The 138,476-nt window shown below is 37.0% G+C and overlaps 1 protein-coding gene across 1 annotated transcript; it reads left to right on the top strand.

Annotated features, from left to right (window-relative positions):
- The first annotated feature begins 58,555 nt into the window (after positions 1-58,555).
- Positions 58,556-121,518, top strand: SMC2 (structural maintenance of chromosomes 2). The gene is made up of 25 exons (XM_032418476.1): positions 58,556-58,720; positions 59,554-59,782; positions 60,404-60,553; positions 62,937-63,059; positions 64,074-64,112; positions 67,096-67,206; positions 67,381-67,425; positions 68,659-68,892; positions 69,107-69,256; positions 71,273-71,506; positions 73,125-73,284; positions 80,289-80,406; positions 81,433-81,571; positions 81,907-82,026; positions 83,687-83,891; positions 94,226-94,361; positions 96,780-96,904; positions 101,227-101,420; positions 102,389-102,532; positions 105,795-105,989; positions 108,155-108,355; positions 110,333-110,449; positions 113,673-113,833; positions 117,401-117,548; positions 118,577-121,518. The coding sequence occupies exons 2-25, from the start codon at positions 59,615-59,617 to the stop codon at positions 118,733-118,735; spliced, it is 3,576 nt and encodes a 1,191-aa protein (XP_032274367.1). The 5' UTR covers positions 58,556-58,720; positions 59,554-59,614; the 3' UTR covers positions 118,736-121,518.
- The last annotated feature ends 16,958 nt before the right edge of the window (positions 121,519-138,476 follow it).

Genomic DNA, 138,476 nt, shown 5'->3' on the forward strand with positions numbered 1-138,476 from the left:
TGCAGAGAATCCCTCCCAAATGCAAACATGAACAGCTCAGCAAATACTAGATGAAGGAATGATAATGGCCAACAGTCAGTCAGGACTCTGCATTGCATGGATGTGGGTCTGTATTCCGTATTAACTTCTCATGATATCCCGATGCCATGTAGTCACCTTACCATACACCCAACATTCCCCCTGCACTGAGATGCAATTACAGGAAGAAGTGAGAGAGGAAATACCAATTTGAGGGAATAACACTGAAGTGACTAAGAGCAAACTTGAATTTACTGGTTTTACCTAGAATTGCCCAAATTAAGTTTGTCTGCCATCAGGTTTAAACAGTAGCTTAAAATAGAGATTAAATTTAATTATAGATATGACACCTAATCTTCCTATTTTGTTATCCAAAGTCTGTGGACTTCGTAATCGTGTTACCATACAACAAAAAGTATGTTAGTTGTAATAGAACAAATACATTTATATTTGTTATAAATAGCCTTACCCAGCTATAAAATTTAATAGCATACAGAAAATAACTTGTTCTCTGTATATCCTCTAACAACACATTTTCTATATGATTTTTACCTCTTTTCCAGTGTGTATTGATAATACGCAATATTCTATAAGCAGTTCTTTACACAGACCTGTTTTCTTTTTCTCGCTTTCCAAGGTGAGATAATTGCAAACACAATTTTAACAAAGCCATACACAGTAGATTTTCTAAAATGAAAAAATGGAAATACCCTAAACATTTAAATATAGAATAATCAAGTAAATTATGATATATTGTGAATTGTCAGTTACTAAAAGTCAGAAGTTCAGGAGTGCCTGGGTGGCTCAGTTGGTTAAGCGTCTGCCTTCAGCTCAGGTCATGATTTCAGGGTCCTGGGACCAAGCCCAGCATCGGGCTCCCTGCTCCATGGGAAGCCTGCTTCTCCCTCTCCCACTCCCCCTGCTTGCGTTCCCTCTCTCACGGTGTCTCTCTCTGTCAAATAGATAAATAAAATCTTTTTTTTAAGTCAGAATTTTAAAAAATATTTCATAGTGGAAAAAATCACTCAGGATATATCAATCTGGCAATGATATAGAAAGTTAAACATATAATATGCTCTGCTCCTTTTCAGTTTTAGCATATTTATTCCTTTTTGTCTGGGTAAAGTGCATCTGTTCTTCATCCATACATAAAAGTCCCCTCTTCACTGATTATCAGTCAAAATGAATCAAAATCATCCTCTTTTGTGCTTCATCTGTGCTCTGCAATTTGATTGCATTACACTGGTGGCTTGTCTTATTTCTAATCTTGCAGTGTCCTACTTATCTTTGTATCACCAACCACCAGCATTGATATTATCCCAATTAGCTGCTCAGTCCTTGTTTGTTTAATGCATAAAAAAGAGACAGGACCCTGATTTTAGATCATATATGCAAAACAAGATTTTTGGTTAATTGAGGAGTTTACACTTTAAATGGGAATTGTCAATATTGATAACCACTAAAAAGAAGAGACAAAAGAACAGGAAAACGGGCATTGATTTCAGGATCTGCACGCAAATTTATTGAATGTGCATAAAATGAAAGCCTCAGAAAATGCCATGGAAACTCTGAACGTATGTTTGAAGGAGGTATCTTTCTTCCTTGGATTCTGTCAAGAGGTCAGTTGATCAATTAGAGAGCTGTCACACCAGCAATTTATCTTAAAACTAGACTGCTCTTATCAGCAAATTGTTTGATTAGCATTAAAGTCACAAGATTGCATTTCATTTGAATTGTTTTTCCTTTGTTAATTTTCCAGAGGGGAGGAAATTAGCTAAAATGAAGAAGAAATTGTGTAAAGAGACAAAGTATGGACCCATCATTGAAACTCCAAATGCCATTTATTTTTGTTATTTATCAAGAATTCAAATTGGGCTTTCATTAATATTATACCTCCAAACTCTAATTGTAAGTCTATACCCAGACTAATACAAGAAACATAATCTGGGACATAGTTCTGATTCTCAATATATAGTACTTTTAGCTATTTTAAATTCTATTTGTGGTAATTGCTAGTTTACATTTCTGCTAATAATGGAATGCTTACCAGATCTTGATTAGGTCTTTCAGTATTTGTCATGGGTCAACCTAAAAAAACCTCTCTGAAGTTCTTGTATTAGGCAGGATTGAGGAATTCTGTAGATTGGGTTTACAGAAAACTGACAAAGCAGTAAGGGTTAACAAATCCTCCTTCCCTGGCCCCCTGAATCCCTATCATGCAAATTGATGGTCTACTCAATGGTAACTAACCAATAGTGTGAACCAGCCACACTCTAGGGCCTTCAGGAGAAATCTGAAGTAGAAGAACCAATAACCTGGGACATTTAGGGCTGGAATTTATTTCTGCTTGATTTTATGCCCTTATACTTCTGTCTGCTAAGTTACAATTTAAAATTACCTCTGAAGAATGAGACTCAGCAATACCCACATTTGAGCACAAGTCCAGCCTATGGACAGATGTCCTATAGCAATCTCACTAACTGTTTTGAGTTTTGAACTTATTAGCTCTGAATTGCATTGCCTTTTAAGTTTCTGCTGCCTCCATGAAAGTAATAGAATAACAGAACAGAACTACAGCCATTATCTAACCCAGTGGTTCTCAACAGGAATAGCCGCACATTCTAGGATGCATTTGAGAAATTTGTGGGTGCATTTTTTGGATGTTGCAATTCCTGGGGATATGACTGGTATTTATCTCACATCCTAGGTAATTTGCAAGTAGCCCTTGAAGATCAGTGGTTCTCAAACCTTAGCCTGTATCAGAATCACCTGGAGGGCTTGTTAAAGCACAGAGCGGTGGTCCCATCCCCCCAGTGTTTGATTCAGGTGCCTAGGATGGGGCCAGAGAATTTGCATTTCTAACAAGTTCCTAGGTGATGCTGATGCTGCTGGTCCAGGGACCAGACTTTGAGACCTACAGCTCTAGATAGGTAGTCATGTAGGTGGGAAACTGTTTATAGGTCTGGGTCAAAAAACTAGATCCATTTTATATATTTAAAAAAGCTACTTTTGCATGGTTTTAATATACACTGACTATGTTAGTACTGCAACGACCATATAACTTAAGAGATCGGAATTTTGTTGTGTGTTGGCTTTAACAAGAGTTATTTAACATTTCAGGAAATCCTTTTACCCAGAATTAGTCCTCACCAATGCCAGCGCCAGCCTCACACACTGCTGTCAGCCTGCATTTGTAGCTCTTGCACGTAAATAGGCAACAGAGGAGATTTGAAACTTCTTTTTAAAAATCTACAACTAAATATTATTAAGTCAGTAAAAGAGATATGAAAATCAGAGATTTCTCCATATTTCATTAATATGTTATTTCAAAAATATTTATAAACACCCTAGGGCAGCACAGATGTAAAAATTTCATATTGAAATCATTCATTTGTTCTGAGTATGCTAGCTAATTTTCAATCTTATTCTAATATCCTCAGAGATCTGTCACACATCTTCTCTACATCGTCTTCATTGCTGTTTATTTTTCTAGTCCATCTTCTTTTCCCCACCATGTCAAAAGGTACAATTTCTAAGGTCCTATCAAGTATTGCAGACCCATAGAAGGATTTCAAGATAGGGCATATTTTTTTCTATACCTGCCTTTTCCCACGTCATAAAATAATTATTTGGATACTACACGTAAATGTAGGATGCATTTCATTTGAATAATAATATAGTCCCTCAGCGGCGCCTGGGTGGCTCAGTTGGTTGAGGATCTGCCGTTGGCTCAGGTCATGATCCTGGAGTCCTGGGATCGAGCCCTGCGATGGGCTCCTTGCTTGGTGGAGAGTCTGCTTCTCCCACTCCTTCTGTCCCTCTCCCCTGCTCATGCTTGCTCTCTCTTTCTCTCTCTCTCTCAAATAAATAAATAAAATCTATAATATATTCCCTCATTGTATCTACTTCTCCATCTCTAATTAAAGATTAACATGCCTTGCCATGTTAACTTGCTTTCAGTTAAGGTTATTTCTCTCCTTTTCCTACCATATAGAAATAAGTCTGACCTTCTTTAAATTAAGTCTGACACTATTTTTCTTATTTAAATGTGCACTCTTGTGTCTCTTATTCTCCTATACTTCTTCTATGGAATGGTTTCTGATCACTTGGTATCTAAGAAATCCAAGCATTCATTGTAAGGAAGTACAATTTTCTTTCTTTCTTTCTTTTTTATTTTATTATGTTATGTTAATCACCATACATTACATCTTTAGTTTTTGATATAGTGTTCCATGATTCATTGTTTGCGTATAACACCCAGTGCTCCATTCAGTACATGCCCTCTTTAATACCCAACACCAGGCTAACCCATCCCCCCACCTCCCTCCCCTCTAGAACCGTCAGTTTGTTTCTCAGAGTCCATAGTCTCTCATGGTTCATTTCCCCCTCCGATAGACATTACGGAAGTATAATTTTCTGACCACTTCAATATGTCCTTCTGTAAAGCCATAACTGAACATTTGCCTATTGAAATATACATATTATTTTATTATGAATTACTTTCTCTTCAATTCATCTTCACATATAGTTAGGGTATTATACGTATTTTGATGGTAATTTCATCTGTAGTAGATTATATTATATATTATATATGAATTTCATGTCAGGGCATTAGAAATATTTGTTATAAAAGGGGATGTTGGCCCTGGTAGAGCTGAGAACCAATGATCTAGTCCAATCTCTTTGGTTATTTTTTGTGTAAATTAGGTTCACAGTGAAACACTTAAATATAGTTACCTGAGAACTCACAGCTGTTTAGAGAAACTGATGCTTCTAAAATCTGAGTGTACCAATTTCAAGTTCAATGATCCTACAACTAGAATAAAAATAATGTGGTTGTGTTGTCCTTTTCCTTATTTCAATGTAAGCGGCAAGAAGTTGAGTACAGAGATTTATGTCATTTTTGATCATGGATTATAACAGCAACTGACTTTTCTTTATGGCTTCGGGTATAATTTTTCGATGGCAAATTTCACTTATTGGTTTTCTCCATCTAAAATCTATAAATCCACAGGTTCTTGTTTGAGTCAAAGAAATTGTGTTGTAGATGATCCCTTTTTCATTATAGCATACCTTTGCTCTGCCTTCCAATGCTAAGAAATTGGTTCAGGCAGCATTTTGAAAGGGATACATTTCCCAGGAAAAGGCACAGAAATGGAGGCAATCATCTTCAACTGACAGAAAAGAGTGGTGAACTCAGAAAGGCTGAGAACTTAATCAATACTGAATCAGACTAAGCACAGTGAAGTACCAGATTATTAGATAGCAGCCTTCAAAAGTGAGATACTTACAATCCAGGAGGAGCCCGGGTGCTTTGGAAGCTTGGCTCTGCATTTATTAAGCACTCCCATTGCATACATCATGGATGGTTGAGAGTTGGTCCGAAGTTTACTACCACCAAATGCAATAATTGAATATGTCTTTGTGTGTGATCTGGAGAAATGAATCATTTTCAGCAGCTTCTATTTTTAAAACCTATTACCTTAGCCTTCTATGGAATCAATGCCACTGCATTGGTTTCATTGCTGTTATTGTTATTGTTGTTTTATGGTTATAGTTTTTTGTTGTTTGTTTTTTTATGTTGTTCTCTCAGCAATAGGGTCATTATAAGAAACAGCAATATGAAATTAGTGCAGGGAAAAGCTTTGGTTATTCTATGGAACCACATAATTTTGTTTTTCTCTCTCTGATCTTAAGAAATGTATAACACATCTAGTCTCTCCTTTCATCTTTTCTGCCCAAAATCTCAGAGCCCAACTTGGAATACAACTATAGGAAATATTGGGGCCATTATTATAGGCATATTTGTCTTTTCTTTCCCACTCCTCTAATTTTTTTCTATTTTATTATCATTTCATAGAATTAGTTATTATTATAGTCTACCTTAAATCTTTCATTGAATGATGTGGAGGATAGAAAAATAGATTTTAATAAATAGGGTCAGAATGCTTGTCCCACAGGCAACCACTCTGATTCCAATAATGCAAGAGTTTAGTTTCTTTTTTAAAGTTTCCACTTGTCTTAAACTTGAGACATAGATATGCTATTTAGAAAAAGCAAGCACCTGAGGGCATTTGCTTGGAGCATTTAAAAAAGATCACTAGGGAAGAAACATTAGGCGACAGAATAGATTTGATATCTAATGAAAGAACATTCTCAAACAAAATTAAATAAGTTCACGAAGATATCTTAGTACATAGGTTGACACAGGAAGAACTGTGAAAGTACAACCTACCTCTGTTCCATCAGGGAAAAGGAGAGGCAAAGGGATAAGGGTATGTTGGAATTAGCAAGCTCACAAGGGAGCCAATATCGCATCTAACTCTCATGGTCATGGCTCTGAAATCTTGTAAATCTTTTAAGGAAAGTGAAGGCTGCCATGAGAGCAAATAACAGGATAGAGGAAGTGTCTCTGAAGAAACAACATGTAAACAAACTGGAAGGGTAAATTCAGCCAGCCAGGTGAAGAGGGGGCAGTGGAGAACATTCCAGGCAGAGAATAGAGGTCCCAAGGTAGGAGAGCACTTGACGCAATTGGAGAATAGAAAAGACCAGGATGGCAGAAATATAATGAGCAAAAGTAAAAGTAGTATAACATTAAGTTGAAGACCTGGGCATGGGGAGAGTTTAAACAGGGCAGAGACATAATCGATTTGTGTTTTTAAAGTATCACTTTGGCTTCCAGGTATAGAATAAACTGTGTGTGTTGAGAAAAGAAAGGTGGGCAAGAGAAGAAACAGGTAAGAGAATGTTGCAGCATTCCACATGAGAAAGGATGATGGCTGGGACAGAGGTGATATCTGCAAAGGTGGCAGGGGTCGGGGGGCAGATTCTGGATGCATTTTGAAGATAGAATTGGCGTATCATGGGAATAGAATGAGTATACGATAAGAAGGTAGAATGTCTAAAAATGGCTCTCAGGTTTTTGGCATATAAACGTCTAAGTGGATTATGATATTTAACTTGATAGGAAGATTGAGGGAATTGTGGGAATGTAGTAAGAAAGGGGCAATAGGTTTTATTTGAGGCATCCTAATATTGGCATGTCTATAAAACATCTAAGAGGAGAGGGGCCTGGTTGGCTCAGTCGGTTAAGCGTCATCTGCCTTCGGCTCAGGTCATGATCCCAGGGTCCTGGGATCGAGCCCCGCATCGGGCTCCCTGCTCAGTGGGGAGCCTGCTTCTCCTTCTCCCTCTGCCTGCAGCTCCCCCTGCTTGTGCTCTCTCTCTCTCTCTGTCACATAAATAAATACATAAAATCCATCTAAGAGGAGATGCCATGTGGTTCATTGAATAAATAAGCCTGAGGTTCAGATGTGAAGTAAAGATATACATTCTGGAGTTAATGGCATGTACACGGCTTTTAAAGTCATAGTAATAAATGCTGTCACCTAGGGAGAGAGTGTAGAAAAGAAGAAAATTGAAGAGTTCCATACTTCCCTGTGTCTTGTCCTCCTTCTACCCCTTCGCTCCTAGGAGCAAGCCAAGGGAAAAAATATGAAGAAACCTGGGCTCCATCAGGTCCTGGGACTGTGATTGAGTGGGTGATAGTCCCTCATCACCCAGCTGTCAGTTATGCAAATTCTGTTAATTGATTCAGTGGAGGATTTGCTTGATAACTGGATTGTGATCTTATAACAACCTTATCTCTTGGGTATTTTTAGTTAGTTTTTGTTTTGTTTTGTTTTGTTTTTGTCTTTGCCCTTTTTTTTTTTTTTTTTTTTTTTTTTTTTGCATTCCATTTCCTACTCATTTGAGCAGGGAAAAATACCAAGAAGCCATAATTCTAATTTTCCCATTATTGCTACCATTGTCTTTGGACAAAATGAACAAAGACCATGGGATCAGAAAAGGCAGCAGGGGGAAGGAGTCACAATAATACAAAGGAAACCCAAAGAAAATAGATTTATATAGGGTTTTCAATATTTACAGCATACACTTGTCTATGCTTTTCCTATAGCAAATATTTGGGGTAGAGTTATATGACATGTCCCAATATCTCAGGTATCATGTGGACACTGGAGGTGGAGGAGGGATAAGCCTTCCAGGAGCTTACACTGTGTTTCATAGTGCAGAACAGTATACACTTTTTTTTTTTTAAATCTCAGCAATTAAGGCTAATTTATCCTTCAACACCCCAAAATAAGAAAAGGACTAGTATAAAATTTTGTATAATAGCTATGTTCAAGGGTTAAGTGATTGGGTGCAAAAATATATATATGTATATTTGCAAATATGTATGTCTGTATATATATATTAGAAGGCAGAATCTCAGAGTCATTTCATAGAATGAACCCCTGTTTTTATATGATTAAACAGATTTCTTGGTTATAGCCAGAGTCATTAAGACTAAAATCCATAGCCATTTTAAAATAAGCCCAGAAGAGTGAAGCACATAGTGCTGTTAATCTTTCCTAAAGATATCACAAGAGTTTCATTCACATCTTCAAAATTGTTAAATGAGACTTTACATCAAATTAATTATTAGGGAAAGAGAAAAAAAAAACAAATTTTAGAAAATTGAGAGACAGCATAAAATCCTGTTCTGTAAAGAGGTCCCCGTGCAATTAGGTTTAGTACATTACCTGACTGTGTGGTTGAAGTAGTCTTTTAATAGAGATGAAAAACAGGAATCTAGGCTAGTTCTAGGATAATGGCTAAGTGTTCAGTAGGGATGGATGTTAAGTACTCTGGTTTATTACATTCTGTTTATTGCATTTTGAATACCTTAAAATGACAATTTAATGTAGCTGAAATTATAAAGAGTGGATTTTCTGCCAGCCACTTTTTAGCGAAAACCTGTGAGATATGACCAGAGATCAGAGGCTAAGTCTTTATTACATTATGGAAACAAGAATGAATTTCTAAAAATGAAAGGGCAACTCCCAACTGTGAAGAGTTTTATGTTTGTTTTTAACAGACTTTCACTCCCAAGCCATGACTCACATTTAAGAGTTTCCCACTCCAAAACAGACCCTCAAGGCAGGGAGTTTTTAATCATAAACTTAAAGAAACATTGATTTGTTGAAACTTTTGAAAGCATTAAATATAGCCTTTGTGTCACCTTAGCCGGGATGGGAAAACATTGGTCAATCTTGAAACACTGACTCACTGGAAGGTAAAAACCTTCAGTAGAGTATCACAGCCAAGAGAAAAATTTCATGTGATGAAGTGTTTTTGTGTTTGTTTTCAGGAAAAAAAAATATAAAATATTATATCCTGGGGTGCCTGGGTGGCTCAGTTGTTTGAGCCTCCGACTCTTGGTTTCGGCTCTGGCTGTAGTCTCAGGGTCGTGGGATGGAGCCCCACATTGTGTTTCGTGCTCAGCGTGGGGTCTGCTTGAGATTCTCTCTCTCCCTCTCCCTCAACCCCTCCCCCACTCCATTCATGCACACGCGTGCATGCGCGCATGCACACTCTCTCTCTCAAATAAATAAAATATTTAAAATATATATATATCCTGGTTTTAGAAAGTAAGAACAGGAAACATAAAACCTGTATCTTTTAACTGTTATTGTTATGGGATGATTCAACAGCAACAAAAATACACTTACTACTATTATTGATATTTAAGGGAAGTGGGGGAAATAGGCAAAAGAAAAAAGAGATGAGATAATAAGAGGATGAAGGTAAAAGCAGAGGAGAGATTCCACCTGAGAAGTAAGGAGGAGAGAGAGAAAGAACATGTGCTTAAAAATATAAATGCGGGGCGCCTGGGTGGCTCAGTCCTTAAGCGTCTGCCTTCGGCTCAGGTGGTGATCCCAGAGTCCTGGGATCGAGCCCTACATCGGGTTCCCTGCTCAGCGGGGAATCTGCTTCTCCCTCTCCCACTCCCCCTGCTTGTGTTCCTGCTCTCTCTCTCTCTGTCAAATAAATAAATAAATAAAATCTTTATAAAATACATATATATATATATATAAATGAACATCTTTATTATTAGGATTAGGTTTTGCTGAAGATAACTGAAAAAGCCAAAATAGCAGTGGCTTAAACAAAGTAGATATTTATTTCTCTCTCACGTAAAAGCCTAAGCAGGCAGGACAGCTCTGGGTATTGGGGGTCCCACGACCATCGGCAACCCTAGTTCATTCAGTCATATTGCCCTGCCCATGGTAATATGGTGCCACACGCCTCCCCCACTAAGTCCATATTCTGACTGTTCTTTGGGAGTACTAGAGGAAGAAAAGCATTTCTTCTTCCATTAGTCAAGTTTCCCTACAGTTGCACACTTTACTTAGTCACGTGGCCATACCTAGATGTAAACAGGTCCAAGAAATGTAAAGATTATTTCAAGTTTAAAATTGGGAGTTACTGTCACTAAGTAAAAAGGAAAGAATTGATATTTCTATACATAATTAATACTCATTTCCACCAAAACTCATCATTTATTGGTATTTTCTGGGATCGCAAAAATGAGGTTTTTTTGAAGTTATAACAAACTGCAATGTCCCAATTCTTCTGAACAGTCATGTTTTTCTATGTTTAACCATTAAGTAATATTTTGGAAGACAATCTATATTTTCCCATAAAATTTCAAAATTTTTCATTAGCTGTAGAAAGGAATTACTTTGAGATTTTAAAATTTACTCTGAGGCTCTTATACTATTCAGTCAATTTACTACATCTGCTCATATCCTGAGTATTTTCTTCCTCCTGCATTTCTAACTTGCATTGGAATCTATTGGTGTGATTCACTAAAGCATCCAAATTTCATGTGTTCTATCAAAAAAGATCAATTATGGAGTATAGTATTAAATGTAATTAAGTTGTTTCTTTGTAGGACACTATATGTAAAAATATAATTAAGGAGAAAATGTCGTTTGTAATCCATATGCCCCTATTTAGAATTAAGAAAATCAAGCTGTTCCTTGTATTGGGAATAACTTGAAAATAATTTGTGTTGAGGAAAAAATAACACCAAGAATTACCCTTATGTAGTATTTACCAACATTGGAATGCATAGTCAATTTTTTAAAAATTCTGATGAATAGAATACTACATGACTTTCAAGGCTAGACTCTGGAAAGTTTCTGCCTGGCTTTCTCTTTCTCTCAGACATGAACCCTTGCAGCTCTGAGTTGCCATGGAAGAGCCCAGCTAGCCATGACACTGTGCTGGAGAGACTCTGAGGGAGACTACATAGAGACAGAGCAAGATGCCCAAGGAGCTCCAGTTGTGGGGGGGGGGGAGTGACATAGAGACCCGACATAACCATCTCCTTGTCCAAAAACAGGCATTATCTAAGATGGGACAGTATATGCCAATGATCAATATTCAATAATGATCTGGGACCAATCTCTGGAAAACTTGAAGTGGGAGATCAAAAAAAAAAGGTGAAGACTTGCAAAGCCTAGGCAGTATATTTATTTTGCTTCAAAAAATAAAGGAAAAATAATTCAATGAACAGAACAAAGATTTTCTGAAGCTTTGTAACTTTTACTTACAACAGAGCCCTCTTCTTTTCTGGAAGAGAAGAAAACATGACAGAGAGGAGGTATAAATCCAATGGAAATAATAATGTATAGTTGCAGAACCCTTTCATAGATATTATTTTATTGAAACTCCACAGCAGTTCTCTATGGGATTAAACGAAAGTTTTATTTCCACTCTAGAGAAGAAGAAACTGAGGTTTCAGAGAAGCAAAGAGTAGCTCCGTTCAAGAAACACTTCCTCTACAACTACCCGAAGTCAACTCTCTTTCATGAGTGTTTATAGGGCCATGTTCCTCTCCTTCATAGGGTTCCAACATTTACGACTTGCATTTGTGTGATTCGTTAAACATTAGATTTGTCTTCTCCACAAGATTGTACATTTCATTGGTGCACCTCTTTTTGCTAACATTGTAATCTTCAGCACTTCCCTCATGTCTAGTTTATTAATAGTATTCAGTAATATTTTATGAATGAATTAACAAAGTCATACTCCCCAACATTAAGGGAAATAATATCCAAAAAACACCAAACTATTGAAGTGAATCTGAACTTCTAAATCTCTAGCTTTTCAAGTGTTTTAAAAAGACTTTATCTCAGGGCTATTTTTGGTGAAAAATCATGCACTCTCACAAGATATTTTTTTTTTAACTTTTTTTAAATTTAAATTCAATTAATTAACATATCATGTATTACTAGTTTCAGAGGTAGAGTTCAGTGATTCATCAGTCTTATATAACACCCAGTGCTCACTAAATCACATGCCTTCCTTAATGCCTGTCACCCAGTTACCCCATCCCCCCCACCCCCTCCCCTCCATAAACCCTCAGTTTGTTTCCCATGATTAAGAGTCTCTTATGGTTTGTCTCCTCTCTGATTTTGTCTTGTTTCATTTTTCCTCCCTTCCGCCATGATCCTCTGTCTTGTTTCTTAAATTCCTCATATCAGTGAGATCATATGATAATTGTCTTTCTCTGATTGACTTATTTCGCTTAGCATCATACCCTCTAGTCCATCCATGTCGTTGCAAATGGCAAGATTTCATTTTTGATGGCTGTGTAATATTCCAGTGTGTGTGTGTGTGTGTGTGTGTGTGTGTGTGTGTGCGCCACATCTTCTTTATCCATTCTTCCGTTGATGGACATCTGGGCTCTTTCCATAGTTTGGCTATTGTGGACATTGCTGCTATGAACATTGGCATGCAGGTGCCCCTTCAGATCACTACTTTTGGATCTTTTGGGTAAATACCCTGTAGTGCAATTCCTGGGTCATAGGGTAGCTCTATTTTGAGGAACCTCCATCCTGTTTTCCAGAGTGGCTGCACCAGCTTGCATTCCCACCAACAGTGTAGGAGGGTTCCCCTTTCTCTACAGCCTCACCAACATCTGTCATTTCCTGACTTGTTAATCTTAGGGTTTTCACAAGATATATAAAATGCTCTTCTGCTGAGCCATAATTCAGATTTTTAAACTCAGTCATTAGAGGGAAATAATCACTAACAAATCATAAAAGTGTAGGTTTGCTTCAAAGGAAGATTTTTCATTTATTCATGCATTCAATTATTTATGTATTCTTTTCAACAGGCACTTTTTAGTGTCTCCTATGTATTTAAAACCACATTAGGTGCTATAGGGAATGGAAAATTAAATATAATATACAATCCTTACCTCAGGACCCTTATAATCAATCTTAAGAGACTAGAAAATCATATGTCACCTTTTGAAATCAAAGATGATTAACAAATAATTAAGTTCCAAAAGTATTGTGCAGGGAATTCATCCTCAAAGACATTTATTGGAGACTGAAGATGTTAGATGTCATTTCATGGAAAAGGCCAAAGAGAAACAGAAAAGATTATGGACTGATTGTGGAAACTGCAAGGATGGCTGAAACAACTAAAGGGTGTGTGGCAGGGCAGCTGGGATGGGGAGTGAGCTGACAGTGAGGAAGCGGTAGGCAAAGGCCAGATCATGAAGGCCCTGATGTTCTCTTAATCCCAAAATCTGTTGGAAACCATGGCATAATTTTCCATGGTGGAAAGGGACAGGGCAGCAATGGCTTACACAAGGCAAAGAGATAAGCTGTGAGTATTCTAGATAATCTAGATATGAAACATCAGAATATAGAAGTGAAAATTTTTGGTAATTGAGTGAATACCATAAGGTGGAGGAGGTTGAGTAAGATGTGGAAATAGAGTATTAGTCGTAGGATTCTTTTTTCAGAGATTGGGAAGAAGATGGCACCATTTACAGGAAAAGAAAAAAGAACTACTGAGCATAACACATTTATGGCTAATCCAGGGCTTTCAATACATTGACCCTCCCAATTTTTTCATATTCATTCCCCCAATCCATGTTCTTGCTTTTTGTTCAGCTCAGACTCCATGCCTAGAATTAAAATAACCCTCTTGCGTATACCCACATTTCCTTTCTCCCCCTCTCCCTCTGAAGAATTTACATGGTAAAACCCCTTCTCCTATTAATCACAACCTTCCACCTACTTCTTCCTCTGTACTTGAGCAGCTAAATATATTGGGAGAAAAAGCATAATCATGCTCATTTGTCACACTATTTGTTAAAGCCTAAGCACCCGGTATTCCCAAATAGTCTCCCATCCAAGTACTAACCAGGCGAGATCCTGCTTAGCTTCCAAGATCAGACAAGATTTGGCGCATTCAAGGTGGTATGGCCATAGATTCATCTGTCACACTTTAAAGTCAAAATCACAAATGCATAGCAGATTTTTACCATTGCTGGACAACCCTACAACATATCCCTAATTTATGTACTCCCCATTTCACATTTTTCCCTCCTCTATGCTCAAAATTTCAAAGCGCTTTCCTCTTCCCACTTTTAGCTGATGCCCTTACTTCTCACTTCATCGATAACCAACATGTATGGCAAAAACTGCATAGAGTCAAATTAACTTTAAAAATTTCTTGGAAAGTTGCACACTGGAGACTGACACATCCTTTCTTAGGAGGTCTAATATGACCAGTTTTTGCCCTGGCATTGAAACTTTCCTTAGGTTAGTATCAGCTACAATATATAGACTACATTCATAGTTCATATTTTACCAATGTCTTTAGACATTATAATCCTACTTTCTACAGCTAGATGCTCACACTGTGAGAGCTGTATGAGAAGTGACGTGGGCTGAGGAAGGAACATATTCACCTCTCCCATCTCACTCTCACTCTGGGGCATAGGCCCGCTGAATGAAATGGAAGGAAAACGTTTCTCTAAATTTATATTCCTATAGCTTTTTAATCTCTAATTTTTTGGAGAGTGGAAGCTGATGAGTGTGAAATGTTAATTCACATTATATTCACAGATGTATGATGTGACCCTGCTGAAAAATAAGATGCATTTTCTGCTTCTTGTTAAATGTAGTCATCTATTTAAAATGCTTAGCACAGTGCCTGGCATATAGTAAACAATAAGTGTAAGCTATTAGTAGTAGTAGTGTTAATATTCAAGAGTTTATGTTACAACTAAATGGAGAGGACATATGAATATAAAGATAAATGGTGGCATATGAGAAATACTAACTAACTATTACAGGTGCTTTAGAGCAGAGAGAGATCACCGTCAGATAAATCCTCAATGATTAGATTTAAAATGGTTTGTATAAAAATGCATGAGATTATAACAAGAAGAAAGCTAGCAGCTGTGAACCAACAGTTGAGATCAGATGCAGGACAACACTGGAGATCATTTCCAGACCATTTCCAGAAAAAATAAGCCACAAAATCAAAGTTTGCACACATATGCTTTATGGGTTTCCAGAAATATTTGCCTTCATTATCTGTCTCATTTAATCCTCGTGGAACTTAGTTGATGGAAGGGAAGGTATTCCTGTCCTCATTTTACTAATGAAGAAACTGTCCCGTGGAGCTCTGCAACTTGCCTCACCTCCCTCCACTGGGTGGCAGAGCCTGCCTGAGAGCTGCAATGGGTTCTCAGACCCTAAATCCAGCACATTTTCCATCGTATTCCTCCTTTTCTGCCTGCAACGATAATTCAAAGAGAAGAGCATGTGCTCTGTTAAGTGCCAGGTTTAATATATTGCTAAAAGTACTTCAATGTGTTGACAAAGTCCATTTAAAAAAAACAAGAAAATCTTTAGAAGTTGTGCAATTAATACTGTTACTCCATTAACTAGACATGCTGGTATCATCTTAATTTAAATATTTGTAAGCAGAAAAGAGATGCTCATTTTTATTCACAATGCCTTTGCTATCCCATCTGGCACAAGCAATTTCCTTTTTGTGTGCCTTTAAACTGTGTTATAAGGAAATTAATTTTACCCTGAGGGCTTTCACTATGAATCTCACAACTTTCATTCTGGTTATTTCTCAGTTTCATCATCAGTAACAAATTGTTCTTGTGGGGGGAATTGTGCCTGTCAATTTTTCTAGTTTAGCCCATCAAATTTTCCATCAGGTGTTGCCACTGACAAATGCCTTTGTTTTCTTTCCAAAGTTGTTGGCAGCTATTATAATTATTTTATCAGAAAAACACAATTTACATTGGTATATATTTATTAATTGGAAAATTGCCTTCCAAATTAGTTCATAATGAGAGTGATTATGTTTACTATCACTTAGACAAGTGGTAAATAAAAGAGTCAATTCAAATAAAGTATGTGATTAATAATTAAAAATACAAATGGGTGTCTTGTCATTGTTTCACCGTACTTCTTGCCGAGTTTGTCTCAATGATTTCCGTAGGTGATTAGAAAAATCCAATGATGAGTAACCTCAGCTTCCTAAAGGTCAGTGGCCTTTGGGAGATGAAAGACAAAAGAGAGGGGCGACTGGGTGGCTCAGTCAGTTAAGCTTCTGCCTTTGGCTCCGGTCATGATCCCAGGGTCCTGGGATTGAGACCCGCATCAGGCTCCCTGCTCCGCAGGAAGCCTGCTTCTCCCTCTCCCACTCCCCCTGCTTGTGTTCCCTCTCTCGCTGTGTCTCTCTCTGTCAAATAAATAAATAAAATCTTAAAAAAAAAAAAGAAAGAAAGACAAAAGAGAGAAAAATGCTATTACTTTTTAAAAAATATTTATTTTATTTGAGAGAGGGAAAGAGAGAGGGGCAGAGAGAGTCCTAAGCAGACTCCCCGCTGAGCGTGAAGCCCAATGAGGGAGCCCATCTCATGACCCTGAGATCAGGACCTGAACTAAAACCGAGTCAGATGCTTAACCAACTGCGCCACCCAGACACCCCGAAAAATGCTATTACTTTTATTAATTCTTTCTTGATTCACTTCTCTAAGTTGGACTTGGCTTTGTCATCAGGGCCATAAAGATAGACATGGCATAACTCCTGACATCAAAGAGGTCAGTCTAAAAATGTCACAGTGTCAACAGCCATCAATTACCCAACATTTCTACATAATGGGCAGAGGTCCAGGTTTTTTCACAAGGTACATAAATATTTTGTCATTTAAATCTCATATTAACCTTGGAAGGAAAACGCACTGTAAGGAATGTGAAATTTGCAGAGCTTACTTCCTAAAGGCTATCAACCTAGGCAATAGCAGGAGGATTCAGGCTGTGAACCTCAGTCTCCTTCTCTGTCTCTGTCTGTGTCTGTCTCTTTCTCCTTCTTGAACGACCATGAGATAAGAGCCATAATAGTGGTGGAACCACCAGGCTATACAAGCACAGAAAAGTCTCTGCCTTACTTTTCTTGGTCCCTGCTCCTCAGAAAGACCTCACCCTGAATGTTAGTCAAAGAAAACCCCATATACATTGAATTCACCATTTTTCTAACATGCACTGTCATTAGAATACCCTGGAGGCAATGTCTGTGTCCGCAGCATCCCTCTCCACCAATCACCAGGCATTGCTGGGGCTTTTGGTCAGAGCTTCCAGATGTCATCATGCTCTCTGTCTAAGCCGAGAGCCATGACCACTCAAACTCCCACCGTGGTATCATATCCCATCCTAACTTCAGATAAACAGATATTTCTGAGCCCAAACTGTGTGCCAGGAACTGAACTAGGAGATAGAGATAAATGAAAGATTAACACATGATGTCTGCCCTCAGAAATTCTAAAGGAGGATCCACTATAAACTCATTTTGATGAGGATGAAGAGTACAGGCGAAATTTATTCAGAGATAAACAGCAAAAAAAAATTATTTTTCTTATTAGAAATGTCCAAAGACTAAACATGCTCAGATGTACAAGAATGTTCTTCCTTGGGGGTGCTTGGCTGGCTCAGTGAGTACAGCATGAGACTATTGATCTCGGGGTTGTGAGGTCAAGCCCCATGCTGGGTGTAGAGATTACTTAAAAATAAAATCTTAAAAAAGAAAAAAGGAGGGGCGCCTGGGTGGCTCAGTCGTTGGGCGTCTGCCTTTGGCTCCGGTTATGATCCCAGGGTCCTGGGATGGAGCCCTGCATCGGGCTCCCTGCTCGGCGGGAAGCCTGTTTCTCCCTCTACCCACTCCCCCTGCTTGTGTTCTCTCTCTCGCTGTGTCTCTCTGTGTCAAATAAATAAAAATCTTTAAAAAGAAAAGAAAAAAAGAATGTTCTGCCTTGGTTGACAATGGTGGGGGGAGATCTTGGTGGGGGAAGGATCTAAGTAAAGAACATTTAAACATTTAAAACAATTCCTAAAAATATTTATCAAAAATCAAACTAAAGAGGGGTTAAAAGTACAGACTGAGGTGGACAGATTAGATTTATTTATTTTTTTTATTATGTTATGTTAATCACCATACATTACATCATTAGTTTTTGATATAGTGTTCCATGATTCATTGTTTGCGTATAACACCCAGTGCTCCATTCAGTACGTGCCCTCTTTAATACCCATCACCAGGCTAACCCATCCCCCCACCCCCCTCCCCTCTAGAACCCTCAGTTTGTTTCTCAGAGTCATAGTCTCTCATGGTTCGTCTCCCCCTCCAATTTTCCCTCCTTCATTTTTCCCTTCCTACTATCTTCTTTTTTTTTTTTTTTTAACATATAATGTATTATTTGTTTCAGAGGTACAGGTCTGTGATTCATCAGTCTTACACAGTTCACAGCGCTCACCATAGCACATACCTTCCCCAATGTCTATCACCCAGCCACCCCATCCCTCCCCCCCCACCACTCCAGCAACCCTCAGTTTGTTTCCTGAGATTAAGAGTTCCTCATATCAGTGAGGTCATATGATACCTGTCTTTCTCTGATTGACTTATTTCGCTCAGCATAATACCCTCCAGTTCCATCCACGTTGTTGCAAATGGCAAGATTTCATTCCTTTTGATGGCTGCATAATATTCCATTGTGTGTGTGTGTGTGTGTGTGTGTGTGTGTGTGTGTGTGTATCTATATATCTATATATATACCACATCTTCTTTATCCATTCATCAGACAGATTAGATTTAAAGCCTAGTTTACTACTTCTCTTAGACTCAGTTTCCTCATCTGAAAAAATGTTAGTAATGACATCTACGTTTTTTTGTTGTATATATGCTGCTAGACTGAGATAATGTGTGTCAGTGCTTAGCACTTATCTAGCACTTATTATTAAGGCAGACTGTGTACATATAACATAGAATTAGTATTTAAATTTTCAGGACACGTGTAATTTACCTTCAGAGATTCTGGCTCATGTTATAGGATATAGAATATCAGGATATAGGATATAGGCTATCAGACAGTTTTGACAATTATTTTAGATGAGTATGTCCAATATTTATGTGTATGGAAGGGAATAGAACATCAGAAATGCTAGCTCGTACAATCCTATGATTGATGAAATATCAGATAATACTGATTTTTGTTTTTTTGTCATAGGGTTGTTATGAATGCTTTAAGCTGGCAGACCTCACATACTCAATATAAACCTGGATTTACACATCCTAGACCAGTATGTTCTTACACGCTGACATGAGTGGATCATAGTTACTGTGTAAATGCCTGCGGCACTACCATATTGTGATTTCTCACAGCAGGTACCGTGACTTCTGTCCTTCAATCTTGAGTGCCTGACATGTAGCAGGTACTTAATAAGTGCTGGTTGAAGGGAAACTAATAACTTTTACCCATTTAAACATTATAAATTTCATTTTTTATGATAGGTACATACATGACATAATTTCAGTTTCTAATCACAGCATAATAGAATTATTGAGAAAATCACACAACTGCAGAAATTGATGTAATTAGTGTCACTTTAAATTCATGAACACCGTGATCACCAGCCTTTAATAGATATTCACTTATGCCATGCAATGTTACTCTGTTTCTCCAAGAAGCTGATTTTTCTATTCTTTACTCAGATAATTACTTTTTTTTTAAGATTTTTTTTTATTTATTTATTTGATAGAGAGAGACACAGCAAGAGAGGGAACACAAGCAGGAGGAGTGGGAGATGGAGAAGCAGGCTTCCCGCAGAGCAGGGAGCCCCATGCGGGGCTCGATCCCAGGACCCTGGGATCATGACCTGTGCCGAAGGCAGATGACGCTTAACCGACTGAGCCACCCAGGCGCCCCTTTCTTCTTCTTCTGGAAGAAAAACTTTTTTTTTTTCTGGCATCCACCCCATCGAAATAATTCAGTGATATAAATTGAATCATCTTAGCCGACGTGAACATCCCATTCCTTTTGTCAGTAATTGCTTTAGGAAGGAACATGTGATCTAATTTTAGCCTGTGAAATGTGAGAAGTAGCTGCTTCGGGGCAAGCGATTTCTGAAAGATGTTTCTATACACATGTAAAGACAGTTCTTATCCTTCTGCTGGCTGATGTCTTGTCTGCATTTGGTGCCTGGAACCACGGTGGGCAACTTATAATCATGAGGTGACCGGCAGGGGACAAAGCTGATGTCCTAGCTTTGGCAGAAAGATGAAAAGAACTTGGTTCTTTGATTATTATGTCATTGAGATACTGAATCAACCAAACCTGAGGTACCATTACGTCCAGAAGCAGGGTACTCTTCTGCTTGTGTGAGATAATAAATTTTCTTTATTGTTTAAATGAATTAAGCCAGAATTTTCAGTTAATTGCATTCCCATTTGATGCAAATCTCTCTCTCTCTCTCTCCCATTTTCATGACCCTTCACCTTTTGGCCTCTCTCTCCTCTCCCACCCCTGCTTACTACAACCTATTTCAATACACTTCACTTTTGAACCAAATGGAAAGACTAAAATCTCTTTTTGAAAATATTTTTTATTTCCCATGACCACATCTTTGTATAGGCTGCCCCGCATTTCAGAAATACTCTCTGTTCCATTTCTGCGTGCTAAAATCCTTAGGACCCATTCATCCCAGATATTATCTCCTCATGAAGTTTTCCTGAATGCTGAAATAGTCTTATCCTTCTCTCTTTTGAACCTATATTGCAATGATTTCATATGTCTTTCATCACCCAAATTTGACCCCATCCTATAGTACTACATACCATTCTAAATCTTCCCCCTACACTTACTCTTCTCTGTAAGCTTTCATAAAGCACCTGACACAGGATTTTGCATATGCATGAAATATTTCTTAAATTGAAATTCTGAAAATATTTCACTATCTGTAGTTATTAGTGAGTTAAGTACTATTTTCTTATAATTTACAAGGCACCACTCTTAGAATAGTTGGGTCTCTGTCCTCAAATAACTATCTCAAAATATAGAATAGGGAAAAAATGAGTATCTAATGATTAACACGTTTTTTGATTGGCAAACCCTTGCTACAAATAATGTAGTACTTCTTTTGTATACACCTGCCCTAGGTAACCAGTTGGCCAAAGTGATTATTTTATTGGCAGTATATTTCCACAATATATGTCAGATACTTTAAAGAGATAAATGGAGCCTTGCCATACATGATGCCAACTTCTTTATTGAATTAAAAGGGACAGATGAAAAATACAGAAACGTATCAGTTTATGGTTCTATATCTTACTCAGATGAAATGCCTCTGATTTAGCACATTAATATTTTAGAGATTTGAAATTCTACTATATCTGTTTCAGTTCCTTTATGTATGTATGTATGTGTGTGTGTGTGTATTATTTATTTATATTTATTTACAATTAATGCATTATGTTTAGCATTACATATGCTTAGGCCAAAAATCAGCCTTAGAAGATACCAGTTCCTTTATTTTAAAATATTGAATTTAGCAAGAAAGAGAAAGGCAGGGGGCAGGAAGTGACTTACAGTGAATGAGTGCCCAATATGTGCCAGGCCCTATGTGAGGACCTTTGTGCACATTTTCTTATTTTATCCTCAGAATAATCCCCAACCCCACGAGTCTACTAATGAGAAATTTGAGGCACAGAAGAGTGCCCACAAATACAGTTGTTAAATGATAGAGCCAGGATTTGAATCCAGGTAATTGGGTAACTAAACCCAGGTCAACTTTACCAAATATATAGGCAACTTAATATTTTGGATTAAAGGTCAAAAGCTCTGTTTAGCAATATAGAATTTTTCAGATATAAATTGAGGAACTCACAAGTTAGTAAAAGAGGCAAATGTTCATAAATAATGTAATATAAAGAAAAATCCAATAAGACCATAGGACTTCACAATTGAAATGCTAAGGTGTCTGAATTTAGATGCCCTGAAGGATTTGGGTTGGGTAGGTTATTTATAAGGTGAGTGCAGAAGTCAAAGAGGGAGACAGGAAAGGGCAAAGCATCTGTAAATGGTGCAATGATAAACAGATACTATGAGCAACTGATGCTTAATCCCACTGGGAGCCTCTGAGGAATTGTGTGGAACACACTTCAAAATTACTCTACCAGCAGATAGGGAAGCTGGAGCAGTCACCTACCCACTCTCTTCTCTCCTTGTTTGAGAATTATCCCTGAGGGCTGTTAAATCCCCAGCACTTCTGGGCTTCTTTGCACTCTAAGCACCGGCACTGGAGATGCCCTAAGGCAGAGTCAGAGATGCAAGCACTCGAGGCAGGAAACTGTCAGACGGCATATATGCACAAGCCCAGGACCTGCCTGCTGTGCTGAGGCAATACAGCCACGTGTAGGGATGTAACGGGGAGCATGTTTAAGGAATACTGAGGGAATCAGGGAGACATCACAGAGGAGATGACTTCTGAACAGGGCATTGAAGGATGGGTAGAATTTCACTCCGCTACATAAGGTGAGGAAGAGAAGCAGGAAGTACAGTTGAGTCTGGGTCAATTTCAGTCAACCCCGACCACCCAGTTTAAAATTGCCTCCCATCCTTCCCGCCATTCCTTACCACAATCCTGACCGCCACTCCCCTTATTTGATCTACTTGTTTTCCACAGCCATCATTAACACACCATAGAAATTATTCATTTGTTATATTTATTGTTTACTGTCCATACTCACCTTCACTGGCATATAAATTCCAAGCAGGCAGGAATGTTTGTCTGTTTTGTTCACTAATATATCCTAAGGGCTTAGGACAGTGCCCAGTACTTCAGAGTTGTTTCATAAATATTTGTTGGGGCACCTGGGTGGTTCAGTCGTTAAGCGTCTGCCTTCGGCTCAGGTCATGATCCCGGGGTCCTGGAATCAAGCCCCGCATCGGGCTCCCTGCTCAGCGGGAAGCCTGCTTCTCCCTCTCCCACTCCCCCTCCTTGTGTTCCCTCTCTCGCTGTGTCTCTCTGTCAAATAAATAAAATCTTAAAAAAAAATAAAGTAAATATTTGTTGAATGAAAGAATGAACCTGATCATTCAGGTCTTGAGCTACTGGGTGGCTGTCTCTAACTTTAATGATGATGGAGATTCTGAAAAGAGAAGGAAGCATCAGAAACCATTTAATGTGTTTAGTGTGGGACCCACTTAAATCCAAGGTACCCATAAGACATCCCAGTCATGTTTCACCACCTCGAGGAAGGGAGAAGGGCGGGAATGAAGGCTGGCTCACTACTCTGTGTCTTTGCTGTTTAACTTGATATTCAGCATCATACATTTGGTACATTTTCGAGGATCTTGTTCCTCAGGAAATTATCTGTATTTATAGTATTAATATAGTCTGGTAGGCACAATAATCTCACATTTTTCTGGCATCATCTATCCTCAAGGGCCTCTAGGCTTCTGTGCTGAAAAGTTATGTCTCTCATAGTTTTGCGTTTACTTTTTTAAACTGAGAGCATCTGTTACAGGAGTTGATTCTAGTTGGCAGCTCCCATCCGCTCAGTGGTGCCCTTAATATCACTACTAAACTCAGGAGTCTGGCTTTCCCTGAAACTCACTCTTCCACCCTAATATGTCACAGGATTCTCCTCCGACGCTAGGTGGAACTATGAGATACAAAAGCTTTAGAAGTGGACACTGTCCTTTGTGTGTCATGTGCAGTCTTATAAGCAAGATTAGCTTCCAGCTAGAAGTGATACATATGCTAGTTCTTGGATGATCGGACAGACATACTATAGGTTCAGTGATAGCCCATGTCAATTTCTGGCATCAAGTTCATACCTGGTTCACCCTGGCAAAATGAAATTCACTTACAAAGATCACCATAATTCGGAAATTTTCTTAATGAAGTTGCCGTTTACCTTTGTGCTAATGATGAAGAAATGGTTTATTAAGCAAATTAATAGAGGAAAACCATTGAGAACAGAATGCTTAAAGTTTATAACTAATTCAAAGAAGAAATTACTTTCAGGTAATCTCAAGTACTTTAGTAGCATCATTTACATGTAAATACCTGGGATAATAGGCTAATTACAATTGTTTTTACTTATTCATTGAAACTATTTCCCTAAAGCAATTGTTTTTATTTATTTCATTGAAACTATTTCCCTAAAGCATGCTCTTAAACTACATTTTCATATTCTATCATCTAGTTTCCTTAAAAGTAAAACAAGTGTTTTTTTTTTAAATATTCAATAATTTAGATTTGTCACTATGTTTCCACCCAATTAATGAGGTTTACCTACAGTGGATTCACCAGCGATGAAGCAACATCCTCAGATAAAAATGTCAAAAGCCCAATGGTAAATCTCAACATCAAGCAATTCCAGGTTTTATAGAGTTAGTTTGAAAAGAAGGAAAAAGCCGCGAGTGAATTTTATTTAAGCCGGATGCTACAGAGCCCCCTTGTGGACTACAGCACAGCAGGGGGACCCAGAGCCATGGAAAGCTGTCCTTCGATGGAACCCTGTGCCTTTAGTTGGTGAAGGAGCAAACACGTAAAAAGTTACCACCCTTTGTTGATCTTCTGCAAGTGCCTTCTTGTCTGACCACTGACGTTTCCGTTGTCTATTTCATACTGCAAACTCTAACGTCTTTTTATCTTAAAAATTACAAGTACTAAAAGGCATCCCTTATGAATATTGCGTGGCTGTGTTCGTCCCTCCAATTATGGTTCTGCCTCGTACTGCAGCCAGAAATCCTCCCTATTTATCTACTTCACATGAAATTGTTTGAAAAAAGAATTTGAAAAACATGTCTTTAGTGTTTTTCCTAGTAATCAGTGTGATGCTTTTAGTTTTTGTGTTTAACTCTAAGATATGACTGTATATAACACTACCCTTTGGTATAGAGATTCAGTGAATGAGTTTTTCTATGAATAGTTATTCACACCAATTTTTCTTTTCTCACAATTTTTTTATTCTAAAAGGAAATTTACAAAGCAAAGGTGGGAAACAGACATACTGAGGACAATTACTGACTGGGACACTGGTGAAATTAGAGGAGTGAATGGGCCAGGCTTACACAGGGCTGATCAATTCTGTCTGTGCCCAGATTAGCTCTAGCATCTGCTAAACAACTGAGCAAGGCAATTTAGTTTTTTATGCTTGGCTTGAACTCTTCTCTGTTGTTAGACCCCTACACTAACCTGGAGACTCCCTAGGTTCTGTTTTTTTCAGTAACAGGATTTTCTTGTCTCCTGCAGCGTGTGGAGGAAGCAGAACAGCTCTTTGTCTACATTTTCAAACCAGTCTCTCATTTTCATTTACCCCATCCCCTTTATCCCTCCTGACTTTTTGTGGTAAGTGTTGCTTCTAATTCTTTAGGCCTTTCCAGAGTGCTATGGAGAAATAATCAACTTGTCCTCATAGTATCTCTCTCTGTTCTCATAGTCTGACAGTAATGACCACTGAGAGATTTTAAACAGAGATTTCACAAACAGCTCTCTCTGCAAGCTCTTAAATTTGAAATTTTTCATTCTGTTAAGTGAGGTGCTATTCCACATCCATTTCCATGGTCATATGCTTTAGCTTAGAGCTACAGACATTATCTAGAATATATGTTTAGAGTATATGTTTCTGTGCCTTATTCTCCTTGTTGCCTGTGGGTGATTTTCCCCGAGGAAAGGGAATTGAAACCTGAAGTTGAGCATTCTTTCTTAGAAACACCTGAAGTTAAGTGAAACAGGAATGAGGGGAATGGGATTCCAGGAAAAGGCAACAATATGGTTTCCAAAGCTACTGTAAGGTTTATTTGTGGTAGGCAGAATACTGTCATCCCTATTTATTTATTTATTCATTCATTTATTTATTCTCAGTTTTTCTTTTAATTCCAGTTACTTAACATACAGTGTTATATTAATTTCAGGTGTATAATATATCATTCAAAACTTCCATACATCACCCCGTGCTCATCACAAGTGCTCTCCTTAATCCCCATCACCTATTTCACACATCCCCCCCCATCATCAGTTTGTTCCCTATAATTAAGAGTCTGTTTCTTGCTTTGTCTCTTTCCCTCTCTTTCATTTTTTTCCCTTTGCTTGTTTGTTTGGTTTCTTAAATTCCACATATGCGTGAAATCATATGGTATTTGTCTTTCTCTGACTGACTTATTTCACTTAGCATTATATTCTCTAGCTCTGTCCATGTTATTGCAAATGGCAAGATTTCATTATTTTTTATGGCTGAGTAATATTCCATTGTGTATATATACCACATCTTCTTTATCCATTCATTCATTGATGGGCACTTGGGCTGCTTCCATATCTTGGCTATTGTAAATAATGCTGCTATAAACATAGGGGCGCATGTATCCCTTTGAATTAGTGTTTTTGTATTCTTTAGATAAACACCTGGTAGTGCAATTGCTGGATCATAAGGTAGTTCTCTTTTTAACTTTCTGAGGAACCTCCATACTGTTTTCTGCAGTGGCTGCCCAGTTTGCATTCCCACCAGCAGTGCATGAGGGTTCCACTTTCTCCACATCCTCACCAACACTTGCTGTTTCTTGAGTTTTTTATTTTAGCCATTCTGACAGGTGTGAGGTGATATTTCATTGTAGTTTTGATTTGCATTTCCTGATGATAAGTGGTGATAAGCATCTTTTCATGTACCTGTTGGCTGTCATTTCCATATCTTAATCCCCAGAATATGATACCTTACATGGCAAAAGGGACTTTGCAGATATGATTAGGTTAAGTGTCTTCAGGTGAGGGGATTACCCTAGGTTAGTTGGGTGGGTCCAATCTAATCACAAGGTGGTTAAAATGTAAAGAAGGAGGAAGGAAGGGGAAGGTCAGAGAAGATGACCAGAAGCAGAGAGAATCAAGATTTGAGGAAAGCACACTGCTGGCTTTGAAGATGGAGGAATGGGCCATAAACCTGGCCTCTAGAAGTTAGAAAAGTCAAAGAAATGGATTCCCCTTGAGCTTCCAGAAGAAATGTGCCCTATTGACGCATTTTGACCTTCTGAACTTCAGAAATTGTAAGACAATAAATTTGTGTTATTTTAAGCCACTAAATATGTAGTAATTCTTCAAGGCAGCACTAGAAAACCAATGTTTTATATATATATATATATATATATATATATATATATATATATATAAATGGAGGAAATGTGAGTGTGCAGTGAGGTGGAAGACAGTGAAGTGTCTGGTATATCAAGCTAAGAAATTTAAATTTTATCCTGAATGACAGTAATGACTACTGAGAGATTTCAAACAGAGATTTCACAATTAGCTTTGTACTTTAAGCTTTCCAGTCCAACAAAAATTGGGATGGAGGACAAACTGGAAGGACCAAAACTGGAAGTAAGTTGATTTGGAGACTGTCTCCATAATCCAGTCAATAAATGCTATGTTTATTAGCTAAAACAGTCAATGAAATGGAGAAAAAGTAATAAGCCGAAGATATACTAAGGAAGTAGAACAGATTACGGAATAACTAAATAAAAAGCAGAATTCTAAGTGACTCACAAATGATTGGGAGGATTCTGTTATTTTTCTTGAAGATAAAAAGAAAAGAGAGTTTAGTTTTGGTAAAGGTACAAGCTTGATTTTAGATATTCTGTTTTTGAGGTGCCTATAAGGTTTATAAGTAAAAAAATATTCAGTAGCAGTTGGGTATATGAGAAATGGATTAAGTTTTTCAATACACAAAGATAGAAAAAAACAAGCAGGAAGGAATTTTAATGAAAAATAATTTAAAGAAGCTTCCCATTTCTTTTAACCTCATTTATATCCATGACTTTTACTGATATTTATACATCAACGATTCTAAATTTATAGCTTTAGCTCTAGTCCTTATAATCTAATCTGAGCTGAGATCCCTACTTCACAGTTTTCTGGGTAACACTACCTTGACTTTTAAAGGCCTATTAAATCTTATCTTTTATCTTCCTGGTTAAGAGAACTACCACTCCTTGGTTCCCAACCCAGAAACCTCATGTCCTCTTCAACAGCTCCTGTTCTCTCACTCATATCCAATCCATCACCAATTCCTGTCCATTTTACTTCTCTGGTATCTCTGGAACCTATTCCATCTACTCTATCACCGCTGCCATTTCTTTGGTTCAGACTCCTATAATAACCTTTTAACTCATTAATGCATCCTCTTTCCTCCAATCCATCCACTACACTAGCACAGAAGAAACATGATAATATCGTTGCTTCAGCATGGCTTCTAGCATCAGATCCCCACAAAACCCCTTTAAGGTAGGAAACAGACATCTTGCCTTCTCTCCTTTTATCAGAGAGCAAATTCCCTTGTAGGAGCCCTACCCTTCCAAGCCCTTTATTGGCCAGAACCAGATCACATGTTCAATCCTCCAGTCCCTAACATAGGGAAATGTTTAGCTTCGACGACTCATGCTTAATTTTATGAACCTAGCATGTGACCTACTAAATAAAATCAGGCTTCTTTAAAGGAGAAAAATGTGTGTGGCTAAGGATCATGGTTTATAAACAACCAACATCTGCTGCATCCTGAAATCAAGAAACAGCAAGATGGTAGCTTTCTTCCAGATTTAAATAATAAGTAAATAAAAAGAAATAGAAAGAAACACTTAAATACAATGGTTCAGTGACATGCATCTCTTTATTTTTAGGAAGGTTTTTTGAACATTCATTCTGAAAAAGTTTTTTACACTGCTGAAAAACATGTGTATTGAATTCCCAGTAATCATGTATATATAAAGACGTAGAGGAATGGATCAAGATAGCAATACATGTTTTATGTTTAAACATGGGAAAGCACAGGTGCACACAAAGGGGTTGGATCTAAGCTCACCTGAATAGATACCACACAGTTCATCTCATGTAATTCATCCAAAGGTCATACAAATTATTTGATCTCCATACGACTAGTCACTCTTTCATATTCATTTTAGAAGCTTAACCTAACACATTCTGATTTGTGTGTGTGAATACTGCTACCATCTGCCCTTGTGAGGGCAGCACAGCGATTGTAGAACAATGGTCTGTGGTGTCCAAGTAAAGGATAGATGGGGCCAAATGAAGAGAAGAGACTATCACAGCCTTTTAAAACTGCAGGTTTCAAAATGCATCGTCTGTATGACACATTCTGAATGTCAGTAGCCTCTGTAATATGGTTTCTTTACTTGGCCCTAAGCTGGAGCCCAATTTCTGTTTCTCAGTAATATATTATCTTGTTAATTATTTTACTTTCACGTAAAGCATTGATCATGTCAGATATCCTTGCATGTACATTGTAAATAACTATTACACCAAAAGGCTTATGTTTCTTATAGCAAGTTATCCATACAATCTACCAGATGTCCATTACCTACAATCATTTTTCTTCATGTACACTTCTCTTGGGTCTGTCTATTCCAGAATTTATATTGATAATGAGCTTTTGAATACTGATTCTATATGACACAAGGTCATATTTGAAACCTTTTTATCAAAATAACTGAAGATATAATCTTAAATACACCTCATCAATACAGCTGTCTTTAATCTCCAGGGATAAATAGTGACAAATGAGAGTTAGTTTTTGACTTGTTTAGCTGCTGCTGAAACAGAGTGGCTGTTTAAATGGAGCTTTTAAGTGGATAATAGGCATGCAGTAAGCATTCTGAGGTATGATAATGAGCTCTATGTATGGATGCAGGACTATATTTTTCACTGTGTTTCTGCACAAGAAAGTATTTGCAATTTATAAAAGAATCAGAAGTCTGTTTACATGGCCACTGGGATGTGTGCTAAATTTCCTTATGCATTTAAATATCCCTATTTTCACACCCACTACAACCATTATTTAGTTTGCAGATTCATTAAACTGTATAATGTGTTCTTATTAACTGCCAAAGAAATCATGTCCAATTAGGTGTGGATTTTTATTACTTAAAAAAATAGTGCACACTAATGCTCAAAATGTTTGAATAACAAAATGGGTATGAAGAGAAGAAACTCTGGATAAAAATCTTTCATCCTAGCCTTCAAATTAATGTATTTAATGTTATTGTACTTCAATTACAGGAAAGTACTAGCTGTGCTTTCAGGATTGGTTTAATGAAAGCAAATCTAGATTCTCTAATTGCTGAACACATAAATGATTACAACCAGAATACAGGAGCCATGGAATCCTGACAAAGAAGTAGAAACTCTTGCTCTTACAAATCTAAATATGGTTGGTATAAAAGAAAGAGTAAGCAGAGGTAAAAGTAAAAGCTATGGTTGCTAACAGACATATGAAAAAATGTTCAACATCATTAGCCATTAGGGAAATTCAAATCAAAACCACGTTGAGATACCACCTTATACCAGTTAGAATGGCAAAAATTGACGAGGCAAGAAACAAATATTGGAGAGGTTGTGGAGAAAGGGGAACCCTCTTATACTGTTGGTAGGAATGCAAGTTGGTACAGCCACTTTGAAAAACAGTGTGGAGATTCCTCAAAAAGTTAAAAACAGAGCTACCCTATGACCCAGCAACCCAAAGACACAGATGTAGTGAAAAGAAGGGCCATATGCACCCCAATGTTCATAGCAGCAATGTCCACAATAGCCAAACTGTGGAAGGAGCTGAGATGCCCTTCAACAGACGAATGGATAAAGAAGATGTGGTCCATATATACAATGGAATATTACTCAGCCATCAGAAAGAATGAATACCCAACATTTGCATGAACATGGATGGAACTGGAGGAGATTATGCTAAGTGAAATAAGTCAAGCAGAGAAAGTCAATTATCATATGGTTTCACTTATTTGTGGAACATAAGGAATAGCATGGAGGACATTAGGAGAAGGAAGGGGAAAATGAAGGGGGGAACCAGAGGGGGAGATGAACCATGAGAGACTATGGACTCTGGGAATCAAACTGAAGGTTTTAGAGGGGGGTGGGGGATGGGTTAGCCCAATGATGGGTATTAAGGAGGGCACGTACTGCATGGAGCACTGGGTGTTATATGCAAACAATGAATCATGGAACACTACATCAAAAACTAATGATGTGCTGTATGGTGACTAATATAACATAATAAAAAAATTATAATTAAAAAATAAAAGCTATGGTTGAGTGCTCAGAAAATAAAATATTCTGATTTCCTAATAAAGTCAATAATTGGTTTCCTGCAAATAAGATCATGTGAAAAACACATACAAGAATGAAAAATTTTATAAGGCCTCATATTTCTCATTATATGTACCCTACAGAAGATGGGAGTATGGTTTTTTGGAAACAGCATGGACTTTGGTCTGGATATAACACTTCCTAGTTATGTGGTTGTAAGCAACTTACATATCATCTTTATTATGTTTTCTTATTATTAAAATGTAGCAGAGAGCAGAGTGTGTACTTCTGACTCAACTGATTAGGTGACTTCTACTTATAACCATGTGGAGTCAAGATATTCTGAAGGGCCTTCTAAAGAGTAAACAAATAGGTATTGTATGTGTGTATGTATGTATATGCTTTTTAAAGCATCACTGGGGGGCGCCTGGGTGACTCAGTCGTTCAGCATCTGCCTTTGGCTCAGGTCATGATCCCAGGGTTCTGGGATCAAGCCCCGCATCGGGCTCCCTGCCCGGCGGGAAACCTGCTTCTCCCTCTCCCACTCCCCCTGCTTGTGTTCCCTCTCTAGCTGTCTCTCTCTCTCTGTCAAATAAATAAATAAAATCTTTAAAAAAATAAAAAAATAAAGCATCACTGGATTATAAGAAATAAAAAAATTGGGGGGCACCTGGGTGGCTCAGTCAGCAGGGGGAGTGGGAAAGGGAGAAGCAGGCTCCCCGCTGAGCAGGGAGCTCAATGCGGGGCTTGATCCCAGGACCCCGGGATCATGACCTGAGCCGAAGGCAGACGCTTAATGACTGAGCCACCCAGGGGCCCCTTGCTACCATCATACTTAATGGTGAGAGACTGAATGCTTTTCCTCTAAGTTTGAGAAGGCAAGGATGTACTCTCTTATTACCCCTAATCAACTTGGAACTGTAAGTACTGACTAATAAGTACAATAAAAAAAGAAGTAGAAGTAAAAGAAAAGACTGGTAGACTGGATAGAAAAATTGTATTCATAGAAGACATGTTTGTTTATTTAGAAAATTCCAAAGAATCTACAAAAGCAGGTCCAATAACTGAGTGAGCTTAACAAGGTCATAGGATACAAAGTCTATATATAGAAGTCAATCATATTTCCAAATACCATCAATGATGGGGCAGGTATAGGATAGACATTCCTATTCCAAAAGAGAGAAAGGAGGAGAAAGAAAGGAGTGACAGATTTCAAGTTGGTCCAAAACCCAGCAAGGCAAACTCCATTCAACCTTAAGGCTCAAAAATAATCCTCTTTGGTTTGAAGCTCTGCACTCCAGACCCACTTGGTGGCAAAAAGAATTTGGTTGGAAGCCATCTGGCCTGTTGAGGTGGTCACCTGGATGATCTCTGGATCATCCTTGGGGTCCTTCTTCTCTTTTCTTGAAAGACAGCATAAGTTCACAGCCAAACAGCTTTATTTATGGTCCAGTCCTGTAGGGTCTAAGAAGTCCAGCAACTTTTCTTCATTTCATCCCACTTTCTCTGTCCTCTTAAGTTCAAACCAGCAGTGTGTTCTAGTGTCCTCGCATCCCTATTCTTGGCTTCTGTTGAGATGGCTGATAAGATCTGTGGTTCATGCCCAAACTTAATCTCCTTATAAAAAAGACAAACCTTTGGTGTTCTCATTTTTTGTGATATGGACAGGCTGAGAATTTTACAAAGTTCCAAGTTCTGATTTCTTTTTGCTAATTCCATCTTCAATTTATCAATTTTGCTAATTCCATCTTCAATTTATCTCTTTCCTGTCATATTTTTTTTAAAGATTTTATTTATTTATTTGACAGAGAGACAGAGACAGAGCACAAGTAGGCAGGGAGGCAGGCAGAGGGAGAGGGAGAAGCAAGCTTCCCGCAGAGCATCTCTCCTGTCATATTTTAACATAAGTAGTCAGGAGGAACCAAGCCTCTCCTTCAATATTTTGCTTAGAAATCTCAGCTAAAAATCCATTCTTATTGCTTGCAAGTTCTATCTTCCAGAAAACACTAGGACACAAAACACAATTCAACCACGTTCTTTGCTACTTTACAACAGGAATTGCCTTTTCTCCATTGTCCAGTAACATGTTCCTTATCTCCGTCTGAGACCTCCTCAGAATGGCCTTTACCATCTGTATTTCTACCAGCATTCCATACATGATTATTAATGTATTTTTTAAGAAGATGGAAGCTCTCTCTACAGCTTTCCTCTTTCCATTCTGAGCCCTCACCAGAGTTGCCTTTACAAATCCTTTTTACAGCAATATTGGATTTTGATAGCATTTACCTCAAAACTCTACTAGCCTCTGCCCATTATCTACCTCCAAAGCCACTTGCACATTTTTAGGTATTTGTTACAATGGAACCCCCCTTCTCAGTACCAATTTCCACCTTGGTTCCAACTCCCATCATGGGGTCTTTACTCCTATGACCTCATGCAAACCTAATGACTTCCTAAAGGACCCACCTCTAAATCCCATCACATTGGTGATTAGGAAGTCAAAATATGAATTTTGAGAGCACAGAAACATTCAATCCATAGCACTGCCATAGTAGCCTACCATAAAATGTATCAAATTGTACTGTTATTGCCTATTGGCCTGTGGAATAAGATCTTTGCCATTTTTATGGTTGTATTCGATGTATCTAGCACAGTGACTACAGGCCCCAAATAAATATTTATTGATTGACCAAGAAATTGATATGTAAAATAGAAAGATAATGTTTTTTTCTTTTTTAATACAACGTTTTCAATATTTATTAATACCTCTCTAAGGGGTAGCAAGTGCAATTTTATTATTTTATATTTTTCCAGTGAATTCACAGTTCTTTTCATTAATTTATAGTTTTTTATAACTTTTCCTGAGAAGCAGAGGAAAGAGAAATTACTATCAGTTTATAAATAAGATCACTGAAGCTCAAAGCAGGTAATATCTCTTTCAGAAGTTAGTGCTAGCTTTCGGATGGAAATCTCCTAAAAATTAGCATTCAGCACACAAAAATGATTCTTTCAAATGTTCAATATTATGATGGTCTTTCTGTGATGTGGCTAGAAAAAGAAAGAGCTCTGTATTTCTTATAAAGAATTGTATAACTCAAAGTGGAATATGAATGATGTAATTAGCTAAAATTCATATAGCTATTATTACTGAAAAAAGTGTTCTCATTTTTTCAAAACATAACCCACAGACATTGAAAATACCATTTTCAAGAATTCATTTTTTCCTTTTTCCCAGTCCAAGATGTAGTGAAATATTGAGGAACTGGTGAGTAATTGTTTTATCATTCATTCTAAACTCTACACAATGGAGGCTACATAAATTCCAGCCTATTATTCTTACAGTATTTATTTCAGGTTGATGTCAATTTATAGCTACAAGAACATTTAATTGCATCTGTTGAAGAAAGGACATGAAGCATTTCTGGAAATAGGAAATTACACTGATATTGGTAAACTGTAAAGAATCAACCTGTAGGTGCCTTCAAAATCTGACATAGGAGTAATTAGTTCCATATTATTAATTTCTAATTCTGTCTTCTATTTGTAGCACTAGAAGCATTAGACCAATAATGAAAGAAAGAAATAAAAAGAAAAATCTCTTACAATCCCACATCACTAGCAAATCCTTTGTTTTCACATTTTGCATTCTCTCGATCAGAGGAAAACAATTTTATGTGTTTGGAAATATAGGTACATTTTAATGTTTTGTTTTTTCACTTGACATTATGTTATAAACATTTTTATATGTTGCTGTTCTTCACAATAATACTTTTTAATGGTGGTTTCTAGCTTACAAATTGATATTCTATCATTTACTGAACCATTTCTCAGTTTTTAGACATTAAGCTGCTTTCAGGTTTTCACTGTTATAAATAAGTTAGCAATGTTTCACTAGCCTTTGGAGATGTATCTTGAAAGAAGTTGCTGTGGCCGATGCCAAAGAGATTACTGCCTATGTTCTCCTCTAGGATTTTGATGGATTCCTGTCTCACATTGAGGTCTTTCATCCACTTTGAGTTTATCTTTGTGAATGGTGTTAGAGAATGGTCGAGTTTCATTCTTCTATATATAGCTGTCCAATTTTCCCAGCACCATTTATTGAAGAGACTGTCTTTTTATCCATTGCATATTTTTTCCTGCTTTGTCGAAGATTATTTGACCATAGAGTTGAGGGTCCATATCTGGGTTCTCTATTCTGTTCCATTGGTCTGTATGTCTGTTTTTGTGCCAGTACCGTGCTGTCTTGGTGATCACTGCTTTGTAATATAGCTTGAAATCGGGCAACGTGATGCCTCCAGCTTTGTTTTCTTTTTCAACATTTCCTTGGAGATTTGGGGTCTTTTCTGATTACATACAAATTTTAGGATTGTTTGTTCCAGCACTTTGAAAAATGTCATTGGAATTTTGATCGGGATGGCATTGAAGGTATAGATTGCTCTGGGTAGCATAGACATTTTAACAATGTTTATTCTTCCGATCGATGAGCATGGTATTTTTTCCATCTTTTTGTGTCTTCTTCAATTTCTTTCATTAGTGTTCTTTAGTTCCTAGAGTATAGATCCTTTACCTCTTTGGTTAGGTTTATTCCAAGGTATCTTATGGTTTTTGGTGCTATTGTAAATGGAATCGTTTCTCTAATTTCCTCTTTCTACAGTTGCATTGTTAGTGTATAAGAAGGCAGCTGATTTCTGTGCATTGATTTTGTATCCTGTCACGTTACTGAATTGCTGTATGAGTTCTAGCAATTTGGGGATGGAGTCTTTTGGATTTTCCACATAAAGTATCATGTCCTCTGCGAAAAGAGAGAGTTTGACTTCTTCTTTGCCAATTTAAATACCTTTTATTTCTTTTTGTTGTCTGATTGCTGTTGCTAGGACTTCTAGTACTATGTTGAACGAGAGTGGCAAGAGCGGGCATCCTTGACGTGTTCCTGAACTTAAGGGAAAGACTCTCAGCTTTTCCCCACTGAGGATGATATTCGCTGTGGGTTTTTCATAGATGGATTTTATGAACTTGAGGAATGTTCCCTCTATCCCATACTCTGAAAAGTTTTTATCAGGAAAGGATGCTGTATTTTGTCAAATGCTGTTTCTGCATCAATTGAGAGGACCATATGGTTCTTCTCTCTCCTCTTATTAGTGTGTTCTATCACATTGATTGATTTGCAAATGTTGAACCACCCTTGCATCCTGGGGATAAATCCCATTTGGTCATGGTGGATGATCCTTTTAATGTATTGTTGGATCCTATTAGCTAGGATTTTGTTGAGGATTTTGGAATCCATATTCATCAGGGATATCGGTCTGAAATTCTCCTTTTTGATGGGGTCTTTGCCTGGTTTGGGGATTAAGGTAATGTTGGCCTCATAGAATGAGTTTGGAAGCTTTCGGACCTCATCAAGATAAAAAGCTTCAGTACAGCAAAGGAAACAGTCAACAAAACAAAGAGGCAACCCACAGAATGGGAGAAGATATTTGCAAATGACACTACAGATAAAGGGCTGGTATCCAAGATCTATAAAGAACTTCTCAAACTCAACACCCAAAAAACAAATAATCAAGTCAAAAAATGGGCAGAAGACATGAACAGACACTTCTCCAAAGAAGACATACAAATGGCTAACAGACACATAAAAAAATGTTCATCATCATTAGCCATCAGGGAAATTCAAATCAAAACCACATTGAGATACCACCTTACACCAGTTAGGATGGCAAAAATTGACGAGGCAAGAAACAACAAATGTTGGAGAGGTTGTGGAGAAAGGGGAACGCTCTTACACTGTGGGTGGGAATGCAAGTTGGTACAGCCACTTTGGAAAACAATGTGGAGATTCCTCAAAAAATTAAAAATAGAGGGCGCCTGGGTGGCTCAGTTGGTTGAGCGACTGCCTTCGGCTCAGGTCATGATCCTGGAGTACCTGGATCGAGTCCCGCATCAGGCTCCCTGCTCGGCAGGGAGTCTGCTTCTCCCTCTGACCCTCCCCCCTCTCACGTGCTCTCTCTCATTCTCTCTCTCTCAAATAAATAAATAAAATAAAATAAAATTAAAATAAAAAAAAATTAAAAAAAAAATTAAAAATAGAGCTACCTTATGACCCAGCAATTACATTACTGGGTATTTACCCCAAAGACACAGAGGTAGTGAAAAGAAGGGCCATATGCACCCCAGTGTTCATAGCAGCAATGTCTGCAATAGCCAAACTGTGGAAGGAGCTGAGATGCCCTTCAACAGACAAATGGATAAAGATGTGGTCCATATGTACAATGGAATATTACTCAGCCATCAGAAAGGATGAATACCCAACTTTTACATCAACATGGATGGGACTGGAGGAGATTATGCTAAGTGAAATAAGTCAAGCAGAGAAAGTCAATTATCATATGGTTTCATTTATTTGTGGAACATAAGAAATAGCATGGAGGACATTAGGAGAAAGAAGGGAAAAATGAAGCAGGGGAAATCGGAAGGAGAGATGAACCATGAGAGACTATGGACTCTGAGAAACAAACTGAGGGTTCTAGAGGGGAGGGGGGTGGGGGGATTGGTTAGCCCGGTGATGGGTATTAAGGAGGGCATGTACTGCATGGAGCACTGGGTGTTGTACGAAAACAATGAATCATGGAACACTACATCAAAAACAAATGATGTAATGTATGGTGATTAACATAACATAATAAAACTCAATTAAAAAAATAAGTTAGCAATGAGTACTTTTGCATGTGATTTTTACTTTTTCCTTAAAATAATAGTCAGCAATAGCAATAGCAGGTCAAAAAACTTGACAATTTTCAAAGTTTTTGCTACTTTGTTTTCAAAAGATGACTATGATTTATACTCTCAGAAGTATGAATTAGTGCACTAGTTTCAGTACAAACTCACTTGCACATATTTGTTAATAATTGGAAAAAGATACAGCTTTGGATTTTACTCCTTTAATAGTCACACTAGTTTTGTTTCATATGTGACTGTTGGTGTGTGGATTCATTGTCCCCTTGTAGATTGCTGCTCCCTGATACGTCTCTTAAGACAATGGCAAGTTTATAAGGACAGTTGATAAACCTCTGAGGGGAAAATGATCCCCCCCCAATTTACCCCTTTCCAATTTGCTGGTTCATTCTTCAACTGTGTTTGATAGAAATTCATTTTACACTTTATTCTTACCACAAAATCACTAATTCAATGTTTTCTGGTGTTGGAATGCGATATATTTCATCTTGTGGGGGAAGCAGGGATTAAGATGAGTTTCTGCAGGTTCCATAATTGCAGAATAGCATAAATACTTCTATTTGACATATAACCTAAGAAATCATGTAAGTAAAATATGAAGAATCACTGCACTTAAGAACACCACTGAATTTATTCATGGTTGTGTCCATCTTTAAGGTCACTAGTGAAACTTTGATTCTAAGAGGATTTTTAAAAATGTATTAAATGCTGGTTTTATAAAAATAGCTACTATGTATCAAGTGCCTACTATGTGCTGGACATTTCTATATACCTTATGCCTAATTTCCCCAGCAATCCTATGAAATAGTTATTCATTGCCTCCATTCTGCCGGTTAGGAAACTAGGTCTCAGAGATGTTAAGGATCTTGTCCGTGTCCAGGCAGTAAATGGCTAAGGTGAATTTCACAGCCAGTGTTGCCTCTCCAACATCTCTGACCTTTCAGGTATATCGAGTCATTTCAAAAGGTAAGTATATTTTCTTCTTGAAACACCAATTTTTTACTATAAATTATGCTTTGACATTTGTATATTTTAATTCAAAACATGATGAAATTATAATCAAGGAATCAAAACACTCAACCAATTACTATTTCTGCTTATGAACTAATAGCAATTTCTTTCCATATAAATTTTATCTGAATGAAAAAAAAAAAACTAGTATGAATAAAAACCACTCTTGGGGCCTTATCTCCCAATGCTCTTTTCTGCCAACTGTACTTTGTGGGTAACAGCCTCATTGACCATTCTTTGAACATAATTTTCACCTTCTTGCTTTTGTATCTTAGCTCATTTTTCAACTGCAAGCCTCCTCCTCCAACTCCAGCTATTAAGGGCACAATCCAAAGAAAATCTTCCTTATAAGAGCTTTTTTAATCATGTCAATCAAAGTTACTCCTACCTGTTCGGAATAGCTTTACTACTTTGGTCTACACACTTCTACATTATTTATATCCCATGTAATGTACGGGAAGAACATGAGCTTTGATGTTATACAGCTGTGATTCAGTAGTCACCTCTAACCTAAATTATGTCCCTTTTTTGAAATCAGTGTGTCACTTAACTATTGCTGTGTAACAAATTATTTCAAAATTCAGTGGCTTAAAACAGTAAGCATTTCTGGGGACGCCTGGGTGGTTCAGTCGGTTAAGCATCTGCCTTCAGCTCAGGTCATGATTTCAGGGTCCTGGGATTGAGCCTGGCGTTGGGCTCCCTGCTCAGTGGGGAGTCTGCTTCTCCCTCTCTCTCTCTGCTCCCCATGCTCTCTTTCTTTCTCTCAAATAAATGGATAAAATCTTTAGAAAAAAAAAACAAGCATTTCTGAATGCTTTTTTTAAGAAAATGAGAACTTTTAAGATTTACTCTTAGCAACTTTCAAATATACAATACAGTATTATTAATTATAGTTTTATTACTGACTTAGAATCCTATTTCTCTTAAATCTATGAGGAAGCTAGGTTGTTCTTCTGGGCTTGGCTGGGCTTACACATCTTCAATGAGACTTGTATAAAGGGTACAACCTTACTGATCTTGGCTGGGTTCCTTCCCGTGTTTGGTAGTTGGCTGGCAATAAGATGATGTAGGATAACCTCAGTTAGGACAAGTGGCTCTTAGGACAACTGGCTCTTTCCACATAATTTCTCATCCTCCAGTAAGCTAGCCTGAGCTAGAAAATCTCACATGGCAGTGAGAATGCCAAGAGAAAGCAAGTAGAAGATTTCTTAGAACCTGAGCTCAGAAATGACAGTCAATTCTACTGCATTCTGTTGACCAAAATTAACCAAAAGAGAAGTTCAGAGTCAATTCATGGGAAATAGACTCTACTTGATGAGAGGAGCTGCCAAAATCAACATAATGGGAATATCTGCATTTCAGAGCTACTGTAAAATAAGATATTAAGAAGTTCTTGGCAAATGCTTTGAATATATAAATTCAGTACATGCTATATTGTGTGTTCCTTATACATCTTGGTCCCCCATATCCTGCACATGGTAAGTCTACAAGAAGTACTAAATGAATGGATTATAGAAATGTGTAATTTAGAAGACTTCCTCAAAAGTTTTTAAAAATATTTTAATAAAAATATGCAATTAAATAGACACATTATTGCCTCAAAATTATATTTAATTCAAGCTATGTAAAATATATAGCAAAATAAAAACTGATGCTAAAAGCCATGATAATTTTAACCATTTTTCTTCAAACTCTGGTTTCCTAATTTATATTTTTATGTCACATAAAAAGTGAGAATTTTAGAAGGAGGTATTTGATCATTTTCAATATATAATTTGTGCAGGACCATTATTTTTGGCAATAGATTTTCTTTTATGGGAGCAAAATAGAGTATATAAATTCTGCATCGCCTGCTGGGAGAAAATCAGTATGGCTACACACTTCTCATGCTTCAAGGATTTTTACTATAATAGAAATCTACAGGAACGTAACACCTTCGAACTTCACTGTCTCAATGTGACAGACACGGTGAGAATGCATTCCTATGAGTTTTACTTGCAGAAATAAAGCACACATCGGGTTTAGTAGCCAAACAAATGTGCTGACTCTACTTACAATTTTAGAAGCTACTTTTTCTTGTCAAAGAGCTTGGAAACAATAATCTGAAAAAAACAATATGTCAATTTTAGAAATGGATAAATTACACCAAAATTGAAATACCTGTGCTTATATATGTGGGAAAACTCAGAGCCAGAATATTAGTCAGACAAATGGATAAAATTTCATTCAACAAGAGGATAAAATCCTCTACAATAATGAAACCCATAATTTCCCTAATTTATCTCCTCTTGCAGGTTCATATGTTTCTACAGAATCCAGAGGAGATAATTCAATGTTTCTAACATTTGATTGGCATCTTATCTTTTATACATGTCAAAGGCAATTTTTATACCCGTTAAAAAATACACAAACTTGAACATGCTATATATAATGTTTAAACTTTTTAAATTTGTGTTTCAAGATTAAGTAGTTCAAAAAACTCAGGCAACAATATTGAATGCCATAATAAAAATCATGTGCTCAGCATCTAGTTTTATCATACTTTCACATTTTTCCATATTTGCTTTTGTTATTGTTGGGGTTCTCTCTAAAATCCTTGGTATTTCCATGACCTTTGTTCCTTCTCAGAGGTAGTCTCATTAATTCAATGTTTATCACTTATAGTTAGGTTTTCTACTATTTCTACACTTGTATTTATCTCTAAACAATATGTATTATAATTTTGCAGAATTTTAAACTTTATATAAATAGTATCATATTACAGGTATTATTTTGCAAAGTGCTTTGTTTTATTTAACATTATGTTTGTGAGTGTCATCCATATTAATATATGCGTTGTTCTGGTTTGCTTATTTTGACTGCTTTATATTTGTAGCATTCTATTTCATGACTAAATCACACAATTTATTTTTTCTCCTGTTGATGGACACTTTGTTTCTAATTCTTTCCCTTTTCAACCAGTGCCGCCATAAAATCTTGAACATATCTCTTTTTATACACACGGCAGAATTTCTCCTAGAAAAGAAGCTGCTGAGTGGTAGGGAATATACACCTTCAACATCACTAGATATTACCAATTTACAATTCATTCACCGTATATGAGAGTTCCCTTTATCCACATTTTTCCCTAAAGTAAGTTACGTGCTTTCTTGTTATCATGTAATGTGCTGTGATCCCTTTTTCCTCTTTGACCTCAGTGTGTACTCAACTATGTAACTGTCAGACTCTTTCTTCATCAAGATCATGGATCATCATTACACAGTAGAGAGGAACCATATCAGTTCCTCCACCATGGTTTGCAGCAAGAAAGAGGTTTCATTCTGTGGGAGGAAGAAATCAGGAATGTTGAGTAGGGGCACATCTCTCTGCTCGCATACGGAAGGACTATTTGATTAAAGGCTGACTATCTACAAGTGAGTCCTCTGCAGATAAGCATACAGATCTCATAGGACAAGACTTTTGCTATTATGTAGCCTGGGAATCACTAAACATCCTTACCCTTCCACCCCCAGATTCTCCTAGAAAGCCTTATATTGAAAAGCTCATTTTGTCTTTGGAATGAGGCACCTTTGGTATGTGTTGTGTTAACTGTCCAAGAGTCAGCAACGTTTGCCTTCCTCCCTCCATCCCCCAGAAGGTGATAAACCTACTTTGCTTACTGTTCTGATTCTGATGTTCCATGTAGTACCAAGTTTGCCTGATATTACAGCAAGACATTAACTTCTTCAATTCCTAATTGCCTCATTTACGGTGGGAGAGGCAATTGGGAATCAGAGGGAAAGCATTTTCTCAACACAGCTGGAAAGTAGCAATTCCTGAAATGTAACTCGGTCCTGCTTCTTAGAAAAATGCTTTTCTACTATACCTTTCTTCCAAAATGATTCCCTTTGCTTTCTCTAGTTTTTCCTCTGAGGGGTTTTTTTTGTTTTTTTTTTTGTTTTTTTGGTATTTTCTAGAGAAAACTGAGTTTTATAATGTATTTCTAGAAATAATATATAAACATGAACTTTAGTCTCAACATTATATAGGTCCTCTGCGTGCAATATCCTATCCCTTGTCAAGCCTTACAAGCCACAGAATTTCAGAGCAAGAAGGGATCCTCAAAAAGTTGTTTCAACACTCTCAATTTCCAGATATGACAAAGATGAAAAATTAAATATAAAGAGGGTATTTGCCCAGTGTCGTCCTGCTAGGAACAGCCAGAGCCACAGTCTGAAATAGTGGAAAAAATAGTAATTTTTCCTCATCATAACAGTAAAGAATAAAACTAAACTACAAAATCCTACCAAATATAGATAACAACTATTAAAATATCATTGTTTCTCCAGTTGAAGTATCCATTAACAGGAGAATAGATAACTAAATTGGGTGTTTATTTAATACCACAATAATTACTGTAATCCACTTGGGTTTAATTTCAGTCTAGGCATTTATTAGATGTGTGACTTGAGCAAATTATTTAATCTCCCTGAGCCTCAGTTTCCCACATCTGTAAATACTGGGAAATAGTTTTGAGGGTCAGGTGTAATACATGAGAAAACTGAGAACAATATCTGCCAATTATCAGTGCTCAATAAAGCATAACTATTATTCTGTCTAAGTAAAAACATACACTGTGTGCTTCATTATAATAGGAAAGATACTTTTATATTTCATGTGTATTCTATTTGGCTATATACACATAATTTCTACATAGGCTACTCTATATTCTTTAAATGTGTGTGTTTCTCTCTCCTTTTTTTTTTTTTCTAAGTAGGCTCCACGCCCAGTGTGGAACCCAACATGGGGCTTGAACTCATGACCCTAAGATCAGGAGTCGGATGCTTGACTGAGCCACCCAGGTGCGCCCTCTCTCCTTTTTTATAAAGGGATCTATCAGATCAATCAGAAATTTGAGCTATGTTGACCATGATTTTATATTAGGAGTTGGCATCCTACTGGGCCACATCCAAGAAGTAATTATGTCCTGGAACAGACAATCAGTTCAGTGGTAGAATTTGCATCACACACCCAACCACACCTTCGTCTGGAGCAGTTAGAGTTATATGTGCATTACAGATCAGAAAAAAAGTGACAACGTCTATGAAATATGACCTTAGCTAGCTATAAAAAATTTGTATATTAAGAATATGTACATAATACACAAACACATATTTAAATTAGGAAAAAATATGCCAGGATGTTATCGTGTACTTTTCTGAATTCCTAGGATGAATTATGGTACTTTTATAATAAGAAAATTCATAAAAGAAAAATGAAGGGATGTCTCTCCCCTCTGTGAATTGTTTCTATCTGAAACACAATACATATTTTTAATTGAAGATAAAGACAAATCTGCAGGTGTCCAACTTAGACTGATTTGATACTTTATGTCATGAGTTAGGCTACCTCTTCATGGCTTTACCTGTGTTGTTCCAACTGCCTTTGCTTCTTTTGCCTCCAACACTCCATTATCACCCTGAAGAAGAAAACTTAACCACATCTCCAGATACATCTTGTTTCTCCTCCTGAATTAAGATCTTATTAATTACTAACAATTGGCCTCTCCTATCTTTGTGACCCACTGTGGCTTGAACATATATATATTTGTCATGAACCTGAAATAATTATTTTGCACCTTTCCAAAGATATGTCTCTACCTTGGGATTATAGACTCTGTCTAATTCATCTTTGTTTCCCCAGTATTTAACAGAATAGGTGCTCTGTGAATATTTGTTAAAGATAAGTAGGAAGGAGAAAGAGGGAGAAGGAAGGAAAGTAGGAAAGATGGATTGTGTTACATTGGAAACAGACTGTTGTAATGGACAATAGAGCTTCTGCCAAGAGAATTCTCTTTAAGAATGGCAGGCATTAGTCTGAAAAGAAACTGGCCCCTTTCGGTGTTAAGTTTTTATTTGTATCCATCCTAACCCAGCTATGATTGTGTATAGGTCCAGGGAGAATAAAAGAGGCTATGTATCAATTGAAAGGTCTGTTTCACTAGACTCAGTAATGATTTGGGACCCAAATATCTCTGCTGTGGACTACTTCTTTTTACAACTGAACATAACATACTTCACAAATGCTGTGGTGTTAGCACAATGGTAGCAGTAATGTTGGCTGATGCCATCATAGGCCACTGGACATGGTGCCATTAAAATAATGACAAAACAGTTTCAGAGGCCAGCATCTGGGAAATCTCCATCATATGTGTGATCCTGGCTATGACATCAGCAGATCTTGAGAGTGGCTGGTATTCAATAAGTAGTGGTGGTAGAGATGGCCTGATTCTAAGGCTACTAAGAGCTATCTCTGCTTAGGGCAGATATATCTTCTTGGGGCAGCATCTCTATAGAATTGTTGAAGCTGGTGCCTGTGGATTCCTGAATTAGTTAAAAGAATTTAATTAGTTCATTTTTTCACCAATTAATTTGTCATATATTTACCTAGTGCTTACTCTATGTAAATCGTAGACCTAAGTTTTTGCAGGTGCTGGACACACACTAGGGAATGGAACAAATGAATTTTCTGCTTTTATGGAGCTGAAATTTGAGGAGGAGGAAACAGAAAATAGATGAGCAAATAAGTAATATAATTTCAGGTATTTTCATGCAGGATGCAAAAGAAAGGAATCAAGGATGACTTTTAGGTTTTGGAGAATGGTTATGCCATTTACTGAGATATAGAAGTGTAGGGTTTTCAGTGGGCAAAATCGGGTGTTTGGTTTTGGACCAGTATATTTTGAGATGCTGACTCAATATTAATGGAAATGTTGATTAAGCAGTTGGATAAAGGAGTCTCTGGAGCTTGATGGATAGGTTGGATCACAGCAATGACTCTCCACTGCAGCAACCCTGGAATTAGGGATAGGAGCATTGGTAGTGCAGCCTGGGGCAGTAAATAAAGGCTGACAGCCCCTGGTACCCTGGACTGACTTGTAGTCCATATATCCCATCTAGGGGCATTCCCATATATGCTCAGGGATGGTTACTCTGAAAGGAAAGGAGCTGGAATTGTTGGAGAAGTATGTGGGAGCTTGAAGCGAGCAAGGAGATTTGAGGGCTAATGCTGATGTGATCTCATTGATACCTTCAAATTAGGAAGGTATGGCATGTTCTGGTAATAGATGTACATGCAAAGTGCTATATAATTGCTAAAGTGTCCCAATGTGATTATATATTTTCACTGTATAATTAATTCACAATTAACATTTATTAATGTCTACAGAGTAGTGATGTTATATTAGTGGAGACAGTATGGTATAATACGAGGGTACTGGATTTGGAGCCAAAGTAAGTAATTCTCCCTTAATGAAGAACTTGTTGCCTCAGCTGCTGGGAGTCCTGCTGGCAGACGGTCATCAGCTGCCACCACCTTCAGGGACTGCTTCAGCCGCAGAGAACCATGTTTGCTAACTTCATACCCCTTCCTGGGGTGGCCCACATCTAAAGTGGAAAGACTGGGGCACCTGGGTGGCTCAGTCGTTAAGCATCTGCCTTTGGCTCAGGTCATGATCCCAGAGTCCTGGGATCGAGCCCCGCATCGGGCTCTCTGCTCGGCGGGAGGCCTGCTTCTCCCTCTCCCACTCCCCCTGCTTGTGTTCCCTCTCTTGCTGTCTCTCTCTCTGTCAAATAAATAAATAAATAAATAAATAAATAAATAAAAACAAAAAATAAAGTGGAAAGACTGTGGGCAGGCCACAGAGAAAGTTGGGCCTGAGAAGCCCCAACAGTTCTCTTATAGGATGTTTGAATCTTCCCAGCCCAGGCATCAAACAGTGAGTGAAATCTCTGAGGTGACCTCAGCCCCAGTGATCACGTGATTGCATGATCCCAAGTGAGGATTGACTAGCTGAGCCTAGTCAGCCCTCAGATGAGCAAAATAAATGAGTGCCATTATCTTAAGCCACCATTTGAAGGTGGTTTGTTCACAGCTATAAATAACTGCAACTATAATTAAATTAAATTATTTCTTTCAGCCTCAATTTCTCTATCTATGATATGGGAATAATTTTATTAAAACTTCCCAAACCTATTTCATGAGCATGTTGTGGAAATAACTTTAATAGTATATGTAAACTTGCTTTATAAGGTGTAAGAGGCATTAGAGGTGCAATTTACTGTAATTATCACCATAAATCATCATTAACTTGGAAGAGAGTGTACAGAATACCAAAAAAGCATGGCTCCTGGTTTCAAGGAGCAATGATATTAACTTTCAGCTCATTATAATTTATCCTAAGCACATGAAGATTTGTGGTGCTGTATATGGAAAAAAATTTTAGATGTAAATAGAAAGGTCTTAAATGGGAAGGGGGAAATGAAAATCAAGAAGTGGGTTTAAAAACAATAGTATAACATCACTTTTCCTTATCTAGCTCTTCTATATAGCTCAAATCAGAAGAGTATTTTCTTTTTTTTTTTTTTTTTTAAGATTTTATTTATTTGTCAGAGAGAGAAAGCGAGAGCACAAGAAGGGGGAGTGACAGGCAGAGGGAGAGAGAGAAGCAGACTCACTGCTGAACAGGGAGCCCAATGCAGGGCTTGATCCCAGGACCCTGGGATCATGACCTGAGCCGAAGGCAGACGCTTAACTGACTGAGCCACCTAGGCACCCCAGAAGAGTCTTTTCAAGTGTATTTGTAGAGGGTAAAGTTTTGTCCTGTCCAGCTTCAAACACAAAACTTGGCACTTAACAATTTCCTCCTTTGCATTCACTTAACATTGCCTCTATCTTGTCTTTGTTCTCTTCTCCTATATACTTCAGATGCCTATATCTCCAACTAGATACAAATGTATTTAAAGAAACATTCCAGAGTTATTTCATAGTTATGCTACAAGAGTAACAATCATAGCACTTTTTAAATAGAAGGTACCTAACACATGTTTATAAAATAAATGTAAAATCTAAACAGTGCAAATATGATTTAAAAGATAATAAAGGATAATAAAGGTACTTACTACCAAGCTTTTTAAAAATTTCATTGAAAATTGAGAATTCAACTACCACCTTAACCAGATTTTTCTTTAAATTTTTTTTTTTTTTATTTTCTAGAGAGAGAGAGTGAGCAAGGGGGAGGGGTAGAGAGAGAATCTCAAGCATACTCTGCACCAATGGAGCCTGACACAGGGCTCTATCTCACAACCCTGAGATCATGACCTGAGTTGAAACCAAGAATCAGATGCTTAACTGACTGAGTCACCCAGGCGCCCTGAGATCTATAAGGTTCTAAGGGAGAGACTACTCCATTAGACTATCTCCCATGGTGACTATAAGCAGCAATATCTCTTCCCCCTGCTGGCCTACAGTGGATATATAGCATGAACAAGAAATAAACTACTGTTGCTTTTTAAGCCTTTGATAATTTTTGTTTGGTTTTGGTTTTGTTTTGTTTTCCCACAGCATAACTTCGTGGTACAATCTTACTGATAGAGCTCTTAACACTTAGTGACCAGAACTGATTGATGGGCTTGGTAAAGCTTGAGGACAGCGAAATCACAGCTCAAGTACAATTTCTCTCCTTTCCAGTTCTTTGTCAGTGGAATATAAATTGGCTTAGTAATTCAGCACTTAATTTGCGATGCCAACTTGTTACCACAGAGACCACAAGCCAGCACTTCTAATCATATATACTATTTAGGCTTTCCCAATTCTTTGTTAAATGTTGTTAAAATAGCCTATAGTGTCTCAAATTATATCTGGAGTTTTCTTAGGGGGTTCCCCAGAGAATACAGTGAGACCCAGAGATTGCTATGCAGAAAGCCAGTTCAAGAGTGCTGTCCAGAACAACACCTGTGACCAAGTGCAGAAAACAGGACTGGCCCCAGGGAGATGCTGAACTGCGAGGCTATCATAAGGCCCCTGCTGACTGTATGGGCAACTGTTTAGATGACCCTTTATATTTGTCCTGGTTGAAGCAAAGGGGCTTTTGTGTCCAAGCATCAGCCAGTCATTGGATGTAGCTGGTCACAGAGGAGGAGGTGTAATTTCAGCGAGGCAGCTTGCTTCAGGGGAGAGCAGTGCTGGGAAGGGGCTCAGCTGTGTGCTATCAGCAGCCATCACTCCTGGCAGCTGAAAGAACTTCTGCCTCTGTCCTGAAGGGTATTCTGTGTGGGACAACACATCTTCCACGACAAGAGTAATATAAATTCCTAAAAAAATTATTGGCGCCTGTACCAGATTATCTCTTACGGAAACCGTTACCTCTTAGTTTTTGTCCACAATGATCTGTCCACTTGGACTGTTGTTTCCCAATCTCCAACTGTCAAAAGCGTATTTACCTTTAAGGATTCAGCTCAAAAGCCATCTAGGGAAACCCTACCAGGAAATGATGCTGTTTTCAACCATAATTTTTTTTTCCTCTTTTGGACTCTCTTGGCACTCTACACCAGTCCTGTGTTATGTTTGCTTTGAATGGGGAAGTCCCGCTAAGTGAATGACTATGAAGCTGCTCCTCAAGCCTGAGACATAGAGAAACTAAGATGGAAGATGGTGGGGGGTGGGGGGTATAACATGAGAAATTAAGACAGGACATTCTAGTGCCATTTGATTCTCTGGGGTCTCGCACAGATGACCCTAAACCTGGGAGTCCCAGAGTATCTGCTGTCCCGTATCATGACTTGTAAGCTAGGTTCTTCTCTCTTTCACCATATTCTATGGACTGTTTCCCTGTTATTCTTCAGTAGAAGCTTCAGTAGAAGATTGGTTAAATGTTCCATTCTTGACTTGGCCTTGTTTCAGAGACTTAAAGGGAGAGCAGGTCATTTCAAGGCCTTCTGTCCCCATTCCCCACCTCTGACCCCATCCCATTCATGGCTGAATCCTGCATGGTGGCTGTGGTAAGTATGGAGGAATTTTGCCAAGGGTGAGGGAAATGTCAGAGAGTAAGAATCTGAGCTGTCAGGTCTAACTGTTCTTTTCCAAGTGGAATGTCTCCCTACAGAGTCAACCTCTGATTATGTTTTAATTTTTATTTTGCAGGGAAGTAATTTTTGTATGCTTTGAATTAAAATTATTCATACGCATGTTTTATTTCTTCATTAGACCTTAATTTACTTGAGATAAAGAGTAAATTTAGGAAAATCACTAGAAGACTTAATTTTCCCATTGGCAAAATGAGTGGCTATAATTCTTCAAGGGTTCTTCCATCTGCAGAACTTACTAATTTTATGTGAGTCAGCCTAAAATGATAGGATGTCACAATTCTAGAAAGGTTGAGAATACCTTATCTCGGGTTTCCGTATTAGTTTGCTGGCAGATATGCTGCCCACATCTTTTTGTTACTGTCAAGTGAAATAACTGCTCTGGAACAGAGGGCGAGAATAACACAAAGAAAGTAAAACAAAGAAATTTCACAACAGCCACCATCAGGAACTCAGGGGCAATTTGACTTAAAGCAGCTTGAAATTTTAAAAGAAAAGCAGAAAATGCAATCTTTTCTTATTTGCTTTCTGTTTCTTCTTTAAACAAGCACACTCTACCTCCCCAAAGATTTTCCCCTAAAAAGAAAACACATTGCACAGCTTGACCTGTAATTTAAATCACAATGAAGCTTCCAGTTAGAATGTATCTTCATCATAAATCTGCTATAAATCCCCCAGTGTTTGGTTAAATTCCCTTACCCTCTTAAACAGCATGACCCCAGTTTTATTTTCCCTAGATGTAAAATGTTGAATTATAGCTTATTTATGAGCTTCATGAATAAGACTAATCCGATTGCCGTTTATAGAGAAATCCTCACCAGGTTATTACACTCCTAGATCCCATTAACTAATAAAAAATATTCAAAATAAAAAAATTACTCCAAAGTAGCCTAAGCAGAATTGCTGGCAACATTTCTTTGTATAAAAAGAAGATGCCGGGCGCCTGGGTGGCTCAGTCGTTAAGCGTCTGCCTTCGGCTCAGGTCATGATCCCAGGGTCCTGGGATCGAGCCCCACATCGGGCTCCCTGCTCTGCGGGAAGCCTGCTTCTCCCTCTCCCACTCCCCCTGCTTGTGTTCCTGCTCTCGCTATCTCTCACTCTGTCAAATAAGTAAATAAAATCTTTAAAAAAAAAAAAAAATTCATCAAAAAAAACAAAAAACAAAAAAAAGAAGATGCCACTGGCCAGCACCATGAAGAACATTTCCTCCCATCGTCCCTGCTCAGCACTTCCACCTATGCTAAATCCAAACTGCTTTTTATAAACATTTACAAATCTACCTGTCTAGCCTGTCATTTATTCTTAGTGGGATATTACTTCTTCACTAAGAGTCCACTCCCTGTGAGCAGTGGTTAAAATCGTTCAGGTTTTATGTTTTTGACCTAAACCTGGGTACCCACTATAAATCCAAACTTGACTGAGAATGTCCAGCATCTGGTGAAATAGGTCAGCTGGGGTTTCAATGACCTGAGGGCTTCGGTAGTCACATGAAGAGGAAAATTACTGGAGGCATTAAGACTGCTAGTTATTTCTAGGGCAGTATAAGATTATTGCAAAAAGTTATGCTTTGTAATCAATAAAATAAAAACTGATATCCACTACAATCTAAGCTCCATAAGGCAGAAATTTTTGTTGTACTGCCCACTGACATTGTAAGCATTCGAGCATTTGTTGAATAAATGGATGGACTTTAGTCCTGGCTTTTCTCTGTGATCAAAGTCTAGTTCTATGATCCCGCTTCTTCATCTATAGAGTGGAGATAATAAAAGAATTGTTGGGGTGCCTGGGTGACTCAGTTGGTTAAGAGTCTGACTCTTCACCTCAGCTCAGTTCTTGATCTCAGGGTTGTGAGTTCAAGCCCCACACTGGGCTCCATGCTGGGCATGGACATACTTAAAAAATAATAATAATAATAAATAAATAAATACTTGCTGAGTTACATAAAGTAACTTAGGAAAAGTGTTTGGAACTTGGCACAGCACAAGTATACATCAATATTTTAAGCAATAGAATTACTTAATAACAATAAGATGACTCAAGCCAAGTCTGAAATAAGATTATTTTAAATCCTTGAAGACCAGTGATGGGCATAACTGTTGTCTGAAAGTGGCAAGGCCTGTTTTTTCCCCTAAAATGTGAAGGTTTAAACTTTTAGGGATTAAAAGGCTTTGTTTTTGGAGAATCATCTGAATGGATACTCAAATTTACACAAATGTAGAGCAATGGTTCTCTGCTAGAATAGAAAGATTTTAGATATATAGCATCAAGAAAATAAACAGCTTTGCTTAATATTATAACATATTTATATTACTGTAGGCAAAATCTGTTTCTCTTAAAAACATGGTCCTTGGGGGCGCCTGGGTGGCTCAGTCGTTAAGCGTCTGCCTTCGGCTCAGGTCATGATCCCAGGGTCCTGGGATCGAGCCCCACATCGGGCTCCCTGCTCTGCGGGAAGCCTGCTTCTCCCTCTCCCACTCCCCCTGCTTGTGTTCCTGCTCTCGCTATGTCTCTCTCTGTCAAATAAATAAATAAAATCTTTAAAAACAAAAACAAAAACAAAAACAAAACATGGTCCTTGGGGCACCTGGGTGGCTCAGATGGTTCAGCGTCTGCCTTGGGCTCAAGTCATGATCCCAGGGTCCTGGGATCAAGCCCCACATCGGGCTCCTGGCTCAGCGAGGAGCCTGCTTCTCCCTCTCCCTCTGCCTCTCTCCCTGCTCATGCTTTCTCTCTCTCTCTCTCTGTATCTCTGTGTCTCAAATGAATAAATAAAATCTTTAAAAAAAAAATGGTTCTTTACTATGTATGAATCTAGATTATTCTATGCCGTACATTATTGCTTGTCCTTATAAAACTCAATAAGCAATTTCTTTTTTTCCGAACAGTGACCCATAGAAATTGGAAGAGGGGAACTGGAAATGACAGAGAAGACTGGGAGACATGATTTTCATTGCCCACTGACAAAGGATATAAAGAATTAGATCTGGATTGCTGAAGCCCCATATGAGCTCTGCCGTGAATGTCCATAAAATGCTGTATTTTGAAGGAAAAACAGCCTCAAACTCTTAGAAATGTATTGATGTTACATTATCCTGGTCTGAAGTCCCTTGGGAAACAAAGGGGAAGACCCCACCCTTATGTGTAGGAGTGGGATTTGGGGAGAGGAAGAGTGGAGACTGAAAGGGAATAGCCAGAGATATCATATTTCTGATACAGAAACATAAGTATTTTGTACAACTTTAGAGGGGGCAGAGACTGGTACTAATACATATTTGTTGAAGTGGGAATTTAAATCAGAATTCAAAGAATAAGAAATACTTGTGACTCTAGAGGACTGAAGAATGATGTAGAGGAGTACAGGGAAAATGTTAATTACAGAAGACGCAGAGTTTGTGAGATAAACATCCAAAGGTGAAGAGTCTGTTTGAATCTAATAAGAACTAACTTAGTAATAAAAGGAAACCAGTTGGAGGAAGATCAAGCAGATGTGTATGGATTTGAAATAAAAAGATACCATGATGACAAAGAGAACAATGAAATGAGAATTACATTTGAGAAAGGGGAGCCAGTAATCATCTTCATAAAGGAAGGGGTGTGGCAAAACAGAAGAAAGGAGATGAGTAGCTTTGGCCATAAGCCAGCATGGAAGTGATAAAAGCCAAAGAGAGCTGAAAAACTGAAATTACAAATATGAAATAAAAATTTGCATTTTATGAGTACTGTGTGAAAATATTTTCTTAAGAGCTAGTTGGTACCTCGGGCGCCTGGGTGGCTCAGTCGGGCGCCTGGGTGGCTCAGTCGTTAAGCGTCTGCCTTCAGCTCAGGTCATGATCCCAGGGTCCTGGGATCGAGCCCCACATCGGGCTCCCTGCTCTGCGGGAAGCCTGCTTCTCCCTCCCACTCCCCCTGCTTGTGTTCCCTCTCGCGCTGTGTCTCTCTCTGTCAAATAAATAAAATCTTTAAAAAAAAAAAAAGAGCTAGTTGGTACCAGACTTCTTTCTGTTTTTTAGGAAAAGCTACTTTCTATATGGAATGTAAGAATCTGAAAGCAATGCTTGGCAGGTGCAAAACAGAGATCATTGATGTTCTTCATGAAAAGTAAATGAGAATGATGAGGGAACAGGAGGCAAGCTGAGGACAAAGCACAAGCTGACACCCTGCAAACCTCCACCCCCACTCCCACGTGGGATATATGTGACATTCCTCAGGCACTCCTGGCTGCCCTCAAACTAAGGAAAGGGAAAAAAAAAAAAACCAACAAAAACAAATGGTTAACTAATAGAGATCACAGTCCCACAAAACATGAGCCTCTATCAGTTTACAAATGTCTCAGTGATTTACAAGGAAAAAGCATTCTTATCAATAGCCCAACTTCCATAGACCCATAGACTCAATTTCCTGGAGCCCTAACATCACCTACCCATCCACAGTGATGTGGGAAACAAAGGTAGAAGGGAATGTAAATAAAATAAAATTTCCTTGTAACCTGCAGCCCATGGACAAGGACTTGTGATAGGCAGAGTATAACATTAACCTCCCAAGTGTCTTAATGTTAATGATTTGCTAGAGGGAAAAACCACCTTAACTTGACAATGGCAAGGTCTCAATATCCTGTGGGTCCTCGTTAGCATAAAAATGTTCTTTTGAAAACTTCCCTTCTCCCTTACCTCCCCGCCAACTCCCAAGTATGTAATCAGCCATTCCTCAAAACTTCAGTGCAGCAACTCTTTCTGCCCATGGGTCCTGTCCCCGTGCTTTAATAAAACCACCTTTTTGCACCGAAGAGGTCTCAAGAGTTCTTTCTTGATTGCCGGCTCCAGATCTCACCCCACCAACACCAACTCATCTACATTAAAAAACTACATCAAGAAGACCTCCTCTAATATGGTTGACTGAACTTCCCTTTATATAGTAATACTGGATAAAATATAATAATAATTATATAAACCATATGCCCAGCTCAATAACAAAAACCAAAAAAAACCCCAAAAACAAAAAACAAAAAAACACAACAGGAAATTCTCAGTGCCAGAAACAAACTGAAAAATTGCAACGCTCCCACATTTTATAACCTGGCTATATGGCTCAGGAGCCAGTGGCTGGGTTTCAGCGCACAAGCATAAGGCCTGGACAGTGAGGCAGAGGAGCAGGAACTAAGCCTTAGGTAAAACCTCAAGCCTTAAGCAACTGCCAGTCACTGGGACTGAAAAATCCCACCTGCTAGTCTGGGGAAGAAGAGAAGTTTGTTCTTTGCCTGGGGCTTTGAATAGGGGTTACAAACCAAAGGTACCTGTGAGAAATAAAAACCCCAGGCCTGCATGACATAAATTTACAATATCTGCATAATTCAGGAACCACAAACTGAGAAATAATCATTCACAAATGCCCCAGGATATTTAAGAGGCAAAAAACCCTGGCAGAAACAAATACATAACTGTTCTGAAGGGACTCTTTCACAACTCGGCATAAGAGACTCCCGTAAACAAAACCACCCCATCCCAGAACAGTACCAGGGGAGGATATAAATCACTATGAGTAAAACTCAGCAAATGTTGTAAATAGTAGAGTTAGGAACTCAAAAGCTGGAAGTACCTGAAAGAGAAGATAAAGATATTTGATTAAAGAGGCAAAATAGCAGAAATTATGATGAAAGAATATAGGCAGATTTCACAAAGAACCAAACATAACATGTAGTACTGAAAACAGTTTTGTCATTGAAATGAAAGTGAATGGGCCTAACCGGATCCCACAGGTGAATGAATGGTCACGTCCTTTTCTATTACTTAAATTATGTTCAGCTATATTTCTTGTCAAACAGGTTATACTTGGTGTATTCAAAATGTGCTGCTATGCAATACAGTTTGACAATATGGACTTCCCATCATTATCAATTCATTCCTTTGAACCCCAAGTTAATCTCTCAACAAAATGAATCAACCTTTCCTTATGTCTGCAGGGAAGGTAAAGTCCTTTCATTTTTTCTTCGGTCCTAAGTTGCAGGGAGAGAGGATTCATCTAAGTCCCAAGAAGAGCTACTTTAGAACTCTAAAATTAGAAATGTGCACCCAGGGAAAGACTGTCCTTCCGTGTCCTGGAAGAGTAGACCAAATCTTTTTCCTAGGTCCCCCTTATGGCTTTATCAGTGCCTTTGTTGGTGCTGCCCGCCTTGTACATAAGGACTAAAACTCCCCCGGCCTGTCAATCTTGAACCTTTCAAAAGATTTTGATCCATGGTGATGAAACAAGAACAGTGTTTTATTTTTACTACATTTACCCTATGGTCTATCTTTACTTCCAGCCCTTCCCTCTCCAAGTTAGGGCAGTATGAGTGGCTTTGTGCCTTGATCTTCTCCACTTCCCTGTGATCTCGGGAGGCATTAGTTATTTCCTCAAGTCCATCTGTACTAACGGAAATTCCTTACTGTTCCTGGCATGCTGGAAGACTAAAATGGGTATAGATCTGTCCTTTAATAAGCAATTTTCATTTTAGTAAATACTTTCAGTAGAAGTAGATATGTATATTCTTATAACAACTCAGAAGTGCTCATCTGGCAAAAGTGCATTTGCATCTGTTTTCATCCATTTGACTTAAATATATAAGCTAATAATTAATCTATTAAATAAGTGCAAAGGCGAACAGCGTCCATTTTCACCCCCGAAGAAATGTTTATTTCACAACTTGGTAAAGCCCACTTTAGGGTTTGTTGGCAAATTAAAATTCTTTCCTCACAAAGTGATGAAGGGGACATTGTTGAAAATAAATGTATATTAAAATTGAATAGACCATTGCAATGACATGGATGGAGCTAGAGAATTATGCTAAGCCAAAAAGTCAGGGGCTACTGGGTGGCTCAGTTGGCTAAGCGACTGCCTTTGGCTCAGGTCATGATCCCGGAATCCCAGGATAGACCACATCAGGCTCCCTGCTCAGTGGGGAGTCTGCTTCTCCCTCTGACCCTCTCCCCTCTCATGCCCTCTCTCACTCTCTCTCTCAAATAAATGAAATCTTTAAAAAAAAAAAAGTCGGAGAAAGACAAATACCACATGATCTCACTCATATGTGGAATTTAAGAAACAAAACAAACAAGCAAAGATAAAAAGAGACAAACCAAGAAACAGACTCTTAGCTAGAGAAAAAACTGATGTTTACCAGAGGAGAGGTGGGTGGGGAATGGGTTAAATAGGTGATGGGGATTAAGGCGTGCACTTGTAAACACTGGGTATTGTATGGAAGTGTTTAATCATTATATTGCACCCCTGAAACTAATATAACATTGTATATTAATGATACTGGAATTAAAATAAAAAATTTAATAAAAAACTTGAATAGGACCAATATATGTGAGTTGTAGAATGCAGCGGATGTAGGAATCAAAGTAGACAAAGATAAATACTTAAAGATGTTAGGCCAGTAACCATTGACAGTACAGAAGGGGGTGGGATATGAGAGTAAATTATTCTTTAGTAAACAAACCAAAACCACCCCAAACTTATTCTATCTTCTTAAGTAGACAAAGAATTTCAAAACACAGGCCCATTCTTGGTAATTCTTGGTAGTCTGACCGGTGTCCAATGCTGCAAAGCCATGGGGGGGGGGGGCGGAGTTTTAAATATATGGTTTAAAATAGTATACCGGCTGCAACATCTTTTTATACATCACCTAGGTATAGTACTACAATGCACTCTGAAACGGTCCTTCCTAAATTACTATTATCAGTACGCTCAACTGTGAGTAAATTGGTCAGTTTTGTTTGTTAAGAACAATACACACTAATAAATGCAGAATCTGTTCTTAGTGGTCCTGGATTCTGAACACGAAGAGGAATAGTATATAGCAATTTAAGAGTACGCGCTATGGAGCTAGACTGCTTGGGAACAAATCCCAGCTTCTCCACTTACTACTGGAAGTAAGTTCGCTCATCTATAAAACGAAAACAGCGTCACGGATTTCACAGAGTTGTTGCAGGATTTTAAAGCCCTTGGAACCCAGCCTGGCACACAAAGCTCAATAAATATTAGCTGTCGGGTTTCCAAAGAAATTCTCTGAAATGTTAGTTCTGCCACTGCTTTATCGAAGTGCAGGGAGGGGAGCACCTATTTGTCCACCTCCCGCTGCCGGCCCCACACAATTTCTCCTCTGGGATCAGCACGGCTTCCGGCAGAGTCCGCGAAAACTAACGTCCCTCCCCATTGCGAAATTTGAGATGAAAAAGCCCGCCAGGGTCCGGAGCCAGGAGGGGCGGAGCCAGAACGCGCCCCACAGTCCGCCCAAATTCCGCGCCTCCCCAGCCCGGACAAAGCGCAGCCTCCCATTCTTGATAAATGTGAGCCAAATCGGGTAAATCCTGAGGCTTCTGAAGTACAACGAGGACACCGGCAACAAGGAATCCCGCCTCCCCGCCTCCACGACTCTAAGGCTACAGCGTCCGTACAACCAAGCCCCGCCAAGCCCGCGGGACACCGGACGGGGCGGGGCCGCTGGGAGGACCCGAGGCCTACGGGGCCTGGGGTGGGGCGGGGCCGGCGCGGCGCGAGGCCCCGAGGCTGAGGTGCGTGGCTGCCCAAGGAGTGCCGGATGCTGAGTTCAACACATGCCACTTGCTCTTTTAGTCCTCAGGTCCCAGCCGTCGCATCCCCAGAGCTGCCCATGTCGTGACGCTCTTTCCTATCTCCCTGTCACTTTGGTTGTTCGATGGGAGGGAAAAAATTGAACCTCTAAGTCAGGCATATCCTAGGCACCGGCCAATGAAATAGGCAGTGGATGTGGGGTCCTTTGCTCGCGCCGAAATTCAAAGGTATAAATATTTCCGGCCCTGATGCGGAGCGCGGGGCGAGTGTTGCAGCTGCTATGGAGGGCTTCTCTTGGTAGCGCCCGAAGCCTGGCAGAGTGGGCCGGCTTTCTGCTCTTGTAACCAGGAGTAGCTTCTAGAGCGCCTCAAGCCGGGGCGGCCTGGCGCAGCGGTGAGGCGGGTGCGTGCGCGCGGCTGGTTGGGCCTAGTCTGGCATTCCTTGGCTGGAGAGGAGGAAGGGTTGTTTTTTTGTGTGTGCCAGGGGAGAGAGGGGTCAGCAAGAAGGGCCCTCAAACTAAAGTGAGTCCTAATGGGTTCCCTGACAGAGTGGCTACTTCCTTTCCAGCCTTGGAGTAGGGCAAACGTGTTGATAGAAAGGCCTGGTGGGGCTAGGGAACAGGCAGAGTGAAAACAAGCTGGAGAGTATGTGGGATTCATCTATTTAGTGAATATTGATGGCACTTCCCTCTCCCGGCGCCCTGGAGTCAGGCACTATTCCGGCGTACAGCGGTGGACGCAGGCAAAGATTCTACAGGAACTTGCATTACGATAGTCTGGATAGACGAGTAAATAAATACTGTGTAGTGTCATCCTAAGTACGATGAAGGAAAAAGCAGAGTGAGGGGATGGGGACAGGTGCGTTTTTAAATAGGGAAGTCAGAAAAGACCCTAGTAAGATTACGTTTGAGCAAGGACTTGAGTGTAGTAAAGAGCGAGTCATGTCATTTTTGGGGAGCAGGACATTATGGGCAAAGGGAGTGGGATATGAAATAATCAGTTTCTGTTAGAGTATGATAAAGATGGAAGGTAAGCCTAGAAAAGTAAGTCGTTGACTTCAGGTTGAATTAATGGTTTAATTCCAATTAATTAAGTTGGAAAAAGGTGTCTTTACATCAGAGGAAGTAGCTCGGCAAGTGGCTGTTTTCTATTAAGCTGTCATTCTTACGTTTTAGTCTTTTACATACATTATGATTACAGATTTCTGTCCCACTTATGTATTTCTGTTTTATACAGAGCTGCTTTGTGGCCTGTTGGATTGCTAGCAGACGTTTACCTGTCCAAGTCAGTAGTGAAAATGCATGTTAAGTCAATCATCCTTGAAGGATTTAAGTCCTATGCTCAGAGGACTGAAGTCAATGGTTTTGACCCCCTCTTCAATGCTATCACTGGTTTAAATGGTAGTGGGAAATCCAACATATTGGACTCCATCTGCTTTTTGCTGGGCATCTCCAACCTATCTCAGGTAAACTTTCTGATTTATGTGAATTATAAGTTTGGGGACCCTCAAGGGGATTCCACATTGAACTTAGAGACTATTGCAGTATTCTCTTCATTTGCAGTTTTGTTTATGCAAATTATCTTATACCTCACCACAGTCCTTTAGAGGTAGATATTATTACTCCGTTTTTCAGGTGAGAAAACAGAAACTTTGTGTTGCATAAGGTTCATCCCTTTAAGATGTTCGGAGCAACACTCAAAGTCAGGTATTCTTTAAGGCAGTCTTCTTCCAGAGTCTGTATTCCTATGCACTCACCCTGCATTATAATGCCTTTTCAGGATCTAGAGGAATTGGATGAACAGTGAAATTCTTAGATGCTGTCTTCCTAAATCTTTCAAATGAACTTCAGTTAAGAAATGAGTGGAAAACCATTCAATGCAGGGGTGGAAAAGTCCTGTGGAGAAAGGCACTCATTTTAGGTGTTTTCCCATTTTCCTTGCTTTTCTTGGTTCTGAATGCAACTGTCTGTCCTTGGCTACTTAATGGATACTACATGGGTGGTTTTCCAACAGCAAGAAACCCAACTTTAATGCCATTTTGTGCAGTATGGGGTTTTGTAATTGATAAACTTTTCTTTTGTTTTAGGTTCGGGCTTCTAATTTACAAGATTTAGTTTACAAAAATGGGCAGGCTGGTATAACCAAAGCCTCAGTGTCAATCACATTTGATAATTCTGACAAAAAGCAAAGCCCTTTAGGATTTGAGGTTCATGATGAAATTACAGTAACAAGGCAGGTGAGTGGTTTCAAAATATCTGGATATCTAAGAACTTATGTCTGAGGTGTTTTTTGGCTATATGACTTTCGTGGAGAGAAAGTTTATGAGCAAAATTGATCAAATACTGACTAGATTTCTTTTTTTTTTTTTTTAAGATTTTATTTATTTATTTGACAGAGAGACAGCGAGAGAGGGAACACAAGCAGAGGGAGTGGGAGAGGGAGAAGCAGGCTTCCTGCTGAGCAGGGAGCCCGATGCGATGCAGGGTTCCATCCCAGCACCCTGGGATCATGACCTGAGCTGAAGGTAGATGTTTAACTGACTGAGCCACTCAGGCACCCCCTGACTAGATTTCTTAAGAGTATCTTCCTTATGTTAAAAATTTGATCATGCAGTGCTCGCTTCGGCAGCACATATACTAAAAAAATTTGATCATGCAAATTCTACCATTTACCAAGAGGATTGAAAGGGATCTGAAAAGCCATCAATCAGTGTAGACACTCAACCATGCTTAAATCTTGAACCATACTTGAATCTTCTCTGTCCTGGAATACCTATAGTTGGGATCTTGTTATCTTCTGAGGTAATCTATTCTGTTACTGGACAGGTCTAATTAGTTATTCCTATAAAATGAGCCAAAGTATTGTCATCAACTTTTACACATTAAATCTGGTTCCTTGAAAGCATCGAAAAGCAAATCTAATGTATTCCATATTTTAATATTTAGGTTTAATATTTAGGTGTTAAATATTTAATATTTAAGCTAAATCTCTAGGTCTTTCAACTGATAATTGTTTCTATTTCCTTCACTTGTCTGATCACACTGAATACAAACTTGCTCTAGTTTTTTTAATGCCCTTATTATTTTTAATGCATGGCAACTTAAATTGCATTTACCAGAAATAGTCTCCTTAGGACAGGATTAAGCAGAATTGTCATTTCTTTAATTTTAAGTGTCCTTCTGTTTTCCCCTATATGACATTGGAGAGTTCATAATACATTATGAATTCATATCTGATTTACTTAAAGTCACTCTAATTTTTTAAATGTGTGTTATTAGCTGTGTTACTGCTATTTCTGTATGCAGGTTTTTAAAACCAGTGCAGGACCATACATCTGTCCCTTTTTTCTTGTAGTCATACAATGTTACTTTGTCAGTTTTATTTTTAAAAATTCTGTTAAGTCCTGTTTACTCTCCATCTTAGCATTATGTAACTTATGAATCCCCTTTCTATTTTAATAAAAACCTCTGGCTAAAAAAAAAAATAAGGCATTGACTAGGATAAAATCCTGTTGTGTGTCATTAAGTATCCATGAAATACTTTTAGGAATTTTCAGTAAGTCTGCTACTAATCTACCTAAAAATCCTTTCCTCATGCATTCCATATGCCTGTATTTTCACCAAAATTTTGTCATAAGGATTTTGTTAAAATATTTATGTATATTAGGTCTGTTCAAATATATTAATATCAGCTTCATACTCCTGTCAAGAAATGAATTAACACTCATTCAGTATTTTATTAAATGTTTGCTGTGTGCTGGGCATTCTTGAAGGCACTGGGAAATACAGATAGAAGAGTGAGAAACATCTTATTAAGGACCTCAAAATACTATGGGTGAGATGATTATTTAGGTGACAATAGAAGTGCAATAGTAGAGTCTGAACAAGCTGGTGTCTGGTATAAGTTGTTCTTTGAAGCTCTATGATTACTCTTTTTCTTTCAAGAATTCACAAGTCATGTCTTTATTAACCCCTTTTAGAATCTTGTCAAGGATTGTTATCAAACTGCTTGTCTTTGGGGCACCTGGGTGGCTCATTCGGTTAAGCGTCTGACTCTTGATTTCAGCTCAGGTCATGATCTCGGGGTTGTGAGGTCAAGCCCCCTCGTGGTTCTTAACGCAGGGCGTGAAACCTGCTTAAGATTCTCTTTCCTTTTCCCTCTTAAAAACAAAAACAAAAATGAGAAAAACCAAAACAAAACTGCTTGTCTTTAGTCTTTAGTATCTGACTTCTGTTCTTTGGAAATTAAAACGTGGAGGAAAGAGGGGTTAACCTCTGAGCGTGGAAAAATTGCAGAAAGAGTGATCAGGGTTAGAATATGTTTTACACATGCTTGGAAACAAAGTCAAAAGTGACCTTAGAGATCTAGTCCAATGCAGGGGAGGTTAGGAGGATTGTGCATGGTTATATAACTAGTTAGCAAAAGTCTTTGGATTGAGTCAGGACAATTGACGTCTATATTCTTGTTGACCATCTCACACTTCCTCCATTACTTACTCAGGATTGGTTTTATTTACCATTAGTTGGACAGAACAAACAAGTGAAACATATTTGGGAATTTATCATCTTAGTTCAAGATGTGTATGTTCATTTATATTTTTTAAAATACTTCCCTTTTAGGTGGTTATTGGTGGTAGAAATAAATATTTAATCAATGGAGTAAATGCAAACAATACCAGAGTACAAGATCTCTTCTGTTCTGTTGGCCTTAATGTTAACAACCCTCACTTTCTCATCATGCAGGTATTTTATTTATGGTCTTTATATAATGGTTTTGACATCGTTTATTTTTTAAGTTATTATAATAGGAGAAGTGCTTCTTTTTGGGTTTTCCATTTTTTGTTTTCTATTGTACTGGTATTTGGGTACCTGTTAAGAGTATAGGTTGTTTATATGTACTGATATGTTCTAAGATACACATTTGAAGAATGTCTAGAAGTAAATTTCCTTGACTTATTTTGTTATTGCAAGAATAATACACGGTCACTGTAAAAATTTTTAAAAATATATTGTCATAATGTATCCTTTTAAAGTACTGGATTCAAGCATTTCATTATTTCAAATATATACTAAATTTTAAGTAATTTTCTTCCTTAGAAACTTATTCAAATGAAAAATAAGTGCTAATACTGTCTTGCCCTTATATTACCTCACTTGACCCATCCATCTATCCTCTTAGAAAGTCACAGCAAGGCCAATGGCAGGATCCTGATGCAACCAACATTATTTTTACCACATCACAGCCTCAAAGCTGAAAATTGATTTCAAATGAATCTAAATCCTAAGTAATATGATGCCCCGAGAGTTGGGTTAGTAGGGTTTTGTTTTGTTTTTTGATAGTGATATGCTGGCATTGAAATAAAAGATTTTACTCTTTTATTTGAGGCCCAGAAGTGTGCAATGTATTTCTAGAAATTATCTTGGAGCACAGCCATTAAAAAAAAAAAACAAGAAGTGTTTAACAGTTATGCCAACATTTATATATTTATATACTTGCTGGAGACTTCTATGTCATTGTTGTTTCAGAAATATGGTCTGAATTAACTTTGTATTATTTAATAACTGTATGTCACTGGTAAGTGAAAAGGTAAATAGCAAATTTCTGGAATTATAAGGTACCTTTGGTCTCAAATGTAATGTAGGTAAAAGAAAGAACTCCCAAAAGATTTGTATATTAGGATGGAACAACTTCAGGGCAGATAAACATGTATGCCTGTATGACTCTATCATTATAGTAACTGCCATTTTATTTTTCAGGGCCGAATTACAAAAGTATTGAATATGAAACCTCCAGAGGTAAGGATACTATTTGTGGACAGTAAAAATTATAATTGTAGATATTGTTTTTAATCTTTTAAATCAATTTTTTAAGCATAATTTCTTCCATTAAAATTCTTGGAAACATTACTAAGAGTGATCAGTAAAGAAAGTCATTTTTTGGTTTTTGTTTGTTTTTTACTGTTTGGCACTGTGTCACCCCACCTTTTTGAAGCTGTATAACATAACCCTTCTGAGCCTTTGTTTCCTCATCTGTAAATTAGAGTCAAAAGTCCTTATCTCAGGTATTTTGAGGATTAAATGAGAATGTTTAAGAAAAGCCACGGGTCATTGTTGAGCAGATATTTTTTAATGTAGGTGTAAGTGATACACTAGTTTCAAGTGTGCAGCATAGTGATTAAATATATGTCGTCATTGCAAAATGATCCTTATAAGTCATTTAACATCCATCACCACAATTAAAATTTTCTTTTTTAAAGATTTTATTTATTTATTTATTTGAGAGAGAGAGACACAGTGAGAGAGGGAACACAAGCAGGGGGAGTGGAAGAGGGAGAAGCAGGCTTCCCGCTGAGCAGGGAGCCCGATGCGGGGCTCGATCCCAGGACCCTGGGATCACGACCTGAGCCGAAGGCAGACGCTTAACGACTGAGCCACCCAGGCGCCCCAAAATTTTCTTTTTCTTATGATAACTTTAAGATTTACTCTCTTAGCAACTTTCAAATATACAATACAGTATTAACTATAGTCACCATGCTATATATTATATCCCCAGGACTTTTGTAACTGGAAGGTTGTAGCTTTGATCACCTGTACCCATATTGCCCACCCACTAACCCCTATCTCTGGCAACCACTAATATGTTCTCTCTGAGCTCAGTTTTTTCTTTTTTTCTTTTTAGATTCCACATACAAGTAAGATTATACAGTATTTGTCTTTCTCTGTCTGGACTTATTTCACTTAGCCTAATGCCCTCAAGTTCCATCCATGTTGTCACAAATGGCAAGATTGTATTTTTTAAAATAACTGAATAATATTCCATTGTGTATATACATATCACATTTTTTTTATCCATTCATCTGTCAGTGGACACTTTGTTTCCATGTCTTGGTATTATAAATGAGGTTGCAGATACCTTTTCAAGTTAGTGTCTTTGTATTCTTTGGATAAATATCCAGAAGTGGAATTGTTGGATTATATAGTAGTTCTATTTTTAATTTTTTGAGGAACCTTCATAGTTTTCGATAATGGCTGCACCCAATTTACATTCCTACCGACAGTACATAAGGTTTCCCTTTTCTCCACAGCATCACCAACACTTGTTTTTTCTTGTCTTTGTGATAATAGCCATTCTGACAGAAGTAGTAGCTCATGGTTTTAATTTGCATTTCCCATGCATGATTAGTGATGTTGAGTACCTTTTATATACATATTGGCCATCTGTATGTTTTTTGTGAAAAATGTTTGTTCCCATACACATGTTCCTTATGTATTTGGATATTAACCCCTTAGCAGATTCATGACTTACAACTATTTTCTCCCGTTCCGTAGGTTGCCTTTTCATTTTGTTTGTGGTTTCCTTTGTTGTGTAGGTTTTCAGCTTGATATAATCCCACTTGTTTATTTTTGCCTTTGTTGCCTTTGCTTTGGTGTTAAATCCAAAAAAATCCTCACCATGACCGATGTCAAGGAGCTTAACCTCCTGTGTTTTCTTCTAAGAGTTTTATGTGCCCAATATTAAAAGAAATTTGACTGTATCAAGCAGCCTTTCTCAACCAGTGTTCTGTGTCAGAATTAAACCCTACAGAAGAAGATTTGAGTGAAATTAATTCATTGCATACAGTGGATTGCTTAGGGCATAGGGTATTAAGACTTAATTTTAATTTTTTTCTTGGAGCCCCCTTGAAAAGAGTTGGTATGAAGGAATGAATGTTTTGTATAAGAACAAAGTCTCTATAGTTACTCTTTTCTATTGAGAAGAACTAAGAAGAAAAAACTGATAATTGATGACACCAGTCTGGTTTGAACATAGGTCATGTATATCTTCTTTAGATAACATCTTAAGGGAAACTTCTAATTTGAAACCTGTCAAATACATAGAAATCAAAATGGTTTTGAGAGAAATAATCCTCTTGAGATAAGGATTGATGGTGAGTAGAAGCTTCTGAAAAAGGAGTGCTGGTAAAATTGTTCTACTTTTAAAACATAATTGATTAGTGTTTGCCTTTTTCAGAGTGCTTTTCACATGAATTACTTTGTGTAATTCTCAATAGTGTTGTGAGATGTTAAGTACCCTGTGGATGAAGAAACTGGCACAAAAAATTAGAAATTTCTAAAGTGACAACTGAGTGTTGTTAGTCTTTACTTTTTTAGACTTATATATGAAGGAAAAGAGGAGGGAGGAATTACTGGCTTCAATTTTATTTTTATTTTTAAATTTTTATTTTTAGGTAATTTGTATATCCAACATGGGGCTCAAACCCACAACCCCAAAATCAAGAGTCACACGCTCAGCTGACTGAGCCAGTCAGACACCCATGGCTTCAATTTTAAAAGAGATTTACTCTGCAACCTCAGTGTAGCATGCAGTTTGATTTTAGGATTGGAGTAAAGGTCAGAAATATTTCTTGAATGTTAGGGCTATGGGTAATACATGCACTTAACATCTCTGATCCATTTGGGATACTTTGGTAAAATGCTTAGTGAAGTTAAGACCTTAAATTATAGGGGCGCCTGGGTGGCTCAGTTGTTAAGCGTCTGCCTTCGGCTCAGGTCATGATCCCGGGGTCCTGGGATCGAGCCCCGCATCGGGCTCCCTGCTCGGCAGGAAGCCTGCTTCTCCCTCTCCCTCTCCCCCTGCTTGTGTTCCCTCTCTCGCTGTGTCTCTCTCAAATAAATAAAATCTTTAAAAAAAAAAGACCTTAAATTATATACTTTTTGTAAACTCCAATGAAGTTCTTTCTCTTGGATTCTAAAAACATTAATATAATTATCTTTCCAGATTTTGTCCATGATAGAGGAAGCAGCTGGAACCAGGATGTATGAGTACAAAAAAATAGCTGCCCAGAAAACTATAGAAAAAAAAGAGGCTAAGCTGAAAGAAATTAAGACGGTAATTAAATTTACATAAAACGTTTTTAAAGACAAGAGTAATTTCAGAGTTTCTCTGCTGTAAAGAGGAAGTTCCCCCTCCCTGGTTTTCCTTGGACTTCATGCTTCCTTTCCTTTTCAGTTTTTTTTAATGGTACTTTCATACTGAAAAATTTGATTTTCCTTTATTTTCCAGATACTTGAAGAAGAGATTACTCCAACCATTCAAAAATTAAAAGAGGTATATACTATATAGAGGATAGCCAGCTAGAACGTCTCTCAAAAATGGTGACATATTCAAGATTATACAAATAGAGATGAAATGTATACCACGTCTCAGGAATTTTTCTGTGGGAGAGATAGGAGTTAAGAGTTGGTACTTGATAATCAGCTTTCTGCTTGTAGAGGGCATGTTCTTCATATCTATTAATCATTGCTCTTCATAATCTCAGAAAATGATATGCCAGATTGTAATACTTTGTTGAAGAGAAGTCTGAATTTTCCTGGATAATTGGAATTAGTGAACTATTTCTTGAGGATATCACAGTCCTAGTAACCCTGTTGGTAGAGTGAATAACTTCTAGGATAATAGGGGCTATCACTGCAATTACTGCTGTCAAGACAGTTGGTAAGTGAGGGGTACTGAAACAGATGTCCAGATTTTTTCTATAATCTTTGTAGCTTCTGACATCATCAATGTTTCAGTGAAAAAATGCACTTAGAGTGCATTGATTTTAAAGTTACGCATTTAGGAATTCATTAAATGCTCATTAAAATTCGATACTTCTCAAAAGTTGTCTTCTGAATCCATATAGTAGTGTGGATGTTATTAGAAAAACTGAAAAGTGATCTTGAAGGTATCCTGTTTATATGAACGGTTAGTAGAAGACACTAGATCATGAGTTTAAACCTAGGTTTTATACCTGATTTTGCCAAATTCTTTCTAAATCTGACAACATGGAGAGGTCATTTAACCACACTGAATTCATTTCTTCTCCTGCAAGTTCGAGATTTTAATTATTATTCTGTTTGCCCTAGCAGGTCCTTATTGGAATCAAGTTTAGTAATGTGTGAGCATATGTTTGTAAGTAGTTACATGGTTGAATGTTGGGTAGGCATCTTGGTAATACTACTACAAAATACATGTAATAGTGTATCATTGGTGGTTGTATAGGTCATATTTATAGACTACTTACTAACCCCAGTTTATGAACCTTATGTCTACATTTCTTTGTTAATTCCAACTGCCTGATTATATATTGGAAGAAATAGCCACATGGGATTCACTGGAGATGGTATAATTTTGTCTGAAAAGCCAGAGGTCTAATGTTAAAGTTTCTATAATCCATGATCACTAATCTAAGACAAAATCTATTATGGGAAATTTTATACATGTTGCTATAGTTTGAGTCTTTCTAAATTTGTTGAAAAATACGAAGTTTGAGTTACACTTTATTGGTGATTTCTTTTCTAGGAAAGATCTTCCTACTTGGAGTACCAAAAAGTAATGAGGGAAATAGAACATTTGAGTCGTTTATATATTGCCTATCAGTTTTTGCTGGCTGAAGATACAAAAGAACGCTCAGCCGAGGAGTTAAAAGAAATGCAAGATAAAGTTGTAAAGCTTCAAGAAAAATTGTCTGAGAATGATAAAAAAATAAAAGCACTGAGTCATGAAATAGAAGAGTTGGAAAAAGGAAAAGATAAGGTCAGATATATACGTAAGAATAGATAATATACTGTGAAAAAGTTATATACAATAACTAATATTCACTGGGCATGGTCTTCCATACTGATTTGTTAATCTTAATGTATGATAATAAGTAGCTTATAAAAAGTAAATCTTCTAGAAGTCATACAAGAAGATAATGACATGAGTAAATTATAAGTACGTTGATTGAATTGGGTGCATTTGATTATAGGAAATTGGAGGTATACTCCGATCTTTAGAAGATGCTCTTGCAGAAGCTCAGCGAGTTAATACTAAATCTCAAAGTGCCTTTGATCTCAAGAAGAAAAATCTGGCAAGTGAAGAGAACAAACGCAAAGAGCTAGAGAAAAATATGATTGAGGTAAGTAAATATGAAGTTCAGTTTAATTCCAGTAGTATACATTTGTCTGTTACATTAATATTTATTGAGTGTGTGCTATGGACCAAGTATAGTTTGGGTTAGGAATATAGCAGTGGATTTTTGTCTTTGACAATTGGAAATATTGTTACCATTAGCTTAGTAGAGAATAGAAAGAAGTACAGTGCGAAGATAATAGGCTTGAGGTGCCTGTTAAACATCTAAGTAGGGATGTTGATTAGGTAGTTGAATATGGGAATATTGAATCCAGTCTAGATAGACAAACCACAAAAAGGCTTCTTTTATATGCACTCATTTTCTTAGGTAATCCCATCCAGCCTGGTAGCCCTAAAATACCATCTGCAGGGTGATGTTCAGATCTATAATTAACCTTGACTCCTTCCCTGAATATTTGTCCAGCTATTGGATTGACGTTTTTACATACATGATTAACAGAAAGTCTAAAACTTAATGTATCAAAAAGAGAACTCTTAAATATTCCCTGCCTACTCAAACCTCTTTTATTTTATTTTATTTTTTTTAAAGATTTTATTTATTTGACAGCGAGAGCAGGAACACAAGCAGGAGGAGTGGGAGAGGGAGAAGCAGGCTTCCCGCCAAGCAGGGATCCCAATGTGGGGCTCGATCCCAGGATCGAAGGCAGACACTTAACTACTGAGCCACCCACGCGCCCCCCAAACCTCTTTTAGTAGCTGAATTTTCCCTATGTTAGAAAATGGTACCAGACACCACTATTAACCTAATTGTTCAGTCCAGAAATCCTGGAGTCTTCCTGCATTCCACCTTTTTTCTCAAACTCCATATCTAATCCATCAGCAAACTCTCTTGACTTTAAAAGTACATCCTGAGTACAGCCACTTTTCATCACCTCCATCACTGCTAACCTGCAAGCCATCATCACCCATGAGGGATGCTATAATAGTGTCCATATCAGTTATCCTGCTTTTACTCTTGCTGCTCTACAGTCAGCTCTTTACAGAAGCTGAAATACAAATTGGATCACATCACTCTTGTACTTAAAATTCTTTAATGGTTTCAAAGTCATGTGTATAATTGAGCCTTTACCATCCCTACCTGATAGGACTCCTGGCTCCTTTCCACTTGCTCACTGTGCTCCAACCACAGTTCCTCAAACACCTAAGCATATTCTGCAGAGTTTGCCTAGTATTTGTCCCCCTAGTATCAGCATGATCATTCCTTTTATTTCATGTAGGTTTCTTCTCAAAATGTCACCACAAAAAGGCCTTCCCTCATTGTTCTTAAAATAGTAGTTTCCATCACTTTCCGTCCCTTTACCTTGCTTTATTTTTTCCTCTGTCTTCCATTCTAGAATATAGGGTCCCTGAGGACCATGTCTTTAATGTCTAGAACAATGCCTGGTACATGGTAAACATCTAATAAATATTTAATGAATCATGAGTTAAACATGTGGGCCAAAATTTCTGGTCACTTTCATGTAAATAATATAGCTGGATTCTATTTTTTTCCAGTGCTGGTATCTTAGTATATATGGTGTTATAGTGCATATAACTTAAAAGATGTTAAGTATTAGTAATGCTGTTCCCATAAGTATTTAATATTTAAATTTTATGACCTTTGATAGTTTATAAATTTTCGTGTACACGCTCCTAATCCTACAGTCTCTACTTTGAAGCTTAGAGTAGAATGGTTATTCAATTTTAAAGCTCTAGAAAGTGATTTTTAGTTTCTTCAAATGGTTGGTTTGCACTATAATATTTTAGCTAATTTCTAGATTAGACTGTAACATATGGAATGAAAGTATTTCTGGTAGTATAAGGGCACGTTTATCTGAAAAACAGGGTGAATTTCAAAATGGAAATAAAGTATTTAAAGTTATGATGGTTAAATTATTTTCCTTTTAACCATGTCCACTTCAAAATGCTATGAAATTTGATGACCTAAAGGTATAGGTGTATAGGAAAAAATGGATGTCTTTCCTAAAACCTAATACTTTCCAATCTTAAACTCTTTCTGAAGGATTCTAGAACTTTAGCTGCAAAGGAAAAAGAGGTTAAAAAGATAACAGATGGGCTGAACGCCCTTCAGGAAGCAGGTAACAAAGATGCTGAAGCTTTGGCTGCTGCACAGCAGCACTTCAATGCTGTTTCCGCCGGCCTGTCTAGCAGTGACGACGGGGCCGAAGCAACTCTTGCTGGTCAAATGATGGCCTGTAAGAATGACATAAGTAAAGCTCAGACAGAAGCCAAACAGGTAAATACAGACATTAACGACCGTGTGATTGCTTTTTTTTTTTTTTTTTTTTTTAAGAAGCTGCTTCTCATTATGCTTTAGCAGTTGTTGTAAAACATTGACAATAATCAGATCAGTGTCATGGAATTTGTTATTCTGCCACTCTATATCTTAACTGCTAAATATTGATGACAATAGTTTAAGATGCTATACAACATTAACTACCTTCATAGGTTAGTTGAAATTGTAAATTCAGTAAGTGCTTTATTTGTAGTATTGTATAGAATATTTGAGGTTAATTTCTTGTTCTTTCTTATTTCTTTTCCCTGTTTTTGTTGGCAACATAAAGTTGCAGTCTTAAGCTTTAACAGGAAAACAAACATCCTGTCCATTTCTGTGCCCATCACACTTAGTCCTTACCTTTCGTCCTTGGAAGTACCTCTACCTCCCTCTCACCCCCATTCTAGTCTTCCCTTTCCCTACACTGATTTCATAATCTTTAAGGCTTGTCAGTGAAGGCTTTCAAATTTGTATATATATATTTTTTAAAGATTTTATTTATTTATTTGACAGAGACACAGCGAGAGAGGGAATACAAGCAGGGGGAGTGGGAGAAGGAGAAGCAGGCTCCCTGCTGAGCAGGGAGCCCGATGTGGGGCTTGATCCCAGGACCCTGGGATCATGACCTGAGCCGAAGGCAGACGCTTAACGACTGAGCCACCCAGGCGCCCCTCAAATTTGTTTAGATAGTTGTGCAGCTTTTAAAGTCCTATGGATGCAAGAGTTTTGAGGGCAGAAAGAAAAAAATACATATATTTTTTCACGCATTTTTAAATTTTTTTAAAAGACAACTCCTCTTTAAAAATATATACAGATGTTCATGTCTGTGTTGGTATTAATCCTGTTCAACATTTTCTGTTACACGTTTGCACCTTTTCCATTCACAGATGATGGTCACAAAAATCTGTAAGAAATCAATAGAAAAACTTTCAGGTCCTCTCAGTTTTTCTGTTAACTTACTATATATTGGGAAAAGTCCACCATTATTCAGTTTTAGATGAGGTGACATCCACCTAGATCTCAGAATACTGGTTCATTCTTTTAAGGAACAGTGTACTCAGTTACATAAACTAGCATTTGAATATCCAACTCCTAGCACTGAAATTTCTCTTGTCAGTTTAGTTTCCCATTCCAGTGTAATTTTCTTATTGCTCAGTACAGTTTCTCCACTGTTAATTGAACAACACTCACAAATACACAAATACAAATACACATATGAAAGGAAGAGAACTAGAGTTCTGATTACTAGCTTTCTATTGTGTTTTTAATTTAACCAGCTAATGACAGTTATTCTTGGATATAATTTTTGAACTCAGTAATGTAATCTTTAATAAGTATTAAAAATATGGACTTAAATTATAAATTATTCGATGAATTATGTTAAGCATATATTCATTTAGACTCTGAGTAGTTTTCTGAGGAGAAAATACTGGGAAATGATTCATCCCTTGAGATATTAATGCAAGTGACCTAACAGTTACATTTTCAAGGCTGATGTTTCTTAAACCAATCTGCATTTGTGGCCATTTAATCATTAGCACTGTTTGCCTCACATAGTCTATTAAATTTTCAATAACAGGCTCAGATGAAGTTGAAACATGCCCAACAAGAATTAAAGACTAAACAGGCTGAAGTTAAGAAGATGGATAGTGGCTACAGGAAGGATCAAGAAGCTTTAGAGGCTGTGAAGAAACTTAAAGAAAAACTTGAAGCCGAAATGAAAAAGCTAAATTATGAAGGTTTGCATTTAAACACTTGATATTAAATCATTAGGAGGTAGTGATTGTTGATAGAAACAAAATTAAATAAAGGAAATAGCAAGTACGAATTTTTTTTTTTTTTACTCTATTAATGGGTGTTAGTGTAAGAAATATTTCTAAATACAGTTGATCCCTGAACATAAGCTTGAACTGCATGGGTCTGCTTACTTGAGGCTTTTTTTTGTTTTGATAAATACAATTTAGTACTGTAAATGTATTTTCTTTAACTTACTTAATTGTAAGAACACAATATATAATATATAAAACATACAAACTATGTGTTAACCATTTATCTTCTCCATAAAGCTTCTTGTCAACATTTGACCATTAGTTAAGTTTGAGGGTCAAAAGTTAAACACAAATTTAGGGGTGTCTGCTTCAGTGGGTAGAGCATACAGCTCTTGATCTCAGGGTGGTGAATTCAAACCCTATGTTGGGCATGGAGGTTACTTAAAAAAAAAAAAAAACTAATCATGGATTTAGAACTGTGTGGGGCAGGAGTGTCAGTGCCCCACCCTCCTCCCAAGTCACCCCATTGTTTAAGGGTCAACTAAGTATAAAACAGCTGTTCTTTTTAATCCCAGTATAGTTAATATACAGTGTTATTTTAGTTTCAGGTGTAGAGTATAGTGATTCAACAGTTCTATATATTACTCAGTGCTCATCATGATTAAGTGTATTTTTAATCCACTTTACCTGTTTCATTTCACCCATCCGCCTACCACCTTCCCCATCAATTTGTTAACTATAGTTAGTGGTTTTTTGGTTTGTCTCTTTTTTTCCTTATTTGCTGTTTTGTTTCTTAAATTCCACATGAGTGAAATCATATGGTAATTGTCTTTTTTGACTGACTTATTTCACTTAGCGTTATACTCACTAGATCTATCTGCGTTGCAAATGGCAAGATTTCATTCTTTTTTGTGGCTGAGTAATATTCCATTGTATATCTCTATCATATCTTTATCCATTCATCTATTGATAGACACATGGGCTGCTTCTGTAATTTGGCTATTGCAAATAATGCCGCAATAAACATAGGGGTGTATATTTTTTCAAATTAGTGTTTTCATTTTCTTTGGGTAAATACCCAGTATTGAAATTATTGGATTAGATGGTAATCATATTTTTAATTTTTTGAGGAGCCTTCATGCTGTTTTCCATAGTGGCTACACCAGTTTGCATTCCCACCAACAGTGCACAAGTGTTCCTTTTTCTCCACAACCTTGCCAACACTTATTGTCTCTTGTTTTGAGTATAGCTATTCTGACAGATGTGAAGTAATATCTCATTGTGGTTTGGATTTGCATTTCCCTGGTGATTAGTGATGTTGAGCATCTTTTCATGTGTCTGTTGGCCATCTCTGTGTCTTCTTTGCAGAAAGGTCTGTTTATGTCTTCTGCCCATTTTTAATTGGATTATTTGTTTTTTTAGTGTTGAGTTGTTTAAGTTCTTTGTATATTTTGGATACTAACCCTTAATGGATGTGTCATTTGTAAATATCTTCTCACATTCCATAGGTTGTCTTAATTTTGTTGGTTGTTTCCTTTGCTGTGTAGAAGCTTTTTATTTTGACATAGTCCAATAGTTTATTTTTGCTTTTGTTTCCTGTGCCTCAGGAGACCTATCTAGAAAAATGTTGGTATAGCTGATGTCAGAGAAATTATTGCCTATGCTTTCTTCTAGTATTTTTATGGTTTCAAGTCTCGCGTTTAGGTCCTTAATTCATTTTGAGTTTATTTTTGTGTATGGTGTAAGAAAGTGTCCAGTTCCCCAACACCGTTTGTTGAAGACTTTTTCCCATTGTATATTCTTTTCTGCTTAGTCGAAGGTTGATTGACCATATAATCATGGATCTATTTTGGGGCGCTCTATTCTATTCCATTGATCTATGTGTCTACTTTTGTGCCTGTACCATACTGTTTTGATTACTGCAACTTTATAGTATATCTTGAAATGTAGGATTGTGATACCTCCAGCCTTGTTCTTCTTTTTCAAGATTGCTTTGGCTCTTCAGGGTCTTTTGTGGTTCCATACAAATTTTGGGATTGTTTGTTGTAGTTCTGTGAAAAATGATACTGGTATTTTGATAGAGATTGCATTACATCTGTAGATTGCTTTGGGTGGTATGGTGAATTTAACATTTGTTCTTCCAGTCCATGAACCTGGAATACCTTCCCATTTGTTTATGTTATCTATAATTTTATTCATCAGTGCTTTATAGTTTTCGGTATACAAGTCTCTTACCCTCTTGGTTAAGTTTATTTCTAGGTGTTTTATTATTTTTGGTGCAATTGTAAATGGGAATATTAATTTTTCTTTCTGTTGCTTCATTGGTGTATAATTTTTCTTTCTGCTGTTTGATTATTGGTACATAGAAGGCAACAGATTTCTGTACATTGATTTTTTATCCTGCAACTTTACTGAATTCATTTATCAGTTCTAGCAGTTTTTTGGTAGATCTTTTGATTTTTCTATATATAGTATCATGTCATCTGGAAATTGTGAGAATTTTACTTCTTCCTTACCAGTTTGGATGCCTTTTATTTCTTTTTGTTGGCTGATTGCTGTGGCTAGGACTTTAGTATCATGTTGCATACAAGTGGTGAGAGTAGGCATCCTTGTCTTGTTCCTGATCTTAGGGGAAAAGCTCTGTTTTTCCCCATCGAGTATGTTGTTAGCTGTGGGTTATTTATATAGGGCCTTTATTATGTTGAGGTATATATCCTCTAAACCCATTTTGTTGAGGGCTTTTATCGTGAATGGATGTTGTACTTTGTCAAATGCTTTTTCTCCATCTATTGAAATGATTGTATGGTTTTTATCCCTTATTTTGTTGATGTGATATATCACATTGACTGATTTGTGAATATTTAACCACCTTTGCAACCCAGGAATAAATAAATAAATAAATTTGATTGTGGTGAATGATTTCTTTTAATGTATTGTTGGTTTGGGTTTATTAATATTTTGTTGAGGATTTTTGCATTTATATTCATCAGAGATACTGCCTGTAGTTCTCTTTTTTTGGTGTCTTTATCTGTTTTTTTTTTTAATCAGGGTAATGCTGGCTTCATAGAATGAATTTGGAAGTTTTCCTTCCTTTTCTATTTTTTGGAATAGTTTGAGAATAGGTATTAACTGTTCCTTAAATGTTTGGTAGAGGGGCACCTGGGTGGCTCAGTCATTAATCGTCTGCCTTCAGCTCAGGTCATGATCCCAGGGTCCTGGGATCAAGCCCCACGTCAGGCTCCCTGCTCTGCGGGAAACCTTCTTCTCCCTCTCGCTCTCCCACTCCCCCTGCTTGTGTTTCCTCTCTTGCTGTGTCTCTCTCTGTCAAATAAATAGAAATCTTAAAAAAAAAAAAAGTTTGATAGAATTTGCCTATGAAACCGTCTGGTCCTGGACTTTGGCTTTTTGGGAGTTTTTATATTATTGACTGACTCAGTTTCATTTTTGGTAGTCAGTCTGTTAAACTGAAACAGGAAGAAATAAATTTTTGTTGGGTTATATGTTTCTAGGAATTTATCCATTCTAGGTTGTCCAATTTGTTGGTATATATTTGTTCATAATATTGTCTTACAGTTATTTGTATTTCTGTGGTGTTGGTTGTTATTTCTTCTCATTTCTGATTTCATTTGAGTCTTCTTTATTTTCTTGCTGAGTCTGGCTAAAGGTTTATCAATTTTGTTGATCTTTTTTAAAAAAACCAACTCCTGGTTTCTTTTATTCTTTTCTTTTAGTTTCTCTTTCATTTGTTTCTACTCTAATCTATATTATTTCTTTCTGCTGGTTTTGGGTTTTGTTTGTTCTTTTTCTAGCTCCTTTAGGTATAAGGTTAGGATGTTTGAGGTACTTTTTGCTTCTTGAGGTAGGCCTGTATTGCTATAAAATTCCCTCTTAGAACAGCTTGCTGCATCCCAAAGATTTTGGACCACTGTGTTTTCATTTTCATTTGTCTCCATGTACTTATTTCCTTTTTTTTTTTTTTTTTTTTCCTTGGTTGTCCCATTCATTCTTTAGTAGCATGTTTTTATCCTTCATGTGTTTGTACTTTTTGAAGACTTTCTTGTGGTTGATTTCTAGTTTCTTAGCATTGTGGTATGAATTTGTTGAGACTTCTTTTGTGGCCTATTCTGTAAAATGCTCCATGTGCACTTGAAAAGAATGATGGCCTTGCTGGATAGAATACTCTTGGCTACAGGCTTTTTTTCTTTCAGCACTTGAATATAGCATGCCACTCCCTTCTGGCTTACAAGGTTTGCACCAAAAAATCAACTGATAGCCTACGGAGTTTCCCTTGCTTATAACTGTTTTCTCTTGATGCTTTTAAAATTCTCTATAACAACTTTTTGCCATTTTAATTACTATGTGTCTTGGTTTGGACCCCATTGAGTTGATTTTGTTGGGGTCTCTCTTTGCCTCCTGGATCTAGACTTGTTTTCTTCCCTAGATTCAAGAAGTTTTCAGTTATTCTTTCTTCAAATTTTCTGCCCCCTTTTCTCTCTCTCCTTCTGGAATCTCTATAATGGGAAAGTTATTACACTTGATGGTATTGCTGAGTTCCCTAAGTCTATTATCATTTTTTGTTATTTTGTCTATCACCTGTTCAGCTTGATTGCCTTCTGTTACTTTGTCCTCTAGGTTGCTGATCTGTTATTCTGCCTCCTCTAGTCTACTATTTGTTCCATCTTGAGTATTTTTAATTTCGTTTATTGAGTTCTTCATCTCTGATTGGTTCTCCTTTATGTTTTCTGTCTCTTTGTTAAGGGTCTCACTGAAGTTCACTCTTTTCCAGGTCCAGTGAGTATTTTTATGATCATTACTTTAAATTGTTTATCAGGCATATTACTCCTCTCTGTTTCATTGAGCTCTCTTGCTGTGATTTTTGTCCCTTCTTTCCTTTGGGGATATATCCCTGCATCTCCTCATTTTGTCTCTCTGTGTCTGTTTCTACATGTTAGGAACATTAGCTACGTCTCCTGCTCTTGAGAGTAATGACCTTCTGAAGAAGAGTTCCTGTAATGCCCTCAGTGCAGTGTCCCCTGTTCACCAGAACCTGATGCTTCAGTGGTATCTCCTATGTGATATGTGTACCCTACTCTTGTGGCTAAGCTGCTTTTGCCTTCAGTCTAGTTGTCTGGAATGTCTCTCTTTGCCTGTCATGGACAGGGTTTGAACCCTGAGTTGTTAGTGGGCCAGTCTGGGGCTGCCTTGGGCTTCAGTTGAGTCAGACCAGGTGTTTGCCAGAGAGGAAGAAGCTGCTGAGACCACACAGATACCCCAACACTGCCCCTAAATCTGGGGGCGGTCAGCAGCTAGTGTCAGGGGAAGTGAGGGGGGAGGGGAGAAGAGGTAGGTAGTGATGGCCCATTAGCACAGAACTGCTGGGGTAGCACAGAACTGCTTGTTGTTTTCCCCTGAGAAAGCCCTTGGTGGGTGAGGCCTATAGTCAGACCAGGTATCTGACCCCAGCCTACTGCTGAGGCCTCAGTAGGACTGGTATATGTAGTTATCTTCCCCCTCTCTGCAGCGTAGGGAGTTATTTTAGAGTGGGGCTGGTCCCTGTTGGGGCTGTTTGTACCCTGCCTGGCTTGGACTGCTTTGGATGGGCTCTGACCCAGGGCGTATTGGAGGGGCAGGTCCACACGAGAAAGCAGAGTGGGGCAGCAGTTTTATCAAGGTTTGCACAGGTCTGTTGTGGGAAGGGACAAGTCTGCCAAACTTGGGTGAGATGCACTGTTAGCAAGCTAGGTGGAGACCTATGCTGGTTCCTGCAAGTGTCTGTGTGTCTAGGATCCGGGGGGTGGCAGAGGAGGAAAATAGTGCCTGCCAGCTCTTTTGTTCCCGGAGAAGTCTCCCAAGGACCCCTGCCCCTCCAGCACATGCTCTGAGATTGGTAAACAAATCTCCCACCAGAATAGTCCAGGCAGCTTTTCAAACTGCTGCTTTTATGCTGTCTCTGTGGGGCTATTTGTCGTGCTATCTCTTTAAGGATGGGGAGTCTGTTTCCTCTCACCCTCTCAGCTCTCTTAGAGCTGAGCCTGCTGAGTTTTAAAGTTCCAAGTGTTAGTCCCTACAGATCATAAGAACTTGTGAAATTATGCCCCTCTGGTTTTCAAAGGGAAATGGTTTTTTTGTTTTGTTTGTTTTGTTTGTTTTTTAAGATTTTATTTATTTGAGAGGGAGAGAGAGAGAGAATGAGCACGAGAGAGCACAAGCAGGCAGAGGGAGAAGCCGACTGCTGAGCAGGGAGCCCGATGCAGGGCCTGATCCTAGGACCCTAGGCTCATGACATGAGCCAAAGGCAGACGCTTAACTGACTGAGCCACCCAGGCGCCGTTCAGTGGGGATTTGTCTTCCCCTTGCGGTTCCCTGTGCTTGGGGTGCCTGGTGTGACTACAGTCCATTTCTCTCCCCTTTCTGTGCCCTCGGTGTCCCTCCCTTCCATTGACAATCCTGCAGGTCTGCTTGGCTCCTGACTGTATCTCTGCCCTTCCTACCCTGTTTCATGTGGCCTCTTCTCTACATTTAGCTGTGGAGAGTGTTCTGTCAGCGTTTGGGCAATTTTCTGGGTTACACTGATGTAGGTGTTATCTAGTTGAATCCATGGGATGTGGTGAGGTTAAGATTCTCCACTTTACCATCTTCCCAGCTCTTTGAATTTTTGAAAACTCACTACTGACAGTTTCCTGCTTTGGTCACCAAAGTGCCATTTGAAAACTCCCAAAATGTCATTTGTATATTTCCACATTCGTAGTTATTCAATTCATATATTGTTTTTGGAATGAAAATTTCTGTTACTTGTTGGTAATAATTGTCTACTTGATCTTTCATATTAAGCATGCTTTTTATTTAATACCAGAAATTTGTATTTTGCTTCTAGGAATGCTTTGGAAATAGAGGTTACTGATAGTTTCTTTAAAACTGTAGAATATTTGCATTTTTAAAACTCTGTTTCAATTTACTTGTGATTTACTGTTCAGAAAACAAGGAGGAAGGACTTCTGGAAAAGCGCAGGCAGCTATCTCGTGATATCAGTAGATTGAAAGAAACATATGAAGCTCTCTTAGCCAGATTTCCTAATATTCAATTTGCCTACAGGTAAGAGATTTAAACCTTAAATTTTAACGTGGTGATAGCCAAGATATATTTTTATTTAAGCTCAAAGACAATCTGAAAATTTCATTACATCAAGATTTCTGTATGAAAAATATTGTAAGCTACTTTTCCTTAATTGGTATTTTTTCCCTAAACACTTACTGAAATGTTAACCAAGATATATTTTCATTTAAGATGGAAGACAATCTGAAAATTTTGTTAACATTAAGATTTTTGTATGAAAAATATTGTAAGCTGCTTTTCCTTAATTGGCATTTTTTTCCTTAAATGTTTATTGAAATGTTTCAAGTGTTGGCAGTGGGAATTCTTAAGACCAAAATGAGGGAAATTAAATCTCAGTCCAAAGTTTCTTTAAATATCTACATTAACATTTTACAATTTACAAATTTACATGGGTTTTTTTCATGGAATACTTAGAGTAATATATGTATTACAAAGATTATAGCCTCAGGGGAGCCTCTGTGGCTCAGGCAATTGAGTGACTCTTGGTTTCAGCTCAGGTCATGATCTCAGGCTTCTGAGATTGAGCCCTGTGTGGGGCTCCGCACTCTCTCTGAAATAAAGTTTTTTTTTTTTTTTCTTTTTTTAAAGATACAGAGAGAGAGAGATAGAGCAAGAACACAAGCAGGGGGAGTGGGAGAGGGAGAAGCAGGCTTACCACGGAGCAGGGAGCCTGATGTGGGGCTTGATCCCAGGACCCTGGGATTGTGACCTGAGCCGAAGGCAGATGCTTAACGACTGAGCCACCCAGGCGCCCCTGAAATAAATCTTAAAAAAAAAGGATTATAACATCAAAGTTATTTTTGTTTCATTGAAGACAATATGTACTGAAAGATCTTTTGAGTGACTTAAAACAAGAGTTGGCTAGTCACCTGAACATTAAATTTTTGTTTTTCTTAAAAGTGTACATGCTTTTGATGTGTTGCTAGGACGAGCTCTTGACTAGTAAAATACAACTTTTTCTGTTTTATTGTTTCAGATTAATTTTTGTCAACTGTTCTATTTTAGGGATCCAGAGAAGAACTGGAATAGAAATTGTGTGAAAGGACTTGTAGCTTCCCTGATTAGTGTGAAAGATACTTCTGCAACCACAGCTTTAGAACTGGTGGCTGGGGAACGGCTCTACAATGTTATAGTAGACACAGAGGTAAATTAATTAAAGAAAATTTACAATTCCTCCTTAGCTGGAAAAATCATGAGCTGCTAGAATTAAGTACTTTCTTGATGTTTTAAGCTTTTCCTAAGGTTGGTTATCTTTACCTGTTATCTTTAGCTGTTCAGTTAATGACTTTTTATTATATTATTGATTATAGTATATTTGATAAACTGTATTCCCAAAGAAGTCTTATGCTTACTTAGGAATCCAGAATGCATATTATCAGTTCTAGACTTCCCATTGTTCAGGATACTTGCACTCTTTCTCTCTGAACATTTTCTGTCATTAATATTTTATTTCCTTATTTCAAATGCACCATTTTTTAGGTTACTGGAAAAAAGTTACTAGAAAAGGGGGAATTGAAACGTCGATACACTATAATTCCACTCAATAAAATTTCAGCCAGATGTATTGCTCCAGAAACTCTGAGGGTCGCTCAGAATCTTGTAAGTCTTCTTTATGTTTTATGTACATCTTGTTTTTTAGTTTTGTTTTGTTTTAGTTAGAGGACATTAACTTGGGGTACATAATCATATGTAGAACCACAAAATTTTGTTGTTACCATGCCTTAAACATTTAAGCTACAAAAAAAGGGTTGGCTTTCGTGAAAATAGATGGAAGGACCAGTAGAAACAGTGGAAAACTAAAACTACCTTTGATATTACAAAGTTGTAATGTTAAAATGTCTTTAAACCTTCAGTCTGGTCACATGACAATCACATGATATTAAATTTCCAATCTCTGAGTTACGAGAATTACAGAGTTTATAAATACCAGAATTCTTCAGTTTTTTTTCATGCCAGACACAGTTAAACTGCCCACAGTGACATCTGTTATCTATCAGTCTTATAGAGATGCTTCTCTATTAGAGTTTCTCTCGGTTGCCTTCCAGCCTCTGGACATACAAAGCAGGGGACCAGGATACCCATTCAGCTGCTGAGGTGGATCTAAAGTGGTATTGCTATTAGTAAAAAAATAAAAACAAACCCCAGAGGAGTACAAGGCAATACATTTAAAAGGCAATTATAGTTGTGTAATATTGGGTAATAACATGAAGCCAATCCTAATGTTCAGCAGTGTTACCAGTTTGTTATTGAGCAGGCATTCCAAGTGCATCAGTTGAAAAGACAGTTCTGTGAAACTTAGAAATGCATTTATAATTAAGATACTAAATGGATACTCAGTGTTCTTGCTGCTATTGAGAAGCCTTCAGTGAAAATTATTTTAAAATACAGTTGTATTGACATGTATACTCTCAGGAGAAGGAAAATGAGTGCAGAGTAATTGAAAGGTAGTGTTTCTGGTTAGTACTTTGTTTACTTTGAAAAATCACCATTAGGTCTGGAAGATTTTGGAAGTTACTCCAGCTTTTGGACAAGTCCCAGTGTAAGAAGTGGGGTTTCAGGTAGCAGCAAAAATACTTCTAGCCAGGTCCCTTAGCCAAACCTTTTTAATGATACTGCTATGTCAGAGGGCAATGCTGAACATTTGTTATACAGAGCTGCCTTCATTTTGATTTCTCTTGCTGCTACTAAGCTCCTTAAAGGATGCTTAGTTGTTTTAAAAAGATGGGCAGAAGTACACATCAACAAAGGTTGAGAAGAGGCAGTTGAATCAAAATACAACACTGAGGGATTTAAAATTTTTTTTACCCTCTCAATGGCTAGTTGTGTTTTTCTGTAACTGATAGGTGGCTGCTTAGCATGTTTAATTTGAATGAAAAAGTAGTCACTATAGAATAAGCAAATTAATAATTGAAATAAAACATTTTATATAATTGTGTTGATCCAGCAATTGCCGTATTTTAACTAAGAGTGTGTCCAAATAGTCCATTTTGGATTTAGAAACTTGGTACTGGCTCCTGCTTAATAGACACTCTCATAGTACCTGGTACTTTAAATATTTTACTTAGCCATAGAAGTTTCAATGTTTAAACTTGAAATTTTTTCTAAAACTCTTGTTTTCCATAGTATTTTAGAAAGTTCAAAAGGAATTGTAGTGCTAGGTAAGTGGTACTTAAATTTCTAGTATAGCAGTTCTGTTTTGTAAAATATTTGAAAAGAAATGGGTAGTATGTACTGTGACATATTTGTTGTTTTCCCACAGGTTGGTCCTAAAAATGTTCACGTGGCTCTTTCCCTGGTTGAATACAAACCAGAACTTCAGAAAGCAATGGAATTTGTCTTTGGAACAACGTTTGTTTGTAATAATATGGATAATGCAAAAAAAGTGGCCTTTGATAAAAGGATAATGACTAGAACTGTAACTCTAGGGGGTGATGTATTTGATCCTCATGGGACATTGAGTGGAGGTAGGTTGCTTTTTTGTTTGCAAGGAATAAAAATAGCTAATATTTAATTCATTCTATGCCAGGTGCTATATATATTTGCTTTTTTTTCCCCCCCTCATTTATTCCTTACAACTAGTCTATAAAGTTTTATTTTCCCACTTTTTTAGGGAATGAAATTGAAATTAGAAAAGTTTAGTAATGCATTCAATAGCAAATAGTGTTAGAGCTAGTATTTTAACTCAAAGAGTTGGATTTCAGAGCTAATGTTGAACCTCTAGTAAATATTCTTTCCTCTGTATGTTTACTGAGAACTTAGGATATGCCAGGAACCATACCATTAGTTCATTTAATGTTTCAGTAGCTCTAAGAGATAGGTAAGATTGTAAAAAGGAGAAGCAGAAACAGTTATTAAGCATATCCGTTATTAAGCATATCAGAGTTACTAAGCATATCAGTGACTTAAAAATCTAATATTGAAGTGCAAAGATTTATGGATTTGACTATTTACTTTTAGGGTTGGTTGTGGTTTTTTTGGGCTTAAACCTAAATGACTAAAAAAAAAAAAAAAAGTAAAAATAAATAACTAAAAAGATACACAAGATATGAGACAAACAGCAACAAAAAGAAAGCCTAGAAGACAAGATTAATACTCGGTACTAAATGTATTGAGTCAAAAGGAACTGGAACTTTAAACTCAAAATGGATGAAAGACCTAAATGTGAGACAGGAATCCATCAAAATCCTAGAGGAAAACACAGGCAGCAACCTCTTTGACCTCGGCCACAGCAACTTCTTTCAAGATACATCTCCAAAGGCAAGGGAAACAAAAGCAAAAATGAACTATTGGGACTTCATCAAGATAAAAAGCTTTTGCACAGTAAAGGAAACGGTCGACACAATTAAAAGGCAGCCTACGGAATGGGAGAAGATATTTGCAAATGTCTTATCAGATAAAGGGCTAGAATCCAAAATCTATAAAGAACTTATTAAATTCAACACCGAAAAAACAATCCAGTCAAGAAGTGGACAGAAGAAATGAACAGATATTTCTCCAAAGAAGACATACAAATGGCCAACAGACACATGAAAGAAAAAATGCTCAATGTCACTTGGCATCAGGGAAATACAAATCAAAAACTACAATGAGATACCACCTCACACCAGTCAGAATGGCTAAATTTAACAACTCGGGAAATAACAGGTGTTGCCGAGGATGTGGAAAAAGGGGAACCGTCTTATACTGTTGGTAGGAATGAGAACTGGTGCAGCCACTCTGGAAAACAGTATGGATGTTCCTCAAAAAGTTAAAAATAGAGCTCCCTACCACCCAGCAATTGCACTACTGGGTATTTACCCCAAAAATACAAACATAGTGATCCGAAGGGGCACATGCACCCCAATGTTTATAGCCACAATGGCCACAATAGCCAAACTATGGAAAGAGCCCAGATGTCCATCTACAGGTGAATGGATAAAGAAGATATGGTATAAAATACACATATATACTTACACAATGGACTAACTCAGCCATCAAAAAGAATGAAATCTTGCCATTTGCAATGACATGGATAGAACTAGAGGGTATTATGCTAAGTGAAATAAGTCCGAGAAAGACAAAAATCATACAATTGCACTCATGTGGAATTTAAGAAACAAAGCAATGAACATAAGGGAAGGGAAGGAAAAATGAGGAAAACAGGAAGGCAAACCATAAGAGACTCTTAACTCTAGGAAACAAACTGAGGGTTGCTGGAGGGAAGGTGGGGGCGATGGCGTAACTGGGTGATGAGGGCATTAAGGAGGGCACTTGATGGAATGAGCATTAGGTATTATATGCAACTTGTGAATCACTAAATTCTACCTCTGAAACTAATAATACATTATGTGTTAGTTAAATTGAATTTAAATAAGACTCAAACAAAAAAGTAAAAAGAATCATTAGGCAATATTGATTGTATCAGTTTTTTCTTTGTAACATACAGTGATGTATTAATTTCAGGTGTACAATTTAGTGATTCGACAATTACATGCAATACCTAGTGCTCATCCCAACAAGTACGCTCCTTAATCCCTGTAACCCATTTCACCCATCACCTTACCAGCCCTCCATCTGGTAACCATCAGTTTGTTCTCTATAGTTTAGAGTCTGTTTCTTGGCTTATCTCTCTTTTTTTTCTTTGTTTCTTAAATTCCACATATGAATGAAGTCCTACGGTGTTTCTCTGACTGACTTATTTCACTTAGCCTTATACTTCCTAGTTCTATCCATGTCTTTGCAAATGGCAAGATTTCCTTCTTTCTTATAGCTGAATAATATTCCATGGTGTGTGTGTGTGTGTACGTACATACATACACACACATACACCACCTCTTCTTTAGCCATTCATCATTCGATGGACAGGTGGGCTGGTTCCATAATTTGGATATTGTAAATAATGCTGCAGTAGACATAAGGTGCATGTATCCCTTTGAATTAGTGTTTTTGTATTTTTTGTGTAAATACCCAGTGGTGTGATTGATAGACCATAGGGTAGTTCCATTTTTAACCTTTTGAGGAACCTCCATACTGTTTTTCACAGTAGTTGCACTAGTTTGCGTTCCCACCAGCAGTGCAAAAGAGTTCCTGTTTTTTAACATCCTCTGCCACACTTGTCTCTTGTGTTTTTCATTTTAGCCATTCTGACAGATGTGAGGTGATACCTCATAGTTCTGATTTGCATTTCCTTGCGGAGTGATGAGCATCTTTTCATGTGTCTAATGGCCATCTATATTTCTTATTTGAAGAAATGCCTCTTCGTGTCTTCTCATTTTTTAATTGGATTTTTTGGGTTTTGGGTGTTGAGTTTTATCAGTTTTTTGTATATTTTGGATACTTATTAGATATGTCAGGTGCAAATATCGTCTCCCATTCTGTAGGCTGTCTTTTAGTATTGTTGATCGTTTCCTTTGCTGTGCGGAAGCTTTTTATTTTCATGTAGTCCCAAATGTTTATTTTTGCTTCTATTTCCCTTGCCTTGAGAGATGTGTCTAGAAAAATGTTGCTATGACCTATATCAGTGACATTACTGTCGGTACTGTCTTCCAGGAATTTTATGCTTTTAGGTCTTACAGTTCCGTCTATTCCATCTTGAGTTTATTTGTGTGTGTGGTATAGGAAAGTGGTCTAGTTTTATTGCATGTAGCTGACCAGTTTCCCAACACCATTTGTTGAAGAGATGTCTTTTTCCCATTGGATATCTTTCCTCCTTTGTCAAAGATTAATTGACCATATAATTGTGAATTTATTTCTAGGTTTTCTGTTCTGTTCCATTGATTTGTGTGTATGTTTTTGTGCCAGTACCATATTATTTTGAATACAGATTTTTAATGTAACTTGAAGTCTGGAACTGTGATACCTCCAGATTTGCTTTTCTTTTTCAAGATTGCTTTGACTATTTGGGGTCTTTTGGGGTTCCATAGAAATTTGAGGATTCTTCTAGTCTGTGAAAAACCCTGGTTGGTATTTTGAGAGGGATTGCATTAAATGTGTAGATTCCTTTGCGTAGTTTGGACATTTCAATAATATTTGTTCCATTCCATGAGCATGGAGTATCTTTTCTTTCTGTCACCTCTATTTCTTTCATCAGTTTTTTGTAGAGTTTGGAAATATAGGTGTTTCACCCCCTTGATTAAGTTTCTCTTTCGGGTGCTTCATTATTAGTATATAGAAGTACAACATTTATGCACATTGATTTTTGTATCCTGAATCTTTACTGAATTCACTGATCAGTTCTAGGAGTTTTTTGGTGGAGTCTTTAGGGTTTTCTATATATTGTATCATGTCATTTGGAAATTTTGCAAGTTTTACTTCTTCCTTACCAATTTGGATGCCTTTTATTTCTTTTTTGTTGGCTGATTGCTCTGGCTAGGACTTCAGTACCATGTTGAATAGAAATGGTGAGAGTGGGCATCCTTGTCATGTTCCATACCTTCGAGTAAAAGCTCTGTTTTTCCCCATTGAGTAGGATGTGAGCTGTAGGTTTTTTGTAGATAGATGGCCATTATTATGTTGAGGTATGTTCCCTCTAAACCTACTTTTTTGAGGGCTTTTATTATGAATGGATGTTCTACTCTCTGGGATGCTTTTTCTGCATCTGTTGAAATGATCATATGGTTTTTGTCCTTTCTCTTGATGATGTGATGTATCACATTGATTAATTTGCGAATGTTGACCCACCCTTGCATCCTAGGAGTAAATCCCACTTGATTATGGTGAATGATTTTTTTTAAATGTAGTTTTGGATTTGGTTTGCTAACATTTTGAGGATTTTTGCATATATATTCATCAGAGATACTAGCCTATAGTTCTCTTTTTTTGTGGTGTCTTTGGTTTTGGTATTAGGGTAATGCTGGCCTCATAAAAGGAATTTGGAAGGAATTTTCCTTTTTCTATTTTTTTTGGAATAGTTTGAGAAGAATAGGTATGTTAACTGTTCTTTAAATGTTTGGTAGAATTTGCGTGTGAAGCCATCTCGTCCTGGACTTCGGCTTTTTGGCAGTTTTTATATTACCGATTCAGTCTCCTTGCTGGTAATCACTCTATTCAAATTCTCTATTTCTTTCTGTTTCAGTTTTAGTAGTTTATGTTTCTAGTTTATCCATTTCTTCTAGGTTCTCCAATTCGTTGGCATATAGTTCTTCATAATATTTTCTTAGAGTTGTTTGTATTATCTGTGTGGTTGGTTGTTATTCTCTTTCATTTGTAATTTTATTTGAGTCTTTTCTCTTGTTCTTTCATGAGCCTAACTGAAGATTTATCAGTTTTATCCATCTTTTTAAAGAATCAGCTCCTGGTTTCATTTATTCTGTTCTTTTAATTTCTATATCATTTATTCCTGCTCTAATCCTTATGATTCCCTTCCTTCTGCTGGTTTTGATTTTTGTTCTTTTTTTAGCTCCTTTGGGTATAAGGTTAGGTTATTTACTTGAAATTTTTCTTGCTTCTTGAGGTAGGACTGTATTGCTGTAACCTTCCCTGTTGGAACTGCTTTTGCTGCATCTCAAAGTTTTTGGACTGTTGTGTTTTCATTTTTATTTGTTTCTGTGTATCTTTGGATTTCTTCTTTGATTTTTTTTTTTGGTTGACCCATTCATTATTTAGTAGCATGTTTTTGTCCTCCATGTATTTGTGCTCTTTGTGGATTTTTTTCTTGTGGTTGATTTCTAGTTTCATAGTGTTGTGGTCTGAAAAGATGCATGGTACAACTTCAGTTCTTTTTGAATTTGTTGAGACTTCTTTTGTGGCCCAATATGTGATTTATTCTGGAGAATTTTCCATGTGTACCTGAATAGAATGGGTATTCTGCTATTTAGGATGGAATGTTCTGAATATATTTGTTAAACCCATTTGGTCCAGTGTGTCCTTCAAAGCCACTGTTTCCTTGTGGATTTTCTGATTGATCTATCCATTGATCTAAGTGGGGTGTTAAAGTCCCCCTACTATTATTGTGTGGCTATTGATGAGTTCGTTTATGTTATTAACTGTTTTATGTATTTGGGTACTCCCATGTTGAGTGTGTAAATATCTACAATTGTTATGTCTTTTTGTTGGATAGTCCCCTTTATTATTTTATGGTGTCTTTGTCTCTTGTTACAGTCTTTGTTTTAAAATCTATTTTGTCTGATATGTCTGTTCCAGCTTTCTTTTGACATCCATTTGTATGATAAATGTTTCTCCATTCCTTCACTTTCAACTTCAGGTGTCTTTAGGTCTGAAATGTGTCTCTTATAGGCAGCATATAGATGGGTCTTTTTTTTTTTTAATGCATTCTGTCACCCTATTTTGATTGGAGCATTTAGTCCATTTACATTCAAAATAATTATTGATAGGTGTGTACTTATTGTCATTTTGTTACTTGTTTCTGAAGTTTTTCTCATCCTTTTTCTTTCATGGTGTGCTGGTTTTCTTTAGTGCTATATTTGCATTCCTTTTTCTTCTTTGCATTTCTTTTAGTCGTTTTTAATTTCTGGCTATCTTTTGATTTGTATATAATATCTTTTGAATATAGCAGTCTATATTAGGAAGCAATTTGCTTAAGTTTGAACCCATTTTTACCGTTCTCCTCCCCCCATTTAGGTATTTGGATATTTTACATCGTTGTGTTTTGTGAGTTCATTGACTGATTTCTTACAGAAATACTCATTTTTATTACTTTTGTGTTTCCTGCTTTCTTACTGTCACTTTGGTCTTTCCTTCCTAGTCAGTTCTCTTGCAGGTCTGGTTTAGTGGTCATGTACTGCTTTAATTTTTGTTTCTTTGGAAACTTTCTTTCTCCTTTTATTCTGAATGATAGCCTTGCTGGATAGAGTATTCTTGGCTGCATCTTTTTCTCATTCACTTTCAGTATATCATGCCACTCCCTTCTGGCCTTCAAAGATTTTGCTGAAAAATCTGCTGATAGCCTTATGTAGTTTCCCTGGTTGGTTACTGTCTTCTTTTGTTTTGCTCCTTTTTAAAATTTATCACTACATTTAGACATCTTAATTATAATATGTCTTCATGTGGATCTGCTTTTGTGGATTTTTGGGGGGGTTCTTCATGTGTCCCGGGTCTGGTTATCTGTTTCCTTCCCCAGATTAGGGAAGTTTTCAGGTATTATTTCTGCCCACCAGCAAACAGCATGGTAAGTTTTCAGGTAAACTTTCTACCCCCTTTTCTCTCTTATTCTTCTGGGATCCCTACAATATGAATACTATTACATTTAATGGAAGTCACTGAGTTCCCTAAGTCTATTCTATTTGCATAATTCTTTTTTCTCTCTCCTGTTATTTTCCATCCCTCTGTCTTCCACGTCATTAATTTGTTTTTTTGCTTCTCCCAGCCTACTGTTTGTTGCATCATGGGTGTTTGTAATCTCATTTATTGCACTCTTCATCTCTTGATTGGTTCTTTTTTTATTTCTGCCTTGAGGGTCTCACTGATGTCTTCCACTTTTCTTTAAAGTGCAGTACCTTTATGATCATTACTTTAAATTCTCTTTCAGGGCACCTGGGTGGCTCAGTTGATTAAGCGTCTGCCTTCAGCTCAGGTCATGATCCCAGGGTCCTGGGATCAAGTCCCACATCGGGCTCCCTGCTCAGTGGGGAGTCTGCTTCTCCCTCTGCCCCTCCCCTCTGCTTGTGTACTCACGTGCTTGCTCTTTCTCTCGCAAAAATAAAATCTTTAAAATTAAATAAATAAATTCTCTTTCACTCATGTTACTTGTATTTGTTTTGCTTGGATCTGTGGCTGTGGCCTTTTCCTGTTCTTTGGGACAAATTCCTCTGTCTTCTCATTTTGTCTAAGTTTCTGCCTGTTTCTCTGTGTTAGGAAAGTCATCTCCTTTTCTTGATGGTAATGGCTTGATGGAGAAGAGGTCTCTGTAGTGCCTAGCAGTATAGTGTCCCCTATTCTCCAGGACCTGGTGTTTCCACGAGCGTCTGCAGTGTGTCCTGGCCTCTTTATCCTTCAGGCCAATTGTCTGCAGAGGCTCTCTTTGCCTATTGTGGGCAACACTGTTTAGTCCCTGGCCTGAATGTGGAGCATTTTTAACTAGGTGTGCTCTGGTCTGTTCGTGAAATGAGACCTGTTGCCAGTGGAACCGAAGCCCTGTAAAATTCCCAGGTCGGGAGACATGGTGTTGCCAGGGGTTTGCACTGGTCTTCTGGGGGTGGGAGCCTGCTATTCTGGGATTGAGGCAAGAGTGATTGGGAAGGGGGAAACCCCCTGAGCATGGGAGATGGAGTTTGGTGTAAGGATGTTAGGTAGCAAGTGTCTGCTGGGTTGGTTCTCACATGTGGCCCTATGTTTATACTGAGAGGTGGGAGAGGGAAATGATGCCTACTCGTTCCTTTGTTCTAGGAGGGGTCTCTCTGTGAACGCTGCCTCTCTGGGACATGCTTCCGGATGAGCTCACAACCTCCCCACTGCGTGCCCCAGGTGCTCTGCAGAAAGCTGTTACCATGCTGTTTGCTGGTGGGCTGTTTGCCCTACTCTGTCCAAAGAACAGTACCTTTGGGGCTCTCCCAGACCCAAGCACACTGACCTTTAAAATTGTAGGTTCTAAGCTCTGCCGGTTGCCAAAACTCATGAAATTTGGCCCCTCTCACTTTCGAAGCTAGTTGTTATGGGGATCTGTCTTCCCTGTGTGGCCTCCCCTGTGTGTTAGTCCAGCATAACTCCCACCCCATCACGGCAGCCGTTTCTCTCCCAAACCACGTCTCCACACTTCCTACCTTCTTTGATGTGGTCTCTTTTCTGCCTTTACTTGTGGAGTTTGTTCTGCCAGTCTTCAGGTCGATTTCTGGGGCATTTTGGATGATTTCATAGTTATCTAATTCTATTCATGGTATGAGGTGACCCTAGGGTCCTTCTATTCTGCTTCCGTCTTCCCCGCAAATCTGAGGTAGGTTTTATATTATTTTGTCCTCAAAATTCTGTGTGGTAAATAGGATGGGACTTTTTTGTTTTGTTTTTTAAAATAGGAAATTGTGGGTTTGGAATGACTTAATCCAGAGTTTTATTTCTAACTTAAGGATTGGGTTTTCTTTTGATTACCTACCGTGTCACAGCTATTTAATTAAATACTGAGAAATTTTAAAGTGTTTTAGCCCTCAAGGAGCTCATAGTGTAGTAATCAGTCCTGTTGCTTTTTTAAATTTTTCTCAAGTAAGTCTGTTCCTGTTTTTTGGGGTTGTTTTGTTTTGTTTTGTTTTTTTCTCTTGCATTTTGCCCTATTAGGATATTCTAGTCACTGGAAAATTTTTTTTTTAATTCAGTACATTTTTACCCTTGTTCAGGAAACGCTAAGTTCTAATTTGAGTATATGCCACTGCATCTGTGAAAAGTAAAACAAAAGAATTAAATCTGCCCTTGAGAATGAGATAATGATCATATTCTTCTTATTCTAATATTTGCCACATTGAGTTTCCAGATCTATGTTGAGTGATCAAGTAGCTAACAAACACTGAATAGTACTTCCTGTGTACCAGGCAACATTCTAAGATTGTGCCATTCAGTACAGCAGCCAAATGTGGCTCTTTACATTTAATTAAGATAATTAAAGTTAAATAAAATAATTTACTTGATTGTCCTAGTCACATTTCAAGGACTCTGTGACCACAAATAGTTAATGGGTAACTGCGCAATGCAGATACACAACATTTTTATTATTTTATGAAGATCTATTCTCAGGGCTTTAAATAATGAACTCTTTTCATCCTTATAGCAACAATGTGGCAGGTGTATTACTATCATCTGCAGTATACAGTTGTAGAAACTAACTTACAGGGTGGTTAAATAACTTGCGGGTAAATGGCAAAGCCCAGGATTTGAATTCAGGTTATCTGTTTTCCCAGTTTGTGCTTTTAACAAAACCAAGAGACTGTATAATGCCTGTTGAGGTATCAGGTGACTTAATTTCTTTCTAGGCCAAGAAAACAATAGCCAGCGAAATGAATTCCAGTATATACAATAAGAGGATTAATATCTGTAATTGGAGGATAAAGAGAGATCAAATATTTTTAAATGTGTAAAATAGAAGAAACTTTTTAGATTTCATTGATTTGGATGTTCTTGAAGTTCCTACTTCAGGGATGGCAAATATCTGTCCCTGTATCATATTACCAAAGTGCTCATAATAGCATTGCTAATTGACCTTTGCATTCTCCCATCAAACCTAGAGTTTTCTTGCCAACATAACTCAGCCTGTTGTTGTCAGACAATTATAGTTGCTTGTAAAGTGAAACCCAATTTCCTCTGCTTCCTCTGCTATATCAAAGTTTAGGCCAGATTATGATGCGGTAAAAAATAGCCCCCAAATCTCAGTGGCTTAAAATAGTACCATAATTATGCTACTTTACCTGTAGGTCATTTTTCTCTCTGTTCTGTGTTATTCTCATTCTGGAACCCAGGCTGAAGGAAAAATAGCCCCTACTTTGAACATGCTTTTCTTAGGGGAGAGGGAAAACAAATGGTGAATTATGTGCTCCCTTTTAAAGCTTACTTTCAAAAGAGGCACATTTTCCATTTCATTGGCCAGAGAAAACTACATGGCTAAGCTGATATTGGAGAGGAAAATGGCCCTGAGAGGGATGGGCCCAGTAGGAAGGGGCAGTGATTATTTTGAATAAACAATCCACCACATCTGCTTAGAAGTATTTTCTTATCAAGTATATATGCCCTAAGATTCTAATGATAAAATGAATTCTATATCTTTATAAGCTTACTATAAAAGATTTGCCATTGAATCTTTTCAAGTATAATTCTTAGAAAGTTTTTGTCTACTAAATATGTTGTAACTTAATGTCTAAGGCCTGTTAAAATTTGTTTCTATCAGGTGCTCGATCCCAGGCAGCTTCTATTTTAACCAAGTTTCAAGAGCTCAAAGATGTTCAAGATGAGCTGAGAATCAAGGAGAATAAGCTACAGACTCTAGATGAGGAATTAGCAGGTCTTAAAAACACAGCTGAAAAGTAAGACTTCTGTCAGATTAAATTATATATTAAAGTTTCTTTCTGGTCAAAGACTTGCATGGTAGAAAATGAAAGAATTTTATCTAAAGAAATATAACTTTTGCCTTTTTTCATAATATCCTTGGTTTTATTTGAATAAATTGTGAGTTGATAACTTACATATCAGTTATTTTTTCTGATAAAAATAATGTCTTTGTTATAAGAAAATAGGGGAAGCTAATTAAACAAAAGGAAGAAAACATCAGCCAGATATTTTTCTTTCCCTGTTGAGATATACTGTTAACATTCTACTGGGATTGATGGGGAAATCCATAGATACTCTGGAGGTTGATACCAGAGGATACTAGAGTCCTTGATTTGAAATGATAAACAGTATAGCATCAATCACATGTCAACATTAAGTTTAGCAGCTTGTTGCTGTCTGATAGATAATAAAGATCACTGGGTTTCCCACTGAGGAAGTAAACAAGTTCATGTAGAAAGTCACTGTAAAGTGTTTCCTTAACAGTGTTTCTTCTGTGTAGGTGTGGATATGGGTATGCATGTGTGCTTTTCAACATTACTTCTGTTTGTGTATGATATAGGTAGATACATATTTTTATTTTTTTTGAAATTGGGATCATGCTATTTAATGTAACCTCTTTTTGTCAATTAATGTTATTTACTACTAAGTGTCTCCTATGTCCCAAGTACTCTTTTAGGAGCGGGAATATAGCAGTGAACCAAACAGATAAATCTCTTCCTTCTTGTTTTCATATATATAGCTGGGAAAACAAATAAAAAAAAGTTAAATTGGTAAAACATATTAGATAATGCTAAGTTCTAAGAGGAAAAATGCCACAAACTTAAAAAGTACATTATTTGAAACCTTCTGATTTTTTCCAGTCTCTCTGAAGATGACAAATGGGAACAGAGTTAAAAATAAAATCACTTTATTTGGAATTTGCAATACTGAATAAAGGTTAAAATATGTATGTAGATAAACTTTAATATATATATATTTGTAAATTTTTAGCTTTCATTTTCTGAATTATGAAAGCTTAGAATGGTGCCAAAACTTTTTTGGAATACTATACATATGGAAGAGATGGTCATAATCGTTCTAAGATAGAAATTGTATCAAAATGCCCACTTTCAAACATATACATGTGTAAAGCCTGATTTTACCTTCATTAACATAAATTACCAAAAAGTGAATGAACTTTTCTCGGAAAAAGATGGGAAGAAGATTTCTGAGATCTGTGGAAGCTTTGGCAAGGCAATGAGTTTGTAGTTGCATTTGGCTTCCGTTAAATGATCCAATACTACTGAATAAAGTTATTTTACAGAATTGTCTTGTGGACTGATAGTGGCATTGAGGTCAAGGAAAGGAAATAGATTGTTAAAAATATGAGAGTAGAGGGCCCCTGGGTGGCTCAGTCAGTTAAGCATCCGACTCTTCATTTCAGCTCAGGTCTTGATCTCAGTGTCGTGAGTTCAAGCCCTGTGTTAGGCTCCATGCATTTTGCATGGAGCCTACTTAAAAAATATGAGCGTGGAAAGGTCCTAAAGCCATTCTTTCACAGACTGTATTAGGAAAAAAGTTTCTAACTTTTTTCAAATTTCTGCATTCCACATTTTTAAACGAATTGAGAAATGGCTTGAAAATTATGGTTTTAATTGCTGTCAAGCATTCTCAGGCAAGAATACTCAAGGGAATATTTATGTTTTATAAGTTGCTTCCTTCCTTTTTCCTCAGACCTCATGAATTTCTAGTGCCAAGCTTCCTTGTGAATTTATTACAGCTTGAAATTTCACTGCAGCTGACTTAGCTAAATACCTTCCAAAGAAAGAATTTTCAGCAGCTAGAAATGGGCTAGAATTATAGGATTTGCAAGAAGAGCACACTGTAATGTTTAAGTTCAGTACTGTGCCTTTTTATTTTTTTATTTTTTTTATTTTTGCGAGAGAGAGAGAGCATGAGCAGGGGAGAGCAGCAGAGGGAGAGGGAGAAGCAGGCTCCCCACCGAGCAGGGAGCCTGATGCGGGACTTGATCCCAGGACCCTGAGATCATGACCTGAGCTGAAGGCAGACGCTTAACTGACTGAGCCACCCAGGCGCCCCAGTACTGTGCCTTTTTAAACTATCGGTCTCAGTACAAAATGTAGGGAACTTTAATATTTGAAAATGGGAATTGATAACCAGATTTTTGAAATTTTGTGTGGTGGTTACATTTTAATGTGTTTTTGTGGTGGGGAGCTATTGTGGAGTTTTTCTTCTTGGTAAGGATCAGTAGGAGAGACCATTTTTAAGGGAACCTATTTATTCCAAGGTTATTTTATATTGTGAGATTACTTTAGCTAAGAGCCTACAGTTTAAATGCATATCTCAAATATCAGAAAAGTTGTGATCATTTATTGTAAATTTCTTTTTCTAAGGTATCGCCAACTAAAACAGCAATGGGAGATGAAAACTGAGGAGGCAGATTTATTGCAAACCAAGCTTCAGCAAAGCTCATATCATAAGCAACAAGAAGAATTAGATGCTCTTAAAAAAATCATTGGTAGGTTAAACACAGAATGTTTTTATCTTATTTCTACTGATAACCTTTAGACATTTTAGATCTTCTCTTTATTATATATTTATTTGAAGTTATCACTCTAAAGATTTTTATTAGATATTATTATTATATTGCCAAGTTCTGCCCATTTGCAGCAGTATACATTTCCACCAGTGGCATATGAAAGTTCTCATTTCTCCAAATCGTTTCTTTTCTGGAAAGACTAAAATATCTCCAAATCTGATTGTCCTGAAGAGATAGCATATTAGTATTTTAACTTACAGATCCTTGATTTGCTGGTGAAGCTTAGGATCTATATATGTTCCTTGGACCTTTTGGTTTCTACTTCTATTTTCTGAATTTTCTATTTCTTTTCCCCATTTTTCTTTTGAGTTGTTTATGGTTTGTTTCTATTCTCATACTTGAGTGCTGATTTCTTGTAGACTATCTGCATTACGAATATCTTTTGGTTTATGTGCTTGTCTTTTAACTTTGTTTATAGTATTTTTATTAAACAGAAATTTTTAATGTTTGACATAATTCAATTTATAGCCACCTCTACCCCTAATTTTAAGAACTTGTCTTACACTTAATTAGAATTTAATTGTATATGGTAGTTTTAGTTTTTCTCATTCTTTAGGACAATATTCCCACTAATATATTTTCTTCCCTTTTTATAAAAGTAATTTACCCATTTTGTTCACCCCCCCCACCTCTGCCAACCATTAATCTGTTCTCTGTATGCGTTAGCTAAGATTTTTTTAAATTGGTTAAAATAAGATTCCACATGTAAGTGATATTGTATCATATTTCTCTTTCTCTTTTTTAACTTAGCATAATGCCTTCAAGGTTCATCCATGTTGTTGCAAATGGCAAGGTTTTCTTTTTTTGGCTGAATAATATTCCATTGTATATACACATACATTTTCTTTATCTGTTCATCCATGGGTGGATGCTTAGGTTGTTTCCATATCTTGGTTGTTATAAATAATGCTGCAGTGAACATAGGGGTGCATATATATTTTTTTGAGTGTTTTTTTCTTCAAATACCCAGAAGTGGAACTTTTATTTAGATCATATCTATTTTTTAATTATTTGAGGAACCTCCGTACTGTTTTTCATAGTTGCTGCACCAATTTGCATTCCTACCAACAGTGTGTGAGGGTTCCTTTTTCTCCACGTCATCTCCAGCACTTGTTATTTTTCTTTTTTTTTTTGATAATAGCCCTTGTAACAGGTGTGAGATGGTACCTCATTGTAGTTTTAAGATTTGCATTTCCCTGATGCTTAGTGATGTTGAGCATCTTTTCATGTAACTATTGACTCTGTGTCTTCTGTAGAAAAGTGTGTATTCAGATACTTTACCCATTTTTTAATCAGACTGGCTTTTTCTTTTGAGTTGTATGGGTTCTTTATGTATTTGGGGTATTAACCCCTTATCGATAAATGATGTGCAGATATTTTCTCTCATTCGTTAGGTTGCCTTTTGTTGATGGGTTTTTTTGCTCTAGCTTTTTAGTTTGATATTGTCCACTTATCTTTGCTTTGGCTGCGTTTGCTTTTAGTGTGAAATCCAAAAAAATCACTGCTGAGACCAGTGCCAAGGAGCTTTTCACTCATGTTTTCTTCTAGGAGTTTTATGGTTTCAGGTCTTACATTCAAGTCTTTAATCTATTTTAAGTGAAGTTTTATGTGTAGTATAAGGTAGTGGTCCAGTTTCATTCGTTTGCATGTGGCTGTCCAATTTTCCTAGCACCATTTATTGAAGAAACTGTTCCTTCATTGCATGTTCTTGGCTCCTTTGTCATAGATTAATTGACCATACATGCATGGGTTTATTCCTGGGCTCGTTTTGTTCCATTGATCAATGTGTCTGTTTTTAATGCCAATTCCATACTGTTTGATTACTAAAGCTTTGTATTATAGTTTAAATCAGGGAGTATGATGCCTCCACCTTTGTTGTTCTTAAGATAGCTTTGGCTACTCAGGATCTTTTATGGTTCCCTACAGATTTTAGGATTGTTTTATTTCTGAAAAAATGCCATTACAATTTTGATAGGGATTTCAACAAATCTGCAGATTGCTTTGGGTAGTCTGAACATTTTAACAGTATTCTCCCAATCCATGAGTACAGCGTATCTTTCCATTTATTTGTGCCTTCTTCAGTTTCTTTTATCAGTGCTTTAGTTTTCTGTGTACACATCTTTCTACCTCCTTGGTAAATGTATTCCTTTGTATTTTGTTATTTTTGATGCAATTATAAATAGGATTTTTTTTTTAATTTCTCTGACAGTTCATTATTAGTATATAGAAATGCAACAGATTTTTGTACATTGGTGTTGTATCTTGCAACTTTATTGAATTTATTAGTTCTGACAGTTTTTTAGTGGAGTCTTTAGATTTTCTGTATATAATATGTCATCTGCAAATAGAGATAGTTTAACTCCTTTCTAATTTGGATGCCTTTGTTTGTTTCTTTCTTTCGCCTCATTGCTCTGATTAGGACTTCCAGTACTATGTTGAGTAAAAGTGGCAAGAGTCCTCCTTGTCTTGTTTCTGATCTTAGAGGAAAAACTCAGCCTCTCAGTATTGAGTACGATGTTAGCTGTGGGCTTGTCTTGCATGGCCTTTTTTATGTTGAGATACATTTCATTTATACCCACTTCGTTGAGTTTTATCATAAATGGATGTTGAAATTGGTCTAATGTTTTTCTGCATCTATTGAAAACATGCTCTTTATCCTTCATTTGGTTAATTTGGTGTAGCATATTGATTGCAGATGTTAAACCAGCCTTGCATCCTTGGAATAAATCCCCCTTGATCATGGTGTATCATCCTTTTAATGTATCGTTTAATTCAGTTTGCTAATATTTGCTGAAGATTTTTGTGTCTGGGTTCATCAGGGTTATTAGGCTATAATTTTTTTTTCCTCTGGTGTCCTTGTCTGGTTTTGATATCAGGGTAATGCTGGCCTTATAAGTTTCGAAGTGTGCCCTCCTCTTCTGTTTTTTTGAAAGACTTCAAGATAGGTATTAAATCTTTGAATGTTTGGTAGAATTCACCAGTAAAGCCATCTGGTCCTGGGCTTTTGTTTGTTAAGAGGTTTTTGATTACTGATTCAATCTCATTACCAATTACTAATTGGTCTGTTCAGATTTTGTTTCTCATGATGCAGTCTTTGTAGGTTGTAGGTTTCTAGGAATTTATCTCTTTCTTCTAGGTTGTCCTATTTCTTGGTATATAATTGTTCATAATAGTCTCTTCAGATCCTTTGTATTTCTGTGGTATCAGTTGTAATGTCGTCCTTGTTTTTCTGATTTTATCTGAGCCCTTTCTTAGGCTAGCTTAAAGTGTGTCGATTCCTTCTTTCTTAGAACTAGCTTTTACTTTCATGGATCTTTTCTATTATTTTTTGGTCTCTTTCATTTTACCTTTGCTCTGATCTTTATTTCATTCCTTCTACTAACCTGGGCTTTGTTTTTTGTTTGTTTTTTAGTTCCTTTACATGTAAGTTAGATTGTTAGAGATTTTTCTTGTTTCTTAATGTAGGCAGTTGTTATAAACTTTACTCTTAGAACTGCTTTTGCTGCATCCCATTAAGTTTTGGTATGTTGTATTTCCATTTTCATTTGTTTTAAGGTATTTTTAAAAAATTTTCTTTGATTTCTTATAGTGATATGCACTGAAAAGTAGTATAGGACATTGTGTAGTCATGGTCTCCAGGGTTATATTTGTATCTACATTCTGAAACAGTGTATGGCAGTTGTAACAGTAATGTGCTCATTTTATCTTGGTTTTATTTTTTTCTTTGTAAATTAGAGGTATTTCTCCTATGCTTCATCCTAGAAAAGTTTTCTTAGTATTTCTCTACTTTAAGAAAAGGCATAAATGAGCAAAGAATACAACATAAGCTTATTTATGAAATTAACTTTAAGCCTTTGGCAATTAAGTAAGGGGAAAATACCATAGTTATACTGTCGATTCTGGTTTAAGAAGCGTACTAAAGGTATTAAAAAGATGATCTGTGATCTTTTAAGTAAGTTGCAGGTAAAGTTTATTATGTTCCTCAAGTTCATATGCTTGGAAATACTTTCTTCATAGATCTTTAGATGATTAAAGTATGGCTCTTAGGTAGGATCTGTGTTTCAACATAACATTTCTAGAATAAGGTTGGAACAGTTAATTTTTTTAAATTTTAGCCTCCAGTTTTTCAGACCATTTCTTCTATTAAAAGGTGCATTTATAAGGCATTAATAAACCATTACCTGTAACTACTAATAGTTGGAAGACCTCATTAAGCCACATTTGCCTACTTTATGATGCAGAGGAAAGTGAGGAGACCTTAAAAAATACCAAAGAAATTCAGAAAAAAGCAGAAGAAAAATATGAAGTATTGGAGAATAAAATGAAAAATGCAGAGGCTGAAAGGGAGCAAGAACTGAAGGATGCTCAGGAAAAACTGGATTTTGCCAAAACGAAAGCAGATGCTTCTAGTAAGAAAATGAAAGAAAAACAACAGGTAATAACCTTTCTTGAAATGGAACCAATCTTCTATTGTCAATATAGAGCTGAAGGTGGCCTTACTCATCAGTATTCACCACAACATCTAGAAGCACACTATGGTTCTTTAGGAAATAAAGTATTCATCTTCTAAGTCATTTTGCTGAAAACCTTGTAATGGATGTCATAATTATAAGGATGGGTTGCAATGTCTTGCTAATTTTAGAGAAAGAGCAAAATTGCCTTTTTGTAAATGCTTCACTTAAGAATAGACCAAAGCTTGTATCCTGTAGTAGAGCTATGTCCTATCGGCTTGAGTGGTGACATTTCTATTAGGTGATCATCTATGTGAATGGATACTGTGAAAGATAGATACAAGACAAAGCATGTTACTTTACAAAGTGCCATTCAGTTGTAGACTGGTGGTGATAACTGCTTTTATCTTTTGGATAGTGCCAAAACTGGAATTTGAACCTAGCCTTTTCTGTCTCCAAAGGCTGTGCTCTGAATTGCTTTTCTAGATGATTTTATTTAAATCTATTTTTCTTCATATTCTGTCACTAAATGCCTGCACAGAGTATTTTCTAACAAACTAAAGGGTATAATGGGAAAGAAGAAAATTGAGAAAACTTTTTTTTTTTTACATTGAATAATTGTTTTAAAAAAGGCTTTTCCTCTGCTAATTTATCTCTTATGTAGAATTCTGTATTTTTCTCTGTAGGAATAAAAGGATAAAGGAAATAGTTTATGCTAATTTGAACCTGTAAAAACTACATACGTTTGTCATCATTTTTTTTTAAGTGTAGGAAAATAAATTTCCTTTCTCCTTCTTTCTTCAGGGGAAACAGCTTACATGTGTTTTGGTAGTTGAATAACTAAGCTGTGGGTCTTACCTGAATGAGAATCTTACAAAGTTTGTTGATATGTATGTATTCATTTTTCAGTAATTAATAGCCTGTTGAGTGTGTAGATAATGGTTTCTTATAGGAAGTTGAAGCTATCACTCTGGAGCTGGAAGAGCTCAAGAGAGAGCACGCATCCTATAAGCAACAGCTTGAAGCTGTAAATGAAGCTATCAAATCCTATGAAGTACAGATTGAAGTAATGGCAGCTGAGGTGGCTAAAAATAAGGTAATGTTTACTTACCATATTGGAGAAATAGCAAATGTTAATCACTTACGAAATGTTGGCTTGAAGATGTTTGACTTTAGAGGTCTCAATCTCTTCATTCTTGTCTTGATGAGAGGCAAAAACAGTGATTACTGATCCAGAAAGAGTCCTGACATAATACTAATTGTTTTAGTCTGGCTCTACTCTGAAGACAAAAAGTACACAGTAATTCGAACAGGCTAAGTTTAGAAAACTGACTGCAATAGGAGTTTGGAATGATGTGTGCTGGATCACTAAAGAGTAAAGAGAGTGTTCAATGATATAGGAGCAGCAGATATGGGGAGTAGGGCTGAGGAAGTTCACCCATGGAAGGAACGAATCTGGCAAAGAGCCTCATTGCACTTTGTAGGGCTGCAAACCGGATCTCGTTGGAGAAGACATAACTGTGGCCTCCTGGTGGTGAAGTTTGAAATGCCACATGGGATGCCAGGGGCATTGGCCATGTGAACATGCTGCAAAGCCCCACACTCCTCTCCCCCCCCCGCCCCCCGCTTGATGTTGGGACAGCCATGCAAGCTGCTAGCCCTGGCACATGACAAACTTGCTTTTGAGAAAAGCATGCCAGAACTGGGATGTAAAACCTCTTTCTACAGTTTCCCTACAGCATCCTTTACTGGTGAGGCTGACTATAGTTGCTGCTGGTGGGGGAGAAATGTTCTGATATCAGAAGCGGGGAAGTAAAGGATTTAGGGCTGAGGGGATTTCCCATGTTAGACATTCTGTCACCTGCAAATTCATATTGTGGTATGTCTTTATTAGAGATTGTCCCTCCTGAATATTGGCTACTCTCTTGTCCCTTTCTTTGATTTTGACTTTGAATTGTTTCATATTGAGGTATAATTGATACGTATTAGTTTCAAGGGTACAGCATAATGATTTATTTGTATATATTGCAAAATGACCACCCCAGTGAGTCTAGTTAACATCTGTCACCACACAGTTATAATTTTTTTTTCTTGTGATCAGAACTGTTACAATCTGCTTTCTCAGCAACTTTTAAATATACAGTACGGTATCATGATAGTCACCATGCTGTTAAAGTTTTGTCATGTTGCTATTGATACTATCGGTAAATATCCTTGATTTTCATTGTAACTGAATGTAGATAGCTTTCGAAGAGGGAGTTGCGTTCATTTGACGTTCATTGTGGTGTTTTTGCCTTACTTGTGTCGTCTACTTCTACATTTTCTTTTATGTTTTTCCTTTGAAATGATTATTTTAATGTTGTATGTGGTATTTTGGAAAGTAGGTCTTTCCTCTTGATCCTCCTCTTGGCTAAATTCAAGTTTTTTTGTTTGTAGCACATTGTCATATCACTAGAATAACAGTTTTTACTCTTTTTTTGAAATTAAGAGACCAAAATGCTTCTCAGCTTTGTGTTTTGTGTTGCTGATTAAATTTTCTAGTTTCTGTTCAGTTTCTATTTTGCCTCCAAAGTAAATTTTAGTTTTTTAGAACTATCTTTAATTTTTTTTCTGATTTGTTGTCTTAATCTCATATTTTTCATGTAGCATTTAAAAATTAGATACGTGTTTCCAAAAATAAATGTGAAAATAATTAGGTACTCCTTTCTCAATCTAAATAAAGTCAAAGTTAGAACATGTACCTATTTCCATTTCTCTTTATGGAAAAGTATAAAATGGATCACTTAGTTTTTAAAGGTTGTTCTTTCAGGCTCTGCATTCTAAATTGTTTCCTTTCCTTGATGAGAGTATCAAAGGACTCTCCCAGGAGGCTAAGAAAAGAAACTGCCTATAACTAATTAGACAAAACGAAAATTTCATTTCTGCTCAACCCTAGTGACAGATTTCTATTATAAAAAAGATTAAAATAGTCAAAACTGCAATGCAGTTTTTTTTTAAGGATTTTATTATTTGAGAGAGAGCAAGCACAAGCAGGGGTAGCTACAGTGGGAGAGGGAGAAGCAGGCTCCCCACGGAGCAGGGAACCCAATGCAGGGCTCCATCCCAGGACACTGGGATCATGACCTGAGCCAAAGGCAGACGCTCAACCTACTGAGCCACCCAGGTGCCCCTGCAATGCAATTTTTAACCTGTAGCCCTGAGAGAATCTTCATAAACATGTTTTTTTTTTTACATATGGTGTTTGTTAGTTAATAAACCTATGTCTGTTATTTTTCCCTTTGGTTAATATCACCAGAGTATTTTGCACTTGCTTTTCTTGTTCTTCAAAGGTTTCAAAAAGCTAAAATATCTTCAGGTCTTTATATGAATGCCATGATTTATTTTCCTTCCTCAAAAGACCCTCTAATGACACAGTTTAAACATTATAAGGAATTTAAAGCACTTTGAGAACATTCAATAACCTAACCATAACATTAAGTATTCTTTGTTGCTCAAAATGATAATTTCCTAATGAGCATGCCTAAAATACTGCTAGATTTTTTATTTGTGCTTTTCATCATGAAGAACCGTTCTTCCTCAGATGCTTGTAGCAAGTTGTCTTACTTAGGTTTTCCCCCTACCTAAATATGAGTTGAACTAGGTTTTTTTTTGGTTTAGATATTTGTGTGAGTTCTTTTAAGATCTAAGATGAAGCAAAGGGGTTTGCGGGGCAGGGGATTAGTGATAGACTGAATTGCAGTTATAATTACCACTTTGGAGATTGAGTAGCTTCAACCTTGGGAACTAGGGGAAAATAAAAATCAAAGCAAGAAAGTTTTTCTTTGTGCCACAGATCTATTTATTCAGAAAGTTTCTCTCTTATTTTTCTGTTTTGACCCTTGTGCTAGAACCAAACATTATGACCTTCCATTTTCACTGGTAAATATGGCTTATAACTATAGAAGGGAAAAGTAGAAAGCCCCAGCCCACATTCTACCCCTCCTGGTAAATGATATTTGGGGATCTGTCATATTATCTTCTTGTTAAGTACCAAAAAATGCCACTTTTTTGAGACCTCAAAAGTCAGATTCCTATAGTCTCTCCTCCCCTCTGCAAGTTGATCCCAACTACGCTGTATCCAGCAGAAACTTTGTTGCTTCCAGCATGAACACTGCAACGCATCTTATTTCTAGTGGTAAAACAAATTTTCTCCTGTATGTAAATTAGCCATTTTAATGGGGATATGAAATGTAGAGGGTTAGGTGACCATCTGCCTGTAATCACATTCCCATCTTGCCCTAAAGTTTGTTAGATCTTTTAATAAACTAAAAATAGGTCCATATTACCTTGCTATATGTTGTCTTTGAATTATGTTTCAGGAGTCTGTAAATAAAGCCCAAGAAGAGGTGACCAAGCAAAAAGAAGTGATAACAGCCCAAGACAACGTAATTAAAGCTAAATATGGTGAAGTAGCAACACATAAGGAACAAAACAATGATTCTCAGCTTAAAATTAAGGAACTGGACCACAACATCAGCAAACATAAACGGGAAGCTGAAGATGCTGCTGCAAAGGCACGTTTGTGTTGTTTATTTTTACCCGTAATCAGATTTTTACTTCTAAGTTGTTGAAATATTCTGGTAAACTGCTCAATGAAGAATTCAATAAAATGGCAGAACTGTGTAACATAATTTTGAGGCTTACAGCTATTTTAACGGCTTCTCAGCAATGTTCATTTTCACCAAATGGCATAAATGTTTTGTTTCTAAATTTCAGGTATCCCTATCTCCAAGATGTTTTACTGAATAGTGGTCTCCCATGGAACTGACCATTTTTTAATACCGAAATATTCATAGAACTATTAATATGTTAATAGTAAATATTATTTCAAAATGAATTAAAAACTCAGAGAAATATATATATACAGGCACCTTCTAAAATAAGGACTTAATTGGCTTCCAGATGTCCTTGTGAGGATCTGTACAGTCAATTTTGCAGCCTCTGAAATCTGATTTTTTTTTTTTAAGGATTTTATTTATTTGAGAGAGATACAGCGAGAGAGGGAACACAAGCAGGGGGAGTGGGAGAGGGAGAAGCAGGCTTCCCGCTGAGCAGGAAGCCTGATGTGGGGCTCGATCCCAGGACCGTGGTATCATGACCTGAGCCAAAGGCAGACGCTTAACGACTGAGCCACCCAGGCGCCCCTGAAATCTGATGTTTTGCTAAGCAGCTATCTTTTTGAGGTTATCTCAGTTTTTGGTCACTCTTAAAAAGTTTCTTCCTTCTATGTATCACAGTGTCTTAAGTACTTAAAAAGAATACATGCTTTTGCAGAAATTCATTGCTTGGTTAAGAGGCTGTACCCATGAAGTCTTAGTAATTCACCCATCATGTTTTCTGATGAGTGTGTAACAGTTTGGTGCCTTTTAAATCTTCTTTAGCACCTTAAAAGTAGAAGAGATTTAACTTCAAAAAAATCAGAACATACAAAACAGTCACCCTACCCTCTGAAAGAGCCATGTGTGCCTGTTCAGGTTCATTACTTAATTTAAAAAATACAAATATTTTCATAGCCACATCATTAATATCCTAATATTTTATTGTTGATTTCCCATTAGGCTGGTAGCCTAATATTAGTGGATTCACTGAAATATTACCAATGTTAATATTGTTAATAGTTTTTTGTAATTGAAAATGCCAGTATGGTGATTGCTGGGGGATTTTATTTACAGTTAAGGAAGTGAAAAGGAGACTCACAAGTGGAACTGCTAAAAAGTCAAGGATTCTTTGAAGTATATAATTTATCAAATATTTATTGCATACGAAGTAGTATCAGATAGTAGCCAGGCCCTGAAGATAAGGATAAGCAACATGTACCCAGAATGCCTTCATAGAGCTTATGGATCAGCAGGGAAGGCAGACTGGAAAGGATCCTCTTTGGAGCCTGGAGGTGAGACAGTACCCATGGAATTAATAAGGACAAACAAATGGACAAGGATTCGATTCTACCAGTCAGAACCAACCTTAAACAATTTTAGTAGAAGAAAGTCTTCCTTAAGCACTATAATTTAAAATTTTTAACTGTTTATATTATATAAAGTACATTACTGTGCCTTGTTAAAAGGGAGCAGCTAAGGGAATGGAGTCAACGTTTAGGGAGTTTTTTATTTATCTAATAATTCTCCTCAGAATTGTCAGTCAGGATTAGGCTTCCATAAATTTACCAAATCTATGACTTAAGTATTCCTATAAGAATTTTAACTTTCACAACTTGTTTTTGAAGCAATTGATTGAATTTGACTTATATTTCATTCTAACAGAGGTGTTTTACATATGCTTTGTATAAATTTGAGCTAGCTGGCTATTCTTCCAGTGCTTAAGTAATGGGAAGATCTGTTTTTTGAGCCTATCCTCCAGGTAAAAATATTCATACTTAGTGTAGGTTTACTGTTCACAGTGAACCTCATTTTTACAAATGAGTCATTGATTTAAAATTACTAAATATTTAAGAAACTTTTTTTGAGACAGCACAAGCAGGGGTAGGGGCAGAGGGAGAGGGAGAGAATCCTCAAGCAGACTCCCTGCTGAGCTCAGAGCCCAGGACCCTGAGATCATGACCTGACCCAAAACCAAGAGTCAGAGGCTCAATCGACTGAGCCACCCAGGCGCCCCAAGAAACTCGTTTCTAAATGTCCATTTGCAAACAATGACAGATGCTTCTATTATCCTCTGTGGCTAGGTCTCCAAAATGTTGAAAGACTATGACTGGATTAATGCAGAGAAACACCTCTTTGGGCAACCTAATAGTGCCTATGATTTCAAAACCAACAACCCAAAAGAAGCTGGTCAGAGACTTCAGAAGTTGCAAGAAATGAAGGAGAAACTGGGGAGAAATGTCAACATGAGAGCTATGAATGTTCTGACAGAAGCTGAAGAGCGGGTAAGTCCTTTTCCTTGGACCGGCCACCCGAGTAGCTTCAGTGGCTATCTAGGACCCCGGCAACAAGTACTAGAGGAAATCTGTTGCTTGATGCCCTTGCTACCGAATTGCTTTCTGTTTTCCCTTTCTTTTTCAGTTCTTTCTTATTTCATTGTTTTGCATCATCAATTATATATTCTGTTGTACCTTGAATAACTTTTCTATTGGCTTTGCCACAAACATATTCTACCCTTTTCTTATTCTTGGCGTAAATAAAAACTCTACTTTTTGTTCTAGTTAACTTCTCACATTTCTATCCTTTCTTTCACTTGCCTTGAAAGGGCTTTGAAAAATAAGGTGTACTCTGCTGTCTGCCTCCTTACCAGTCATTCCATAACTATTGTCTTCCTTTTGACTCTAGGGTATACTAGAACCATTACCTAAGTAATGATTAATATTGTTATATCCATAACCACTCCTCTATTAATCTGTAAGTCCAGCAGCATCTTCTGTTTTAATGCTCACTTACTTGATAATGTTATCCATCTCCCCAACCCTGACAAAACTTTTATAGTCTGCCATGTTACTAGAAAAATCCACAGGGGAAAGCAATCCGTATTCTTGACAGCTCCATAGGAAATAGCTGAGTAATTTTATGTTATGCCTTATACCACCTTTAATTTTGCAAAATTCTGTTTGAATTTGTATCATAGAGTTATGAGAGCTCTCTAAAAGTGGTAATACTTATGAGCTCAATTACTTTTAAGAAGTTTTGCTATAATGGGGTTTTTTGTAACTGTTATTGACTTTTGTGTCTACAAAGAATATAATGTTAGATACCAAATAGGCTAATAACGCTCATGTTGTGATCTATCTATAAAATGTTCCTGGTTTTTATTTCTCCATTAAAGCTTTGCAATATATGCCATATTTGTGGAGGAGAAATCTTTGGTCTGAATTTGAACTGCATATCGTGAAACTTATTCACTTGTTTGCTTTTATTAGATAATGATAACTGGTCTAATATTTTTTAAAAGAATTCTCCAATTCCCATTTCCTTACCAGAAGGAAAGGCTCTATCGTTAAGTAAGATGGCCTTTTGTTTTGTTGTATTTTGTGTTTGTCCAAATAAGAAACTACATGGAATTATGCAAGGAATAAGAGAAAATTGTAGAGAGGAGTTTTAGGAGCTTGGCCATTAAGCAGAGAGACAGCAAGGAAGCGAGCAGGACTGGCTAGAACTTTTCAGGGAGAATTTGAAGCCTCCTTTGAAGCTTTGAGGAGAAATGAGTTAAGAGGATTTTTAGAAAGTTCTGCTGCTACTCATGGTGTAATTATCCCTCTGCAGCCTCCCTCAAATTTTTTTCAGTGAATTTCTACATTAACCAGGAAAAGACCAATCTGAAGGTGTGCTGTTTGAGCTGAAACTTGAGGCACCAATTATGTCAGATACAGAGAAAGAGCATTCTGGGAAGAGAGAACAATGCAGGGGCTAGAAGGCTGTAATGAGCTTATTATGTTCAAGGAACTGAAAAAAAGACCATATGGCTGGAGCCTGGGGAGGAGTGGGATGCCAAAAAGTCAGATAAATAAGAGCCAAATTATGTAGGACTCATACATCATGATGAGGAATTGAACTTTTGTGTCACTGCTAAAACTGACCTTAAGAAGAAAGCATGCTAGGGCTACTTTTGAGGTTACATACGACACATTTTCTTTTTTGCCTTGGCTGTTAGAAAGATCTGGTGGGAGTATTAGTGGAATCAAAATACTTCAGGAGCTTGTCCTATAAATTCTCAATAGCAACTAAATTTTACCTATAGGTGATATATTTACTTTCATGATTTGGTTTACATTATAACTCTTAATGCAGTATATCTTTGTTACACAGGAGTGTACATATTATATATAAAAATTAAACCTCTAATCCTGACTGAATTCTAGAATATAAAGAAAATTTTATATTTTTCCAATTAAGTATGCTTTTTATCTTACTAGTATAATGACTTGATGAAGAAGAAGAGAATTGTAGAAAATGACAAATCCAAAATCCTTGCAACTATAGAAGACCTTGACCAGAAGAAAAACCAAGCCCTAAATATTGCTTGGCAAAAGGTATTTGAACCAAAAATATTATCATTTATTCTATATGAGGAAAGGATGAAGAATGGTCAGTAGGTTTATACACTGAGATGAATTTAAAATGGATGATTTGCACACACTCATGCTTTAATTAAAACCTTCTAGACTTGACTGCTACCGATTTGCAAAGGTAAATTTGTGTCCCTCCATCATACTCTCACAGTCTACTTCTCTGGTTCCTAAGTTATATTAAATTTCTGACTTTCTAGATTTCTTTATTTTTCATTCTTAACCTTGTTTCCACGTCTGTGTTACTTTCAAAGGAGATACCATTTGTCTGAAACCTTAGATTCTGTCCAATTTCTGCCATACCCCACTGCTGGGAAGCTGGAAGCAGTCTCAGTTTTGCACTGGGGAAGCTCTGATTGTTGGAAAGCACCTCCCAAGGACTCCTTTGGTTCTAACTTCCTTGGTTTCTCTGGCCCAGGCTCAAAGAGGTCAAATATTCCTTCTCAGAACATTACTCTAACAAGGTTGGCATACTCCTTACCACTTACAAGTTATTAACCGCATTTCAGAATTCATAATTATGCATTCTGTAGGTTTTTTTTTTTTTTTTTTAAAGATTTTATTTATTTATTTGAGAGAGAGCACATGAGAGGGGGGAGGGTCAGAGGGAGAAGCAGACTCCCTGCCGAGCAGGGAGCCCGATGTGGGACTCGATCCAGGGACTCCAGGATCATGACCTGAGCCGAAGGCAGTCGCTTAACCAACTGAGCCACCCAGGCGCCCCATTCTGTAGGTTTTTAGCAAAGCATTTTATATGTTAAATTAACAATTCCATAACTGATAGTTAGCCATCCATATTTTATAGATGAAGAAATCAAAGCCTAGAAAGTTGAAATAGCCTAAGATCATATAGCCAAAGGTGGAAAAACTGGAATTCTCTTTTTCTAGATTAGAACCAAAGTTAAAATTGCCTTTAGTTGCTAACTGCTGTCGCCCTTGTTGCCCTTAAAAGGGCAGTGAGCAAGGAAGTTTAGAATTCTCTTTCACTGGACTGTCATTCAGCAAAATCCTAAGTGCCTTTTTTGTTTTATCTTATGACAACTTTGGCAGATTTCAGGATTCTTTACTATTATTTCTACTTCCCTGACTGCATGTATTTGTCTCCTGTAGGATAATTCCTTAGCCTCTTATGTGGAAGTTTTCCTGTATCTGTCCTAACAAAAGACTCTCAGCCAAAAGATTCCAAACATAAGTTACTGTTCTGTTTGGTACTTCAACAGTCCCATGCCTCTGGGATTTAATTGGGCACCTTGCCTCTTTTTTTGCTTTTTATTTCTGTAATTATTCATAATTCTGAAAACCTCATTTTCAGTAATGGCAGCATAATTATCCCTTTCAGTCACCTTGTTTTTACTACTCTATAACTTATTTTCAGTGTTCCATCTCTCTGTGGTGTTTGTTTTAAAATACATGCAAAAAGTTGGTCCCATTATTCTTGTATAAATGTGGACTTAACACTGGATCTGAGAGGTTTTGTCTCTTGTTTTCCCCATGGGTCCTGGACTTAGTGCAAGTACAGATTTATCCTTTAAATTGATGTTCCCCCAATTTCCAAGGTTCTCTCAAAGCAGGTAAATTTATTGAATACTTATATGTCAAGTACCATTCTCATATTAATTTTCTCATTTAATCCTCACAATAACCTATTGAGGTAGTAGTGTTATTATTAGCATTATATATTTCCTTCTGGCTTCTAGCACACTTCATTCAGAAAGCCAGAGTATTTTCAGCATTGGCTATGTTTATTTTTCTGTTTCCTTCTTAACGTATTGGATTTTCAGAATTTGATTGCTGAATTTCACCTTTATATCTGTCCATGAATGTAGTGCATTTTCTATCTTGAATAGGGCTGTATTCTTCTCTGCCCATTAACTGATGATAAGTTTCTCTTTTACCCTTTGGAGGAATTTCCACATGGTATCCATGGTCATGTTAAGGGTTTAGTAGTAGTCTACTGTTTTAATCCTCTGTTTAGTGCTTTTCTCTTGCCTGGCCAAAAAATTAAAGAAAAGAAAAAGAACCAAAGGTGTTTATAAACGCTGCTATCTTTATCATTCCCAAAAAAGACAGTGGTCCTCTCCATTGTGATGAACCTCACCTAGCTCTAGAAATCTATCCCAGATAAAAACTAAAACCTATTAACCCTGTGTAGAATATTACTCAGCATGTAATGCAGTTGCTCTTAAAACTGTATTCCTTAATACATCTGTATTCAGTAGCACTGATTGATTGTATCTGGATCTCATTAGTACCAATATTCATGCACTTGAATTTGGGGATTTCTCTGGAGAACATGACTGTCAGATCCTCATGGGTTTGTGCCTGTGAATGTACACACTCAAATTTGATGAACTCTAAGATTATTAGTTGTGTATTTGAAAATTCTCAAATCATTGATCAAGTGTGTATGCACAGAAATTACCCAATTACAATTCAAATATTGACCTAAATCTCTAGGTAAATCTGTGGCTTAATGGGGATAAACCAGACAGCTTCTTTAGCCTTTTTCTGTTGGGGTCTAGTCCTGTTCCTGTCCTGTTCCAGTCTTTTGACAACTTCTTTGGCTGAGAAGAAGCCTACAGAAAAGGACCATTCAACACCTTGAACAGATCTGGTGGTTTGATTTCATGCCTCTTTTTTTCCTAGACTTCACCTTGATCTTAGGCTTTTTAAGGTTGGCTGATAACCACTGGCCTATCAAAACAGTCAAAACAAGTTTTATAAGAGAACATTTTATGCCAAAAAAGAGTTTTCCTTTTCTGCCTCTCCCAACTGCAACTTCAGTTTCCTGTATTATACAGTTGTGTGTCTCTGAAGGTTCCTATAATACAGCTTACAACAGTATCAGAATTCCAGGACAGAGTTAGAAGTATAGCCTGTAGTTCCCCTTGGAAGTTAGAGCGGAGCTCAGTAAATTTTTTCTGTAAAGGGGCAGGTAATAAATATTTCTGGCTTTGTGAGCCATATGGTCTCTGTTGCAATTACTAGACTACTGTTTTAGTGCTAACAGCCATAGACAATATTTAAATGAATGGGCATGGCCAGATTTGTCACATGGGCCATAATATGTCAAAACCTGAGTTAGTAACAGACAATAAAATGCATCTGCTAGATTGAATATATACATACCAACATTTGATTTTTCTTGGAAAGCTTTCTATATTAATCTTTTTTTTTTTAAATCCAGGTGAACAAGGACTTTGGGTCTATTTTTTCTACTCTTTTGCCTGGTGCTAATGCTATGCTTGCACCACCAGAGGGGCAGACTGTATTGGATGGTTTGGAGTTCAAGGTTGCTTTAGGAAATACTTGGAAAGAAAACCTAACAGAACTTAGTGGTGGTCAGAGGTAAGCAATCCCTTTGCAGTATTATAATTTCTCATTCCTCTTATTGTATTATAATCCATCATGATCTCACAGCTAAGCAAAACAAAATTGAAAATTGTTAGTTAATCTTTACACGTAGAATTTAAGGAGCTTAATATGTAAGACTGCAGATTTTTTTTAAGAACATTTGATTAAAATAGTAGGCAACAGGGGCACCTGGATGGCTTGGTTGAGCGTCCAACACCTGATTTCGGCTCAGGTCATGATATCAGGGTCATGGGATTGAGCCTCACATTGGGCTCCACACTCAGTTGGGAGTCTGCTTGGGATTCTCTCCCTCTCCGCCCGCTTGTATGTGCGTGCTGTCTCTCAAATAAATAAATAAACCTTTAAGATAGTAGGCAACAAAGGAGAAATAAGGGTAAGCAATTAGAAAACTAGATAAAATATATGAAAAACAACTGTTTTCAGACTTTGGGAAATGAATAGGCCAAGAATATGATACCTGAGAGCAATGAAACAAAACTGCTGAGCTCAGTGTTCACCCCAGCTTTCTCCATAGGAGAATTTCTGGTTTGCAGGTGCAGGGAGGGGAATCCATATGAAGCCTAGTAGTCTCACTAAGTTAAAGAAACAGATTAGAATTTTGGGAGGCCCCTGCTTAGCATTCAGTCTGTACTGTTCCCGAAGTGAAAGCTACTCTACACACACAGCAGAGTTCATCACATACCCTGAAGAGGGCAAGCTGATCCTCATGTAACTTGAGACGCTAACATAACACAGTGTCAGGCATCTGATAAAAAGCGCTGGACAGAAATCAAGAAAATGTGACTTATAGCCTAGAGAAAAATTATTCGATGGAAACAGACCCAGAAGTGGCAGGTGATAAAAATAGGAGACAAGGAAGTTATAGAATTATGTTAGTTATTTCCAAGAATTACAGGGGAAAAAGAACCTAGTGGAATTTCTGGAGATAAAAAAAAATGCCTGAAAGGAAAAGTTCACCACATGACATTAACAGATTAGACAGTGTAAAAGAAACATGAATGACTTTGAAGGCACAGCAAATAGAAACTATTAAAGCTAAACTGAGAAACACAAAACTATAAAAACAGAGCTTCAGTGACCATCAAGCCATCTAACATACGTGTATTTGGAGTTCAAAGAAGAAAGGAAGAGGCAAAACAGAAAAATACTTGAAATAATGGCCCCAGATTTTCCCAATTTGATGAGTTCTACAAACGCACAATCTTCATTTCTGTGAACGCTCGGTAGGATAAACACATCCCCCCCCCCCCCCCCACATACATACAATAACACAGCAAAGCATGTTATATGAAATTGTGATTTTTATATGCCAATGATTAGAAAAATCTTAAAGCAGCAAGGGACAAAGAGAAAAATGACCTCGGGCTTATTGTCGAAACTGTGCAAGCCAGAAGTCTGGAACAACATCTAGAAAGTGCTAAAAGAAAAACATGTCAACCAAGAATTCTATGTCTAATTGAAATATTCTTTAAATTGAAGTCAATATAAATATTTTTTTCAGAAAAGCAAAAGCTGGAGGAGTTTGATCCCAGCAGAACTGTACAAGTTAAAGGAAGTTTTCAGGTGAAAGGAAAAGGATTTACCAGAAGGAAACTTGGATCTACATAAAGGAGTGAATTCAGATAATCAGCATACTAAGGAGAAACTTAAGAGGTCATGTGGCCTCCCTCCTTACCTGCTGCAGAGAACCAAATAATTAAAACCTACTAAGAGAAAATCGTGAATATTCACATTAATTAAAGATGGTTATTATTTATTTTTCCCTTTCAGGATGTGCAATCCTAGTCCTTAAATTGTTCTCATGTGCCATATGATGCCATCATGTTACTCTTACATATGTAGAAAATACTAAGACCTGTTAATTTTCCTTGTGAAATCCTTTGTCATTTTTATAATTAGAATAATGGTCCCTTGATTTATTTCATTGTAAGATTCCTAAATATTTTAACAGTATAAGACACATTCTGGTGACTGTTAAAATTGAATTCCACAGTTCAGATCCCAATATCTAACTTTTTTTGCCAAAGTCCTAGAAAATATTTTGAGGAAAACCTAAAATGTATGCTTATTTTCTTATTGGACCTGAAAATTATTTCCATAATTAAGATACAAAATTATTTTTAGATATATACCATTATTTTAGATATATATCCAGCACAGTAGTTTTAACTCTTGGTGAGATATTTTTTTTCTGAAAAATTAAGTTGGAAGAAAGCTCAGTGCCATAAGCATTTGGCACAGAGAAGGCCAATGAAATATAATTTTAGGTTGCTTGAATGACCTCAGCTCCCCTCTATTGAGGTAGAGTCAGTCTCACTGTTTTTTGCACTGTTTCATACATTTCCCTTGCTAGATATTTTGGTTTCACCTTAAAAAAAAAAAGCCTTTTTTAAATAAAATGTTTAAGAAAAAAATATAAGAATTATTAGGATTCTGAACAAAACCAGCTACAGTTACAGGGGATGGTTAGCTAGAAGAGAACTGAAAAAGACCTATAGAATCTGAGATGCCTAACTACAAATTTTAAATAAGGTGTATTATTAGGGTTCTCCGGAGAAACAGAACCAGCAGGGCGTGTATGTGTGTGAAGAGGTTGTTTTTTAATAAGGAATTGGCTCGTCTTATTGTGGAGACTGAGAAGTCCCACAATTTGTTGTCTGCAAGCTGGAAATCCAGGAGGGCCAGTGGTGTAATTCAGTCTGGGTGTGAAGGCCTGAGAACCAGGAACACTGAGGCAGAATATCCATGTCCCAGCTCAAGTAATGAGGCAGGAAAGAACAGATTCTTTCCTCTACCTTTCTTAATATTGAGTCCTTCAGCAGACTGTGTGATGTCCACCCACATTGGAGAGGACAAACTGCTTTACTGAGTCTTCCAATTCAAATGCAAATTTCACCCAGAAATACCTTCACAGACAAACCCAGAAATAAAGTTCAGCCAAATATTTGAGTACTCCGTAATCCAAATAAGTTGACACACAAAATTAACCATCACATAATAATTGTTTGAACTTCTGACACTGGGAAGTAATGGGCTATAATCTATACAACTTACTCTTAAATGGTGCCAATAAGAATGTGTATGTACTCATAGATGCATGCATAGTAAAAGTTTGAAAGAGGGCACCTAAACCAGTTACAGTATCACCCAGCACTAGCGGTTGTCTTAACCAGTAAGTATATGGCCCTCACTCGCCTGCTACCTAGGCATCTAACAGCAATTGGGGAAGGAAAGAGAATACTTAACATGATCTTTCCTTAAGAGTAAGTGCCAATTATCCTGATTCTTTGATTGGAAAGAATATAAACCTGTTCAAAATAAAACTCCATTGAAGAGAAAAAAGGAAAAGCTAAAATAAGAGAACCATTTTAATACAGCAAAAATGTTGAAGTTTGAAACTTAAGATTCTTTATTTCTATGGTGATCTTTCAGTTAAATCTGCACTATTCCATAATAAGAGGATAGCAGATTTGCTTCAGTGTTTTGGTAAAGAGTGGTAAAATCAACTTTTGATAACTTCTCTTTTGGTCTTTTTTGCAGGTCGTTAGTAGCTTTGTCATTAATATTATCCATGCTCCTCTTCAAACCTGCTCCAATTTATATCCTGGATGAGGTAGATGCAGCCTTGGACCTTTCTCACACCCAGAATATTGGACAGATGCTGCGTACTCATTTCACACATTCTCAGGTAAGAACCAGAAAAAACGTCTCCGGGATAGTTTTAGTTATTTGTTCTTCTGAAACTATTCTTTAGTAATGGCCAATATGAAGATATTTAGGATTGAGAAATATTAAAGCGTTGTGTATCTCTTTAAATATATAGTGAATATTTACATATACTTACATTCAAATGGATATAGGAGGAAAAAAGGTTTGGTTTCCTATTAAAGAAAGAGCCAGGCATTACCATTGTTGGTTGTACCCTGAGGGAGAATCTTAAGTTTCCCATAATTTGGAATTAATTTAACATTATTTTTTTCTCTAGCTAGCTGCCAGAGGATACACACCCAAAGCAAGACTGTTTTAGGAAATCAGAAAATCACGTGGTACTTGATGGGGGCACTCGTCATTTTTCCTGGGTAGGAAATAGAGAAAAGCCCCTTTAAGAACAGTTTGTTTTTTATCGAACTGTTGCTGCAGGAACTGGGCCTGCCGCACATGGTTATATTGGTAATGCACCGTACAACTCCGGGGGGCTTCACTTATCGTAGTTATCACAGACTATTATTATGGTAGTCTTCTTAGCAGGTAACAGTGAAGTGGTACCCTTTCTTAATTCTGTAAATGTTCCATTTGAGCTAGTGGTAGTGCTTGTAGGAACTAGTAGCCTTCTTTGATACTCTTAAAATATCAGAGAGAAGGCTATTTCAGCGGGGCATTTAGAGCTAGCAGCAAAACAGTGATGCCAGCTAGCTGCAGAGGACAGCAACAAGCAGTCAAGCAGCAGGAATTAGTAAACCTGGGTGATGACGCACTCCAGGTAAAATTAAGAGACTCCTAAAACCAAATTTAGAAAGCTAGAATTCATCTACGTGCCCAATATTAGAACTATTTGTTACTTGCATTTGAGGATGGTGCATTTGCTTTGAGCCAAGCTTTGAAAGAAGTAACAAAATCAGCATATCTCCAGACAGTTCTTAACCCCAGAATAAAAACAGGAGTGCATTTCTTCAGATTACAAAAAGTATCTTTTATGTTTTCTCTTTTTCCCTTAAGTTCATTGTGGTGTCACTGAAGGAGGGTATGTTCAACAATGCAAATGTCCTTTTCAAAACCAAGTTTGTGGATGGTGTTTCTACAGTAGCCAGATTTACTCAGTGTCAAAATGGAAAGATTCCAAAGGAAACCACATCCAAGGCAAAAGGACCCAAATGACCGCATCTGGAAGTTAAAAGTACAAATTTACCCCTTCACCTTGACCTGTTTTTTAAACAAAGAACTTTGGCTTTACTTATTTATGTAAAAATGTAATGTTTTGTTACTTAACCCGTATCTTCTCTTCCTTTATGTAATCACTTATAAATGAGTATAGATTCCTCTCTTCTTAATTAGTGTAACTGTGGTCCAATTACTGTGATTGTGATTTTATGCATGTCCTCAAACGTTTTCTTACACAATTCTTTTATATATATATTGGGGAGCCTGAGATACATGGTTGGTGGTAAATTCTGTTTGCAAAATTAAAAATCAAAGAAACAGATGAAATTAAATTATAGGATAAATATAGCTGATAGTCAGCTTTTAATTAGTTTAATTCCTAAGGTAATATTAGTGTGTTTTCTGTTGTTAAGAAAGTCATTTAGGTAAGGAAGACTTATAAAGCAAGTATCTGGACCAACAATGGGAACACAAAGGATGCTGTTAGGCATGCAGGAGCTGTTTGTGGTTAGTTCTGTGAAGATACAATGCCAGAGCCCTGATGTAGACTCAGTGATGTTTGGATATCATGTTTCTATATGCTTAGTAATTGGTCTGTGCAATCTTAAGTTTTTCAAAAGTCTTCACCGGTTTTTAATAGAAGTCTGGGAGAAGGTCTGTTGCATGCTGCCCTCCACGTTTATCTGAAGTCTCCTGTTTTCAGAGATTTTTGTCAGGCTTTTCATAGTCCAATCAGTACAATCTATTGGTGAATGAGAATGTATTTATCTTCCTTCATTCTTATACATTTATAAAAAGACCCATCTATTTTACCAAAAGAACTCAAAATTTGTTGATTATTATATTTCTTAATGTCTTCTGCTTTCCAGTTCAAAAGGTTGAATTTCCTTTAAGAACTCAAAAGAAGCACTACCACCCACCATAAGATTACTATATGTAGGTCCTGTTATCTCTAGGTACATTGCCAGAGCAGTGTCTCCAAACTTTGAATCTTGAAAGCCCTCATGTGATCTAATCCCATCTTGAGTATGTTATTTTGGCCCCACATCCCTTCTTGATACTTGAGTCTTATTAGTTCCTTTATGTTATCCTTCCCCTATATATGCTTATAGTTCTTGGCCTTGGCTTTAACATTTCTCATCCTTCCTTCTCATGTCAGATAACACACCGGAAAGGATTGAATCTGGAGTTAGTTCTTGTCCATTGTGGGAGGAGAGGGAGACAAAGCTGTAAATGCTGAAGTACAGGAAGTCTAATACCACATATGAGACAGACAGGAGTTTATTTCCTCTCAAATGCATTGCAAATTGTTTGCCAGTCAGTTCACACTTGCAGCAAGGTCACATACCTGTTGACCACAACCCAGTCAGCACTGGCTATTAGTTTTATTACTTCTGATTTGCTAGTTATAAAATGGTACTTCATTGCTGTTTTAACTAGCACTTTCTCAATAACTTGTGAGGTTGAATATTTTGCCATATGAACCAGTTTTCTTTACTGCATATTTTCTGTGTTTGCTTCCCTAATTTGTGTCATACATAATCTTGCTCTTGGATGAAAATCCTCAAACATTAAATTTTTGTTGAGTCATGTTCATATTCTTTGACTAGAAGAAAACATGAAGGGGAAATGAGGACATTTATTTCACAGATCTGCAATAATAGGAGTAACTGACATTTACTGAGCTCTTTTCTACATCAGATGCTATTCTCATTTGCACATGTTCTCACATTTGAGGTAAGTACTGTTGATCAGCATTATATAATTGAGGAAACTGAGCAGACAAGTTAAGAAACTTGTTCACGGTGGCAGCACAGTTAGAGGCAGAGCCAAGATACCAGTCTTGGCAGCTGGTCTCCAGACTCTCTGATATATTATATATTACCCTTCTGACAGGTGGAACATTTGTGTGTGTTGTACATAATAAATTTAAGACCCCCTCGATGAGCAGTGTGCAAAATGTGAGAAAATTATTTTAGGAAGAATGTCAAACATTTGAAAAGGATTCCTTTTTTTTATTGGGTTTGTTTGGGCATTTCAGGTACACTAACAAAGGCAAAAGCAAAAACTTGAGAATCCCTTTTCTAATATGGTGAAGCAATCAAATAGGCCAGCCACTTCCACAATCATGTCATCTGCAAATCGGGGCAGGTTTTCTTCCTTTTCGATCTGTGTGCCTTTTATTTCCTTTTCTTAACTGCCCTGGCTTGAGGTTCCAGCCCAATGTTGTGTAAGAGTAATAATGACAGCTGGCATATTTACCTTTTCCCCAGAATTCTGAGGAAAGCATTCAGTCTTTTACCACCTAAATGTTAGCTGTAGGCTTTTGGTTTATATTCTTTATCAAGATAAAAAAGTTTCCTTCTATTCCTAGTTTGATCGGTTTTGTCATGGATGCGTTATTGAATTTTCATTGCCCTTTCTGCATTGATTGATATGATCATGTAACTTCTTTAACCTGTTAATATTATGAATTACATTACATAATTTTTGAATATTAAACCTACCTGTTATTCCTAAATTAAACCCCATTTGGCCATGGTCTATAATTCTTTTTATGTATAGGCATACCTTGTTTTATTATGATTCACGGATAACTGCGTGTTTGTTTTTTTATACAAATTGAAGGTTTCTGGCAACTGTGCAGCAAGCAAGTCTGCCAGCACCATTTTTCTGACCGCCTTTGTTCTCTTTGAGTCTGTCAGTTTGGTAATTCCCATGATAATTTCAAATTTTTTCATTATTTGTCATGGTGATCCGTGATCAGTGATTACAACCCACTGAAAGCTCAGATAGATGATGGTTAGCATTTTTTAGCAATAAGGTATTTTTTAATTAAGGTATTTGCATATGCTGTCGCACACTTAATAGACTATTAATAAATATTTTTATATGCACTGGGAAACCCCCAATTTTGCCTTGTGATACTTGCTTTGTTGTGGTTGTATGGAACAGAACCTAAAATAGCTCCAGGGTACGCCTTAATTACAGGCTTCTGTTTGCTTATAGTTTGGTCCTGATTTTTGTGTATGTTCACGAAGGACTTTGACCAGTATGTTTTCTTTTTCTTTTGTTTTTCCCTACTGGCTTTCTTTGGTTTTGGGATAATGCTACCTTTATAAAATGAATTGGGAAATGTTCTTTCTTCCATTTTCTGTAGAATTATATAGAATTTTTCTTAATCCTTTAAATATTAGCATTTTCCTGTGAAACTGTCCGGGCCTAGAGATTGGGGGGTGGGATGGGGCGAATGAATATAAAGTACAATTTCTTTAATAGTTATGGGGCTACTTAAATTTATCTATTATAATGGATAGCTTTGTGTTTTTTGTGGAATTTTTTCCTTCTAAATTGTCAAATTTGTAATTTGTGTAGTTTGTGTTTTTTTGTGGAATTTTTTTCCTCCTAAATTGTCAAATTTGTAATTTGTGTAGCAGTCATGGTATTTCCTCATTATCCTTTTGATGTCTTCAAGCTCTGAAGTGGTATCACTTGTTTCATTCCTGGTATGGGTAATTTATGTTTTTTTCTCTGTGTCAATCTTGCTGAAGTTTGTCGATTTTACTGTCTTTTCAAAGAACCAGTTTTTTGTTTCATTGACTTTCTTTATTGCCTTTCAGTTTTCAATTCTTTGATTTCTGCTCTTTCCTTTTTTTCTGCTTGCTTTGGGCTTACTTTGCTCTTTTCTAGCTTTATGGTAGAAGGTTAGATTATTGACTTGAGACCTTTCTTTCTAGCAAGCTATATCATTTAGCTTCATCTCACAAAATTTGATATGTTGCATTTTCATCTTTAAGTTCAAAATATATTCTAATTTGCTTTGACATTTCTTCTGACTGTTGGATTCTTTTGGAATGTATTTAATTTCCAGGTAGTATTTTCTTACAGATTTCTAGTTTTTTCTGTTATGGTCAGGAATCCCTTTTTTTTGGGGGGGGGGTTAAAAAAAAATGATAGATTTAGAAAACCAAAAGAGGTGCAAATTCAATGGTCTAATATTCCATTTTCTAAATAAATAAGAACAAAGTAAATAGAAAGGTGGAAATAATAAAAGGTAGAAGTCAGCATATATAGGACCGAAGAACAGTGGAGAAAAAATTAGTGAAACTGCTAACTGGTTCTCAAAAGAACAACAAAATCAGTCTAATATCAAGACGGAAAGAAGAGTTACTATTATGGCTCTTACCTAATTAAAAGGATACCAAAAAAAATTACGATTTTTTATGCCAATAAATGCAGCAATTTAGACAAATTGGAAAGATAAAACTCAACCAAAATTGACAAGAATAGACAAAACCAGAATAGCCTCACATCTATTAATGCAATTCAAATGACTAAATATCCTCCCACAAGGAACACTTTAGTCCCATGGGGTTTCACTTGTAAATTTTACCATTCAAGGAAGAAGTAACACCAGTCTTAACAGTCTTTCAGAAAACAGAGGGGGAGAGGAACACTTCCAACTTTTTTTATGAGGCCAGGGTTTTAATACTAAAACTTGACAAAGACATTACAAAACAAAATTACAGGACAGTAGTCCTCATGAACATAGCAGAAATCCAGAAAATATTAGCAGACTGAATCTAATGACATCTATAAAAGATAATAAACCGTTTTCATGTTTTTAACAGATGGTACTGACAGCTAGATATTTATACAGAAAAACAAACACTGCCCTTCACAACATACACAAAAAAATAAAGATGAGTCATAGCCTAAAAGCAGAAGTTTTAACACTTCTAGAAGAAACAAAATCTTTGTGACCTTAGATTAGGCAAAGATTTCCTAGAACGCAAAAAAAAAAAAAATTTAAAAATGTATCATCCAAAGACTCTTAAGAAAATGAAAAGACAAAGCACAGAATAGGCAAAATTATTTGCAATGTACAGAGCTGACAGAATTGCATGCAGAATGTATAAAGAACTTGCAACTCCCATGTGAACATTTGCATGAAGGGTGGGAAAAACTGTCACCTGAACATAAAGCAAGGCAGGGCAGCGCACTGTATTAGCAATACTGACTGCATTTTTTCACTGCTGTGCATTTGAGTGTTTCTTAAGGGTAGGTTCACTTAAGAGTGTCTTTGATGAAGCCGTAAAAATTAATTTTTTTATCTCCTCCTACATCTTTCAGAATCTGAGTGATAAAGTGGGAATTAGATAAAAAGCACTCTACATACCAAAACATGGTTATTTTAATGAAGCAATGCAGTTATTTCAGTTGGAGTCTGAAGTAACAGTTTTCATGAATACCATTTTTACTTGAATAGATGACTAAGACAAACTATGGTTATTGAGTCTATGGTATTTGGTAGACATTTCTTAAAAATGAACAAAGTGAGCCTGTCATATTAACCTGACATTTGTTGCAAATAATAAAATTGTAGCTTTCAAATGAAAATTAGAATTTTGGCAAACTTGTATTTGTCATTGTGAGCTGGACATCTCAATAAAGACTTTTCTGATAATACTGGCGGTAATATTAACAAGCAGGATTTTTTTTTTTAATATATTGTATTCTGAAATGTATGTGTTAACATTTTGAAGATTTGTATAAATAAATGGTATTTTCCCATGACAAATGTAAGATGCTACAAAATCCTGCATGGGTAAAATAGCCCTTCATTATTGTACCCTATAACATTAAAATTGTGCTAATCTTGTACTCAAGACCAATTTTAATGTTACAGAGTATAATAATTTTATTGATAAGGTTTCAGATTCCACGTGGCAACAGACTATTAAGAAGTGATCACTTGTTGCATTGTTGTTAGTGTCAAGAAAGAATATCTACATTATCTAATACTCCTCCTTTCCAGCTACATACTCTCAACTCTAGGTATGAAACTTGAAATAACTTGTCCAATGTTACACAGCTAGAAAATGAGGGGTGGGAGGGGGGAGCCAGGATTTAAACTCGGACTATCTAGCTAAAGACCCCACCCATACTCTTAGCTGTTAGAATACAACAAACCATGAGTTAGGTATACTCCTGTGTTTGTGCCTAGAGCTGAGAGAACACTCCCATTCTACCTTGCATAGACAAGATTCTCGTTACTTGCCATGCATGGGTGGGAGCAAGGAGAGATACATTTAAATCCATTGTAGAAAACAAAGATTGCAGCTAAAGCTCATGCCACTGGTCATTTTATGCCAATCTAGGGAGATAATGTGGCTACTATTCCTTAATTGTATGACAGAATGGTAGGCATAAGCTGCCCCATTTCTTGCCACCAGTTAAGGACCAGAGTTTTCTTTCATGGGTTGAGGCTTTACATGTTACCCAAGACAACTTTTCTTATGTGGATTGTAGGATGGGCTCTGTTACTCAATGGTCCTAAGTATCTTCTGAAGTTTACCTCAAGGCTCATTGCTCCTTTCTGTATATTGTTCCTTGTGTACATTACTGCCCTGTTTAACAGTTTGGCATTCTATACCTCTAAGCACCTACTTTATGGAGTTCCAGCCTATCCTAACTTAACTGCCTTTATGAACCCCACATGCCACCCAAGCTGCAACAGTTGCCACTCCTGGACACAGCTTGCTGCTTTGTCTGTTTTGGTTCATGTTCTTCTCAATTTGGAACAGTCATTCTGTACCATTCCTATCAACCCATCTTGCAGGGTTCTACTCAGAAAACATCACCTCTATGGATCATTCTCTATTCCCATCTTCCTTTCATAAGGCATCAAAAAATATTGCCTAATAGTAACTGTACTCATCTTATTAAAGTTCTAGTAGATTAAAAATTGCTAAGTGCAACTCTTTAGAGCCCATAACCTACTAAATGACTTGATCTCAAAGATGATTTCCTTAATGAAAGAGTGTAAGAACTCATAAAAGTTAAAGATGAAATAGACCATGGTACTTAGCTCATGTACCACACTATGGATTAGCAAACTGAGATTGACCCACATTCACTATGAAAAGTTACCATTGGGGTTTGACATACAATCATATGTGTAATGAAGTCCCACAGTAAAATTTTATAAGCAAAGATTTCATGCTAGAGACTTTTCCTCCAAGGAATTCAAAGAATCTATAGTATCAGCCCTTTTTATATGTTGTATCTATTACTTTCTCTTCTATGTTTCGTAGGTGTGGGAAGTATATAAGTTGTCTAAACTATTGTGTTCCAGAGTTGAAAGGTTTTTATTTCACATCTGTCAGTTTTCATGAAAAATTGAAGATGACACACACAAATGGAAATATGTTCTGTGCTTATGGATTGGAAGAATTGTGTTAAAATGTCCACACTACCCAAAGCAATCTGCAGATTCAGTGCAATCCCTATTATACCACCAGCATTTTTCACAGAACTAGAACAAATGATACTAAAATTTGTATGGAGCCACAAAATAGCCAAAGCAATCTTTTTTTTTTTTTTTCCTTTATCTTTTTTTTTAAATTTTTTTATTGTTATGTTAATCCCCATACATTACATCATTAGTTTTAGATATAGTGTTCCATGATTCATTGTTTGTGCATAACACCCAGTGCTCCATGCAGAACGTGCCCTCCTCAATACCCATCACCAGGCTAACCCATCCTCCCACCCTCCTCCCCTCTAGAACCCTCAGTTTGTTTTTCAGAGTCCATCATCTCTCATGGTTCTTCTCCCCCTCCGATTTCCCCCCCTTCATTCTTCCCCTCCTGCTACATTCTTCTTCTTCTTTTTTTCTTTCTTAACATATATTGCATTATTTGTTTCAGAGGTACAGATCTGAGATTCAACAGTCTTGCACAATTCACAGCGCTTACCAGAACACATACCCTCCCCAGTGTCCATCACCCAGTCACCCCATCCCTCCCACCCCACCCCCCACTCCAGCAACCCTCAGTTTGTTTCCTGAGATTAAGAATTCCTCATATCAGTGAGGTCATATGATACATGTCTTTCTCTGTTTGACTTATTTCGCTCAGCATAATACCCTCCAGTTCCATCCACGTCGTTGCAAATGGCAAGATCTCATTCCTTTTGATGGCTGCATAATATTCCATTGTATATATATACCACCTCTTCTTTATCCATTCATCTGTTGATGGACATCTTTAGCCAAAGCAATCTTAAAGAACAAAGCTGGAGGTATCACAATCCCCAGGATCAAGATACACCACAAAGCTATAATAATCAAAATAGTGTGGTACTGGCACAAAAGTCGACCCATAGATAAGTAGAACAGGATAAAGTGTTCAGAAATAAAACTGCTTATCTGGTAATCAATCTGCCACAAAGGAGGCAAGAATAAACAAAACTTTAAATCGCTTAGTAATTTAGATCTAGAAGTTTGCTTTTGTACTAATTAAGATTAAAAATTCAAGGCATATTAATTTGAAGAAGAGGAAAAAAAAATATCTAAAAAAATGTTTATCCTGAGATTGCTTCTAGCTCAACATAAGGAAGCAGGAATTCAACACATCCTGATTACCTCTGCTTTTGGGACCAGAAAGAGTATGAGTTAATTTACTTTTATAAATAATTCCAATGCTTTAAGCCATATTTTCCACTCCCTCTCTCATAATTTCTATCAGGGCTAAATGGACCAAAAATGTACTGTGCTGCTAATCTATGCCCATGCTATTCCCTGGTTGCTGCTTAAAAATTTAGACGGCAAAATGTAGATTCAGGATAAAGAGAAAAGAAAACAAGCATACAGTGACTGCACCCAGTTTCATCTATGACCTGATTTTAACAGCTCAACAAAGTTGCCATTAGCATTCTCACAGATGAGAAAACACAGGCTCAAGACAAGTTACTTTCCTTGCTCAGTTAAGGTGCAGCCAATCAGAATTTGATTATGTCTCTTTAAGTCCAAAGTTCATGATCTTTCAACTACACAATTGTTTCCAACACATTATTTAGTAATGTAAAAACTAAAGGGAAAAATTTTTCACGGGAGATTTAAATATGTACGAGCGTAAACTTTGAAATGAACTCCTTTTGCCTCCAGTCTCATAAAACTGTAAAATAACAAAAAAATACAAAATAAGTACAAACCACCACAGAAACAAAAGTTTAGCTCAGCATTTATCTAATTATGCAGATGAAGGGTAAAATAAAGTTGTTGCTTAGAAAGAGACTATGGTGTTATCTGCTGCAGAGCAAATTCTTTTAATTTTCACATGTTAATGTGAACCATGACTAATTTTTCCCACCACTGCCCTCACCTTGCACCACAACAAAACCTTGCACAGTGTGCCACAATGGCATTTGGTCATCACCTACTAGGAATACACCATATACAGATTAAGAATAATCCTGTTCTCCCCTCAGGCAAGGGAAGCAAAAGCAAAAATAAACAATTGAGACAATACCAAAATAAGATTTTGCACAGCAAATGGAACCATCAGCAAAACCAAAGGTAATCTACTGAGTGGGAGAAGGTATTTGCAAACGATATATCCAATAAGGAGTTAATATCCAAAATATATAAAGAACCTAGGCAACTCAACACAAAGAACAAACCAAAAACAAATAATCCTATTAAAAAATGGGCAGAGGACCTGAATAGACATTTCTTCAAAGAAGACTACAGATGGCCACCAGACACATGAAAAGATGCTCAACATCATCATCAGAGAAATACAGACCAAAACAATGAGATCACCTTAGTCCTGTCAGAATGGCTAAAATCAAAAAGATGAAAAGTGTTCGTGAGGATATGGAAAAAAAGGAACCCACTGTTGGTGGGAATGTAGATTGGTGCAGCCACTGCAAAATAGCATGGACGTTCCTCAAAGAATTAAAAATAGAACTAGTATACGATCCAGCATCCCATTACTAGGCATTTACTCAAAGACAAAAACACTAATTCAAAAAGATAGATGTGTCAGTTACTATTAAGAATTTTTTTGATGCCTTAGGAAAGGGGGATGGGAATAGAGAAGGATCCATAGATGTGGTGTCTTTTGAATAGAACCTTGAAGAATGGGTATGCTGTTGATGAGAATATTATGGAGGGACTGCTTCACTGAGAGAAGCAGAAGGAAAAACAGACTGGAAACAGAAGGCGATGCCATTCCAGGCAAGAGAGAAGAACATGCATAAGTCATGACAATGGGACACTGAATGTTGGGGAAATGAATTTTTTTCTATATGCCTGGATTATAGACTGTGCACATGTAATCAAGAAATGAAGCTGAAGGATAAGGAGGAAAAAGGAACCCTTGGTTCTGTTGGTGGGAATGTAAATTGGTGCAGGAACTATGGAAAACAGTTTGGAAGACCCTCAAAAAATTGAAAGTAGGACTGCCATATGAAGAAAACAAAACACTATCTGAAGAAAACAAAAATACTAACTTGAAGATACCTGCACCCCTGTGTTCACTGCGTTATTTGCAATATCCAAAATATCAAAACAGCCTGTGCATCCATCGACGGATGAATGGATACAGAAAATGTGGAATATTATCCAGCCTTAAAAAAAAAAGAAGGAAACCTTGCCATTTGTGACAATATGGATGGAGTTTGAGGGCATTTTGCAAAGTGAAGTAAGTCAGAGAAAGACAAATATTGTATGATCTCACTTAAATGTGGAATGTAACATAAACCAACAAAAACCCCAAGCTCACAGATACAGAGAGTAGACTGGTGGTTACCAGAGGCAGGGGGTGTGCAAAATGGGTGAAGGGGGTCAAAAGGTACAAACATCTAGTCATGGGGATGTACAGCATGGGGACCGTAGTTAGCAATACGGTAGTGTACATTTGATAGTTCTTAAAGGTATCTTAAAAGTTCCCATCACAAGAAAAGAATTTGTAACAATGTATGGTGACAGATGTTAACTAGACTTATTGTGGTGATCATTTTAACACATACAAATATTGAATCATTATGTTGTATACCAGAAACTAATATAATGTTACAGGTCAGTAAAAGAAAAGCTGGAAAAGCAGTCAAGGACTGGACTGAAAAAACTATTCGACTTTAAACTGTCCTCTTAACAAGTCTGATGTGAATGGAAAATTGATGCTAGAAAATCTAATCAGCAATCAGGAAAATAAAAATGGAAACTCCCTCCTAAAATATAAAAAGAAATGGTCAGGGGCGCCTGGGTGGCTCAGTTGGTTAAGTGTCCAACTCTTGGTTTTAGCTCAGGTCATGGTCTTGGTCCTGGGATCGAGCCCCGCATCAGGCTCTGCATTCAGCATGGAGTCTGCTGGAGATTGTTTCCCTCTCCCGCTCCCTCTGCTCCTCCCCTGCTCGCTCGCTCTCTAAAATAGATAAAATCTTTAAAAAAATAAATTTAGGGGCACCTGGGTGGCTCAGTCATTAAGCGTCTGCCTTCAGCTCAGGTCATGATCCCAGGGTCCTGGGATTGAGCCCCACATCGGGCTCCCTGCTCAGCGGGGAGCCTGCTTCTCCCTCTCCCACTCCCCCTGCTTGTGTTCCTCTCTGTCTCTCTGTCAAATAAATAAAATCTTTAATAAAAAAAATTAAAAAATTAAAAAATTTAAAAATTAAAAAAAGGAAAACGGTCAAACGAGAAAAACAATATGACAAAAGTCAATAATATGTGGATATGGACCCAAGATGCAACCTTGGAAATTTAGCACAATTCTAACAAAAGCAGTAACCAGAGACATGATTAAAATCTTCTTGAATGGGGAGAAAAACGCTGCAGAGGCAGGTAAACGATATTCATGTATTTTTGGCAAGATCAGTGGAAAAGAAAACACAACAGAAACTATCCACTTCTGATTTCTTTTTGTCAAAGGCATCATCCATAACTAAATTGAAATTTGAAGTTTGATACATTCAGACTTGAATTCACAGTGTGTCAATTGTCAATTCACTAACTCCAGGCACACTATGAAAATCTACTACACTTTTTTGCTGCCACTTGCTTTGTGTAAACTACAGACATGATGACAGACCTAACAGTAACAAGGATGGGAATCAGGCTCGACCCATATTAGATGTTTAACCCTTAGAGATCTCTGAGTCTGCCTGACAGAGTATCAGAATCAAGTGTCTTTAACCCGCCTCAGGTAGCCCCCTCTCTCCTTCCTTCCTCCTGAACCTACCCAGTCAAGTCTTGCTGACAAACCTGAGCTCACATTTTCACCCAGCCTCCTTTTGGTCTTTAATCACTGGCAAGCTCTTGTAGGTCCCATGCCAGAATTTCTGCAGGACATTTTTCCCCTCAAACCACAGTTTTCTCCAAAGCCCTGTTCCTACCAGACTCCCAGGTCCAGCCTTAGCTTCTAGAACAATAGTGCAGGCTAGGCTAAGCCTTGGATCCCCTGCTTGTCTGGGAAGGAAGTTTGGATACTTGTAATATTTTTAACTAAAAATATTCTAAAGGGCAACGTGAGTCATTACATTTTTTCTTTATCTAAAAGAACATCAAAAGTTTGAGAGTGGGGCGCCTGAGAGTGGGGTGCCTGAGAGTGGGGTGCCTGAGTGGTTCAGTCGGGTAACCTTCTGCCTTTGGCTCAGGTCATGATCCCAGGGTCCTGGGATCGAGCCCCGCATCAGGCCCCCTACTCAGCGGGGAGTCTGCTTCTCCCTCTCCCTCTGCTGCTCCCCCTGCTTGTGTTCTCTCTCTGTCAAATAAATAAAATCTTTAAAAAAAAGGTTTGAGAGTAATGCCAACTAATCTAAGCAAACAGTTATTGCAGAATCCCTTAAATCAATGATGTCCTCTAACATATCACTGGGAACATTAGCAAATAATCCAGATGAAAAGTCTTATTGCACGTTAAGTTTATATATGTAGCAACTGCCACAAATGGAAGGATTTCTTAGTGCTGAATCATTCAGGGTCAAAAACATCAGATTAACTAAGTGTACACAAGCCTGTTTTAGTCATGTGCAGTTTGTTACAGATTCCACTGAAACTGCAATTAGCAGTCTTTGTGTTTTTACATCTTTCCTGAGAACACATGCTCACAGCTTTTCAGTCCTAGTTTTTAACCTCACCCAAATTGCCATTCTTAATCTGAATTCCTGTTTGCAGAAAACATTCCATTTCAATTGGTATGTTCTTACAGCATGTACGGATTACTGAATGTTAAAAGGTTTCAGAATGAGTTTTATTTTTTAATAAAACCTACATCTTCTTTTTGATTAATATGATTCAGGATATAAAATAAGTATGCAGCAATTATTTTGAGAGAAAACATGGAGGCAAGCTATACACTGAACACTTGTGCTATCGGACATTTCTTAAGAAAGCAAAACAGCCTCAAACAACATACAGGTTTTCCATTCCCTATGCATATGGAACAAAATTAAAATGTACTAACAGTAGTGCTAGGCTTTTAGAATTATTCTGGGGTATTCTCCTCTTTTCAAACTTTAAATTACATCATTAAAATCATGAAGTTTTTAAAAATTTATTCTGAGTTATAAGAAAAATGGATGTGCACAGCAAAAGAAGTGCAAAATTGATATCTGTAAATGAAAAAGAAAATGGTTTCTCCCCCTCTCCACCCACATTCCTATCTCCAGACTAACCCCGTTAGATCACTTCTGTTTTAGTCTTTCTTTTCTAATCAGTATTTCCATCCCACTGCATTAGGATCACCTGTCAGTATCGCCAAGTTCCAAGGTTTTATTTGAGCAAGTTACTTGTTGATCTAGAAGATATGGAAGTGACCTTCCTATTTAATTGGCTTTGAACAGAAATTCCATCATGTGTTCTTTTTTTTTTTTAATTAAGATTTTTTTTAAAAAAATTATTTGACACAGAGAGAGAGAACACAAGCAAGGAGCCCCATACGGGGCTTGCTCCCAGGACCCCAGGTTCACCACCTGAGCCGAAAGCAGACACTTAACCGACTGAGCCACCCAGGTGCCCATGCGTTCTACTTCTTATTTGCATTCTCAATTAAATATTGTCATCTGACTACTCCTTGTTGGGTATTGGACTTCTCACAAGCTAGACATGGCAGATCAACTCTAGCCTAAGACTCAGATTTGAGTGCTACAACAATCCTTCACTTTTACTCTAAACATAGAACATGAGTTTGTCTCTGATCCCATTCAGTTATTTTTACAAAAGAATTCGAGACAATGTTTTGTGTCAGGTTTTCTGCTGCTGCTCGTGTATCTAGTTATTTATGTTTCAACAGTGAATGGTATAGTTTCTATATAGTTTGAACTTTGTTTAGATAATGTTGAATCAATTTTACCATGGTCCACTGACCTTTCTCACTCCCCTCTGGGTAGAAAGAAAATTATATCCTGAGGGAGGAACAAACTCTCTAGGCCCCAGAGCCTTATAAAGGTTTTCTTGGTTCAAACAAATAGGAATTTTTCCTTATTTATTCCTAATTTTTCCTTACTTATAAATGTGAACACTTTTAGGAGAATACTACATATGTTTACTTTTTTTGCTTATTATATCAAGTGGTAAAAGATTACATAAAAGGTTTAGAAGATGGTATGCAAAAAATGTGAAATCACAGGATAGTGGTATAATGAATTCCTTATATTCGAATAATTCATCCATATTATTGTTATAGTAGTATACTTCATGTTTTTAAAGTGTTTTTCAGGATAACATTGTGAAAAAGGCTAGGAACAACCATAGTTTGTATCCGAATGACACAAAGGAAGTTAAAACAGATTCAGTGTAGAAGAAGCCTTGTGATGTGAAATTTCCCTGCTTAAACAGGATATCCTTAACTCTGTTTTGTTTCCAAATCAGTCTAGTCTGAGCTGATCATACACATTTATAGCAATTTATTAGCTATCATCTGAAAAAAGGAAGATTCTAACAGCAGTGAAAGTGGATAGAGAGAATATCTAAGAAATAACCACCTACATATGAAGAAGCAGTAGGCTGTCAGAAGCTTCTAGTAGTTAAACAAATTAACCAAAAAAAAAAAAAAAAAAAAATCACCTAGAATATTGCGTATGACATGATTCTGCAATATAAATATAAAGAATAAAGTATTCCCAATACAGAGAAAATATGCTTTAAAACTTTTAAAACTATAAATACTCAAAAAATTAGGAATTAAGCAATCCTTTTCCCAATATTTATGAAACAAGATAAAATATATAAAACAATATATGATAAATGAAACAAGAGCCTGAAATAAAATAGTGCTGAGAGACAAATTAAAAGAAACAGCATAAGACAAGAAAATTTATGGTGATAGCAAATAGAATTAAAATTTACATTACCAGCAGTTAAGATCAGTCTGAAAAATCAAATTGATATTACGGGAAAAAATGTAAGTTTTCAGTTACAGAAAAAGAAAGAACAGAGAAAAAGAATTAAAATAACAACGTAGAGTTTAGCCAAAAGAGACAACACACAATAATTACTTCTTGAAGAAGAGTCCAGAACAAATGGACCAAAAAAAATTAAGACATAAGAGAAGAATATTTTCCTAAGGTGAAAAAAGATTTGAGCTGAAAAGGTCTGAGTGTTTAATGCTTAATAAAAACACATGGATAAATCCTTTAAATATATGATATTTAAATATATATAAAATTTAAATGTACATAGATAATATATAAATATTCATTTAAAATATAAATAATTTCATATGCATTTTGGCAAAGATGCTGTACCAAGGGAAAAACTCTGGCTGGTCTTGACATCTCCATCACAATATTATATATCAGAAGATATTTAGAATCTACAATGGAAAAAATTGTAACAGATGAATTCTATATTCAGCCAATTTGTTAAATCAGGTGAGAAAGCAATAGAATAGCATCTCAGATATGCAAAGTTAGAAAAAAAAAAAAAAAGTATCACCTACTTAGTCTTCCTGGGAAAGCAAAACAAACCACCAACAACAAAAAAACCTCCAATAAATAGTCCAGGTACACAAGGGATAAATCAAAATACAGAATCAAATAGGGAGGGTGCAGTTTAAGATATTTAATGGTGACCACTGAAATTGGGATTGTTGAAATTATTTTTAAATAATCTTATAAAATAATGCAAATGTAAAAATAATTACTGAAAGAAAACAATCAATTCACCATGAGATGTACCTGGTCAACAAATGGAGAACTGTAGGCAGAATCAATCTTTGAGGTGTGCCAAAATATCACATACTTTTCTTAAAAAATAATCAGGGAAAAAGGCTTTAATCCTGCTTCCATAGATGTACACTAACAAGTACTGATGCCCTATTTGTCCATAGGAAATGGAATAAAGTGGATAGAAAACAATTGTTTTAGTTCATATTTGTGTAATATCTCTACTAGGCACTTTACTGTCTCTACTGGGTGCTATTTTTGCATGCTTAATTCTTACAACATGTTGAAAGGTGGTATCATCAAGTCTATTATACAGATGTGGACAATAAGAATCAGGCTGTTAAGTAATGTGTCCAAGGTTGTATGGATAATATACGATAGAGCTAAGATTTGAATACAGGTCATGTCATTCCAAAGCCTGGACATTCCATTCCAAAGCCTGGGCATCTCCTGTCCCCATTATACCATTCCCATCAATGTCCAGTTAAATGGTTTCACGAATCACTTAAGACAGAAGCTTTTTATCTTCATCTTATCCTAGGCTAAACTTAGCAGTTTAACATTGAGCAGCCTCTGTTTTTTCAATAGACAATGTGTACTGTATAAATTATTCTAAGATTACACCTGTTTGACCCATTTTAAAATCCATGATGATTGTTCTCATGAATCATCACAGAGAACCATATATATATCACCTTTTAAAACAGGAAAACCCCCAATAAACATGTCCTAATAGTGATTTCACACAGCAAAATAATTCCAAAGCAATGTTTCCACTTAAAATTGCATATAGTCTGCAATCTACAGATGTAATGCAATCCCTATCAAAATACCAACAGCGTTTTTCACAGAACTAGAATAAATAATCCTAAAATTTGTATGGAGCCACAAAAGACCCCAAATAGCCAAAGCAATCTTGAAAAAAGAACAAAACCAGAGGTATCACAATCCCAGGTTTCAACATATACTACAAAGCTGTAGTAATCAAAACAGTATGGTACTGGCACAAAAATACACACATTGATCAATAGAACAGAACAAGGAGCCCAGAAATAGACCCACAGGTATACAGTAAATTCATCTTTGATAAAGGAGGCAAGAATACGTAATGGGAAAAAGTCTGTTCAACAGTATTGAGAAAACTGGATAGCTACATGCAAAAGAATGAAACTGGGCCACTTTTTAACCTCATCCACAAAAATAAACTCAAAATGGACTAAGGACCTAAATGTGAGACCTGAAACCAATCCTAGAAGAGAGCACAGGCATTCATTCCTCTGACATCAGCCACAGTAACATTTTCTAGGTATGTTTCCTGAGGCAAGGGAAACAAAACCAAAAATAAACAATTGGGACTCCATCAAAATAAAAAGCTTCTGTACAGCGAAGGAAACAGTCAACAAAACTAAAAGACAACCTACTGAATGGGAGGAGATATTTGTAAATGACATATCCAATAAAGGATTAGTATCCAAAATATATAAAGAACTTGTATAACTCAACACCAAAAAAAACAAATAATCCAATTCAAAATGGGCAGAAGACATGAACAGACATTTCTCCAAAGAAGACATACAGATGGCCAACAGACACATGAAAAGATGCTCAACATCACTCATCATCAGGGAAAAGCAAATCAAAACCACAATGAGATCACCTCACACTTGTCAGAAAGGCTAAAATCAAAAACACAAGAGACAGTAAGTGGTGACAACAATGCAAAGAAAAAGGAACCTTCGTGCACCATTGGTGGGAATGCAAGCTGGTGTAGCCACTATGGAAAATAGTATGGAGGTTCCTCAAAAAATTAAAAAATGGAGCTATCATATGATCCAGTGATTCCACTACTGGGTATTTACCCAAAGATTAGAAAACACTAATTTGAAAAAATATGCACCCCATCTTTATTACAGCATTATTTACAATAATTAAATTATGGAAGCAGCCCAAGTGTCCATTGATAGATGAATGGACAAAGATGTCAAACACACACACACACACACACACACACACACACACACACACCCTGGAATATTACTCAGCCATAAAAAAGAATGAAATCTTGCTATTTGCAACAACACGCGTGGAGCTAGAGAGTATAATGCTCAGTGAAATAAGTCAGAGAAAGACAAATAACACATGGTTTCACTCATGTGTAATTTAAGACACAAGCAAAGAAAAAAAGACAAACCAAAAAACATACTTTTAACCATAGAGAACAAACTAGTCACCAGAGGAAAGGCAGGTGGGGGGATGGGTGAAACAGGTGAAGGGGATCAAGAGCACACTTATCAGGATGAGCACTGAGTAATGTACAGAATTGTTGAATGACTGTATTGTACACCTGAAACTAATATAGCCCTATATGTTAACTATACCAGAATTAAATTTTAAATTGCATGTAGTCTTTATTATATCCCAGTGGTGCCCAACTTAAATGCTTTTCCTTCTGATTTTTAAATTTAACAAACTACCTGAACAGAATTCAAATAGGTTAGATTTACAATGTACAACTGAGTTTCATAAAACAGAGAAGCTGTACAGCATAGTGATGTTTACTACATTTCCATTAGAAGTCTACATTCTAATTAAGTGGTCACAAATCTGTATTTCATGAAAATAAAAATTTGTTATAATCATAATGTATTATAATTATGTTGCCTTAAATTTATTGGGGCTTTAAATTTTATTAGAAGCATTAAAATAAAATTAGAAACAATTTAGCTCCCAATATACTGACATACTGTTAAAGAAAAAGTCAACCTCACAGGCCAAATTAACTCCATGTGTGCATTAATTAAGTGCATGTGGTTCAGATTGGTGTCCATGGATCTGGATTTAGGATGAATACTTCAATGCCATGAACTTGGAGACAGTCATAATCTGGTATAAGCCACTCTGCTCTAAAGTTAAGGTAACACTCAGAAATGCAGGAAAACCATGACAGAACTAAGACTCAGATATTGATACTTAAGTTCAAAAGATTTATAAGTAACCATCATGTATAGATAGTCACCAGTTCAAACACAGGCAAACATATTCACCTTCCATCTTGCATACACAGGTCATGAAATAGATGGTACAAATTTTTATTGGCCTTTGCAACCTCATAAAACGAAGGACGAATTCTGACTATATGTTTTTTAACAAACTTTTTACAAAAATGTGGTTCGCTACTGAAAACACACGAAAGATAATAAAAATCACTTGCAAAGAAATAAAATAAATCAAAAACATAAAAATCACTTGCAGTGTCATTACCCAGTTATGACCAGTCCATATGGTCACATTTTGGTACTTCTATTATATGTAAGGCATATACTTTCTTTTTTTTTTTTTTTTAAACGTGCGTGTTTTTACATTTTTTCTTTAACAACATATGAACAAAACTTGCATATCTTTAAATGTTCTTTTACTACATAATTTAAAATGGTATGTATAATTAAACTCCTTCCATCAGTTATAGCATTTGTTTTTATATGTGACATCTTACTATACACATATAAGTTACAGTCTACATCTGGGCTGTACACAGCACCAGCTGGGCTTAAGGGTTAACTTGCTTCAAGTTTATGCACTCCTTGCTTATTGACCTAAGCCTCTTGATCTGTAGCAGAACTTACTTTCTTTGAGATTTGCAGACCACGGGCCTTAGGAGTGGAGGACCAAACTTCCCCAGAAGGTAAGGCCTAACTTCATTCTCATACAGATGTCAGCGAGTCTGTTCAGGGTCATGTCCACATTCCACTCACCGCCTGGGCACCTGCTTGTCCTGCACATAGCACGC

The sequence above is a fragment of the Phoca vitulina genome, unplaced genomic scaffold (genome assembly GCF_004348235.1).
Source record: "Phoca vitulina isolate PV1807 unplaced genomic scaffold, GSC_HSeal_1.0 scaffold21, whole genome shotgun sequence".
NCBI lineage: Eukaryota > Metazoa > Chordata > Mammalia > Carnivora > Phocidae > Phoca > Phoca vitulina.

Coding starts and splice junctions, on each gene's coding strand:
- SMC2 (XM_032418476.1), top strand. CDS start 59,615: ATGCATGTTAAGTCAATCATCCTTGAAGGATTTAAGTCCTATGCTCAG. Junction 96,905..101,226: donor TGCTCTTAAAAAAATCATTG/GTAGGTTAAACA, acceptor TTTATGATGCAG/AGGAAAGTGAGGAGACCTTA. Junction 113,834..117,400: donor GAACTTAGTGGTGGTCAGAG/GTAAGCAATCCC, acceptor TCTTTTTTGCAG/GTCGTTAGTAGCTTTGTCAT.